This window comes from Bos grunniens, chromosome 5, assembly GCF_055505025.1.
Source record: "Bos grunniens cultivar Pamir isolate PY7600 chromosome 5, Bosgru_T2T1.0, whole genome shotgun sequence".
NCBI classification, from domain to species: domain Eukaryota; kingdom Metazoa; phylum Chordata; class Mammalia; order Artiodactyla; family Bovidae; genus Bos; species Bos grunniens.
This window is the reverse complement of record NC_141169.1, coordinates 33,285,386-33,412,452: the sequence shown is the minus strand read 5'-3', so window position 1 is coordinate 33,412,452 and position 127,067 is coordinate 33,285,386. Positions and strand designations below refer to the sequence as shown.

Here is a 127,067-nt window from a genome sequence, read left to right as displayed (position 1 = left end):
CTTGTACTTTTCCACAAATTTCATGTGCCACAGAATTTTACAAGGCAAGAGGAAGAAATTAATCTATAAAATGTATTTTACAAACAGAAAAACATATGTATTTTTCTCAGAGAACTATAAGGTCAGCAGACTCAACAGTAAAAGATCTGTGGAGAAAATATACCTGAGCAGGGAGTGAGGGGGAGGGAGGAGAAATAACGATATGTGGTCAAAGGAGAGCCCTAAGGCCACAGGGGCGGAGCCTGGGAGCCTGGTAGGGAGGAGTCTGAGGAGCCTGCAGCCAGGGCCACTCTCTCCAAGGAAGGGACTAAGTCCCTGGAACACAATACCGCCCATGTAATATTACACCAGTGCCCTTCTGGGGATCATGGCTGGTGACAGAACTTTAAGTCAGTGGACAAAGAAGACATGTGGGCTAGAGGAGCATCCTCAGAGCAGCCTGAGCCCCCTCTAGTCTTTGGGCACACATCCTGCATTCAAATGAGGGCCTAGAAGGAAATTAATGAAGGCAGCATTCAACTTGAGGACAGAGCCAAATAGCTTTTTTTATACAACAGGCTGTCGGTGAAAATAATCAATAAACAGTCTATAGTAGAAATAGAAAAGGGTTTTATCTGGGTCAAACTGAGGACTACAGCCCGGAAGGCAGCCTCTCAGATAACGCTGAGGAATTGCTCCAGAAAAGCACAGTTATCAGCATAGTTTCATACCTTGTCAGAACAAAGAATATCGAACAAATCAGGGATACTTTACTTCAAGGTTTCAAAAAATCAGACCAGCACATAAACAGTGGATCAATGTGGCCATGGCACCTGGGAAGGAGTCCTTTCATCAAAGGAAGACCAGATTGCATCCCTGGAAGACGGGCACTTAGCCTTTATTTTTATTTTTTCTTTTTTTAATTGAAATCTAGTTGATTTACAATGTTGTATTAGTTTCAGGTGTACAGAAAAGTGATTCAGTTTTACGTATACATACACACTCTTTTTCAGAGTCTTTTCCCTGCTAGGTTATTACAAAACATTGAGTACAGTTCCCTATGCTGTACAGTAGGTCCTTGCTGGTTATCTATTGTATACAGAGTAGTGTGTGTATATTAACCCCAATGTCCTAATTTATCCCTACCCCCACTTTTCCCTTGATAACCACAAGTTTCTTTTCTATGTGCATGTTGTCTGTGTCTATGGGTCTATTTCCGTTTTATCAAATCAGATCAGATCAGTTGCTCAGTCGTGTCCCACTCTTTGCGACCCCCTGAATCACAGCACGCCAGGCCTCCCTGTCCATCACCAACTCCCAGAGTTCACTCAGACTCACGTCCATCGAGTCAGTGATGCCATCCAGCCATCTCATCCTCTGTTATCCCCTTCTCCTCCTGCCCCCAATCCCTCCCAGCACCAGAGTCTTTTCCAATGAGTCAACTCTTTGCATGAGGTGGCCAAAGTACTGGAGTTTCAGCTTTAGCATCATTCCTTCCAAAAAAATCCCAGGGCTGATCTCCTTCAGAATGGACTGGTTGGATCTCCTTGCAGTCCAAGGGACTCTCAAGAGTCTTCTCCAACACCACAGTTCAAAAGCATCAATTCTTCGGCACTCAGCCTTCTACACAGTCCAACTCTCACATCCATACATGACCACAGGAAAAACCATAGCCTTGACTAGACAAACCTTTGTTGGCAAAGTAATGTCTCTGCTTTTGAATATGCTGTCTAGGTTGGTCATAACTTTCCTTCCAAGGAGTAAGCGTTTTTTAATTTCATGGCTGCAGTCACCATCTGTAGTGATTTTGGAGCCCAGAAAAATAAAGTCTGACACTGTTTCCACTGTTTCCCCATCTTCTATTTCCCATGAAGTGATGGGACCGGATGCCATGATCTTCGTTTTCTGAATGTTGAGCTTTAAGCCAACTTTTTCACTCTCCACTTTCACTTGCATCAAGAGGCTTTTTAGATCCTCTTCAGTTTCTGCCATAAGGGTGGTGTCATCTGCATAGCTGAGGTTATTGATATTTCTCCTGACAATCTTGATTCCAGCTTGTGTTTCTTCCAGTCCAGCATTTCTCATGATGTACTCTGCATATAAGTTAAATAAACAGGGTGACAATATACAGCCTTGATGAACTCCTTTTCCTATTTGGAACCAGTCTGTTGTTCCATGTCCAGTTCTAACTGTTGCTTCCTGACCTGCATACAAATTTCTCAAGAGGCAGATTAGGTGGTCTGGTACTCCCATCTCTTTCAGAATTGTCCACAGTTTCTTGTGATCCACACAGTCAAAGCCTTTGGCATAGTCAATAAAGCAGAAATAGATGCTTTTCTGGAATTCTCTTGCTTTTTCCATGATCCAGCGGATGTTGGCAATTTGATCTCTGGTTCCTCTGCCTTTTCTAAAACCAGCTTGAACATCTGGAAGTTCACGGTTCACATATTGCTGAAGCCTGGCTTGGAGAATTTTGAGCATTACTTTACTAGTGTGTGAGATGAGTGCAATTGTGCAGTAGTGTGAGCATTCTTTGGCATTGCCTTTCTTTGGGATTGGAATGAAAACTGACCTTTTCCAGTCCTGTGGCCACTGCTGAGTTTTCCAAATTTGCTGGCATATTGAGTGCAGCACTTTCACAGCATCATCTTTCAGGATTTGAAATAGCTCAACTGGAATTCCATCACCTCCACTAGCTTTGTTCGTAGTGATGCTTTCTAAGGCCCACTTGACTTCACATTCCAGGATGTCTGGCTCTAGGTCAGTGATCACACCATTATGATTATCTGGGTTGTGAAGATCTTTTTTGTACAGTTCTTTTGTGTATTCTTGCCATCTCTTCTTAATATCTTCTGTTTCTGTTAGGTCCATACCATTTCTGTCCTTTATCGAGCTCATCTTTGCATGAAATGTTCCTTTGGTATCTCTGATTTTCTTGAAGAGATCCCTAGTCTTTCCCATTCTGTTGTTTTCCTCTGTTTCTTTGCATTGATCGCTGAAGAAGGCTTTCTTATCTCTTCTTGCTATTCTTTGGAACTCTGCATTCAGATGTTTATATCTTTCCTTTCTTTCCTTTTCTCCTTTGCTTTTCACTTCTCTTCTTTTCACAGCTATTTGTAAGGCCTCCTCAGACAGCCATTTTGCTTTTTTGCATTTCTTTTCCATGGGGATGGTCTTGATCCCTGTCTCCTGTACAATGTCATGAACCTCATTCCATAGTTCATCAGGCACTCTATCTATCAGATCTAGTTCCTTAAATCTATTTCTCACTTCCACTGTATAATCATAAGGCATTTGATTTAGGTCATACCTGAATGGTCTAGTGGTTTTCCCTACTTTCTTCAATTTAAGTCTGAATTTGGCAATAAGGAGTTCATGGTCTGAGCTGCAGTCAACTCCTGGTCTTGTTTCTGCTGACTGTATAGAGCTTCTCCATGTTTGGCTGCAAAGAATATAACCAGTCTGATTTCGGTGTTGACCATCTGGTGATGTCCATGTATAGAGTCTTCTCTTGTGTTGTTGGAAGAGGGTGTTTGTTATGACCAGTGCATTTTCTTGGCAAAACTCTATTAGTCTTTGCCCTGCTTCATTCCGTATTTCAAGGCCAAATTTGCCTATTACTCCAGGTGTTTCTTGACTTCCTGCTTTTGCATTCCAGTCCCCTATAATGAAAAGGACATCTTTTTTGGGTGTTAGTTCTAAAAGGTCTTGTAGGTCTTCATAGAACCGTTCAACTTCAGCTTCTTCAGGATTACTGGTTGGGGCATAGACTTGGATTACTGTGATATTGAATGGTTTGCCTTGGAAACGAACAGAGATCATCCTGTCATTTTTGAGATTGCATCCAAGTACTGCATTTCAGACTCTTTTGTTGACCATGATGGCTACTCCATTTCTTCTGAGGGACTCCTGCCCACAGTAGTAGATATAATGGTCATCTGAGTTAAATTCACCCATTCCAGTCCATTTCAGTTCGCTGATTCCTAGAATGTCGACATTCACTCTTGCCATCTCTTGTTTGACCACTTCCAATTTGCCTTGATTCATGGACCTGACATTCCAGGTTCCTATGCAATATTGCTCTTCACAGCATCGGACCTTGCTTCTATCACCAGTCACATCCACAGCTGGGTATTCTTTTTGCTTTGGCTCCATCCTTTCATTCTTTCTGGAGTTATTTCTCCACTGATCTCCAGTAGCATATTGGGCACCTACTGACCTGGGGAGTTTCTCTTTCAGTATCCTATCATTTTGCCATTTCATACTGTTCATGGGGTTCTCAAGGCAAGAATACTGAAGTGGTTTGCCATTGCATTCTCTAGTGGACCACATTCTGTCAGATCTCTCCACCATGACCCGCCCGTCTTGGGTTGCCCCATAGGCATGGCTTAGTTTCACTGAGTTAGACAAGGCTGTGGTCCTAGTGTGATTAGATTGACTAGTTTTCTGTAAGTATGGTTTCAGTGTGTTTGCCCTCTGATGCCCTCTTCCAACACCTACCATCTTACTTGGGTTTCTCTTACCTTGGACGAGGGGTATCTCCTCACTGCTGCCCTTCCTGACCTTCAACGTGGGATAGCTCCTCTAGGCCCTCCTGCGCCTAAGTTCATTTATATCATTCTTTCTGTTTATATGCCACATACAGGTGATATCATACATTTGCCTTGGGGGCTTCCCTGGTAGCTCAGAAGGTAAAGAATCTACCTGCAATGCAGCAGTCCCAGGTTTGATCCCTGAGTTGGGAAGATCCCTTGCAGAAGGGAATGGCAATCCACTTCAGTATTCTTGCCTGGAGAATTCCAGGTACCTTTGTACCTGGCAGGCTATAATGTTCATGGAGTTGCAAAGAGTCGGACACGACTAAGCAACTAACACTTTCACTTTCCAATAGAGCCGTCCTTCTCTCTCTGGCTTGTTTCATTTAGCATGATAATCTCTAGATCCATCCATGTTGCTCAAATGGATGTCTTTATTTTCAACATGGACATTCTTTACTTCTGGTCAATGTGCCCTTTTCATTAATAATTAAAGCAGATGTACAATATCACAAACAGGCTGGTCTAGTTAGCATCAAATTCAACTGAACTCACATATAAGCGGGAATGACTTCCCCATACCTCAGTATGTGAACATGTCTTTTATCAAGGCCCTTGAAGAGACTTCCATAAAGAAACAGCCTATGCCCCTGCTGTGAGGAGTTGCACTTCCCAGATCCTCAGGGACCAGGAAGATCACATCTGAAACCCCACAGCCAAAGCAAAACCCTTTTGCTGACATTCACTTTCAATTTGACTGTTTTTATTTAATGTTCAGCCCAAAATGGACAAGATAATACACTTTTATTTCTCTTCCAGAGAGCAAACAAATATAAGGTTTGACACAAGAAAAAGAAATAAAGCTAAATGTGGCTATTATTTCTCATTAAAAGTTGTAGTGTCAAGCTTTAAACCCTGAGGAAGCTGCTGAGAGGCCGTAGGTGGGAGACATTTATGGACTAGAGAAAGGAGGTGATAGATAGAAAAATCATACAAATTGTGCTTTCCTCATCTCTCTGCTATTTTCCTATTTTTCAGGCTGAGGGGCACCTGGGCTGTCTCAGAAGTTTCCATTGTGGACTAAAACAATGCACAATGTGAGAGCTGTGAGTTAAGTTTTATTTGGGGCAAAATGAGGACTGGGGTCTGGTAGCTCTGAGAGACTGCTCCAAAGAAGCAGTGGGGGGCGGTCAAAGATAAGATTTTGGTGAAGGAGGAGTTCAGGGCAAACAAGCCTTTTCCCAAAAGGCTTTCTGCTAGTCACAAGGAGTTGATGTCACCATGAAGGGAGTTAGTGCTCTTGTAGATATGAGGAGATGCAGGAGTTGGGATCATGAAATCAGCTCCTAAAAATATCTAACTATCTCAAGACCTGTTCCACCAGTTTCGCTGGGGCACAGGTGCCTCACTCTCCACCCTGAGCTCCCTTCCAGGAGTGCGGGAGGTCAGCAGCTGCAGCAGGGCAGGCAGATGGCAAATGCCCATGTTGCTGCTGTTCAATCACTGGCAAACACTCTCAGCAAGTGCCAATTTGTAGCTGACACCGTCACAGGCCAAAGGCCACATCTGTCTTCCTCTAGCCCCAGCTGGTCCCCTCAAGAGAAAACTGAGAAAACGTCTTCCCTTTGCTCACACCAGGAGGGCTGTGGTGGGGAGACACCAGGTACCGCAGTGGCCTCCCCATGGGCAACTGAGCCTCAGACTAGACCTCCCACAACAGACTTGTCACCACTAATAAAAACTAAAATGCATCATCTCATTTAATCCTCACTACAACCCACTAGAAAGGTACTATTTTAATCCCCAGTTCATATGTGAGAAAATTAAGATGTAGAGAGATCAAGTAACTCGAAAGAGGTTTCAAACTATCAAAGGAGGAGTGCCTGCTGTGGGGGGTGGTGGGATGGAGCTGGTGTGGAAATGGCAAAGCGCCCCCAGTTAAAAAAAAAATTACGTCTCCTATGTTTTCTAGTTGCTCATGAGTAACTTGAGGAGGGCAGTATGTTGAGAGGAACACATGAGATAGCCGATGTCAGGACACAGCGGTCCACAGTGAGCGCTAGGCCAATGGTAAGCACACCATTAATCCTCCCAGCATCCCTGGAAGAAAGCGGTATCTCCCCCCATTTACCCATGAAGAGACTAAGGCTTCACCACACGGAGAGAGGCCCAAGGCCATCCAGATAAGAAACAGAGCTGCAGGAAGAACAGCTCAATTTCCACCCAGTCTGGAATCCTTCCCACCCAACTCAGCTCCTCCCTAACCCTTCCTGTACTCCTGGGGTGTGCCCCAAGCTGCTGTGCATGCTTATTATGTTATTTAATGCACATAATGTCCTGGTAAAGGTGATACATTACCGTGCATTAAAAACCACCTAGCATTAGAGCTTTGAGACTTCCAAATGAGACACATGTATCTTTACTTTTCAACCCCTGCATTGTTACCAAGATTTGAGCCTTCTGAGAACAAGCAAGGAACACATCATCCATTTCAGCTCTGGGTCTGGAAAACCTAAATTAAAAGAGAAAAGAAATCACATAAAGAGAAGATTAAAGTTCTCTGAGTGTTAAGGGGAAAAAAAAAAGGTGAAAACTTATTTCTCATTTTGATTCAACCATCCCAGGTAACAAGCAATGCCTCTGGCCACCTTTTAACATCACTACAACATAATGACTCTGCAGACAGTCCCTGGAGACCTTAACTTTACTCATTCAAAGTTGACTCTGAGGTTATTTTAAATAATGTTTTAATTTCTTCATCCCACCATGATAGAATTATGTGTTTGCATCTGAAGATCCTTTATGACATTATGTTCTCAGAATTAGCTGTGAATAAGGAATGAGTCTGCCCCAGAGCAGCTCTATTTCCTTGATATTATAAAGTGAAAATCACGTATCTAATAATGCATAACTGAGTACTCTTCTGTAAAACTTTGAGACAAAAAACCTTTAGAACCAAAGGAAAAATGTAAAATCTCACTTTGCCGGGGCTAGGGGGCAGAGGGGAGCAGACGGGATTGAGTAATAGAAGAATATCAAGGGCAGGGTCTGAACTTTGTCTTTGATCCTTAATAGCATCCTAAATATACTGGGGGCGGATACAGAGAGCCGCTTTGTGATGGGGCAGTGGGGGCCGGGGGAATAGAAGACTCCTGACTCCTGTGGGGGTGGGGCATGCTGTCTAACAATTCTTTAAACTGTGCACCTGTTTTATGCGGCTTTTCACATTTATGCTATAGTTAATGATTCAACCAGGAGACTCTGGTTGAATCCCTGGTTGGGGAAGATCCTCTGGAGAAGGAAATGGCAACCCATTCCATTCTTGCCTGGGAAATCCCATAGACAGAGGAGCCTGGTGGTCCACAGTTCACATGGTCACAAAAGAGTCGGACACGACTGAGTGACTAACTAATGATTTTTTAAAAGCTTGCTTGTTTGTTTTAAAGAGACCTATTCTGCACATGAAAAGATGTTCAACATCACTAATTATTAGAAAAATACAAATCAAAACCACAATGAGGTACCACTCACACTCGGTCAGAACGGCCATCACTGAAAAAGTCTACAAATAAGAAATTTCTCTGCTTGGTCCAGTGGCTGGGACTCTCGGCTCCCAATGCAAGGGGCCAGGGTTCGATCCCTGATCAGGGAAGTAGATCCCACATGCCACAATTGACACCCAGAGCAGTCAAATAAATAAACAATTTATTTTACCCTCTCCAACAAATGTTGGAGAGGGTATGGAGAAAAGGGAACCCTCCTACACTGTTGGTGGGAATGTAAATTGGTGAAGTCACTACGGAGAGCACTATGGAGGTTCCTCAGAAAACTAAAAATAGAACTACCATATGATCCAACAATCCCACTCCTGGGCACATACTCAGGCAAAGCTACAGTGCACTGGGATGACCCAGAGGGATGGTACGGGGAGGGAGTTGGGAGGGGGGTTCAGGATGGGGAGCACCCGTGGTGGATTCATGTTGATGTATGGCAAAACCAAGACAATATTGTAAAGTAATTAGCCTCCAATTAAAATAAATAAATTTAAATTAAAAAATATATATATATATATATGTACCCTTATGTTCATAGAGGCACCGTTTGCAATTGTCAAAATGTGGAAACAACCTAAATGTCCATGTATGGGCACGAACAGGTAAAGAGGATGTTTTATATATATATAAAAGCATATTCAAAAGCAGAGACATTACTTTGCCAACAAAGGTCTGTCTAGTCAAGGCTATGGTTTTTCCTTTAGTCATGTATGGATGTGAGAGTTGGACTGTGAAGAAGGCTGAGCGCCAAAGAATTGATACTTTTGAACTGTGGTGTTGGGGAAGACTTGAGAGTCCCTTGGACTGCAAGGAGATCCAACCAGTCCATTCTAAAGGAGATTAGTCCTGGGTGTTCATTGGAAGGACTGATGCTGAAGCTGAAACTCCAGTACTTTGGCCACCTCATGCGAAGAGTTGACTCATTGGAAAAGACTCTGATGCTGGGAGGGATTGGGGGCAGGAGGAGAAGGGGACAACAGAGGATGAGATGGCTAGATGGCATCACCAACTCGATGGACATGAGTTTGGGTGAACTCCGGGAGTTGGTGATGGACAGGGAGGCCTGGCGTGCTGTGATTCATGGGGTCGCAAAGAGTTGGACATGACTGAGTGACTGAACTAAACTGAACTGAGGGCTGGTTTGTGACCTAGGAATCAATATTGTTTTTAGCTATTTTGTTATAAATATTTTCAAGCATAAAGAAAAAAAGAGAATGGTATACATACCATCTATATACCCATTTCCTAGACTAATAGTTGTTAATATTTTTACCATGTTTGCCTCATCAATCTTTTTGTCAAAGTATTCTAGATAAGTTATACTGACACCATGAAAATAAGAACATCTTTCTTCTTAAAGTCAGTATCATTATGTAGCTAACAAAATTAATTAAAATTCTTTGTCATCCTCTAATGCCTGATCCATATTCAAATTTTGTCAAATGCTCCAAAAATATATGTTACTCTCACTTTAGTCCTACCAAGATCCAGTCCACATTGTACTGATATTTGGTTGTTATATCTCATAAGTCGCTTGTAACCCAGAACAATGCCCCTCTTCCATTTCTTTGGCCAGGCCAGTTGTTCCTCAGAATGGTCTACTCTCTAAATTTGTCCAGGTTTTAAATTTGCAGTGTCATTTAATTGATTCCAGTTACCCACACATTTTGTGCAAACTACAGTTTGGAGCTAGAGGCCAGATTACATTCAGGTTAAACATTTTAGGCAAGATATCATTATTGATGCTGTATAATATTGCAACATATTGCAAAATGCATCATATCTAATTGACTCATTATCAGTAAGCCAGAGACAGCTTCAAGCCTCCATCATAAAGTTCCATTTTTCTTTTTAAATCATTGAATAATCTGGGGAGTAATATTTCAGCAGCATTGGAGCATCCAGTTCTCCATTAGTGTATATATAACGGCTTTATCATTCACTGATCATTCTTGCCTCAATCAGTTACTTCATTATAGGCTGCAATATGATGAGTTTTCTATCATTCATTCTACATTTATCACCTGACAATAGGAGAAAGAAAGAAAGAGAGAGAGAAAGGGAGATTTATCCCATCACCTGTTCCTTTTGGAAGGGCAAGGTAAATAATCATTTATTTAAATTATCAGTTTTCAGAGTAAGGGGTAGGTGACAAATGGTGTTTTGTTTTGTCTTTAGTTTTCTTTTTTTCTGAGTATCATTTTATGGACTTGCAGATTTGTATCTATTCAGTATTTTATTTCACTGCAGTCTTTCTTTTTGAAGCTCAAATTGTCCCATCTCTGGTCAGTGAGAGCCCCTAATTGACACAGCAATGTATCTCAGGCTCACCTTGTACTCTGACCCCAAATCAGCCATTTCTTGAAAGAGCTCTGATTTCTTTCAGTGGGAATAATGGTTAGAGTTCAAAATCTGGGGGTTAGGGATACATACTGCTACTGAGCTGCTTCTAGGTCCTTCCAGTGGATAGAGGGGGGGCGAAATATACATGCATATGTATTTTTTAATCGCATGTTCATACTGAAATTTCCAATTCACACTTAACAAAACAAAAGTCTTTAACTTTTTTATTTTTATATTCAACGTTGCTTTTCTCTTACAGTAAAATTTAGTTGCTAACAACATTAACATATCACTTTTTTGCTTTATCTTACAATATAAATTAGTTTCAAAATTAAAATAGCAGTATTATAATTTGTTTTAAAATCCTGAATTAAATTTGAGATTTTTTTGTTCTGAGAGTATATTCTACTAAACATGTTAAAATATTGTCTTCCAGACATAAATAGACATTTCTTCAAAGAAGACTGACAAATGACCAACAGACACAAGTAAGATGTTCAACATTATTAATTATTAAAGAAATGCAAATCAAAACTACAGGGAGGTGCCACCTAACACCAATCAGAATGGCCATGACTAAAATGTCTGCAACAACAAATGCTGGAGAGGGCATGGAGAAAGGGAATCCTCCTACACTGTTGGTAGGAATGTAAGTTGGTACAGCCACTATGAAAACTAGTGTGGAGGTTCCTCAAAAAATTAAAAGTAGAGTTGCCATATGATCCTACAGTTGCAGTCCTGGGTATATATCTGGAGAAAACTATAATTCTTAAAGATATATGCACCCCAATATTCACTGCAGCACTATTTACAATAGCCAAGACATCGAACAACATTCAGGTTGTTCTAAATGTTGATTTACATTCACCAACAGATGAATGGGTAAAGAAGATGTGGTACATATATACAAAGGAATACTGCTCAGTTATAGAAAAGAATGAAATAATGTCATTTGTAGCAACATAGATGGTCCTTGAGATTATTATACAAAGTGAAGCAGGTCCAAAAGAGAAAGACAAATACCTTATGATATCACTTACATGTGGAATCTAAAATATGGCACAAATGAGCTTATCTACGAAACAGAAGCAGACTCACAGACATAGAGAACAGATTTATGGTTGCCAAGGGGGAGTGGAGATGGGAGAGGGATGTATTGGGAGTTTGGGATTAGCAGATGCTAACTAGTACATACAGAATGAATAAACAATGTTTTAATGTATAGCACACGGAACTATATTCAATACTTTTCCATAATGGAAGAGGGCATGAAAAAGAATACATATATATGCATAACTGAATCATTTTGCTGTGTAGTAGAGATTAACACAACATTGTAAATCAACTATGCTTCAATAAACTAAATTTTAAAATATTATCTTCTAAAGCATTTAAAATAATTTTATTTTCTTGGTATGTTACCTATTTGATATACAATTATATTTATTTTCTATTTTAAGAATTCTTTTTGTATATTAAAAGATGTACTTGATCAAACACCAGAATTAAATCAAAATGTACATGAGACAATTCCATCTCTGTCTCTTCCTTCTTGTAATTTTTTAAAGAAAATTGTTTACATTCTTGCTCTTTCTTTCTTCCTCTACTTCTTCCTCCCGACCTTGCCTTTCTGAACTATTCGGTCCTAAAACTCTTAAGCAGAGTAAAGCAGATGGCTATGGAGGAAGGTAGGCATAGCTGTGATGGCCCATAACAAAGGCCCACAGCTCAGGTGGGGTAAGAAGGGCATCTGCGAATGGCAGGACCTGGGCACGGGCCATCAGAGCCTGAGCAGGCAAGGCAGGAGTTCACCTGGAGGGCTACTTGGTTCAGGGTGCCGGAACCCCAGCAAGGTGAGGGCTTCTGCGCAGTGGTTCCAACTGATACAAGTATCAGAGCACAGGCGGAGTGAGAGGAACATCTTCACAGAGAAGGGGGCAGAGATGGGTTACACCAGGTGGAATGATCAAATACATGACTGTATTAAGGAAAATGAGAGTTAAGTTTCTCAGTGTCAGAGAAGGGAGTTATAAATAATTAAACTAGAATAAAAAATAGAAAACTAGAATGAAGCCTGGGATATTAGACACAAATTGGAGATATCAAGGTGAACTTAGTTTTGAAATTTAGACATAGACATAGAAATAAATACAAATGTAAATGTATAAACACAAACACACACATATATATCCATCCTTTCACCGAGAGAGCCTGAGAGCAGTGCCACTGCAACAGGAATGGGCACAACTAGCACATAAATCTTGGTTTCTAAACACCATTCACCACAAAAAGGAACCAGAGATCCTTGGAGAAGTGATCAATCCCAGGCCTGGGGCAGGCCAAGTCCAACATTAGAATATCTTGTGCCAGAAAGCAATGACACCATCTCAAAAGGACAAAGAAGCCAGCTTAAAGAGGACCCTACTGACTCTGAAGCCCGCACCTAAACCATTACATTTCCTTCCTAAATTTTCATAGATACTATGCTATTTAATATATAATCTTTCCCTAATATGTGATAAATAGTAAGCATCTAGGAATATGTTAGATACTATATAGTAGTACCTAGCATTAGTAAGCAGTAAATAAAAGTTAATATTATTTTGCAATATGTTCATTGCCTTTGAAGACCATCTTGTGGAAGAGACAGGCTCAATAAGGATAAAAGCTTTACATAAGGGTAGAACTAAATGATAAAATTAATTGGTCAACTACAAGTTTTATTTGAATAGAGAAAGGAACCATAATTAAAATAAAGCATAATTTATTGTTATAAAGAAAGAGTCTCCTACTAGTCCAATCTGGGACAATTTGGGCCTCCAAGTAAGTAATGATAGGAAAAGTATAATCCATGAATAAAATAGAGAATTTGATATTAATTACTTAATCAAAAGTTTATTGAGAAACAGAATATTCACATAATTTCAAAGTCCCTTCCCACAGATACTCAAAAATTGCAAAAGAAGGGATGGAGGAAAGGAGAAAGAAAAGAAAATCAAAAAGAACTGTGCATGTCACTCTGCACTTATGCGTGTCAATGCATAAAATACATTTCTAGGAGTAGAATTGCTGAGTCAAAGAATAAGTGCTTCTTTAATTTATTATTCCATAATGTATTGCTACATTCCCCTGCATAGTGTCAATGCATTCCCACCACCAGTATACAAAAGGACCTGTTTCTCTGACAGCCTCACAAATAGAATGGGTCTTGGATTTTCATCAATGTGACAAGCAATTCTCATTTTTTTGTGGATGTGAGTGTGGTTGAGAGTCCTTTCATATGTCAAGGTCACAGAAATTCTGTTAAGCCCCACAAGCAAATCTGACGAGTGCCAGGTTTGGCAACGGCTCCATTGTCCTCTGTGGTCTGTGTAGTTAATAAGAAGCACTGAACTGGTAAATATTGTTTATGTTTATTGGTTTTCATTGGAGTTTAGACACACAAGGGAAGATCAGTTTATTCAATTATCATCTCTGCTATGAAGCATCGCTTGCCCAACTTCACTGAGCTGGTCTTAGCACAGTTCCTTCCGGCGTTTTGTACATATTAATACATCTATTAGCACTTATCTTACTGGATTAAATTTATCTGTTTAAATGACTGTTCCCACTGGGCTTTTGAGTTTGGAAGATAAAACCTTATGCCTTATTCATCTTCAGATCCTTAGAATTAAGCCTAGTTGATGGCACAGGGATAGATACTCAAGAAATATGAGTGTGAATAAATAAATACACAAAATGAAGACGATAAATAAACACTAGGGGTGTAATGTACAACATGATTAATATAATCAACACTGCTGTATGTTTCATATGAAAGTTATTAAGAGAGTAAACCATGAGTTCTCATTGCAAGGAAAAACCCTTTTTTCCTTTTATTTTGCTTAATGATGGATGTTCACTAAAGTTATTGTGGTAATAACTACAAGATGCATGTAAGTCAAGCCATTACACTGTATACCTTAAATTTACACAATGTTGTGTGTCAATCATGGGTTTCCCTGGTGGCTCAGTGGTAAAGAATCTACTTGCAATGCAGGAGACATGGGTTCGATACCTGGGTAGAGAAGATCCCCTGAAGAAGAGCATAGCAACCCACTGTCCATGACACTGTGGATAGAGGAACCTGGCAGGCTACAGTCCCTGGGGTCACAAAGAGTCAGACACGACTGAAGCAATGGAGCACAAACCCACACATGTATGTCAGTTACCTCAATGAAACTGGAAAAAAGAATAAAACAAAAATAAATAAACAAAAACAAAAATAAAAAAAGACAAGCAATTGATTAATAACATGCATTAAATTCACACTCATATCTACCATGCCACTTCTGTATAAACACACACAGCATAAATGGAAAAGATCTTTCTTTCTTGGATACTTTGAACTTTAAAGGAATGTTTATTTCTGGCTTCTGATCTCTGCCTCCTTTTGCTCAGCTTCATTAAGTAAACAAGTAAGTCTCCAGAGTACCTGATCATTTCGCTTCCCCAGGGCTAGGGTAGGAGCTCAGCTCCTTCCACAGAAACATGTGGGGCTGCTCAGGGAGCGGACCCCACCCTCTGCACCCCTGTCTCAGCAGCACATCTGTCTCATTTCCAGGATATCCGGAGTGAGTAGAGTGGTCATGGATTCTCTCTGATGCCCCTCCTTCCTCCTTCCACATCTAAGGAGATGCACTTCTGGCAACTCACTTCTTCTTTGAAATTTTTATTACATTCAGGTTAGAGCCCAATCACTTGAATCCAGAAGGTGATAAGCATGATGTTCTGCCTTGACTACTGTCATTCCATTTTTCTCCCTAAGGGAGTTCCTACGCATTAAACAGTTGCCACTAATGATACGCCTTAGGAAACTAAACTCTCCTTTTAACCATCTCCTTCCCTCTTGATGATCATATTTATTCTGAGAAATATTTTAAGTCTTAGAAGACAGCCATGTTTCTACTGCAAAGAGTTGCTATAAAATTGTATGCTAAAAACACCAGGAGCCACAGCCACAAAGCAGATATGTTTGTTCACATCCTTTGCAAGTTAACTTAAAAACATTTGAAGATTGCAGCTCTGGTCTTCAGGAAAGCTGTTCTGTGTAATAATTTCATATGTCACCTCAATATTCTTTTCTTTCCTATTCCCCCCAATATATTTATTTACTTCTAATGGAATAGTGAATCAGTTCTAAACTATCCATTGTTATTTTTTTTTTTAGTTTAGTTCCAAATCAAAGATGCTAGCTAGAATTCTAAGTGATATTTTCAAACTGGTGATTCTTGAGAGTCCCTTGTACAGAAAAGAGATCAAACCAGTCAATCCCAAAGGAAATCAACCCTGAATATCCATTGGAAAGACTGATGCTGAAACTGAAGCTCCAATACTTTGGCCATCTGATGCCAAGGGCAGACTCATTGGAAAAGATTCTGATGCTGAGAAATATTGAAGGCAAAAGGAGAAGGGATGGCAGAGGATGAGATGTTAGATAGCATCACTGACTCAACGTACATGTATCTGAACAAACTCTGAGAGATAGTAGAGGACAGAGGAGCCTGGCATGCTGCAGTCCATGGGGTGGCAAAGAGTTGGACATGACTTAGGGACTGAACAACAACAACTTGAATGTTTTGTCATCTTGAGAGATGAAAGAAAATGAAATGTGGTGACCTGGAAAGAAAGAGGTGGGTGGTATGGTTCTGGCTCCAGCCTGGCTCAGACAGGTGAGCCCACAGAAGGCTGTCAGGCATTTCCCTGTGCTGTCCTGGGCCAATATCCTGGTCAGGCAACTTTAAGAGCCACTAGCAACCAGCACAGATGCAGGATGGCAATCTGCACTTTCTGCAAAGGGCATGCACTCTGCTATCTGGCAGCTTTTAGTTCCATCAGTTTCTAGGTTTACAGTCTCAGGCAAGTAACTTGATCTCTTTGACCTCAGTTTTGCCACCTTAATTCAGAGATAATAACATCTACTGTGCAAGCAAATCAGTCTATGTGCTCAGAATATGTGGGTACTGTTATCTAACAGCATGTAACAACAACCATAAGAGTAACCATGGTTTGAGCTCTTAATATGGAATCGACATTATACAAAGTGCTTTCCACCCATCATTTCATTTAGCAGTCTAGATATGCTACAGGTAATTAGCATTGAACTGAATCACCATTTTACAGCTGAGAAAATGAAGCTGGGAAATGTTACATTTTTTCCCCCAAAGTCATGCAGCTTAGTAAGTAGCAGCTGACTTCCAGGGGCATGCTGGGAAACCAGCTCACTGGGCAAAAATAAACAGTCAAGTTCATAGTCAAAAAGCACACTGGTGGATGCTAGGGGCTGGGGAGTAGGAAGGTAGGAAGGGGGAATGGGCAGCTGGTGTTTAATGGGGACAAAATCTCAATTTGGAAGGGTAAGAAATTCGGGAAATGGACGATGGTGAGAGTTGTGCAACAATATGAATGCATTTAGTGCCACTGAACTGTACAGTTGTATATGGTTAAAATACTATGTTTAATGTTATGTGGCTTTAACCACAATAAAAAATATGTTTAATTTAATAAACAAATGAACAAATAAATAGAAGCCTGATTTGTAATACTTGTCGAGTTCCAAGGTGTAAATACTCCCACACTGAGGCTGATTTCAAGCTAGCAGTGGTTTAACATGCACCTTGCAAAATTCATGAGTATTTAACTGTTAGTTCTGGGGAGCCTTTCCAAGCTGAAACCCAAGTCTGATTTCAAACTTTGCTCCACTGAACCTTAATCTACTGCCTTTCCAGTCACCCAACACTGTGACATATTAGAGTGTAGTAAGTATCTGTCAGGCTGTAAGAAGTGGGAGGTTTCAATTATAAAGAGCTCATACAAGCCAGCCTTTTCTCGGTGATTTCTCTTCTCTCTCTGTATCACTATGGACCAGCCTGCATGGTGCACCACTGACCTCTACCAACCTCTGAGAGCCCACAAATACAATATGTGACTACAAAATTCTGTGATCTACTGCAGGGGTCCCCAACTCCTGGGCCACAGACCGGCACCAGTCCATGACCTGTTAGGAACCCGGCCACACAGCAGGAGGTGAGCAGTGGGTGAGTGGAGCTTCATCTGAATTGATGGCCACTTCCCATCACTCGCATTACTGCCTGAGCTCTGACTCCTGTCAGATCAGTGGTAGCATTAAATTCTCATAGGAGCAGAAACCCTACTGTGAATTGCACATGCGAGGGATCTAGGCTTCGGACTCCTTGAAAGTGAAAGAGAAAGTCGCTTAGTCGTGTCCGACTCTTTGTGACCCCATGGATTTAGTCCGTGGAATTCTCAAGGCCAAAATACTGGAGTGGGTAGCTTTTCCCTTCTCCAGTGGATCTTCCTGATGCAGGAATCGAACTGGGGTCTCCTGCATCACAGGCAGATTCTTTACCAACTGAGTGCACTCCTTATGAGAAGCTAATGTCTGATGATATGAGGTGGAGCTGAGGTGGTAACGCTAGCGCTGGGGCGCAGCTGCAAATACAAATTATCATTAGCAGAGAGGTTTGACTGCACAGAGACCATAATAAATCAATTACTTGCAGACTCATATCAAAACCCTATCAGTGAGTGGCAAGTGACAATTAAGCTGCATCTGCTGGCAGGCTTTAGGCATCTGGTGGCAGGCTTTAAGTCAGATTCTGACAATTATTCTACCCTGTGAGTGGCCCGCCCATTATTTTATCTACCGCTTCCATCCATGTCTCTTTCCTACTGTGCACACTTGTCTCTGTCACAGTTTGGGTAAGCCCACATGCTAACCCTAGCCAAAATGATAAAAAACAAACGTCACTGGAGAGCTTCTTTGAAAAGGGGGATGACCCAATGAGGAGATAGATAACAGAAGACTCTAAGACTGCTAACAGAGTTCTACTTAAATTACAGATTCATTGCAACAGGTGATTCACATTCTCCAAGTATGCGTTGTATAATATGTGGCGGCTGGCTATCCAATGAAACCTTCAAAACTACTTTGCCACAAGGAGACCAAGCACCCTGCATTAAAAAATAAGGCTTTAGAGTTTTTTGAAAGAAAAAAACATGAAGAAAAGAAGCAATTATTGAAGGCCACTACTTCATCAAACGTGTCTGTGCTGAGAGCATCATTCTTAGTGGCTGACCACAGTGCCAAAACAAAGACGTCCTTTACTATTGGTGAAGAGTTGATCCTGCCTGCTGCTAAGAACATTGGTTGTGGACTTTTAGGAAAGGGTGCAGTTCAGAAGGAGGCCTGTGCTCCTCTTTTGGCTGGCATCATAATTAGGTGAATTGATGGGCTAGCAGAAGCTACTGAGGCACAATTGTTAGAGAGGATTAACGAGTCATCATGGTATGCAACCCAGGTTGACAAGTCTACCAATGTTGACAACAAGGCAATAATACTTGTTTTTATGCAATATATTTTTCAGGAGAATGTGCACGAGTATATGTTATGTGAACTTTTGATGTCACCCAACACCACGGCTGCAGAACTACTCGCCTCTGAATGACTGTTGTTGCTGTTCCAACAGTCAGTCATGTCCGACTCTCTGTGACCCCATGGACTGCAACAGGTCAGGCTCTCCTGTCCTTCACCATCTCCCAAAGTTTGCTCAAACTCATGTCTATTGAGTCTGTGATGCCATCCAACCATTTTATCCTCTGTTGCCCTCTTCACCTCCTGCCTTCAATCTCTCCCAGCATCAGGCTCTTTTCCAGTGAGTCGACTCTTTAAATCAAGTGGCCAAAACTTCAGCTTCAGCTTCGGAGCTTAGAGCTGAAGTTTGGAGCTTCAGCTTCAGCATCTGTCCTTCCAACAAATATTCAGGGTTTATTTCCTTTAGGATTGACTGGTTTGATCTCTTCGCAGTCCAAAGGACTCTCAAGAGTCTTCTCTGGCACCACAGTTTGAAAGTATCAATTCTTCAGCACTCTGCCTTCTTTATGGTCCAACTCTCACATCTGTACATGACTACTGGGAAAACCATAGCTTTAACTATACAAACCTTACATATCAGGAAAACTGAATTGGTTGTTTTGTGTCAGAGCAGACCAAGTGTCTGCCATGACTGGACAGATTTCTGGTTTCACTACTCAGGTCAAAGACATTGCTTTTGAATGTGAGTCTATGCACTGTGTCATCCATTGAGACATGCTGGCTGGCCGAAAAATGTCCCCTGAACTTAACAACAATTTGCAAGATGTAATTAAAATGACCAACTACACTGAAGTGCATACCCTTAACTCAATCTATTCCTGCAGCTCTGTGAGGAGATGGACGCAGAGCACACACATCTTCTCTTATACACAGAAGTGAGATGATTTCTGAAGGCAGATCACTGGCCAGGGTTTTTGAGTTAAGAGAGCTGCTCTAGAGACTTCTTTTAGAAAATAGAGAAACAGTCACCTTTGGCAGCACATTTCAGTGACACAGAATGGGTCACAAAACTTGCCTACTTGTGTGACATATGCAACCTACTCAGTGAATTCAAGCTGTCACTTTAGGGGAGAAGGACAACTATGTTCAAATTGGCAGATTAAGTGGCTGCATTCAAAGCCAAACTGGAATTATGGAGGTGATGCATGAACACTGGGATTTTGACATGTTTCAAATATTAGCAGAGATTTTGAAAGAGACTGAGCCAGGGCTTGCTTTCTCGCAACTGGCACATGATCACCTATTTTAGCTTTCAGAGTTTAAGCATTACTTCCCAACCACAGAAGACCCCCGAACTTGGAAGGAATGGATCCACAACCCATTTGTGAATAAGCCAGGCAAATCGACTTTGTCCATACTAGAAGAGGATCAACTGCTTGAGATAGAAAATGACAAGGGCATTAAAAGTATGTTTGAGACAATCCCATGGATGGGGGAGCCTGGTAGGCTGCAGTCCATGGGGTCGCTAAGAGTCGGACACGACTGAGCGACTTCCCTTTCACTTTTCACTTTCACGCATTGGGGAAGGAAATGGCAACCCACTCCAGTGTTCTTGCCTGGAGAATCCCAGGGACAGGGGAGCCTGATGGGCTTCCGTCTATGGGGTCGCACAGAGTTGGACACGACTGAAGTGACTTAGCAGTAGCAAACCTCCAAATGTTCTGGATTCAAGTCAAAATGGAATACCCTGAGATTGCCACAAAAGCACTGAAAAGCCTGCTTCCCTTTCCAACATCCTACCTTTGTGAAGCAGGGTCTTCTACAATGATAGCCTCAACCCACCTTCACCCTCCACCCTTTGCCCCAACCCTACTTAAATAGCTGAGGCTCCCCGACACGACACGTGATGATTTGAGTTGTGTACTTACTGGCTTGTTTATTTATGGTTTGTTGCTCTTCATTAACATATAGGGTCATGAGAGTAGGAAACTTGTCTGTCTTTTGTATAGTGCCATTTCCAGCATTTGGAATGATTCTTGGCACCTTAAGGCAATTTCACAGAGATTTGTTGCATAGATGGATAAATGAATGCCACAGTGATTTTGTACATGCTGTTTCTTCTACTTAAACTGTCCTTCCCCATTATTCTTTATGATATAGATTCTAATGATCTTCCAAAACTTGGTTTAAATATTAATCCTCTGAGAGGCTTTTACTATCATTTCCCTTCCCTCCTCCCACCCCTCACCGCACACACACTTGCATTTCTCTTGCTTCTAAGCTCCCACTACACTCCTCCTCACTGTATAAGTCCCAGAAACACTTGGCTGTTGACCAAAGGCTAATGTTCCTCTTCCATAGTGTAGAATTATCGCCAGAAAGTGGCTGCCTGGCCACAGCATTACATGAGCCAGTGTGACTAAGCTATGACAAACAGCTTGTGGGCACCACTTCCAAACTTGGCTCAGAAAACCTTCCTGCACAACATTTCAGTGTCCTCTTTCTTCCATCTGATGAAGGCAGACAGAGGATCCAGAAGAGAACTTGAAGGTCATGGAGATCACTGGAGCCATGAGGACTGCTTTCCCAACACCTCACTACTCTAAAAGAAGTAGGAAACGTGTGTATGTGGTGAGCTACTGGAGGGTCTCAGGCTGTTTGCTGCAGCAGGGCATCCATCCTGCCCACCCAGCACACCCGCACCACAGGACGGAGGGCTGCCATTGTTCGTGCGTCTCTCCTCCATGGTCTGTGCTCCTTGAGGCAGGGGTCAGGAGTCACAGCCCCACCTTACTGGGGCCTCATCCAGGGTCTGCACTTAATGGTGTGTAGTTAACATGCTTGACAGCTGGTTCGTGACTCTAGGAAAGACACAGATAGGGCCAACCCTTGGTTCTCTCCCTAGCAAATTTTTCCATAAATTGCCCTGTCATTTTCACTGTAGAAAACTTCTCAAACCCTGTTTTACCTTGGGTATCTCTGGGACACCCTCTCCCTACTAAGACCCCCACCCATCTTTCCAAGGACCTCTGGCCTCTGAATTTTGTTACCAGAGGCTGTTCATCCTTCAGCCTCTACCCATAGAGCTCATTACTTTTGAAAAATCAATCTATGCCTATGATTAATTCCACCCTTCCCTGAAATGCTTTGGGTTTTTTTGTTTTGTTTTGTTTTAAACAGCACTTTTTTCTGTATATATTGTGCCTCATTTCTCCTCTTTTTCAACTTTTCCAGCTCATCATTACTGCTTCTGACACTGGTAAATTTATTTGGTGAGCCCAACTTTTAACTGAGAGCCTAAAAACCCTAGATGGGAGTTAATTCCATTTCTAAAATAAAACATAAAACCTAAAGATTCAAGAATATAAAATGGAAATGAACTTTTCAGTTCTAAGCTCCTGTCCAGACTCACCACACCAAGTAAAGCACTGAGGTCGGGTGGAGCACACTTTCAAACAATTACTACTAACAATGAAAAGTACCATCTCAAGGACCTATGTGCCAGACACCACAGTAGACACTTGAAATGTCATTCTCCATACAACAATGGGAGATAACAGTTATCCTCATTTTTAGGGTCACCATATAATCTCTCAGGGCACTTGAGACAGTGAAAGGAGATATTATTAATAAGGATGACGAGACACAAAGCATAAACCAAAATTGGCCAGGCAAGGTGGGGCAGATGGTCATGTCCCAGCTAACAAAACCCTGACCGACAGAACCAAGTGCCTGACCAGCCACACAGCTTAAGCAGCAGCAGAAATCAAAGACAGGACTGGACTACCTGATGCCAGGGTCCATGCTCGCTCTACCGCCTTGGTTTAAAGTATTGGGAGTAGTGGGAGGAGGTGTGGGGACAGAGAGAGGAAGCAGAGAGAGAGGGCGATAAAGGTGATTAATGTGGTTACATCAGCCTGCTAGACCAGGTCAGCCTGGTTCATTCCACAGGCTGCCTCTCCCACTGCTTAATTCACATCTCTCCAATTCCCAAACCACAAAGAGCCTATAATGGAAAGAAGTCAACACATGCTGACGAATGATAAATTTTCTAAATGATTTTTCCAGGAGAAGAAAGAGAAAATGAGATAAGAACAAACTGGAAGAGGCATGAGAACAAGTTAATCTACAGAGTGTCACAGGAGAAATCAAACGAACGTATGCAGGAGACTTCGCAGACAACCCTGGAGTTTGAACTACAGGAACCATCAACAAGAAAGGAGAAAATTATGTATTTTTAACAGAAAGCATAATTTCTTTTTCAACCTGTAATTCTATTTCATAAGCAGACTGATGGTATTAAGGAACTGTTTACCACTGCATATGCAGATGGGCTTACATAATAAGGCTACTATATTAGCAAATGTTTCTCATAGGGTAAGAAAAATGCATCTCACTTCTACAGGCTATATTATGTCAAAACAGTTGCTTTTTAAAGACATGTTTGACTTTTGCATTTTATATTCACTAACATGCCTTGATTGCCTCTGAAGAAATATGAAATGAAAAGAAATGACAAGTACTTCAAGTGAAAAAAAAAAAAGAAAGTAAAAAATCAGTCACTCCCCAGGGGCATCTTATGTGTCCGTTCAGACTATGCAGCTTGATTGATGTAAATCTGTTTATCACCCTTCAAGTGTCATAGACAGATTTTCACTTCTTCATTCCACTCCACACCGCAGCACATCAGTTCAGGGAATAACATAATTATTTTAGCAATTAAGCCTACTAAATACTGAAAATGACTTTACAAGGGAGCAACACAGACATTGGGTTTTGAAAGCTTTAGGACAGAAAAACCTGGTAAAGAAAACACCAGAGAGAAAGACTGAAAGAGGAAAAGAGACAAAGAACATCATAAAGAGACCCGCACCTCAAGTCAAGGTGGGCGTGGGGGCCACAGAGAACTGGCTGAGGGAAAAGCTGGGTTTTCCATTTATCTGATGGCTACAGGGTCTGATGGTTTAATCACGTGCTTATCAGTTGACTTCCATTAAATCTCTGAGGTCCCTGAAAAGTCAACACAGATAGTACAAGAGAGGCAGTGAAACAAATATTCATTATTTCTTAAACAAGTTCAAAAAATTATTTAAAATGGATGCTGCTGTCATTAATATCTAGCTTTTATTTCTACCTTTCTGTGTGGTTACATCTTAATGTTTGCCTATATTAAAAGGGACCAGAGCCCCTCCTGAAACTCCCCTGACAAATTCTGTTTGATTAATTCTTTTTTTTTCTCCCTCTGTGCTCAGGAATCTGAAGAAATCGGGCAGGGCCAGCTCACCGTTCACTGATGCTGTGACCCAAATTGGGTCTGTTTCTTTCAAGCAGGACGAGTTTTAACCTCCGGCTAGCGATACATCTAAGGCTAGAGTGAATCCACAGTTTGTGTCGGAGGGATGTTTTTACCTGGGGTAAAATGTAGGCATCAGCTGTTGATTTCTTCTGAGCTAATAAAATGGACTGAGATTCAGGAAAACTTTTTACTCGTCAAAAATGATCACAGAGGTATTATCTCTGTCTCTTAACACACTCAGAAAGTTTTGTAAATTTCTTCTCCTTCTAAACTTGACAATTTATGTCCCCCTTCCAATAACTGACAGCAAGTAAAAGAAACTGCCCCTCAGCCCTGAGAGCAGAGAAAGCACTAAGTCATCCTTGGTTCCATGACCCACTTCCAAGTCACCTTGATTCCCTTTGATGATCTTACATCATATTTGCACAACGGCAGTGGGAACTAAGTATCATTACTGTGCACTTATCATGTAGCAGGCTCAGAGCTAAGCACCTTCCATCCATTAGCTCGATGAAGCCTTGTAAGTACACTATGAGGTAATGTTGCCAAAACTCAGCTCGTCTTCACTGGTGCCAAATAGAAACACAGAGACAGAGTTTTGGCTGAAGTAGAAAAGAGTAGCTTTTATTGCTTTGCCAGGTTAAGGGGGCTGCAGTGGGCTAATGCCCTGAAGACCATGCGACCCACCCAGGAGCGGGTAGTGAGTAGCTTTATAGTGTCCATGATCAACTCATGGACAATTCTGGGATTGGTTGGCATCAAGGTGAAGTTTCAAGCATCATCAACCTTCTGGTTTCAACCAGTCTAAAGTCTATGCTCTATCTGGAGGGGGGGGTCTGCTTCCTGTAAAAATTTAGGAATGTGTGTTGAGCCGTTATATCTTTCAGGGAACTGGGGGGTTTGGTGATTCTGTTATATGACAGAATTATAGTCTAAATTGTTACCAGTTCCTTAGTCCAACAGCTATTCTTTGGAATATTTCTGTGCATATTTCCCAATCATTAACTCTTGAGTCAACATTTTACTTCAAAAGACAAGGACACAGGGGCATGTACACAGTTTCAATAGGTACCATAAACATCCCATTTTATGGATATCTAAGAATACATGTTTATTAAGTAGAAGAATTAAAACTTGGGTTCATCTTACTCCACACAGACTTAGCTATTACAGAACTACTTAGCAGTGCATAGGTCTACAGATTCTAAATCATCTCAACCATTTGTAATGACAGGGTTCAGAACACACTACCCCCAAAATGGCACCCTTGTATATTGAGTGTTTTAAGCTCGAGAAATATGTAAAAACCAAAGAAGCAAGAAGGCCACTTTGGCCTTCTGCCCATCTTTTCCCCCTGAAACAGGCCATAAAACCCTTTATATAAAGGAAAGAAGCATCCTGATCTCTGAAGACAAAGGAATCCTAGGAAGAATCCTAAAAAGTAGGTCTTACCAAGTTTCCCCTGTTGACTATACCCACCTCATGCTCTTTAACCTATCCTGTTTCTCCATGGCTATCCATTCTTCATCAAACCCAGCACTAAAATATTCAGTCTAACTGTTTCGTTATGTAGCATTCTTCATTTCCTTGTAAAGCCTCCTGTGCCAGGAGAAATTTATATTAAATAAATTTATATAATTTTATCTTGCCGATCTGTATTTTCCAGTTTTCAAACCTAAGACAGACTGGGCCCTGGGACCCTTTGCTGCAATGCTTGAAGCTGGACAAACATCTCCTTGAGCAACAAAATTCAGAGAAACTCTAAGGGACTAAAAATAACAGCCTGCATGCACAGTTGGAGCCAAGTATGGACACCAAGATACAAAAAGACCAAAACAAACCCAACTGCAACTTCTAAAGAATTGGGAGGAAAAAACAGGGTGCTGGGAGCAAAAGCAGAGGACTGCACAGGCCCTTCTGCACTCAACACCACCAAAGGGGTGGGTAAACCACCTAAGCCACTGAGCCCTGGGCCCACCCGTATGCACGACCCTCGGAACTTCCAAAGTGATAGTCGTATCTTCTGTTCTAATGAGGCAACTCTGGGTGGGCTCCTGGAAAGGGACTGGTCAGTAGAAAGACCAAGCCATTATTAGAAGCTTGGAATTTTCAGTCCCACCTCTTCATTCTCCAGAGAGGAGAGAGGGACTGGAAATGGAGTTAAGAATTGATCATGCCCGTTTCCCAAAGCATGGAATTTGAAGCACTTCCAGACTGTGAACACACTCACGTCACATACTGGAAGTGTTGTAGGAAAGAAAGTGGGGCGTGAAAGAAAGGTTGCACCCAGGTCTCAGGCGAGTCCCTGGGACAGCCGCCAAGTGTGAGTTCTTAGCTTCACACAGGAAAGAATTCAAGAGCAAGCCATAGTAAAGTGAAAGAAGGTTTATTCAGGGAGATACACACTCCACAGACAGAGTGTGGGCCATCTCAGAAGGTGAGAGGCCCCCCAAAATGGGGTGTTTAGCTTTTATGGGCTGGGTAATTTAATAGGCTAATGTGTGGGAGGATTATTCCCTCAGGGAAGGGGTGGAGATTTCCAGCTGGGCCTGTTATGGTCTCTTGTGGTCTGCCTCACACCTGTCATGGTGCCTGTGGGTGTGTCATTTAGCTTGCCGATGTGTCACAATGAGCTTATAATAAGGCTCAAGGTCTAGCAGAAGTCGGTCAGTCCACCATCTTAGACCTACTTGGTTCTTACCAGTTCATCTCATATCCTCAGTGGATGTCATTCTTTTAAAGTTTGTGCCCTGTCCCCTTCCTGTCTCACATTACCCCCTCACTCCACAGAGAAGGAAAATCCTGTGCTTTGGACCACCCAAGACTTCATTCAATAGATCCTTTCATCTGGCTGTTCATCTGTACACTTTATCTTATTGCTCAGTGTTAGTGAGCGATAGTTGTGTTAGTCACTCAGTTGTGCCCAACTCTTTGCGACCCAATGGACTGTAGCCCGCCAGGCTACTCTGTTCATGGGAATTCTCCAGGCAAGAATACTGGAATAGGTAACCATTCCCTTTTCCAGTGGATCTTCCCAACCCAGGGATTGAACCTGGGCCTCTTGTATTGCTGCTGCTACTGCTGCTAAGTCACTTCAGTCGTGTCCGACTCTGTGTGACCCCATAGACGGCAGCCCACCAGGCTCCCCCATCCCTGGGATTCTCCAGGCAAGCATACTGGAGTGGGCTGCCATTTCCTTCTCCAATGCATGAAAGTCAAAAGTGAAAGTGAAGTCGCTCAGTCGTGTCTGACTCTTAGCAACTCCATGGACTGCAGCCTACCAGGCTCCTCCATCCATGGGATTTTCCAGGCAAGAGTACTGGAGTGGGGTGCCATTGCCTTCTGTATTGCAGACAGATTCTTTCCTGGTGCCTGGGCCACCAGGCAAGCCCAGCAAGTAAGTAAATGAAATCAGCACTAAATATTCATGGGAAGGACTGCTGCTGAAACTGAAGCTCCAATACTCTTGCCACCTGATGGGAAGAGTCAACTCACTGGGAAAGACCTTGATACCAGGAGGGGCTTCCCTGGTGGCTTAGATGGTAAAGAATTTGCCTGCAATGCAGGAGACCCGAGTTCAATCCCCGGGTCGGGAAGATCCCCTGGAAAAAGAAATGGCAACCCACTCCAGTATTCTTGTCTGGAGAATTCCATGGACTGAGAAGCCTGGCGGGCTGTAGTCCATAGACTCACAAAGAGTCAGACACAACTGAGCAACTAACACTTTCACACTTTGATGCTGGAAAAGACTGAAGGCAAAAGGAGATGCAGGCAGCAGAGAAGGAGATAGCGCCACTGACTTAATGAACATGAATTTGAGCAAACTCCTGGAGAGAGTGGAGGACAGAGGGGCTTGGTGTGCTGCAGTCCATGGGGTCTCAAAGAGTTGGACGCAACTTATCAATTGAACAACAACAAAGTAAGTAAGTAAGTAAGTGTTTACCTGAGTTCTATGAGCCACTCCAGCAAATACTCATATCCAAGGAGGAAGAGGTCATGGGAACCCCTGATTTGTAGCAAGTCAGACAGAAGTTGTGGGTAACCTGGGGACCACCCACTTGGATTGGTATCTGAAGTAGATGGAGGGCAATCTTATGGGAAAAGCAGAAGTGTTAGTCGCTCAGTCGTGTCTAACACTTTGCCACTCCATGGACTGTAGCCCCCCAGGCTCCTCTGTCCATGGGACCAAACCCTTAATCTGCAGATTCTGAATTCAGTTAACTTGTAGGACACCCTGCTGGTGTCAGGAAATTGCTTGGTGTGGGGAACAACACACCCATCTCTGGTGTCGGCAGTTTGTGAGGGAGGTCACAGTGCGAGAGTAGACACAATGGCAAGTGTCAGCTCCCTAGTCAGCCCCCTCCCAGAATCTGACCCAGCATGAGGTTGCTGCATGGGCAGAGCTCCCTCTGGTGAGCCGGTCATCTGTTCTCACTAGGTGTTGCTGAGGTCCCAGGCGCTGGTGCTGCAGTGACACAAGGTCCCAGGCCTCTGGGGAGCTGCCGGAGGCCACATCCTCCTTCTGCTGAGCCTGGAAGCCTGGTGCCTCTGCAGGCTCTGACTGTGTGCTCTGACTGGGAAGCAGGGTGCAACTTCTCTATGCTTTCACCACCTCTCACCCTCTCTGCCCACCCTGGGGACAAGGCAGAAATTTACTTTTTCTAATCTTTGAGAAATCACACCTCCCTTCAGTGTCTGACCAGGAACTTTCATCTGTTCTTCAGAATCACTTCCCTGTTCCTTGGAGTTTAGACTTTAGAAAACACAAGTCAAGAAGATTCCACACTTGTATATCTCTATCACATTCTCATCCTTGTGCAAGAAGCACAGGACCAACTAATTGTTTAAATGAAAAAAAAAAGACAGAAGGAAATTCAGCGGGGGAAACATTTTGTTGTTATCTTAAAATATTCTTCTATCACAACATAATGTAAAAGTTATGGTTTTGTAATAAAATGTTTATATGACATGATTTTTCATTCAATACACTGCAGTCTACAACTCTGCAACTAGAATTAATATAATCATCTTATACACTGCAGCCAGACCAATTTCCTAAAGGCAGATTCATCAGATTACTTCTGAACTCAAATCCCTCTAAAGGCTCCCCTTTGTCTCCAGAATATAATCCATGCTCAATCTTTTCAGCAGCAACAATGGAGGCTAGAAGACAATAGAGTAGTATCTCCAAAGTACTAAAAGAAAATGTAATAAAAACTATGAAGTGAAGTGAAGTGTTAGTCACTCAGTCGTACCCAACTCTTTGTGACCCCATGGACTGCAGCCCACCAGGCTCCTCTCTTCCTAGAATTTTCCAGGCAAGTGTACTGGAGTGGGTTGCCATTTCCTTCTCCAAGGGATCTTCCCGACCCAGGGATCAAACCCAGGTCTCCTGAACTGCAGGCAGAATCTTTACTGACTGAGCTACGAGGGAAGCCTGTAAACACTGAAGAGCAACCACCCAACATGGGGCTCGAACCCACAACCCTGGGATTAAGAGTCCCATGCTCTACCGACTGAACTCTGCTAAATGATCATTAAAGATAAGGGCAAAATAAACAGATTTTAAATATACAAAAACTAATCATTTTTTGCTTTTTGTTTTTACCACCCACTCTCTGTCTCTGTATAAACTACTAGAGGATGTTCTTCAGCAAAAAGAAAATTCAACTGGGGGCCATTGTGGAAGTGGGTTACCACAATGATCCAGACGAGAAAAACAGATCTTTATCAGGTCCTGGGTTAACTACTAATAGCTTGCCTATTCATTCATTCCGGAGAAGGCAATGGTACCCCACTCCAGTACTTTTGCCTGGTGCGCTGCAGTCTATGGGGTCGCACAGAGTCAGACACGACTGAGCGACTTTACTTTCATTTTTCACTTTCATGCATTGGAGAAGGAAATGGCAACCCACTCCAGTGTTCTTGCCTGGAGAATCCCAGGGACGAGGAAGCCTGGTGGGCTGCCGTCTATGGAGTCGCACAGAGTCGGACATGACTGAAGCGACGCAGCAGCAGCAGCAGCATTCATTCATTCATTCAGCAAACATTTATGGAAACCCAAAATCTCCAGGCACTGTTCTTGGTGTGAGGATCTATTGGGGAAAAAAAACCTGTTCCTGCCACCAAGGACACTAGAATAAATTAGATTAGGGTGGAAAATGCTATGGTAGGCAACTACAAAAAGAAAAGTCAAACTAGAGGTACAATGTTGGCAACCCAATGAACCTAGAAATTGTAAAACACACTGACAGTTTCCAGTAGCTAGTAACTATAGTCAGAGCCTCTTGATGAGGGTGAAAGTTGGACACTGCAAAAGCTGGCTTGAAACTCAACATTCAAAAAACTAAGATTGTGGCATCACTTCCTGGTAAATAGAAGGAGAAAACATGGAAGCTGTGACAGATTTTCTTTTCTTGGGCTGCAAAATCACTGTGGACAGTGACTGCAGCCATGAAATTAAAAGACGCTTGCTCCTTGGAAGGAAAGCTATGAAAAACCTAGACAGCATATTAAACAGCAGAATTTTCACTTTGCCAACAAAGGTCCAGTAGTCATGTATGGATGTGAGAGCTGGACTATAAAGAAAGCCGAGTGCCAAAGGATTGATGCTTTTGAACTATGGTGTTGAAGAAGACTCTTAAGAATCCCTTGGACAGTAAGGAGATCAAACCAGTTGATCCTAAAGGAAATCAACCCTGAATATTCATTGGAAGGACTGATGCTGAAGCTCCAATACTTGGCCACCTGATGTGAAGAACTGACTCATTGGAAAAGACCCTGAGGCTGGGAAAGATTGAAGGTGGGAGGAGAAGGGGGCAACAGAGGATGAGATGGTTGGATAGCACCACCAACTCAGTAGACATGAATTTAAGCAAACTCCAGGAAATAGTGGAGGACAGAGGAGACTGGAGTGCTACAATCCATGGGGACACAAAGAGTCGGACATGACTTAGCAACTGAACAACAACAACAATAGTCAGTCATAAAGCACCATCAGTTACCCCTATCTCCACCCCAGCTCTACCCACGTGTTACTGAAAATAGCAACAGGGTCCAGGACTGTCCATAGCTGACCTTTGGCAATATTTTCAATCCAGCATATTAATCCAAACTTCCATATCCATTACTGCCCCTGCAGATCTCTAGCCTGCTGTTTCTTGTCATTCTTTGTGGGAGTCTATTTACCCATCTAAAAAAGATCCAGACAAGCACGAAAGGCAAAATGCTGTCCTTGCACCCCTGGCTTCATAGCCTGGCTGGGGGGAGGTCCTAGAATTGCTGGTGGATGAAGGCTTAACTTTGAGACACCGCTGGTGGCACTCACTGAACAATTTCTTGGTGGCGGAAAAAGAAAAGCAAACTCTCAGAGCCACTGTGGTCTGGCTGAGCACGCAGAGCAGGCAGAGCCTGGGGAAGTCCAGGCCGCAGCAGGAGCTGGAGGCGGGAGATCCAAGTCTCCACTACTGTTCCAAAAATAGGAGCAAAAAAGCCAGAGGGCTCCCCAGTGGAGTGAGATTTAATTTAGATAGAGTGCGGAAGGAAGCATGAAATCTGAACTGACAGCAGATAAAGTGCTAGTATGCTTCCTCCAGTATGTGACCCAGACTCCAAATGAGAGAAAGTGATCCCAACAACATCACATTATTAGAGTCACTCAGCACATTCCTAGCCAAAGTGCACTCACTGCTTTGGGGCTGCTGCCTCACTGTAATGAAGAGCCTGACTCTTGGGTTGTAGCTAAGTGGACGGGAGCTCGGGTATGATCCGTCTGGTACTGTGATGCCAACGAGGACCCTCGTCTCTGAGGTCTCTCCCTCAGAGTGGTTTGTTGATTTCAGTCATGGGCATAACTAGATGGACGAGGCTCATCAATGATATCTGTCTGAACAGGTCTCACCTTAGATGTCATGAGGCAGCCTGCCTTCTACCTCCTCTTTCATCTCACTTATTAATTGTATTGCATTCTTTACATTTATAGATTTGTTCCCTGTAATAATAGAACCTGATTGGCCACCTGAGGTGAAAAGCCAACTCATTGGAAAAAATGCTGATACTGAGAAAGACTGAGGGCAGGAGGAGAAGAGGGCAACAGAGAATGAGATGGTTGGATAGCATCACCAAATCAATGGACATGAGTTTGAGCGAATTCCAGAAGATGGTGAAGGCCAGGGAAGCCTATTGTGCTGCAGTCCACAGAGTCACAAAGAGTCAGACACGACTTAACAACTGAACAACAGCAACAAGAGAACACAATATTATCACTTTGTTGCAAACCCAATGCCAAGCACTTTCGAGGAATTATCTCATTTAATCCTCACTTCAACTCCACAAAGGGCTAACATTATCTCCCTTTTAAAGTCAAAAAACCTAAAGTTCTGAGACTTTAGGTCATTAGTGCCAGAGCTGGGATTCAAACTCCTGCCTGTCTGACTCTTAAGCCTAAGTTCTGATGCTATCTCACCTCTCCAGACTGTAAGCATGAAGGCGGCGACCACGTCATTCATTCATTCATTCACAAATATTTATTGAACAACTACCACAGAGTATTCTAAGTTACGTGCTGGGAGTAAAACTGGTGAAGTCCCATTTGCAAGAAGCTAACATTCAAGAGGTTAGAAAATAGACAAGAAACAAATAACTAACAAATGGGAAAGATAAACTGAAAAGCGATAAAAGCTAAGATTGCAATAAACAAAGTGAATATGCTAGTTGTGCTGAGTCATGTCTGACTCTTTGTGACCCTATGGATTTCTCTGCAAGAATACTAGAGTGGGTTGCCATTTCCCCTCCAGGGGACCTTCCCAACCCATAGATTGAACCCCTGGCTCCTGTATCTCCTGCATTACAGGCAGATTATTTACCTCAAGCCACTGAGGAAGCCCTATATGCTGGCTACAGATTGACTAAAGCAGGTGTGTGGCCAGGAAGGAGAAAGTAACTTCAGTCTCAGTGGGGAAGACCTCTCTGAAGAGCTAACATTTGGGCTGAGACCTGCAAGATGAGGGGTGAAGACAGCACCAGGCAAAGGCTTAAGGTATGTTCAAACAACAGAAAGGAGGCTTGTGTGGCTAAAGTGACATGAACAAGGAGACTACACCTGATGTGGGAAGTGAGGTGTTATTGCCAGTGTAATAAAGAGCCAACTTCTCCTTTACCACTGGTTCTACAGCACTTAGTGATGTGTTCAAGGTACACGTAACAGTCACTGAAGGAGAAAATAATACCCACCCTCGGGCTCTGAGGAAGGAGGTATAAGATGGTGGATCCTGTATCCACCCAGGATGCAGTGCAGTGTCCTTCCTCCCACCCCCGCTGCCTGCCCATGGCTGGAAATCCCAGAAACACAGCAGAAGGGAGAACCACAAATCAAAGGTCTTTTGCATTTTGTTGCACACCTGTAGTACAAGGAGTAGGAGATGGGTGTGTCATTGCTGGGGTGTGTGTGCGATGCCCCTATCCACAGCCAGCACAACAGCTTCCTTTGTCAGCTACATCCCCGATCCTCTTCGATCTCCGGAGGATAAAAAGCATGGAACATATGAGAGGATGCCACTTGCCTGTGGAGGGCAGGTCTCATTTCTGGGTGGCCGATTCTGCAGAGCCATGCTTGCTGCTTCCAGGATCCCCAAGTATGTGCAGGAAGGGAAGTTGGCAAAGCGTGGCATCAGCCTTCCCAATGATGGGGACCGTGGGCTTCAGCCAGTCCACACCTGACTGTTTGCCTGACTCGCTTCCTTCACACTGCTTTTCTCATCTGTGATATGCCATCTGATGAAAAAGGTTTTCTGATTATCTCCAAGGCACAGATTCACAGTGGGAAGCAAGCATGCGAGCCACTTGAAACAGTCATCTGGCACATTCTTACTTTGCTGAGAATTTTATCAGCCTATCCAGACAATGCTTCTAGTCTTCCAAGTGCTTTGGATGGATCACACAAAATACGGTCAAAGCCTGACCAAGACAGGCAGTACTCTTCTCAGGGTCAACCCAAAGTGTGACTGTGACCTAAGTGAACTTTGACGTCCACACTCTACATCTTTGTCATTTTTTCCTACCTTTCTCACCACCACCCCACCCCTTTGTGATGTCATGTTGTGTGGAAAGGCAGTGTAGCTGTAGAAGCAGCACTGGTTTCGAACTCCAGCCTTACTATTACTAACAGAGAGACCTCAGGCAAGTACCTAACCTCTGTGTGCCCCAGTGGGCCAGTCTAACATTAAGAGAACAGTGTTGAAAAAAATTAAAATGCAAAAAGGCCCAGAACCCCTAGCTCTGTATCTGGCACATATTCAGTACTAAACCTTTCCCTAAAACCAAACACCCATCCCCTTGGCTCCCTAAGGACACTGGCTAGCCCAGATGGAAGATGCTCACAAGTTCATTCTCATGAAGATGCTAATATCCAGTAAATTTTTTTAAACTTTTTTTAATATTTAGTTTGGCTGCACTGGGTCTTGGTTGCAGCACTCAGGACCTTTGATCTTTAGTTGCGGGGCATGTGGGATCCAGTTCCCTGACCAGGGACCAAACCTAGCCCCCCTAGTGCAGAGTCTTAGCCACTGGACCACCGGGGAAGTCCCCAATAACAATCTTACGTGTTTCTTTTCCCAGGGATATCTGTGTTCCAGCCAGCAAATCTGAATCCAAAGCAAAGAATTTCTAGGTCAGAGCTTTCAGGCTATGTGATCATATTGCAGAAGGTAAGAGAGCCTTCTCCTAACTGTAGCACATCACCCTATACCAAGCCTGCAGGACAAGCTAACCAGGGCTGTAGTTTGTGAGTTTACCATGCCCCCTCCCCATGCCCTCTTCTTCATGGTGCTGCGATAGCTCATCAAACAGAAGGGGCTGATGGAGGAAAACCTCATAAATCTTTGGAAGTCAAATTTTAGACAAAGCAAACTTTACTGACTCTTGGAGACAGATCAAAAATGTATTAACTGAGAAAAAAAATGAAAGTCTGTTCGTGCACTTCTGTGGCTAGGTGCATGTCAGTCGACTTTCGTAAGTGCTGTGAAAGTCTAGCCTGCTCTCACACAGCTAACCAGCCAGGATGTGCCCTCTTTCAAGTCCCTCTCCCTTCACATCTCCTCTTCTCTCTCTCTGGAAAGCTCTTATCACCCTTTCTGCACCTGGCAAAAGCCTATTCATCTTTGCAGGCCTTGCTCAAATGCCATCTACTCTGTAAAGCTTTTCAAAAAAAAAGAACCTTCATCCAACCATCCAGCAAAATTAGTCACACAATTCTTTATCTCCTAATGTTTTGTTCCTACCTTTGGCATAAGGCTTGCCCCAGTTTATTCGCACATCATGCTGTAGTAGAGTTAGTGGTTTGTGCTCTGTCTCCACACCAGGCTGTGAGCAATTAGATGGCAAGAGCCCTGCCTTATTCATGTTTGTATTCCTGGTATCAGGCACTGTGCCTGGTATGTAAATGTGCCCTCAGTAAACTTTGGTGGAATCAAATTCATTAACTTTGGGGAAGGACTGGATCTCCTCAAGGTTCCATTTCCTCCTTTATAGGAGATGACAAAGATGTCTATAGCAAAATGTCAGTATTCAGATTCAGTGATATGTCTGACATGAAATATTCTTACACCAAACACAAACCCTTGTACATAATTAGCTCACTAGGAGTTGACTAAATTCATCCATTCAATAAAAATTATTTAGATAATGTGTCCCCAGTGAATCTCAGTAAACACAAGAAGCAATGACCCTGATCTCATGGAGTTTATATCTCCGAAGGAGAAGACAGCTGATGACCAGTACAAAAATAAATATACTAGAAAATACCAGTGATAAAACACTTTGAAGAAAATTAAACAGAGTGTTAATACAGAAAGTGACTTGGACAAGGGAGGTGGTGGAAAAGGCTTCTCAGAGGAGGTGATGTTTAAGCTGGAATCCACATGACAAAAAAAAAAACAAACTGGAATATGAGCACTCTGGGCTCTCCAATGGCAAGTTCATACCCTGAAACAGATATGCGATAGAAGTACAGACGGAGGAAAACAAGCTGAGCATGATGAGAGAATTTCCCCTACGAGAGGAGCAGAGGCATGAGGTTGAGGAGTGAGGCTGGAGAGACAGGTACAGGGTAGATTATTTGAGGACTTAACAGACTAGGAAAAGGAATTCATATTTTAGCCAAAGTGCAATGAAAAACGTTCTAGAGTTTCTTTTTTTCAAATTTTAAACTTTTTATTTTGTGTTGGGGTTTAGATGATTAATGATGTGGTTATTTCAGGTGAAAGGACTCAGCCATACATACACACATGTCCATTCTCCCCGCAAACCCCCTTCCCATCCAGGCCGGCACATAACATTGAGTAGAGTTTCACGTGCTATACAATAGGTCCTTGTTGGTCATCCATTCTGAATATAGCAGTGTGTATATGACCATCCCAAACTCCCTAACTGTCCCGTCCCCCTCCGGCAACCATAACTTCTTTTCTAAGTCTATGCATCTCTTTCTGTTTTGTAAGTAAGGTCATTTGTATCATTTCTTTAAACAGAGTAGTGATGTGCAGTGACTGATGTTTTGAAAAGTTCACTCTAACAAATGCTTGCTCCTGACTGTAGTAGTCTAGGAAAGAGATGCTGGCTTGACCTTGGCTGATGGAAGTGAAGATGGAGAGGAAAGGATTTGAATCTGTTTCAGAGGTACAGCTGAGGATGACTGAGGAAAATTAGGGAAGGTAAGGAACCAAGTCTGATGTGGAGATTTTGACTTGCTTCTGAGGTTAAGTTTGAAAATGCAGAAAATGTTTTAAAACAATTAGCAATAAATGTACTTTCCCCTAGTCCTCCTGTGAAGTACAATTAAAAATTGTGGGCATTACTTATAAACCAAACACATAAGAAGACTCTAAAAAGTAGAGAGAAGGCAAATCAACTTGGGACTTTAGGACCCAAAGAAACACAGTGGTGAATACCCCTGGCCTTGAGGATAGCAATACAGGGGTCACAGACTGAAAAAAATCCCCCCAAAAGTCTGCTCTCTCTAACCAAATGACTAGGAAAGGAACAGCCAAGCAAGACAGAAACTTTTAGATAATAACTGTTCTATTCCAGGCAAACACTGCAGAAAAATTTGTGGCTCCACTCTTGTCCACACCAGCAAAACCCAAGTAGGAAGTCTAGGCTCCCACCCTCTTAAGGCTCTCATGAGGAGCTAGCTCCAATACCCAAGGAGCTGGCATAAAAAAAGTCCAAGGAAGAAGCCAGGAATTTAAAAAACCCCACTGGCCAGTAACAAACACCCCAACCCTCATGGTATTAATAGAGATCCCATGGAACAAACAGAAATCTACATTTACCTAATGATAAGAAGTAGCCATCCCCCTCCCCACTAGGATGGTGTCAGAGGAGGAGGAGGAGGCCTGATGGAAAATCAGAACTTTCATCAACACTCAGCAATAAAAATTCTGCCCTCACCACAGTGTCAGTGGAGACCATAAGGGGAGACAACACTGTCATCTCCACCCATCAGTAAGGAGAAACCCCCACCCTCACCCTCACCCCACCACTTAGGAGACTGAGTGGAGAGCATAGATTTCTACCTCCATCTGACAGCAGCCGGGTAGTGATGTCCCTCCCCACTCCCCCACCCCCACCCCAACCCACTCCCACTGCCAGAGAAGTGTCAGATTAAATCCGTTTTTAAAATAAGGATTAAATAAGGTCTAGAATCTCATACTTCACATGAAAATATCCAGGTTTCAATAAAATAATTCATTATACAAAAAAAATGGAAGCACTCAAATTGAATGAAAAAAAAAATAGATGCTAAACCCAAAATGACAGAGATATTAATATGACCTGACAAAGATTTTAAAGCAGCTACAAATATACTTCAAACAAATAAAAATAGGAAATAAAAGATACAAAGATTTGCGGATATTGAAGAATCCTTGCATCCCTGGGATAAAGCCCACTTGGTCATGGTGTATGATCTTTTTAATGTGTTGTTGGATTCTGATTGCTAGAATTTTGTTAAGGATTTTTGCATCTATGTTCATCAGTGATATTGGCCTGTAGTTTTCTTTTTTTGTGGGATCTTTGTCAGGTTTTGGTATTAGGGTGATGGTGGCCTCATAGAATGAGTTTGGAAGTTTACCTTCCTCTGCAATTTTTTGGAAGAGTTTGAGCAGGATAGGTGTTAGCTCTTCTCTAAATTTTTGGTAGAATTTAGCTGTGAAGCCGTCTGGAGCTGGGCTTTTGTTTGCTGGAAGATTTTTGATTACAGTTTCAATTTCCATGCTTGTGATGGGTCTGTTAAGATTTTCTATTTCTTCGTGGTCGAGTTTTGGAAAGTTGTACTTTTCTAAGAATTTGTCCATTTCTTCCACGTTGTCCATTTTATTGGCATATAATTGTTGATAGTAGTCTCTTATGATCCTTTGTATTTCTGTGTTGTCTGCTGTGATCTCTCCATTTTCATTTCTAATTTTATTGATTTGATTTTTCTCCCTTTGTTTCTTGATGAGTCTGGCTAATGGTTTGTCAATTTTATTTATCCTTTCAAAGAACCAGCTTTTGGTTTTGTTGATTTTTGCTATGGTCTCTTTTGTTTCTTTTGCATTTATTTCTGCTCTAATTTTTAAGATTTCTTTCCTTCTACTAACCCTGGGGTTCTTCATTTCTTCCTTTTCTAGTTGCTTTAGGTGTAGAGTTAGGTTATTTACTTGACTTTTTTCTTGTTTCTTGAGGTGTGCCTGTATTGCTATGAACTTTCCCCTTAGGACTGCTTTTACCGTGTCCCACAGGTTTTGGGTTGTTGTGTTTTCATTTTCATTTGTTTCTATGCAAATTTTGATTTCTTTTTTGATTTCTTCTGTGATTTGTTGGTTATTCAGCAGCGTGTTGTTCAGCCTCCATATGTTGGAATTTTTAATAGTTTCTCTCCTGTAATTGAGATCTAATCTTACTGCATTGTGGTCAGAAAAGATGCTTGGAATGATTTCTATTTTTTTGAATTTACCAAGGCTAGCTTTATGGCCCAGGATGTGATCTATCCTGGAGAAGGTTCCATGTGCACTTGAGAAAAAGGTGAAATTCATTGTTTTGGGATGAAATGTCCTATAGATATCAATTAGGTCTAACTAGTCTATTGTATCGTTTAAAGTTTGTGTTTCCTTGTTAATTTTCTGTTTAGTTGATCTATCCATAGGTGTGAGTGGGGTATTAAAGTCTCCCACTATTATTGTGTTATTGTTAATGTCTCCTTTCATACTTGTTAGCATTTGTCTTACATACTGCGGTGCTCCCGTGTTGGGTGCATATATATTTATAATTGTTATATCTTCTTCTGGGATTGATCCTTTGATCATTATGTAGTGACCTTCTTTGTCTCTTTTCACAGCCTTTGTTTTAAAGTCTATTTTATCTGATATGAGTATTGCTTACTCCTGCTTTCTTTTGGTCCCTATTTGCATGGAAAATCTTTTTCCAGCCCTTCACTTTCAGTCTGTATGTGTCCCCTGTTTTGAGGTGGGTCTCTTGTAGACAACATATGTAGGGGTCTTGTTTTTGTATCCATTCAGCCAGTCTTTGTCTTTTGGTTGGGGCATTCAACCCATTTACGTTTAAGGTAATTACTGATAAGTATGATCCCGTTGCCATTTACTTTATTGTTTTGGGTTCGAATTTATACACCGTTTTTGTGTTTCCTGTCTAGAGAATATCCTTTAGTGTTCCCTGTCTAGAGAATATCCTTTAATACACCACATTAACAAATTGAAAAATAAAAACCATATGATTATCTCAATAGATGCAGAGAAAGCCTTTGACAAAATTCAACACCCATTTATGATAAAAAACTCTCCAGAAAGCAGGAATAGAAGGAACATACCTCAACATAATAAAAGCTATATATGACAAACCCACAGCAAACATTATCCTCAATGGTGAAAAATTGAAAGCATTTCCTCTAAAGTCAGGAACAAGACAAGGGTGCCCACTTTCACCATTACCATTCAACATAGTTTTGGAAGTTTTGGCCACAGCAATCAGAGCAGAAAAAGAAATAAAAGGAATCCAAATTGGAAAAGAAGAAGTAAAACTCTCACTATTTGCAGATGACATGATCCTCTACATAGAAAACCCTAAAGACTCCACCAGAAAATTACTATAAATAATCAATGACTATAGTAAAGTTGCAGGATATAAAATCAACACACAGAAATCCCTTGCATTCCTATACACTAATAATGAGAAAACAGAAAGAGAAATTAAGGAAACAATTCCATTCACCATTGCAACAGAAAGAATAAAATACTTAGGAATATATCTACCTAAAGAAACTAAAGACCTATATATAGAAAACTATAAAACACTGGTGAAAGAAATCAAAGAGGACACTAATAGATGGAGAAATATACCATGTTCATGGATTGGAAGAATCAATATAGTGAAAATGAGTATACTACCCAAAGCAATTTATAGATTCAATGCAATCCCTATCAAGCTACCAACAGTATTCTTCACAGAGCTAGAACAAATAATTTCACAATTTGTATGGAAACACAAAAAACCTCGAATAGCCAAAGCAATCTTGAGAAAGAAGAATGGAACTGGAGGAATCAACCTACCTGACTTCAGGCTCTACTACAAAGCCACAATTATCAAGACAGTATGGTACTGGCACAAAGACAGAAATATAGATCAATGGAACAAAATAGAAAGCCCAGAGATAAATCCACACACATATGGACACCTTATCTTTGACAAAGGAGGCAAGAATATACAATGGATTAAAGACAATCTCTTTAACAAGTGGTGCTGGGAAATCTGGTCAACCACTTGTAAAAGAATGAAACTAGAACACTTTCTAACACCATACACAAAAATAAACTCAAAATGGATTAAAGATCTAAACGTAAGACCAGAAACTATAAAGCTCCTAGAGGAGAACATAGGCAAAACACTCTCTGACATACATCACAGCAGGATCCTCTATGACCCACCTCCCAGAATACTGGAAATAAAAGCAAAAATAAACAAATGGGACCTAATTAACCTTAAAAGCTTCTGCACATCAAAGGAAACTATTAGCAAGGTGAAAAGACAGCCTTCAGAATGGGAGAAAATAATAGCAAATGAAGCAACTGACAAACAACTAATCTCAAAAATATACAAGCAACTCCTACAGCTCAATTCCAGAAAAATAAATGACCCAATCAAAAAATGGGCCAAGGAACTAAATAGACATTTCTCCAAAGAAGATATACAGATGGCTAACAAACACATGAAAAGATGCTCAACATCACTCATTATCAGAGAAATGCAAATCAAAACCACTATGAGATACCATTTCACACCAGTCAGAATGGCTGCGATCCAAAAGTCTACAAATAATAAATGCTGGAGAGGGTGTGGAGAAAAGGGAACCCTCTTACACTGTTGGTGGGAATGCAAACTGGTACAGCCACTATGGAGAACAGTGTGGAGATTCCTTAAAAAACTGGAAATAGAACTGCCTTATGATCCAGCAATCCCACTGCTGGGCATACACACTGAGGAAACCAGAAGGGAAAGAGACACGTGTAGCCCAACGTTCATTGCAGCACTGTTTATAATAGCCAGGACATGGAAGCAACCTAGATGTCCATCAGCAGATGAATGGATAAGAAAGCTGTGGTACATATATATCACTCAGCCATTAAAAAGAATACATTTGAATCAGTTCTAATGAGGTGGATGAAACTGGAGCCTATTATACAGAGTGAAGTAAGCCAGAAGGAAAAACACCAATACAGTATACTAACCCATATATATGGAATTTAGAAAGATGGTAACAACAACCCTGTATACGAGACAGCAAAAGAGACACTGATGTATAGAACAGTCTTATGGACTCTGTGGGAGAGGGAGAGGGTGGGAAGATTTGGGAGAATGACATTGAAACATGTAAAATATCATGTAAGAAACAAGTTGCCAGTCCAGGTTCGATGCACGATACTGGATGCTTGGGGCTAGTGCACTGGGACAACCCAGAGGGATGATATGGGGAGGGAGGAGGGAGGAGGGTTCAGGATGGGGAACACATGTATACCTGTGGCGGATTCATTTTGATATTTGGCAAAACTAATACAATTATGTAAAGTTTAAAAATAAAATAAAATTATTTAAAAAAAAAAGATACAAAGAAAAACCAAATGGAAATTTTGGAGCTGAAAAATACAATAACTGATATAAAAATCTCAGTGGATGTGCTTAACGACAAAAAGAGTGAAATGAAAGACAGAAGATTAGAAATTACCCAACTTGAAAAACAGAAAAGAGAGACAAAAAATAGTATCAAAGTTCTGTAGGATTTTTTTTTTTTTAATGTCTAACATTTATGTACTTTGAGTCTCACAAGGCAAGTACGAAAATGGCAGGGCTGAAAATGTACTCAAGAGAAATCATGGATAAAAACTTCCTAAACTTTCCAGGAGAAAAAGAAACAGGTTTAAGAATAAAGTCCAAACAGTGTAAACCTGAAGAAATCCATACCAAGACACATCATCATTAAACTTCCGAAAACTGAAAAACAGAGACTCTTAACAACAGCCAGGAAAAAATGACATCTCACGTACAGGAAAACAATGACGACAGCAGATTTCTTATCATAAATTATGGAGGCTAGAGGAAGTGGCGTTACATTTTTCAGTGACAAAAGAAAAGAACTATCAACTAAGAATCAAGTATCCAGTTAAAACATTCTTCATCCATGACATAGATATCTAAAGTTTCTGAGATGAAGGAAAGCTAAAGTCTCACCAGGGAACCTACACAAAAAGAATAGCTCAAGAAATTTTCTCTAAACATAAAGAAAACAATACAAGGAAGAATCTTGGAATATTAGGGAGTTGACTCATTGGAAAAGACTCTGATGCTGGGAGGGACTAGGGGCAGGAGGAGAAGGGGATGACAGAGGATGAGACGGCTGGATGGTGTCACTGACTCGATGGACATGAGTCTGAGTGAACTCCAGGTGTTGGGGACGGACAGGGAGGCCTGGCGTGCTGCGATTCATGGATTGCAAAGGGTCGGACACGACTGAGCAACTAAACTGAACTGAAGTAAATATAACAGGCTTTCCTCCACTTGAGTTTTCTAAATAATGTTTGAAGGTTGAAGCAGAATTTATAACATTGTCTGAGGACAACGTATACAGAGGAAATACTATATGTAGAGGAAACAGGAATTGGGAAAGATATAGGGACAAAAAGAGAACTAAGTTTTCTATACCTCACTTGAACTGGTAAAATGACAACACCAGGAGACTGCAATAAGTTAGGTGTACATATAATATAATACTTAGAGCAACCAATAAAAAGCTATATTTAAAGATATATTTTTAAAAGATAAAATAGAATTTTAAAATATATTCCAGAAGCACACAGGAAGGTGAGGGGAAAAAAGAAATGAAAAACAATAGAACAAAAAGAAAACAAACAAAATAAAATAAAATGCTAGATTTACATCCTAACATATTGATAATTACATTAAATAGAAATGGCCTACATATACACATTAAAAACAGAGGTTAGCAGGTTGGATTATAAACCATGACCTAGCTATATGCTGTCTACAAGAAACTCACTTCAAGTATAATGATATAAGAAGGTTGAAAGTAAAAAGGTGAAAAAATACATATCATACAAATATGAATCAAAGAAATATAGGAGTGGCTATATTATTATCAAGCAAAGTAAATCTCAGCACAAAGAAAATTACTAGAAACAAGAAGCGACATTACATAATGACAAAGGGATCAATCCACCAAGAAGACATACCAGTCCTAAATGTATACATACCAACAGCAGAGCTACAAAGTATATGAAGCAAAAGCTGATATAACTGAAATGAGAAATTCACACATCCACAATTATAGTTAGAGACTTCAACATCCCTCTCAAAAATTGAGAAAACATCTAGGCAAAAAAGCAGCAAAGACATAGAAACACTCAATGCCATCAAACAACAGACTGACATTTATAAAGTCCACCACCACCCAACAACAGCAGAATCCATAGTTTTTTCTCAAGTTCTCACAAATCACTTACCATTTTCTGGGTCATAAAACAAGCCTCAACACATTTAAAATAATAAGGATAATAAAAGAACACTACAAACAACTCTATACACACAAATTTGACAACTTAGAAACTGATCAATACCTAAAAAAACACTAATTATCATCACTCAGTATTATCATCACTAACTACATCACTCAATATTAAATAGATCACTTGAATAGCTCTATAATACTAACAAAATTTAAACTCCCCAAAAATATATCTCCAGGCCTAGACTGTTTTACTGGAGAATTTGATCCAAAATTTGAAGAAGAATTAGTACCACTTGTACACAGTCTCTTCCAGAAAATAGAAGAAGAAAGAACATTTTCCAATTCATTTTCTGAAGTTAGTATTACCCTGGTATAAAACCAAAGATGGAGAATGAAAAAGAACGACAGAAAGAAAAGGAAGGAAGGAAAGAAAGGAGAGAGGGAGGGAGAAAAGGAAACCACAGGTCAATATTCCTCATGAATATAGACGTAAAAAAAATTCTTAACAAAATATTAGTGAATAGAATTCAGCATTATATAAAAAGAATTCTATACTATGATCCAGTGGGATTTATCCCAGGGATGGAAGGCTAGTTTAGCATTTGAAAGTCAACCAATATGATCCACCATATTAAAAGATTAATAGAAAAAAAAAATCACATGATCTTATCAATAGTGCCCCCAAAAAATGTACTTGAAAAAATTTAACTATCCTTGATTAAAAAAAAAAAAAAAACAGAAAAATAGAAATAAAATGCACTTTCTTTAACTTGATAAAGACCTTATTCCATGCTCCTTCATGGAAATCCTTTTTATAATTCTCTCCATCTTCATCTTTAAAAAATTTGTTGATATCTTATTTCCTAATGTTGCCTTTTTTTTTTTTTTTGCTGTTCTGATTTACCTATTTGTAATCCTATACTATCATTTTAGTAGGATCTGAAGAGAGAGGGAAAAATTATGGTACTTAATCCATCCTCTTTATCCAAAAGTTCCTACTCATCCTTTTAATTACCACCTCCCTCTGAGAAGTCCTCTCACTGACCACAGTAATCTATTTTAACTCCTAATTAATTTAACATATAACTGTCTTCAGTTTCATCTTTACTAGCTTTGTGGGTCCATATCTAGGTTTTAAGCTTTTTAAAGCAATAATGGCTTTTAACATTTCTATTTACCCATAGAACATCCAGTACAGTACTAAGTGTTCACTATTTGATTAATAAAAATAAGTAAAATAAGTTTTATGAATTTATAATATAACCCAGTTTCCATAATTCAGATTTTATTTTTTATTAATGTTTCAGTATGGTGGATCAATGAACATATTACATCAGGAACTTCACAATGCACCACCCTATCACACATACCAACTAACAGGAGAAGGTGTAAGAGGTCACATCCAAGTCCCAAAACGAAAAGCACACTGCCATCTCCTGGATCAAAGCTAATAAGGCAGCCCTTGAAAAAATGAATACAGCTCGGAGTAAAAAGCAGATCTATGGGAAGCAACTATACATGAAAATGAGACTCTTTTCTTTCCTTGTAACAAATGTTAAGGATAATTAAAATCAATATTGATCCCTATAATAATGAAAATCTTAAGTGTGAATTCAGGTGGTTTACAGCTAGTTAAGGTGACCTGTTAAAACTGCCTTCCAAATTCATCTAAGGAGCCTCATTCCCTTCTATGATTTTCTCTTTTCAAAAATGTCCTCGATTCAAAATTCTTCAGTGGTCACTGTTGTCATGTGGTCAGTTAAGAGAAAATTTTGTTCTTTTCTCTGTCAGAGGCAATGGCAGATTAAATGTAATGAAAAATGAGATGGCAAACTTGCAGTGCAACCTGACTATAGCATTTCAGACTATAGGCTGGAGTTTTTTCCAGACACTATACATCCACATTTTGACTGACGGACTCTGATTACCCAAATCAGGCTTCCTTGGATGAGAAAAGTGATAGGGTGAGTCAAAGCGCAAAGTCCAATCCCAGGTACCCAGTGTAACAGACAAAACCAAAGTAAAAAGAAAGCCAAAATCTGGGGACACGCAAGCATTCCTGCATTGTGCGTTTCCTGGATTTTCTCTTCCCTTCGGCAAGATTCTCCCATTTTTCTGGGAAACACAACTGGGGTTTTGGCCAAGCAGATGTAAATGCTTACCCACTCCTTTGGGGAAGTCCAGAAAGTAGGAATGATACATGTGCAAGTGCAGAGGCTGCCAGCTGAGGTGCTGAGCCTTTAAATGGGAAGCCCGTCTTCACAGAAAACTGTGAACCTCTGCAGAGACTATGAGGTTTGTTCACAGACTGTGGGGTTTACAAATCTGTTTCACCTGACTCAGGCAGCTGGTAGTGAAGAAGGGCCCCCGTGCAAAGAAGCAGTGGACTTCACACGCAGGGATACCTGTTCCCTTTTCTGTCCCAATGCCCCGATGGCATCCTCAAGTGTGGCAACATTTCGTTAAACTCTGCCTTCCAGTATCATGAATAACCCCCTAGAGCTGGATCCCTGATGATAATACCTAAGTCAATTTGAGCATGGTACCCTCTCTGGATTCTGCATCTTGGGGGCCTTCACATGGCCCTGCTGTTTGATCTGCAAAAGGGCTAAAAGCAGATACTACCTTATAGCATCCTCACTCTCCACTAATCTCAGCCTAGCTGTTACTGAGGTAACAATAACCAGAGCTACGTCAGGAGTGCCTCGCACTGAACCACCTCAGGAGACTGCTCATCCTGGAGACCCATGGATACTCTTGTCAAGTTGTGATCCCGGGACCTCAGCTTCTCCAGGCCCCACTAAGACAAAGCTCTGAGCCTGTGGGAGGTGGCAGGCTCCTTACCTTCCTCTTCTCCTCCATTTCTCCAGTTAGATCACCTTTTTCACTTCCAGATGACTAAACTCCACATTGGCTTTGGTCTCCCAAGGCCTGCCTTTGGATTTTTTTCAGAATCCTCTTCTCCAAGGCATGAGGATGTCATGGGTTTTATCACATAAAATTATCCCTGCTAATGGACCAATTAGCTCAAATTCAAATTATTATCATGCCTGGGCCAAGTAAAACTGTCTCCAAGAGGTCTAGAATAGACTATCCAGGCATTACAGGGAGCCAGTGGGTAGATGTAACCAGAAAGGGGCCCTCTGTCACCAACAGAGGGGCCAGAGCCAAGGACATGATCAAGTTTATAACCAAGCAGAGCTTCCACTCCTGCCAGACTCTCTAGATAACAGTGTTTGGTCTTGAATTGTAGGTTCCTGGCACTAAAATCAGACCAGTAGCTGGAGAAACAGATTGGCACATCAGTGGTCTCTATTTATTGCTGGCTAATAAATGGATCTGAGTACTTTCCTTTGGTTTTCCTGCCATCCTAATAAACTACCACCGGCCCCACGAGCAGTAACTAATCACAAAGAATTCCAGGATGTTTAGCACTCACAGGCTTAGTTCAAAGAGTAAAGATGAAACATGATATAATCTTTGGGGTATAAGACCAACGACCACAAAATGATGACAACTTGTGGTCTCAGTTTGGCCTTTTGCCACTGCAAATGTACTCCTTTACTGTAATTCAGGATCTGCCTTGAATTCATCATTATTACAGTTCTTGCTCTGATGTTACAGAACATATATATTCAAGGATCCCAGTGAGACTAAACAGCAAAATCACTACATCTTATTACTTTAATGGACTCTGTAAATACCAAAAGGATTTATTGGTGATGGAAACAGGGAGGCAGGAAAAAAAAAAAGAGAAACATATCCCTGTATGCTGCGACTTAAAGCAGACTTGAGTATCACATACAGACACAGCCATTTCCCACCAATCACACGTTGAGTATAAACACACATAGGAACATGCACCACCCCCAACCCCGTCCCAAGCAAAGAGACATTTCTGTACACTTCTTTCTGACTGCGTTTTCATGACATCTCTTCCTCTTCAAAGTCCAGTCTGATATTTATTTTAGATACGGGTCCCATGCACTAAAGTATTGAAAGAAGGATACCTTCCCACACACCCTACCGATTTTATGAAACTGGAAAAGGGGACTCTGCTTGGTGTAAGAAGGCGGGCTTTCCGATGTGGTCAGTATACGACACTGTGGTGTGTGAAAACAGGTAAAGGGGGTCAACTGAATGGTGCCAGATGGAAACTAAGCTTTTGGTGGTGAGCACACGCTATAGTGTATCTAGAAGTAGAAATAAAATGTTATACACATGAAACTTATATGATGTTACATATAAACCAAAGTTACCTCAATAAAAAATAAACTTTCATTTTGATTCCATCAGAATGCTTTCTGCCACATACATGCTATTTTCTGAACATACAGTGGGTCACAGTAATACCAAAGAAATCCACCTGCCAGCCTGTCCCCTCCCTGGCCCTGCTTTTGTGTTATCATGAAGATTGTTCAGCTGTGACTGCAGTGTAGAAGGAAGAGCATGAGTGTCTAAGTCAGTCTAACTTCTGCTGGACTCCCAGCTTCACAGGACAGCCTATCTCTCTGGGCATGCTTTTAGGATTGAGATGATATATGCAAAGCTCTGGTACAGTACACAGCACACAACAGAGTGCATACAAACGGGAGCCTAATATTATCACTAAGCCTGTTTGAACTGTTAGGACCAATAAGAGAGTTCCACATGAGACAAAATTCCTATTCCCTTTCCACACTTGTTAAGTATTCAAAAAATGTTTGCAGGTAGATTTTTAAACACAATTCTATAAAAGGGAATTGAAATAATCCCCATTGATGATAAAAAGGTCTTTAATGTTCAACAAATGCTTTGAGCCAAACTTAAAAGGCTCTTCATCTGGATTCTTCAGCTCAGTTCTAGAGTGTCTGAATTCATTCATTCACTTATTTGACAAATATTAACTTCCTGTTGTGAGACAAGTAATGTGCTATGCAAACCATCTCTTGAAAACACATTGCATGTTTATACCCCACTGGTACGGATACTTTCTAGTTCCCACCGAGCCCACGCTCAAAGGTTTGTGATGTAAAAGTTTACTCAGTGAAGTCCCTATCATTACTGGATTCCACGTGAAGAGACCTACTAGAGGTTTCCGGAACCAGCATTGAGTTCTGCGTTCTATCACTATTCACATGACTTTTGAGCAAATAATTTAGCCTAAGTGCTGCCCTAAATATCTCAAAGGACAGTTTCAAGGGTCACATAGGACCAACCAAGTGTCAAGAAAACTATACATCACATTGTTGTGATAAACTCTTTATTATCTTCTCTCTTGCCCTGGTTCTTCAAGACAAAATTTCAGATGTATTCTAAACAGTGCTGCAAGTTCCATTCTGCTACATGATTAATGAAAAGATTGAGTCACTACCCCTGTGTGTTTTCACCATTCTGGCTATAGAATGGTTGTTTCTTTTTTAAACTCTCCTTTTGTATATCAAATTAATTCAGAATGACTTTTGCGTGGTGTTTGTGACCAATACCCAGCGACTCTCTCCAGCTCTGCTGGCCTTCTGGTCAGCGAGCCGTTGATCCAGCACTGTGCTCTGCTCTGCGCAAACAGGCCTCCACATGGAGACGGGAAGCAACTCAGGAGACTCGTTAGTGAAAGACAACAAGACAACCAGACAGGGCTTGGAAGCGTGTTTGATGTATTTCAGTAGTGTATTAGCAGCTGAGAATCTTATTACTGATGACATTTTTACATACGTTTCAGTATTTCTTATTTCTATACTCAACCTTTATTAAGCTGCTCATTTTATCCTGATTTCATCCGCCCCACACTACCCAAGTGATGTCCTTGGTTTCATGAAACATTTTCCCCCATTATCAGCCTCAAGGTCATCATCAATTATGTTCATTTTGATGGTTTTAAATGTCATCAGTAAAGCAAGCGGTAAGTAGATTAAACTAGACAGCAAGAACTCAGACTTTTATCTTCCTCATTTACACTATTCCCCAAAGAGATAATAAACAAAAGAAGGATTATAATGAGGCCTAAATTGAGTTTTATCCAGGTTGACTGCATGACCATCTATCTTCCCTTTTTTCCTCTGACCCCTCAAGCTGATTATTTCAAAACATCTAGTTTAAATTCTGCAAGATCATTACATAAAATACAAGATCCTCCAGAAGACACGTGAAATGACACGCCTGCTAGAGTGTTCTCCCTGCAGCCTCACCTGTGTGAGCAGGTCTGGGTTTGCTGTGCCGTTAGAAAACTGCTGACCATTAGAAAATTGCTAAATCACAGCAATTTCTGCTTTGTCATTTCACTATCCATCATCTACTCAGAGCAGTTAGCGTGTTGTCACCCCTCCCCGACCTAGCCAGAGCCCACCAGTCCCTCACGACCCACTCAGACCCCACCTCCTCCCTGCAGTCTTCCCTGCTGCCCACATCTGCAGCTCCAGAACCATCCGTCATATTCCTCTACTGGGCCTTTCATCACCCTCGGTCCTACTGGTTTCGCAGCTATCAGCACGGTGCCAGTCACCAACTGCCAAAGCAGCTGATCCCATGAGCCACGAGGGAACTGCCTATCTCCCAGAGAAGTCAGCCCAAACTGAAGGGGCCTCGTCTTCTCAGATAAGCTGCCCCCAACTCTGGATCCTCTGAACAAGGAGGCCAAATCCTCTGCAGGCCCTCTGCACTATTAACCACGGACCCACAAGAGTCACATCTAGTGGGGCACATATGGATTATTAATATTTAGGAAATACAATACCCAGGGTAACACAATTACCCAGAGGCCTTTTTTGCTTTAACTCCACAATAAGCATCAGTTACTGAAGGTTTCCAGGGTACTGAAGTGCTCAAGCAGGAACAGCCATTTTCAGAAGCGAGATTAAGGAATTCTGCCTCCTCACCACTGCCAGGTTGGGATTAGAAGGCCACAAAGACTGCTATGGAAAATAAAAGATGTCACTCATCACGCTAAATGTCTTACGGCAAGATGGGCTGATGCTGGGGCTGAGTTAAAGTGAAGCTATCCATCTTCACACTTCAAGGGGAAATAACTGAATTGTTAAACCTACAGAAGCTCAATAAAACAATTAAGTTAACAAGGATTTTTTAATCAAGTGCTTCTGTTGGTCCAAATTATTATTGATTTTAATCCATCTGATTTGGGGTTAACCTGTATCATGTATAGCTCATTTTTCTTCTACTTTCCAAGTGATTTCTATGAAAGAGTTGTGAATAGTGTGCTTCTGCAGTGAATTAGAAGTTTTTCTTTCTTTTTTAATGCCACCTGCTTTATAACTCACTGCAGGAAAAAACTGACTCTCTCATCTCTTTTTCAAAAGCAAAAGCTCCTGAAAGTCTACCTCCCACCTTTTCAGATTTGTAAAAGCATGAAAACATGATTTCTTTAAAAACATCTGTGAAGATTAGCGGTAGCAAATTGTCTGCTATCATAGTCAGTCAGTAGCAACACACCCTCCCCTCAAAAAAACAGGAGATGGTATGTAGTAAACTAAATCGACAGCTTCTTTGTGGAGTTTGTGTCAACATCACTGAACCTTACTAAGGAAAAAACAACTATTTAGCAGATGTGATATATCTGTAGCTTCAAAGAGCCAGGATTAATGACAGTCTTGCGTTAAATAACCACAGTGAGAGAAGAAATGCACTAACTCGAACCTAATCTGGGAAGAAAGGTGGTAATAATCTAGACTGATCCATCCATAAATGTCCATGCCTCTGCCATGGACAAAGCCAATGTCAGCAGTAAGGACATACAAGACAGTGTCATGACCTTCAAAGCAGCTTCAAAATCTAGTATGGGGTCAGGATGTACATACATGAAAAATTAACAAATAAGAAACAAATGAAAGGAGAATGTAGCCAATCGAATTCTAATTCTATCCCATACAGCAGCCCTATAGTATATGGAACTGCTTATGATCCCCAGGGCAAGTCAAGGGGCCCTAATATGTTACATGACCTTCACCTCTGTTGATCCCTCTGCCAGGACCCTCTCCCTCCCATCATGCACCTGGACCATTGTTCCCATAGCTCAAGTCTCATATAAAACTCTGTTTCACCCAATCTGATTCAGAGCTGCACCCTCCATGCTCCCCCAGTGCCCTGTCCAAACTGTTTCAGAGCACTCATGACACTATACCATAAACACTAGTTTATCTAACTCCCCAGCTACACTGAGTGACCGGAGGGCAGAAACTGTGCCTGTGTCTCACCCAGCACTTAGTCACCTTCCAGCACAATGGATTCTCAAGGAATGTTTGAATGAAAGTGAATGAATACCACCAATCCCTGTGGACCCCCCTCCTTAATAAACCTTAAACTCATCCTGTCTTCCATTCCTAGGCACCAGCCAGTATAGAATGACAGCTGAGCAAGAAACCTCTGGGTAAAGACCACCTATTACCAAGTAACCAGGGGCAAGTCACACAACCTATATATGCCTCAATTCACTCAATCTGTAAATTAGAGATAACAGAGTTTATCTCCTAAGGCTGCTGAGGATTTAAATGAAAAAAAAATATGACATAAAACCCCTAATATCAGGCAAATAAGTACTTCATGTTATCCACTACTATTAGTTCAAATGTTATTCATCTCCTATATTCCTCTAATTGGTCTGTTTCCAGCCACACCATCACTGCAATCCACCCCTCATCACTGCAATCCACCCCTCATCACTGCTACCAGAATGATCTTAAAAATCAAAACACATGTCACTCCCTTGCTTAAAACCCTTCACCAGTTCCTCATCACTTTCAGAAAACTGGCTTATTTTGTCACTTCATGAAAGGCCCTTCATAATCTGACTCCCACTCCCTCAACCATCTCACCACAGCCAAGCCTCGCAAGCACCCTCCTGCAGGCAAATCTCAGCAAAATCACTTTCTTATTAATGACTTAAGAAAAATTCAAGTCATTTAAAATTCATTACATAGCTTATGTATAAACTTATGTATAAGCTATACTTTATGGCTAAACTTCATTGCCTATTTATATATCATAGCAAGACTATACATTTAGCAAAATATAAACTCCAAGTATGTTGTAAAACATTGGGCTATACAACTTATGATCATCTTAATAAGTTATACCATGAACTGGGGAAATTATCTTTTTTAAACAGATTGATCATTCCTCAAGTAATTACAAGCATAAAATATGTATGGTGCAACAAAAATAAAGTCTTAAATTTGACTGTCTTGTTGATGCTAACAACAGCTATAGGATGGTGACCAGAGGTCTCTAAAATTAATTTTATTTTAGCAATATTTACAGGATGCCCAAAATTTGCTAGGTTGCTAGTTTGAATATTTACTAAAATTGATTCTTGCCCTCCGTCCCATTAAATTTTATAAATATCAAGTGAGCACCTAGCTTTATGCAAAGGACTGGGCCAGGTACCATGCAGAACAAGGATAAATAGAACATAGCCCAGATTTCAAAAGTTCACAGTCACCACACTCGCATGAACCATTTACACGCAAGCTATACGCTAATTACTACCCGAAAATTCCAAGTGTTTAAACGTTTCCACCTTGCTTTAGACCATCTGTCTTATATTTGACATATAACATGGATATCATCGGAGAAGGCAATGGCACCCCACTCCAGTACTCTCGCCTGGAAAATCCCATGGATGGAGGAGCCTGGTGGGCTACAGTCCATGCGGCTGCAAAGAGTCAGACACAACTGAGCGACTCCACTTTCACTTTTCACTTTCATGCATTGGAGAAGGAAATGGCAACCCACTCCAGTGTTCTTGCCTGGAGAATCCCAGAGATGGGGGAGCCTGGTGAGCTGCCATCTGTGGGGTCGCACAGAGTCGGACACGACTGAAGCGACTTAGCAGCAGCAGCAGCATGGATATCATATGGAAAAAAAACTGTAGCATTAAAATTTAAGGAAGCTGTGACTCTCCACGTAATCTTTTAAAAAGTCTAAATAATAAAGTCTTCCTTCAAAATAAACACTAAAAATACACATCCTGCAACTAAGCAATTTTATGTTAGTGAACTGGCACAATGATATGAAACCATTTTATAATGAAACAACATGATTATCTACCTAATTCTCTATAAATATACTTTTATTATATGCTTATGAAGCAACCTTATCATGTGGTTACAAAAACTCATAAAAATATAAAAATAATGTAACATGAGGCACTGAAGAATACTCTAAACATTTAAAGTGACTTACAAAATAAAATACTGATCTTTACAAGTATACCTCATTATTTATATTTTTATTTTCAGAAAAAACTTATAAATAGTTCACTTAAGTATATTTCTCACTAATCACAATTCACTTTACACTTAATTAGCTTATGTCCAGAAACAGTCCTTTTTCTGTATGATTTAATTTTCTTAAAAAGCAAAACATTTAATTTCAGTAGAAAAAAATTTACATATGAAATTTAAAGAGGCAATAATTTCAGCAAAAATGGAAATCAACCACCATATCTTTTCTTGAGTTCTTCAACAGAGTTATCATTCAATCCTGATTTGTCTATGTGATTGAATAATACACGTGTAACTGAAAAAGAAAAAAATTTCATTTTAATCTCTATTTTTAAAAAGTAAAGCAAAAATTAAAAGGAATAATCAAGTCTGTTAAATACTTTTTACATTTTAAAGCAATCATTAGGGTTATTTGTAAATTCTAATTCAGATATTTAAAGAACCAACCCGAGAACAGAAAATTATACAGCAACCCAATGATACTTCTTGCCAGAATACTTTGCTTTAGCAATAAACAATTTTCCCTATATCCTTAATGATATGAACTTTGCAGATTAAACATAATTCATTCTGTACTACCTTAAAGATTTTTGCCCCGTATAACAAGTATACTTTTATTTACTTAATATTCCAATTAACTGTTTTTCAAACTGAAATCATTTTATTTTAAAATAAAATTTTTTATCACTACTATAAATAGACAATTAGCAGTAATATCCACAAAAATCATGTTTGATGGGTAAGCTATATATTTTTTAAATATATAATAAAATATATAACAATTAAAAGTTAAAAATAAGATTTCCTTATGAGTCATAATAAAATCTTTATTTTTCATACAGGTGAACTGTCCACAGTTAACATTTTGGAAAACACTGCTATAGAGTTCATACTATATCCCTCAACATTAAAACTAGCTAACAGTTATTACTAATAACAATGACAATAAAAGACAACAATAGCTACTAATTATTGAATATTTAGTTACATGCTAGAAACTACTCTAAATGCTTCCATGTGTAACCTAGCAGAGAGTGGTGATCCAACCAAGACAGTACTGTTGGTAGGCCAGTTTGGAAGACCAACTCACATTCTTTGAGTACACTTCAAGTAACCACATCATAGTGACAAGAAATCCATTCAGTCAAGCACTCATGCTAAGGTTTTTATGTACTAAGCACTATTCTAATACCCTGAGACCCAGAGAACAAGGTAGATAAACATTCCTGCTGTCATGGAGCTTTCATTCTATTAGGGATAGAGAAATAATACACACTTAAAATACTGTCCACTATGGTAGTTCTGTCTTATGAAGAAAACAAAGCCAGGCAAGATGACAGACAGTGAGGAGGAAGGGGAGGCGGGCAGTTATTTTGAGCAGGCCTGTGAGGAAAGGTGACTCTGAGGCAGTGCCTATTAGGTGGAAACTGAATGAAATGAAGAAGAGGCAGGGAAGGATAGTCCTGGCTGAGAGAAACAGCAAACACAAAGACCCTGAGGCTACAAGAAGCCTGGCAACTTGGTACATTAAAAAACACAGTCAGTGAGGTAGGCAGAATGACTTTAAACAGTGATAGAAAATGAAGTCAGAATAGTAATAACAAACTAATACCTTCAGGGAATTTCAGGGACTATTTCTGATTAACTAAAGATTAAGCAGAGAATTCTTTTGGTTTAAGTTTATTAAGAATCTCTCTAAACTAGGTCCACTTCCTTAAATACAACATAAAGAGTATTTTCTTCAGTGATTCAGACTCAACGTCACTGCTACAAACATAAAGAAGAGACAGAAAAGGAGCTCAAATGTGTTTAGTCCAGGAGGTGCATTCTAATGATTTTTCTCTTTCTAAAACTAGACTATAGCTTAAAACTCTTGAGTACCATTGACCCTTGAACAACATGAGTTTGAACTGCACAGATCCACTTACAGATGGATATTTTTCAGTAGAAATACTATAGTACTACATGATCCAGAGTTGACTGAATCTGGATGAAGAATCTCAGATGCTGTGGACTGACTGTAAAATTGTATGCAGATTTTCAACTGCGTGGAGGGATCGTTCCCCTAACCCCCACACTGTTCAAGGGACAACTGTAACTGAAGTGTCTCTATAGTTTGATTTTACTTAAATTAGGGTTCCCCAAAACTGACACTATATGCCAAAGACTGAGATGTAGAAATAAATAAGGGATATAATTCTTCAAGTTCATCACCTGCCTCTCTTTACCCTCTAACTCTACAATTCAGCCACACTGCACTCCTTTTAATTTTCTGAGTTCAATTTGCCCTCTCCTGCCTCAAAACCTCTACACATCCTCACTCCCTTCATCTGACTCCAGTAGTTTTTTGAGAATTCAGCTTAAATCAAACAAACTCAAAGATATTAGCCAAAAAAAATGGTTGCGACCACCTATGTACCCACACCCCACTGCATGCTCCTATGGCAGGGACCCTGTACATGTTCCACCATGCCAGAAGCTCAACCATTACACTGATACTATATTTTCAAGTAGAAGAGTTCAGACCACCTTGGTTTAAATCCTGGGTCTGGCTTCCTAGCTGTGGAACCTCAATCAAGTTCCTTACCTATATATGCCTCAGTTTCCCCTTTTGTAAGAGCAAAATGATAATCATACCTACACCGACTGAAAAATTTTACCTAATTTAACTGTAACTCAATTTAATTAAACTGCAATTAAATTGCACACACTTTGTACATAACTGACATTCAATAAATATTTTCTATCATTTGTTAAATAAAGGAACACACAAGAATAAAGAGTAAAGGAAAAGCTTTTTCTATAGAACTCACTTTTCTTCTCAGATTCTGACATAAACATCACTGCCATATCAAACCTTCTTAGTTCAGAAAGTCTTTGTAAGATTTCAAGGATGAGTGATGGCTTTTCTTTCCTGAAGTCCAAATAAAAAGCAAATGATCAATTAAAAGCAGCTCATTTAGTTCTGCTTACTAAAATAATATTTCTAATTATATATAAATAAAGTCTTCATTTATCTTTTGTTCCTGCACACTGTCTATATTTTAAGTGTCCAAATGAAGAGCTTATCGAGTCAACTGAAGAAACTAATATTCTTAAATGTGAGGCATAGAAGAGACATTATTAATCTGCTATAATACTTGTCACTTCTATACTCCACCTTTCTCTAAAAAAATCTGTAAGTCCTTTTTTCTCCTAATCATTTCCCTTTTCATGTTTATACTTGTATTTCTTTACACTACTGCAACAGTAAACTTTACAATATAGCTAATTCTGCAAAATAAAAGGTAGCAGTATGATACCAAAAAGGATGAATTTTCCAAATAACTAAAAGTAGCTGAGCATTACAGTAGGAAAGTATAACTAAATTTACTTACTCAATGTAAAAGTCATGCAGAATTTTAATGATTTGGTTGAATACATCTGGATCTAGATTTTTCTGAAACAACTTGGGATACAAGGATGGTTCAATTTGCTTGGGAAAAATAATAAGGAGTTAGAAAATTATGGCAATATTCCCAATCACAAATTATTTATATAATAATTGCTTAGATCAACATAGTAAAGAATAACTCCTATGCATAAGTATTTAATGAATAATAATGGGGAATCACATTGAAATGTAACTATGACAGAAAGTTAGAGGGACTGTAAGATATTTACTCTGCTCAATTCACAGAAAAATCTCATGGAGAGACATATATCACCCAAGAGAAATAGGAAACAAGAGAGCTCAAGGAGCAATAAAAAGAGAGTTTAAAAAATAGATCTACATGAGATAATATATTTTGAAATATGACATACCAATTATAAGAAATTATTACAGTAATTACACTTGAAAAAGTGCTAAAAAATCCATTATTTGGTGAATTTCATATGATTTGACTCTTCCTTGAGCAAAAAAAGTTCATTTTCAGGAGAATGATTACCTAAATATTGTAAGCATAGTTTAGCACACAGAAGGCACTCACTGTATTTTAGCTTCTTTCCTCATCTTAAAGAATGGAGAATTAAGTTTAAGTCCTGATGTATGAAATTAGATTGTTTCTGTTACAAAACAAAATTTAACACAGAACCTATTTCCAAAGGTTCCCTGGTTGCAAATACTTAAAATGGCCTGATCAGGATGACGTATGTGCCTGATCAGGATGATGTATTTATTAGGCAAGGGGTAAGAGCATTTTCTACAATCACACTGTATAAGAGACGTGAAAGTGAAAGTCACTCAGAATGCTGGAGTGGGTAGCCTTTCCCTTCTCCAGGGGATCTTCCCAACCCAGGGATCGAACCAAGGTCTCCCACATTGCAGGCAGATTCTTTACCAGCTGAGCCACCAGGGAAGCCCAAGAATACTGGAGTGGGTAGCCTATCCCTTCTCCAACGGATCTTCCCGACCCAGGAATCAAACCGGGGTTTCCTGCAATGCAGGCAGAGTCTTTACCAACTGAGCTATCAGGGAAGCGCAGAATCATACTGTTTACAAAGCAAATACAACCCTATTATTATATGGCGACAAAAGAAGTTCTTTGACCTCTAACTTACAAGAGAACTACTAGCTTCCTACCTCTTACCTTCAAGTACTGATACAACATATCTGGAGAACTTTTCAGTTGTCTGAAATCAGATTCAAGCTGAAATGAGTTTGCAGGAACTGGAGGAAGAACAGTCCTGATAAACTGAGCAGGTGCTTTGCCTACCTCTGTAGGAATCTTCTCACTCAAAGACTGACATACATCCTTTTTCAAATTGACATGAGAGCTGAAATATTTCAGAGGTATCAAATAATCAGAAAAGAAACACAAACAGTCAAAGTTTATATACAGAAACATCAATAGAGATTCTAAAATTTCTGACTTTATTAATAGTGTGTTATCTATTTATATTCTACCAGTAGTAAATTCTTTCAGCTGATAATATATGTATAATTTTGGCAAGACATTATACTTCTACAAACTTTCGTGTGCTGACTATGTACTGCCTATTCTCTTTAGCTGGGCTAACAGCCTTGCCACCTTTTGACAAACTATTTCCATACACTGCATTAGTAGTAACAGTGTTAGTGCTCAGTCGTGTCTGACTCTTTGCAAACCCATGGACTGTATTCCACCAGGCTCCTCTGGCCATGGAATTCTCCAGACAAGAAGACCGGAGTGAGTTGCCATTCCCTTCTCCAGGGGATCTTCCCAACCCAGGGATCGAACCTGGGTCTCCCACATTGCAGGTAGATTCTTTTCCGTCTGAGCCACCAGGGAAACCCATACTGCATTATTATATCACATATACTCACAACTCAACCTTTCACTCTGAACTATCTGAATTATCATAGTTTCAAGAAAGATTTCAAAAAGAAAGAAATGCTTCCTCCTTTAAAAAAAAGTCTGCCTACTTAAAAGTTTTCCTACAATCTATACTATCACTCTAAATAGAACTACTAGAATTCAAAGTTTAAAAAAAATGTTTTTAATAGGACTGTTGAGTAGCAAAGCAAGAATATATAATAAAATTTCAATACCCCAAAGTAAACTATTAATCTATGTCTTTTATATTCTCATGATTAAAAAAATACATGACTTTTTAAATAATTCTGAACAAAATTTAAAGAGCCTAAAAATAATCATAAATATCAAAGGCTAGAATAATGACAATGCCTAAATTCTACATTGTTTATGAAGCTTCCCTTCAAAAAATTAAAAATTTTTGCTGAATTACCCAGTGAAACATATTTACTTAAGTTTTAGAAAAGAAAATAGATGAAATCAATTTGTTCAAGGTACTGTTATTATTTCTAAATTCCTCACTATGGTAAAGGAATAATGATAATTCGTTCAGCAAAACCTCTCTTACATTTAAGTAAAAAGAATAAAAAAGAACAGAATCTAAAGTTGGATAGTTCAAAAGGTTATGAGGAAGAATACAACCAGAAGTCTTATCAGTACTGTCAATTTTTTGACAGTGGAATTATTACCATTCAGATGATTATCAAATGAGAGTATTTCTACTCACTGAAGAGCTGAAGTATCACTGATTTCTTCTATTTTCAATACTTTGGCTTTTGGGACATCACTTGTGGGCAAAAGGTCATCTTGGCTCGAGTTCTTATTTGTCATGCCTGTGGTCGCTGTTACACTTGCCAGGGTAACAGGATTACACTCTGGAGCAGCCACAGTAGCAGTGCTATCCGGCACATCAACAGTCTGTATCAAATTACCAGTTTCTTCAATAATAACCTTCTTGAGTGGCTTCTAAAACAATAAAATCAATTCTTTACATCAATATACAAAGGTTTCTTATTTTAGGGTCACAAATTAAAAGGTTACAATGTTCTTTCAGCCAATATTCCAGCTGTAAGTAAATTCAATCTGGAGTCATACCCTCTGAGAATGCAAAGAACAAAAAGCATCACAGCACCTACCATATACATGTCTAAATGGAGGAAAGACGGTGCATGTAGAAATAATTAGAAGGCACTATAAAAGGTGAAGGTACAGGGTGCCCAAAGAACAGAAGAAGGAAGATAAAAATTGACATCAGGGAGCTTCACAGAAAAATCACACAGGACTGGCAGTGTGACAGGGTACAGCGTGGCCAGTGGAAGGTGAGGCGTCCACCACGGCTGGTGCAAGGGGAGGAGAGGTGAGACAAAGCTGCAAAGGCTGCTTAAAGACAGCTTACAAAGGGATTTGTGTACCATCTCAAGAAGTCTTGAGTTTATCCCAGAGGCAACAAAACCAAGAAAAAATACGGCCAAATGACATCAGTACTGTACGCTAGCTAAGGGTCAGGCAATAAACAGCATTCTGGATGAAAGAGACCAATATTTAAACCTAACTGCATCTTCTTCATATGTAGCAGCTGGATAAAACCAGCCCAGGATTAAAGATTTGTCAAATAATATTCACAAAGTTGGTAAGTACTTGACCATAATAATGGTTTTTAATTTATTAAAATAAATAGCATTCACTATTTATTTTAATCATAACATATGTTAAACATTTTCAATTTCTTCCTCAGCTTACACGTAATACTTTAATTTTTAAAAAAAGACTTTCTTCAGTATATTGTTTTCATCCCAACTATACGACTGAATTTTAAATTAAAAAGTTGAAATATAAAAACCTTTTATACTAAACTCAGTGTTAAAACCAGACATTACACTAGCATAACTAAGAAACGACCTAATGGTAACAACTGAGTGTTACTGGATGAATATACATAAATAAAGAAGCTATTATAAATTTGTTAACAGAATCCTGTTAGCAGTTCTAGCAGTTCTAAAGGAGAGTCATGTTAATCTAAGGCCTCTGCTTTGCTGAGAACTATCAAAACCAGTAACCTTTCTATCAAAATATTGACCAAGAATGGACATGTTAATGTTAAAAAATAGTGTTAAAGACAGACTATAAAAAAAGAGACTACAACTACTGAATTATATTGATGCAGTCCCATTTAAAACCAAACCCTGGGGACTTTCCTGGCAGTCCAGTGGTTAAGACTGTGCACTTCCACTGCAGGGGACACAGGTTCAATCCCTGTTCAGGGAACTAACATCCTGCATGTCACACCATGAGGCAAAAAACAAAACCTAAATCCTGTCAATGACAATGTGTAAATTGACCCAAGTTAATAAATTTCCTAACAGATGATCTGTTTAAGGGTAGACCACTGGCTCCTGAGAGCTGCTCAATGTTACTGATGATGGCTGGGAGGGATGAGGGGATAACAGTATACTGGTAAAAGGAGAAAAACATAAAAGATACCACTATAGCTGAAAGATATAAGAAAACATAAAAGCATAAATTCTTTTTTTCTGGCCACACCTCACAGCCTGTGGGATCTCAGTGCCCCAACCAGGGACTGAGCCCCGGCGGCCGACAATGAAAACAGAGTCCTAACCACTGGACCACCAGGGAATTCCCGAATTCATCTCTTTTTAAATTAAAATTTAGAAACGTAACATTTTCTTTAGCTTATGACCATTCTTTAGCTTTATGACCATTTCAAGAAAAAGAAAACAGAAATGAAAATAAACAGAAAGAGAAGAAAGACCAAGTAGAAAGGTGAAATTTTCATATGGAAAAACAGGAAAATGAAAATAGAATAACAGAAAATAAATTAGTGGAAACTAACTTATTTCCTATCTAGGAACTCCAGGCCCAGCAGGTCTAGATTACTGCTCACCTACAGTCTCTCTAGAGAAGACATGCCAAAAGTAGTCAAACGTGCAGCCCTTAAGCACAGAACTCCGTGGTTGAGCCTCTCGCTTGAATAAAGTAACCCCTTTCCTGACCACTTTCCTCAGTGTTCAGGTGGCCTCACACAAAGGCCACACAAAGGACTGAAAAGGAAATTAACATTTCTTTCACCTGAAACTGCCTTAGCATTCCTGGACATCATTTTCTTTGATATCAACTAACCTATGAGTAATTTTCAGCTTAAGCAGAAAAAGTCACATAGGTATCATACTTGCCTAAGATTTTAAAGCTTATGAAGTGGTCTGCCTGCCTAAGTTGCTTCAGTTGTATCCGACTCTGCAACCCTATGAACTATAGCCTGCCAGGCTCCTCTGTCCATGGGATTCTCCAGGCAAGAATACTGGAGTGGGTTGCATTTCCTTTTCCAAGGGATCTTCCTGATCCAGGAATCGAACCTGTGTCTCCTGAACTGGCAAAAGGGTTTTTTTGTTTTTGTTTTTACCACTAGTGCCACCTAGGAAGCCTTTATCAGGTGGGACTCAAATCAAACCAAAAGCATCATACCAAACTGCCATACTATTTTTAAAATAATCCCCAGATTTTAAAACAGAGACCTATTACAAAAATAAAGAGCAAATTTTCCCCTTCCTACTAAGATAATGATTTTGCTTGTGTTGGATCAGTTACAAAATGGTTAACCCCAGATCTCTCAATTCATGGAGGTGTTCTGTTTTGAGATTCAGCCACAAAACATTAAAATTCATGTTGCATTTTCACAATTACTAACATAATTGATTTACAACCTGAGGGAGGACAGAACTCAACAGATTTATAAAAGCTGTTTAGGATACACTGGCCACAGAACATTCTTCCATACAGATATTTGACTTACCACGTGGCAGTGTTTTTATAATTATGGACAAGCAAAGTGTGACAAAGGCTTATTTTTTTTAAAGTTTGGAATTAATTTTTGTGTCAAAATTTTACAGAAATGTAAAAGTATAAATCACATTGAACATTTAATCACCTTTACTGTAAAAAATAGAATAATAGGTAATAAATATGATGTGTGACAATGAATGTAATGTATAAAAGCAACTAGATTTATGCCTGGCACATGAAATATTATCTCAGAAAATTCAGGAATGAAGTCAAAATAAGAACCCAGAAAATGTATTAAAGAATTCCTCTGTTCATTACTTGAAATAAGAACTTGGCAAAACACTTTCTTTGCCTCGCCTTCTTCCTTAGTAAAAGGAGGATAAAAATATCTGCCCTGACTTCATTGTAAAATCAGCATTTCTTTCAAAGCATCATCCATGCATTAACAGTTACTTCCAAGGGGCAGGGAGGGAATCATGATCAGTGAAGAGCACACAGGGAAGTTTCTGGAGGCTGATACGTTTCAATTTTTTGACCCAGTTGGTGGTTTCATAGATGTTCACTTTATCCTTTAAATTTTAATTTGTCCTGGGTACTTTTTTATATGTATTTTATCTTTCCATATATGATACTAAGAAAACATCAGAAATTACCAGGCAAATTTATATGTATATATATAAATTCATATACATATATACATGAATTCCCAGGTGGCGCTAATGGCAAAGAACCCGCCTGCCAATGCGGGAGACATAAGAGATGCATGTTCAATCCCTGAGTCAGGAAGATCCCCTGGAGAAGGAAATGGCAACCCACTCCAGTATTCTTGCCTGGAAAATCCCATGGACAGAGGAGCCTGGCATGCTACAGTCCATAGGGTCACAAAGAGTCAGACACGACTGAGAGACTAACATGTGTATATATCTATAATAATACATGTCTTAAATGATTCAATTTTAAAAGTCCAACACAAGACAAATCACTGAATTTTACCATCTACTCTTTCCGTTCCAGTACTGCAGGAAAAGCTGGTTTTGTTAGACTAATAAAAAACAGTATGGTATACTAAAAACAATATGCAGCACATATTCTTAAGAATAATTCTGCCTATACAGGTATACCTTAGAGATACTGCAGGTTCAGTTACAAACTATCACATAAAGTGAATATTGCAATAAAGCAAGTCACCTAAAGCTTTTGGTTTCTTAAGGCATAATACAAGTTATGTTTACACTATACCATACTCTTTTAAGTGTGAAATAGCAGCATGTCTTTAAAAAAACAATGTATATAACTTAAAATTTTTTTATTGCAAAACAATGCTAACCATCATCTGAGCCTTCATCCTTATAATCTTTTTGTAATAGTAACAAAGATCACTGATCACAGAGCACCATAACAAATATAATATTAACAAAAAAGTTTGAGATATTGAGAGAATTACCAAAATGTGACACAAAGACAGAAAGTAAAGAAAATACTATTGGGAAAATGGTGCCAACAGACTTGCACAGCAGAGGGTTGCCACAAGTCTTCAATCTGTAAAAAGTACAGTATCTGCAAAGTGCAATAAAATGAGGTATGCCTGTACTAGATTTTTGCCAAAGTGTTCATTTTAGGTCTAACCCCACAGAAGTTGCAAGACTATACTGTAATAAAATCCCAATCTCAAATAAGAACAGTAAAAGAAATAAAAGCCATTTAATTACAAAACGCACAACTGCTTCAAATTTCTTTTTAATCAGAAAATATGAAGAAATATTTAGTGTTAAATTAAAGGACACTTTAAAAAGTGATGACAGAACTTAAAACAGTTCCATTTCCTCCAATTTTCTTATGCCAATATTCCTAAGAAGTATTTTTTTAAGATTCCAAAACTGGTTCTAGGAAGAGATCTCAACATATCTTTTAAGAGACCTACTAATTCAACAGCTTGTTTCAACTCAGTTTATTATACCAGTGATATTTAAATAGCAAGGAGAAAAATTCAGGTTTACTTACAGTTGATCCAAGATGAGGCAGATTATCAATGGGTTTTATCACATTTTGCCTTTGAGTAGAATCAAGAAAGACATCATCCCAGTGTCCTTTCTCAATTAATTCCTTGAAAATAAATTTGTAATTATGACTATCAAAATATTCTCAAGTTAATCACACAACAAATAAAAGCATTTATGCTTCAGAAGATAGGACCATATTTTGGTGGAAAGAAGAACGCTTACCTTTTTAATTTTGGAAAGTTCAGTTACTGCCTGTTTATTTCCAGGCTCCAAAAGTAAAACAGTTTCAAAATCTAAAACAAATTTTTAAGAAACATAATAAATTAGTGCAAACACCTTACGGAGTTCAAGAAATCATATATTTAGTTAATAACCACATACCTACATCTCAAGAAGCTTTACTCGGGATGCTAGGAAACTGGTGAGCAATAATAAGAACTAACGCTTATTGAGTGCTTTTCTCTTTGCTTTATATCAATTCTCAGGTAAGCTTCACTACAATTTCACTTCATAATGACACAACTGAGGCCTGAGGGCTGGAGGTCATCTGCTTATCAAAGCTCACACTGATAACAAATGATGGGGTAACTCACCAAATGTAAGAGAGAATCTAAGAGAATTCCAGATCATGGAATATTATTCAGACTTAAAAAGGAATCCAATTCTGATATATGCTACAATATGGATGAGTCTTGGAGACACACTAAGTGAAGTAAGCCAGATATAAAAGGATAACTATTTTATGATTCTTTACTCATATGAGGTACCTGGAACAGTCAAATTCAGAGACAGAAAACAGAATGCTGGCGAAGGGGCAATAGAGAATTACTGTCAAATGACAAAGTATTCAAAATGGAATGATGAAAACGTTCTGGAGATGTACAATGGTGATGGTTGCACAAAAGGTGAATGTACTCAATGCATTGAATTGTACACTTAAAAATGGCTTAAACACTAAATTCTATGTTATGTATATTTTACCATAATAAAAAAAGAATGCATGGGCTACAGTTGAAGCCAGACTTTAAAGGGCCAGATTTAAATGAACATGTCACAAAACAAAGGCTGAAAATCAACTATGTAACTACTGATGCATCAGTAAGTTAGAAAACTGGCAAATTAAGCCAAAAGACCGCTGAAGGAAGGAAATAAAGAGCAGAAATAAATAAAACAGAAAATATACACAAGAGAAATAAGCTGGTTCTTCAAAATGACTAAGAATAAATACTAAAAAGACAGATTGTGAAAAAAAATAATCAGCAGCAAGCAAGGAAAAAAGGCATCATTACAGATCTCAAATTATCCTCTATCTCCTGATTGTTGATTCCTTTTCTTTTCATTCTTGCCTTTTTCCTGCTTTTTTCCTTCTCACCTATAATTCAAATTTTTCATTAATTTTGATTGACAATTGGCCAGACTGTACTGCTATTAGAAGATAACCAGGCCCACTATAGAAGCTCAATTTCTCCAAACTTGCAAACCTAAACTGTGAAAGAAAATGTACTTCTCCAAGTTCTGTATCCTCAAACTGTGGAAAGGCCACAAAAATGTCTGCTACTATAACTTGAGAGTGTCAACAAGGAGAGAGAGAGCCAGTTGTTATAAAAATAGTCTTACCTTGTTTGGCCTCACTTAGCTTTCCCAAAAATGTTCTTGCAGTTCCTCTTCTGGCAAAAGCTTTAGAATATGAGCCATCTAACAAGACAGCTTGTGTGCAGTCTTTTTCAGCCTCTTCATACCTATTAAACATGATATAAATACTAAGGAGAAAATGTAGCTTATAAAAAACTTAATGTAACCTGAGTTTCTAATATAAAAAATATACATATAGTTTCAATTACCAATTCCCAAATCTCTGTTTAAGGCAGAAGACTAATTTCTAAATTTTTTATTCTCACCAAATTTTGGAATCCTCTGGTTGAGGAGGGAGAAGGTAACAGATTAAGTGAAGTCAGAAATTAGTCTGGTGGAAGGATGGAATTAATGATGGTAAAATATGAATAAAGCAGACAAAACACCACAGCAAACCTCCCCTCCAACTCTCAACATGTACAGTTACTACATTAGCAGTAACTAGCATCAATTCTCCAAACTTCATTAAGATTTACCCATACTACACATCACCTAAGGAAAACAACACACACTTCGAATTCATTGTGTATGTGAAAGAATATCATCTAATACTTTTCATAAATTCTACTCAGCCATGCAATCAGCAATCAATTCAGTCTGACTAGGTACTGCTTCATAACAAAAAAGAAAAGCTAAAAAAAATAAAATAAAAATCTTGATATCCTCATATATTAAAATGACATTAATGAATTGTTATGAATTTACTTAGCAAAATAATAGTATTGTGATTATGTATGAAGCATCCTTAAAGGATGAAATATCATGTCAAGGATTTACTTTATAATAACTCAGGTGGGAAAAAAGTGGAACTAAATATGACAAAAAAGGTATGGCCTGTGAAAACTAGATGATTTGGTACAGAGTTTACTATGAAAAGTTTCATAAGAATTTTTTTAAAAAAAAAAAGAATCTACTGTGATCACATTCTTCCCAAGACCTAAATGAATGCCATCCTACCTTCAAAATAAGACCTAATATGAACAAGATTAAACACCCCTGAATTCTTTAATTCACTTCTGAGCAAAAGATTATGTTTGTGTGTGTTCATGTCCATGCCCCAACCAGTTTATTCTCTACATGACTGATTACATCATTTTCCCATTCAAGATACTGCATGGTCTCCACACTTTTTAGGATGAAGTCGAGCTCCTCTGCAGAGCACAAAGCTGGGGGCTTGCTTGGCTCTCCAGCCTTATCTCTGCCAGTGCCCCTGCGTATCAGTCATCATATGAACCTCCTGCCCTTTCCAGAAGGTACCATGGCACTTTTGCTTCCTGTGTCTTTGAACCTGCACTGGGACACTAGACCTGTTTCTTCACCTCACTAACCATACCATCCCTTTACATCTTGGTTCCGTTCAAACTCCTGTTTGAAAAGTTGCTCTTTTCCCTGTTCCTCATCTAGTCTACGACAGATAGTACCTGACAGCACTCACTATTTAGTAGAGAAAACTTCAGACATTAACTGTAAATCTAGAAGACACACTAAAGGGAATTTCCTGGTGGTCCAATGGCTAGGACTCAGCATTTTCATTGCTGAGGGTACAGGTGTGAACCCCGGTCAGGGAACTAAGACTGCAAGCTGGGCAGTGCGGCCAAAAAAAATAAAGACATACTAGAAATATATGCAAGTAAGACTCACATAGGTCTTTTAAATTAAAAAAAACTTGCTATGATATACTTATGTGGTTATCAACCAAAGCAACAAAACACAATAAATTAGAGTCCTCATAAATGTAGATATAATCTCTAATCTATTACAAGGTATTATTCTTGGCATTAATCAAACCTAAAAATGTAGGCCTTATAATTTTTTAATCATGTGCAATTCCTGAATAGCAAAATTCAAAGTTTCCCTAAGTTAGTAAGAAATGCAATGACTTTTACTCAGTCTAACCAAAACAATACATCTCTAGTGAGTCTGTTAGTTTCAATGAAATTAAATACAAATTAAAATTTTCTTCTATGATAGCCTGTGATCCTTTAAGAGATCTGAAAATCTGGATGGGAAAAATACTACATCCTTACTACCATTAACTTTTAAATGACATGTAGCTTTCCTTTCAATTACAACTGCAGATAATAAACCACATTAGTAAAAACAGTACCTATGACTTTGTCACCAATAAAAATCAGATATTTTCATATCACACCACATTTGTCACAGATATCTTTGAGGTAGCACAACTATTTCGGAAATAACGGGGTAATTTAACCTGATGTTTGTTTGCACGTGATCACAGTACCTGTTTGTAAATGCTCCTATGACACAGCTGGCCAACCAGCAGGCAACTCTGTCCCTACCAGTCACTTAGACACCAAAGAGTGAAGCCGTATGTAAGGAGTGTGTTGCCATTTCTTCCTCCAGGAGATCTTCCTGACCCAGGGATCAAAGCCACGTCTCCTTTGTCTCCTCGCACTGGCAAATTCTTTACCATAAGCCACCATTATCACACTGGTAATGTAATCATCTGTGCTGCTTTCTGGGCATTCCCAGAAAGTAAGACACATTTACTGGTTGATCAATATGTAGAAGATGTGTCAATGAACATCCCCAAATTCTAGCGGCTTTATTCAAACTTTCACAATAGTATGTCTTTAAAAATTTTTTAACTTTAACTTGCCTATATTTATTTTAGGTTTGGAAACTTTTGTTAAGTTTTTATTTTGTACTGGGGTACAGCCAATTAACAATGCTACAGTAGTTTCAGGCGAACAGCAACGGGACTCAGTCATACATACACATGTAACCCCTCTCCCCCAAACCCCGCTCCCATCCAGGCTGGCACCAACACTGAGGAGAGTTCCATGTGCTGTACAGTAGGTCTTTGTTGGTTATCCATTTTAAATATGGTAGTGTGTACATGACCTTCCCAAACTCCCTAACTACTGAGAGGGTAACAGGCAGGAAGGCCAGGGGTCTCCAAACCGAGGAAATAGCCTGCAAGTGTCAGACATTTTTCTCTCTCTTAAGTGGCAGGAGGAAACAAACTAGCAATATTTTTTCCTTCTGTATACAAATTTAAAAGGAGGTTTCTCTTCAAATACTGCGCTGCCATAATGACACCTGGTTTTACCTGAAGTTAACTATTCTCAAACCTACAGATAACCAATGCATTTTTCTTATGGAAATGTTTATCTTAAGCTATGCTAATATACTATGCATTTACCCCAAACTGTCTTCAAGTCGGTTCTGCCTCATGGCTCAGAACCTACTTGACAAACCAGTATGTTTTACTCAGATATTGTTCCCCTAATCTATGTAAATGAAACTACTTGTATGGTGATCTGCCCTTCTTCAAGATTCAAGTTAATCATTTTATGGCCCAGGATGAACCATTTGGTGCCAAGATTATCCCAAAATACATCTTATGGGTGAGGGGCCTGGTGCCATTCTGAGTTTTAAAACATTCCTTTCTTTCATTAACAGACTGCTAGTGACTATATAACATCCAGCTGAAGACTAGCAGAGGGGTACTCTTTCTGCCCCCTTCTGATTCCTATGTCAGAAGCTTTCTCTATCTCCTTTATACTTTAATAAAACTTTATTACACAAAAGCTCTGAGCGATCAAGCCTCATCTCTGGCCCCAGATTGAATTCTTCTCCTCTGGGGGCCGGGGCCAAGAATCTCGGTGTCTTTGCGTGATTCAACAGCAACCTTTCAGTATCCCCTCCCCCTGGCAACAACAGATTCATTTTCTAAATCTGTAAGTCTCTCTCTGTTTTGTAAATAAGTTCATTTGTATCATTTCTTTTTAGATTCCACATATAAGGGATGTTATTATTATATTTCTCCTTCTCTGTCTGACTTACTTCACTCAGTATGACCCTCTCTATAACTTGCCTGTATTTTAAACGCAGTTTCTCATTTTGTATTGTGTTTAATTTCTTTTTAATAATTTTATTTATTTATTTATATCTGTGCTGAGTCTCCATTGCTGTGAGGCTTTTCTCTAGTTGCGGTGAACGGGGGTTACTCTTTAGTTGCAGTGAGCTGGCTTCTCATTGCGGTGGCTTCTCTTGTTGCTGAGCACAGCAACAAGAGCTGTGCTAGGGAGCAAATGGGCTTCAGTAGTTGCGGCTCCCAGGCTTGAGAGCACAGGCTCAACAGTTGTGGCAACGGGCTTAGTTGCTCTGCAGCATGTGGCATCTTTTCGGATCAAGGAGTGAACCTGTGTCTCCTGCATTGGCAGGCGGATTCTTTACTACTGAGCCACCAGGGAAGCCTCTGTAGCGTGTTAATCTTTAAAAGTATACATACCATTATATCACAAATTTTGATGAAGCACAAGCTGGAATCAAGATTGCAGGGAGAAGTATCAATAACCTCAGATATGCAGATGACACTACTCTTATGGCAGAAAGCGATGAGGAACTAAAGAGCCTCTTGATGAAGGCGAAATAGGAGAGTGAAAAGGCTGGCTTAAAGCTCAACATTCAAAAAACAAAGATCATGGCATCCGGTCCCATCATGTCATGGCAAATAGATGGGGAAACAATGGAAACAGTGACAGACTTATTTTCTTGGGCTCCAAAATCACTGCAGATGGTGACTGCAGCCATGAAATTAAAAGACACTTGCTCCTTGGAAGAATAGCTATGACCAACCTAGACAGCATAATAAAAAGCTGAGACATTACTTTGCCAACAAAGGTCCATCTAGTCAAAGCTATCTTTTTTCCGGTAGTCATGTATGGATGTAAGAGTTGGGTCCAACTCTCACATAAACAGGGCTGAACCCTGAAGAATTGATGCTTCTGAACTGTGATATTGGAGAAGACTCTTGAGAGTCCCTTGGACTGCAAGGAGATCAAACCAGTCAATCTTAAAGGAAATTGGTGGTGGTTTAGTCGCTAAGTTGTGTCCGACTCTTGTGACCCCATGGACTGTAGCCTGTCAGGCTCCTCTATCCATGGGATTCTCCAGGCAAGAATTCTGGAGTGGTTGCCATTTCCTTTTCCAGGGAATCTTCTTGACCCAGGAATCGAACCCTGCTCTCCTGCATTGCAGGTAGATTCTTTACTGACTGAGCTATGAGGGAAGCTCTTAAAGGAAATTAGTCCTGAATATTCATTGAAAGGACTGATGCTGAAGCTGAAGCTCTAATTCTCTGGCCACCTCATGCAAAGAACTGACTCAGTGGAAAAGACCCGATGCTAGGAAAGACTGAAGGCAGGAGAAGGGGACGACAGAGGATAAGATGGTTGAATGGCATCACCAACTCAATGGAAATGAGTCTGAGCAAGCTCCGTGAGTTGGTGAAGCCTGGCGTGCTACAGTCCATGGGGTGACAAAGAGTCGGACATGACTGAGTGACTGAACTAATGTCACAAATCTCAATATTTTTAAAACTCTATTTCAATATAGTTGGTTTCCTTTGTAATCCTAAATGTATAACTACACACTTAAATATTATCTTGAGAAAAGTGCACCATGCAGCCAAAGCGGCCTGTGGCACCAGTAAGTTTAGAATCTCTACTTATAATATTTATAGGAATTTTTAATTCTATAACTAGTGTGTAGTATTGGAGAAGGCAATGGCACCCCACTCCAGTACTCTTGCCTGGAAAATCCCATGGATGGAGGAGCCTGGTAGGCTGCAGTCCATGGGGTCGCGAAAAGTTGGACACGACTGAGCGACTTCCCTTTCACTTTTCACTTTCATGCATTGGAGAAGGAAATGGCAACCCACTCTGGTGTTCTTGCCTGGAGAATCCCAGGGACGGGGGAGCCTGGTGGGCTGCCATCTATGGGGTCGCACAGAATCGGACATGACTGAGGTGACTTAGCAGCAGCAGCAGTGTGTAGTATTACAACAAAGACGTAGTTTCTATCATCAGATATAGTATTCTGCTGATTGTCCAACATGGAGCCCTTGAGTGCATCCAGAAATATGTGGTTAGTATCACAGGACCAAGTTTTAGTTCTGTATGTAATCAATCAGCAGTTTCAACGACAGCAATTCTCTTTTGTTATATATGCATATGCTTCCAGATAAGATTCTGCCCAAAGGGTTCTGAGATTAAAAATAATTTTTAAATCACTAATTCAGAATAGCATAAAGCAATTAAAGAAGTGTTAAACTGTGTAATGCCAGACCAAAACTGAGTAAGTACTTTAGAGCTAGTGGCACAGTGGTAAAGAATCCGTCTGCTAAATACAAGAGATGCAGGTTCGATCCCTGGGTCAGAAAGTTCCCTGGAGAAGAAATGGCAACCCACTCTAGGATTCTTGCCTGGAAAATCCTGTGGACAGAGGAGCCTGGCGAGCTACAGTCCACGGGGTCGCAAAGAGTCAGACATGACTAAGCAACTAAACAACAACATTTACTAAATATGTACTATGACACACACACCCTCTCTCACTTAATGCTTAAGAGTGAGTTTTAATTTAATTATTTAGATAATATACCATTTTACAGTAAATTTCATTTTCATCCTGCAAAGAATTAAAGGTAATCAACACTTACTTCTGAATCTTCAGATAGGCCATTGCTCTGTTAGCTGGAAGAAGGGCATTAGCGCCATCTGCTGCTATCCCTCGAGTATAGCATTCGATTGCTCTTTCATATTTCCCCTCTTTGAAAAATGCATTTCCCTATCATTTCAGAAAGAAGTATGGAGAAGAATTAAAAAAAAAAAAATTAGTTGAATTCAAATTTTTAGCAACACTGCTAGTATACCAATCATTATTATATCAGTAATTAAACCTTCTTAATTGCTAAAAACCCATGAGATGTTTTAGAATCTGTTAGTTTGGGTTGTTTTTTTCAATGGTGTTCTTCTCATTTCAGTACCAAAAAAAACGTATGCTACTATATTATCTTGCAGCACTAACCATTATTTTACCAATTAAAGATTAGATGAAGTTTAAATGAAAAACACATTTTAATAAATACAGGACCAAATACTGTACTCTTTAATTATATCAGAATCTGTGCAGGGAATTCCCTGTGGTCCAGTTGTTAGGACTCCACACTCTCACTGCTGAGGGCACTGGTTTGATCCCTGGTTGGGAAATTAAGATCTCCCAAGCTGCGAGGCACAATCAAAAAAAAAAATAGAATCTGTACAAAAGAATTTCATAATCCAAATGATTTGTGTGAAAGAACAGAGTACCAGACTGTACAGCTCACTATTCAGTAACATTAATATGCCTAAACAGAGAATAAATCGAATTGTATTGGAAGGTGTACTAGATTTCATTTTAACATTTATTTATAATCAGAGTCAGACATATCACAATCAATAATCATTCCATAAATTTTTATTAGGAATCCTCTATAGGTCCATGAAAGCCTATAGTATGTTAAATTAAGTCTAAAGAAATTTTGATCAGAAATAGTTCACTGTGTGACATTCCTGGCAGTCCAGCAGTTAAGACGCCATACTTTCATTGCTGGGGGCGTGGGTTCAATCCCTGGTCAGAGAATTAAAATTTTATGTGCCCCATGGTGAGGCCAAAAAGGGGGGAAAAAATAGTTCAGTGTGATTTAATGAATAAGAATCAGTTTTATTTCTTTTTTTACTAATTTTATTATTTATTTCTGGCTGTGCTGGGTCTTCATTGCTGCTCGTGGACTTTCTCTAGTTGCAATGAGTGGTGGGCTACTCTTCATTGCAATGGTTGGGCTTCTCACTGCAGTGGCTTCTCTTCTTGAGGAGCACGGGCTCTAGAACACACAGGCTTTAGTAGCTGAGGTTCCCGGGCTCTAGAGCACAGGCTCAGTCGTTGTAGTACTGGGCTTGGTTGCCACATGGCATGTGGGATCTTCTAAGACTAGGGATCAAACGCATGTCTCCTATACTGGCAGGTGGATTCTTTACCACTGAGCCACCAAGGAAGCACTGTAATTTATTTCTATGTTAATTTATAACCATCTTTATGTAAATATATGTCAAAATGCTCAAAAATAATTTTGTTTCCTAAACTTATATATAATTTTTTTTATAATTATGTATTAAGTCATCAATTACTCAGTTTTAATTAGTAGGCTCCAGAAGTTTTAGTATATTTAATTTTCAGTTTCTATTGAAGGAGTATTTTAATATAATATTAACAAAGACAGAACCTTAACTGATACACAAAAAACTAAGAGTAAACTCAGGAAAACATATTAATGTTAGAATCCTGGATTACCCGATCTTTTTCCGAGATAGCCTGTTGTTTATTCTGTTGCTCTTCAATTTGTTTTTTCTCTCCTTCATCTGACTTAACCATTGTATCAGTTTCCCCTGGATATGAGTCTTCTTTGGAAGTTAGAGCCTAGAAGACAGAGCAGTCAGCTTAAATAAAACAAATAATGGAAGACGCATACATGTTTGACTTTAAAATAACAAACTATTCATATTAGAATTCCTGCCACACTTCAAATAATTAAAATATTTACTCCAATAAAATCTTTCTACTAACAAAATTAAAAAGCAAATAAATTTAATGTACATCTTATTCCAATTAAAGTAAGTAATATTCACTAAAGAGCTGTTCATTTATTTATTCAACAAAGATTCTTTTGAACTTCTACACTGTTCTAGGAACAATTTTTAAAAATAAAGAAGGTAATTGAGACCACATCACCAAATCTCTCAAATTTACTATTCATAGTCATTATCTGACCATCTAGGATAAAACACAAAAATATACAATACAGTTCACAATTAGAGTCAAGTTGATGGTATTTACCAAGAGATTTTATATGCAATATGTAATGGTAATATTTAAAAGGCAGACTTTCCTCAACCACTGCTACTTTCAACAGACGGCAAAATAATTATGTGATGCAAAAGTAAAGTAAAAGGAATACATACTATTAATTTGACAGCAAATTTTACAGTTAAATAATATCTATTTTCTTACTTTTAAAAATTTAGTATTATTTTCCCTGTATAAACCATAAAGATGGAGCAACTTTAAAACTACAAAAATCAAAGAAATATGTGAAAGTTTAGCACAAAAACAAAGCACAAGCCAAATTAAAAAATTAGTGGGATAAAGAAAAATAATTCTGTCATCTGGATAAAATAAAGCAGCAGTGGTTCTAAATAAGACAGCTTTTTAAGGTAACAATTAAGAATCTTTAAATACCATTATACCACCTCTAGCTTACAATGTGTTTAGTTAAAAAAACTCTCTAGTACAAAGAATTAAAATTAGAAAAATGCCGGGAGCCAGCACGGGAATCCCCACCCATGACAAGGTCATGTGGGAGAGTTCTGGTGGGCAAGGTGAGCCAGAACTCGAGGGGTGCCCCTCTGGGTTTGCCTGAGTGTCTACCCCAAAACCTGAGCCTGTCTGTTTTACTGCTTCATGACTTTCACCAACTCCTCTGACAGTCACGAGGGGCTATCCCCGACCACTTTTCTCTGTAAGAAAAGCAACTTAAAGTTCTAGTTAATAAGTCTCCACGGTATAACAAGGTGTGTTCCAATTGTAATTCCCTCAAAAAGCTTTCTAACCTGCCTAACAGATTTCCGGACTCTTACAGCTACGCATGTGATTGTTTACGGCCTCCCAACCATATGAGGCACAAGGAGACTTAGTTATTCTAACAATGCAGAGCCTCTCGGGGAGTTAGAAATTGTTAAAATAGAATAGAGGAATTCTTTGTTGAGCTACTGCTTGCTGCCAAGTTTCCATATTTTTCACCCACTGTGTTCCTGGGAGTGTATTGATTAATATAGGTGATATATATATATATATATGTAGAAGCTTTAATGTTAACAATAACCTTAGACCCTTAAGCTAATAAATTCCTCCCTTAATTACCCCCACGACACTCTTGCCCTATAGGAATGCAACTCTGTCTAGTGCTTCGGGGAGTGGTACTAAACTCTAAGAAAAATCACCTCTGGAGAAAATAAGTTTTTCTGGTTGACTAATTCTTATCAGAGAAAAATGTTAGCAGGTCTCCTGACCGGAAGATGATGTAAATCACCTAAAGCCTTTGTATCTTATAGTCTGCAGAAGAAAAACTTGGTTTCGATAATGATTAAGGTCTGCTGACCTTGCATGACTTTGCATCCCCTATTATCTTCTATGTGCTACTTGGGGTATAAAAGCCCCTGCTGAAGATAAAGCTATGGACCCTGCTCACTAAGCTCAGTCTCCCCGTGTCGTTCTTTCTCGTCTCCTTTTCTCTCCTTTTGTCTCTACTCTTTCTTCAGGCCAAAATAATTGGAGCGTGGGGGTCCGCTGAGACCACTTACTTGCCTGGGCATCTGAGACCCACTCGAGGAGGTGCCTAAGTGTGGCACCTTCCACGATTTGAAAGAGCACCTGCGGCCTCCGTGGTCAGTGCAAACCTGGTATCACAGGTTATATTGATTTCTCACGTAAACCAATTATAATTAGGCCTCTGATTCTCTCCACTGACGCTATCCCTTTAAATCGCTGACGCCGTCATCCCAAGGGAATCCCTGGATCCAACCAGGGCTGGACCCCGGTAGAAAAATGTCTATATTACATAATACAAGTCTATACAAAAACATTTACTTTGTCAAATAAAGGTAATAAGTAACACACTTAATTTAAATAACTGCAGTTTACCTGATTAATTTTCCTGAGTTCATTTGTAGCTTCAAAGTTATTTGGTTCCAGTTCTAATACTTTTTCATAATCTGAGTAAAACAGAAGATAACAGAATATTTAAAAGATATATGGTACCTACGGCTGATTCACGTTGAGGTTTGACAGAAAATAACAAAATTCTGTAAAGCAATTATCTTTCAATTAAAAATATAATTAAAAAAAAAGATATATGGGACTTTCCTGGTGGTACAGTGGAATAAGAATCTGCCTGCCGATGCAGGGGACATGCGTTCCATCTCTGGTCCAGAAGATTCCACATGTCTCAGAGCAACTAAGCCTGTGCACCACAACTACTGTACCCATGCTCTACAGCCCACAAGTCGCAAGGACTGAGCTGGTGAGCCCCAACCACTGAAACCCACACACCCTAGAGCCTGGGCTCCACAACAAGAAAAGTCACAATGACGAGTCGCCCCGACAAGCCACAACTACAGAAAGCCTGCGCACAGCAACAAAGACTCAATGTAACCAACAACAATCAAAAAAAGATAGATGGTATTCAAAAACCTGTATAAAAGATCAGTCATTTGCTTACAGGGGACAGTTTAAATTAAGAGGAACTAAGAAATACTGACATTATTCCACTGGATTTCCTCCATTCTCCCAGCACAGATAAAACCCTTAATCCTTGTGTCAGATCACCTCCTTCTTTGAGCCTCAGGAAGAACACTTGCTATCATAAGTTACATCTCATAAAACAAAGGAGCACAATCTTTCAGACATAAACTTCATTCCGATTTTCTGATTTATACTACACAAGCCTATTTTATGAAATAATAAAAGGATTAAAATTTTAAAATAAATAAAAATGTGTTAGGTTCATGCATTACCTCTAGCCTCACAAAGGCCAACAAGATGTTTTAATCTGTCTCACATATAAGAAACTGAAAATCAGAGAAGATACATAACTTTCCCCTGGTAACAGAGTGAACACATGGTTGAATGAGAATATGAACCAAAGTTTAATCAGTGGCAAATAACAAGGTCTTTTCCCAAAATATCAAAATACATTTTAAATGGCAAAAACCAGTTTTATTCAATATAGAAAGATCTCTGAAGATAGTAACTGTGATTATCTAGTATTCTTTGTATAGAATCAGTTAAACTATTAAATAACTTTTTAGATAATGATGACCTGGAAAACATTAATACCTTTTTTGGCATCCTCTAATTTTTGCAAAGCAAATCGAGCTGCACCTCGTCTTGCATAAGCCTTTGTATAACTTCTATTCAAGGCAATTGCTAAGTTACAATCAGACTCAGCAACAGCAAATCTGCAATTTAAAAAAAAAATAATAAAGTGAAGTTAATAAAAATCATCTGTTAAAAACGTCAAAAAATTTGTTTCTGAAATCTCTGAAAAGGGGATTTATTTCTCATTTGAAGGCATGTTTCTTTTTTTTTTTCTATTTTCTTTTTAATTTTTATTGTAGTAGGTTTATAGTATTGTGTTAGTTTTAGGCATACAACAAAGTGAATCAGCTATACATATATGTATACGTGTGTGTGTATACCTATTTATCTCCACTCTTTTTTAGATTCTTTTCCCACAGAGGCCATTACAGAGTACTATGCAGAGTTCCCTGTGCTACCATCTTCTTTTAGTTAAGCTATTAAAATCAGTAATTTCTGATGTAAGCAGTTTCTTTAAAGCAAAGAAAAGAATGCCCACTACCACTGCTTTTACTCAGTACTCTACTAGAGGTCCTGACCAATGAAGTTCCATAAGAAAGAAACAGAACTAAAAAGACTGGAAAGGAAGGAATAAAACTGACATTCTCAGATGATATAATGGTCTACCAAGAAAATTCAAAACAAGCTAGACAGACTGTTAAAAATAAAGAAAGTTAAGCAAAGTGGCTACTCTACTAAATATCAACAACAAAAATCAACTAATAAATCTAACAAAAGATGTACAAGATCCAGATGCAGAAAATTATGAGGTTGTCTTCAAAGACATGAAAGAAAACTACAGCAATTTCATTCATCTATAAGACACAAAAATACAACAATATAATTCTCTCCAAACTGATCTGTAAGTCCAATGCAATTGTAATCAAAATTTTTCAAGGAATCGGACAGGATGATTCTAAAATTTATACTGATTGGTAAAAGTCCAAGAATACCCAACATTCCTAAAGAATAATAAGGCCCTATACCAAATACCAAGATTTACTATAATGCTATAAAAATTAAAAATAGTATGGAATGGCTATTAGTAAAGGGCAACAGATCAATGAAGAGAAGAAAGAAATGAGAAACAGATCCATGCAAACTTGACATATGACAATGGTAGAATTGCAGATCCATGTGGAAAGCAAGGATATTCAATAAATAGGGCTGAAACAATCAGGATATGAAACTGGACTTGTGCCTTCAGCATACACAAAGAGACTTAAGCGTGAAAAGTAAAACATAACTTTTAGGAGAAAATAGAGGAGATTGTTACGAACTCAAAGAAGGGGACTATTTTCACAAATCATACTTTTCGAAGTGCCAACATTTTATAAAAATTAATAAATGAAACACATTAAAATAAGAATTTGTTTCTTCATTTAAAAAAAGATCAGCTACAAACTGAGAGAAGATAAATATTATAAACACTAAAGAATTAGTATCCCCAAAAAAAGAATGCTTTAAAATCAACAGAAAAACAGCCTAACAAAAAAAAGGACCAAAGACAAAACAAACATATCACAGGAAAATAAACAAAATAAGTGGTGAATAAACACATAAGAAGATGTTCAACCACATGAGAAATTGGGGAAATGCAAATTAAGGCCACAATTAATTACCACTTTATACCCCTAGATTGAAAACAATTCAGAAGCCCCATTATACCAGCGTTGGTAAGGATATGTAACGTGTATTCTTATACACTGCTAATGGGAATGTAAGCATGTACAACTATCATTGTAACAACTGGTCACCATCATTAAAAGTTGAACATGTGCACATCCTAAGATCTAGCACCAAGAAACATGTACAGAAGTGCTCACAGTATCACTGTTGTTAAATAATTAAGGGAAGGAGGGTGGAAGGCAGGAAAAGAAAGGAGAAGACAAGGAAGGTGAGGAATAAAGGAACCAACCAGCAATCCAGCAATTAGAGAATGGATACATGATGGTATATTCCTAACAAGGAACTGCATATGCATTCAACAGTGAAAATGAGAGATCTACAGCTATTGATATATGCAAAACATGAACAAATGTTATGAGATGAATTGAAATATGAAATATAGTATTCAAATAAATAGGCAAGCCACAGAAAACCATATCCAATGATATACTTTTAAAGCTCAAAAATAAAGCAATGTTATACAATGTATTAGAGATATACACATATATAATAAATTTTTTTTAATCAAAAGAATGATATACAACTCAAGACAGTGGTTAACTGGGAGGGACAAGGGTCAGGATATGGAAAAGAATATCAAAGGTAGCTTTGAAAAATAATGTCTGATTCTTAAGCTTGGAAGCATCTTCATGCAGATTTATTTAAAATTATTCTTCATCATTTACACATACTGTAGATATCAAATATTATAAAAGGTAAATATCCCCTAATTTGTCAGGATATTAATAACATAAGTTTCAAAGATTTTAAAATGTTATTAAAAGTAGTAAAAATTCATACACCAATATAATTTATATTTCCAAATAGTAATTAAAACAGTAAGAACATCCTCCTTGACAGTATTTGGTTTTTTAAATATTTTTATGCTAGGTCATTTCTCTGCTTAGGATTAAGACCATATACATTTATGTTCTTCAACACTAAGTATGTATTTTAAGGATTAGTATGACTTAAATGTTGGAATACATTTTAAGCTTACCATAATAAAAGTTATCTGTATTAAATAGTAAATACATAATTTTTCAAAATAATGAAGGAAAATTAATTTATAAAGAATTTTTACCCACCTAACTTTTTTTCTTCTGTAAATTAGGGAAAGGGCATCTTACTCAATTTTTATAGGAGGAACACCTCAATAAAGTGAACTACAAGGAGCATGGTTTGAGCACCTGAATGTTTAAAATGGCTTAAGTTAAAAAATTCACTAAAAGGGAGTGAATAAGAATTTATAGTTGAAAAGAAATAGAAAATTTTCTCAAGCATTCCCACACATTTCATTAAGAAAGATTAAAAAAAAAAAACCAGTCTCCATATGCACATAAAATATTCACACACATTATGGAAACGCCTTACTTTTTCAGTCTGAAGTAAGCTGATGCTCTGTTTGTTGGCAACACCGGATTATATGGATCAGCATCCATGCCTTTGGTGTAGCACTCAATTGCTTCATCATATTTTCCTTGTTTGAAGTATTTATTGCCCTGTAAAAGCATACAAGTCAGATGCACACTGACATAGAATTCCAGACCTACTTTCTTTCATTATTCGTCTCTTCCTATCTCATTAGCCATGTAATCAAAGCTAATGGTCACAGTTTGGGCCCAATCCAAGAGCCCTGGCAGAAAAATGAGTAAAATACCTAGCATTAAATACTTTTTATTCACAATAACCCACAGAAATGCAACAAAAGAAAGGCATCAAGACAAATTTTAATCTGAAGAGTGCCACCTCTTTAAAAAGCAATACAGCCAGTTTAACAATAAAGAGACATTTCTCAGGGAGATATCAAATGTTCCAAAATGCAACCAAAGATGGTCTGTGACATGGAGTTGTGGGATACAATACCCATGTCAAGAATCACACACTGATCTGATTAGTACTTTAGTCTACTACTTAGAGCCCTGGAACAACTCTCTGTACACTCCAAGTACTTTACATATAATAATTCATTTAATAACAACAACCCACTGAGGTTTAGTAATAATATTAATCTTACTTTACAGCTAAAAAGACTGAATATATACAGGGAATTTAAAAGACCTTGTCACAGGACTTGAACCTAGATAATCTGGTTTCAGAGCACACACTCCTAACCACTATGCTATACTGCCTCCTGATAGGGATATGGCCAAAAACAACTTGAACACCCACTAAATTACACTGTAGAAATCTTGGGGGCCACATGATTTTCTACAAATCCTGCCTACCTGAAGGAACCAACAGCTAACCTAAAGAGTACCTTTTCTTTTAGAGCAAGAGCCTTTTGTGAATCTACATGAATCCCATCTTCTTCTGACTCGGATTCTTGAGACACAGAATCATGGGTACTCTCTTCTTTGTCAAGTTCATCAAGAATACTATCCTGAAATCAAAAGTAGGGGAACAGTGTCATAATTACATGACCATTAAAAAAAAAGATATCCTGCCCCCCCAAAAAAGAACATTCAACAGAACTTAAGTTTTTACAACCTAAGGACTTAAAGGCCTATAAAAATAATCCAAATAACCCCTCATTATTAGGAGTTAATTCAGAGAAAAGGATATTCTTATTTAGAAAACCAAGATCCAAACCACTTACATAATCTGACTTTGAACTCATATAAGGTAAACTAAGTCTACAAACCAACCCTAAATCACAAACTGTTAGCAGTGAACTATTATTGTTTTACATAAGAGAAGTTTGCAATTAACCCAAGTCTATGTAATGGCATCCAAAAGCAGGGAAAGGGTTTTATCTAAAACCCTTTTTTTCTTTCTGACTTTTAAAACAACAAAAACTGCTTGCAGAGTACAATTAACTCCTGATTCTCATAGCAACCTAGGAGGGTAGATATAATTATCCATGTTTTTCACTTGAAGAAATTGAGAAATAAAAGTTAGCAAACTCACTCAAGGTCACTCAGCTAGGAAGTGGCCAGATGAGGATCTGAACCCAAGCCATCTGCCTCCTCCAAGGAGCTCTCAATAACTATGTTATACTGTTTATCAATGTACTCTGAAATATAGCTGACTATCAAAGAAAATACACAACATGCTTGTCCAGCAATTTCCAATCTCTTTTGACTGAGACATTCCTTTCATGGTAATAAATCATTTCATGGATTGCATCAGTATTTTTTTAAACTATTTTTTTTAGTATGCATGCATGCAGGCTCAGTTGCTTTAGTTGTGTCCAACTCTTTGCAACCTCATAGATTGCAGCCCACCTGGCCTCTCGGTTGATGGGGATTCTCCAGGCAAGAATACTGGAGTGTGTTGCCATGCCCTCCTCCAGGGGATCTTCCCGACCCAGAGACAGAACCCATGTCTCATGTTTCCCGCACTGGCAGGCAGGTTCTTTACCACTAGCATCACCATATATAATAAAAGAATGATTTTTAGTAAGATTTTTTTTTTGCCATGCCATGTGGCTTGCAGAAACTCAGTTCCCCAGCCAGGAATTGAACCTGGGCCACAGCAGTGGAAGCTCAGAATCCCAGTCCACCAGGGAATGCCTGAGTAAGAAATTTTAAACCAGTAAGAATTAAAGAGTTCATTAAAGCTCATATAAACAAAAACTTTATTATATAAATAAAATCCTTCGTCTTTTACAAGTTATTACTATTCTAAGTAATTTATGTAAGAAAAAAAACTGTTGATAAATTTTAAAATGAAATAAGACCTATGCTTAGTTTCATTAAATAAATGAATATTAAAAGATGGGACTGAGTGACTTTCCTGGCAGTCCAGTGACTCCACGCTTCCACTGCTGGGGTCAGGGAACTGAGATCCTGCTTGTCGCACAGCACAGCCAAAAAAATTTGAAAAACAATAAAATAACCAAACCAAAACAAAAAGATGGACTGAAATGCAACTATGGGTTTTAACATAAAGATTCTAGAAATAGCACCAAAAAAAAGAAAAAAATAAGAATAGAAATACCACCAGCCTATCAATATGAAAGCCAAGACTGTCAACCCCCCTACACTGACACGTGTAGAAAACTAACGGCAGCAGAACGCCAAGGCCACTGCTCACATCTGAACTAACAGGAGTGGTAAGTAAACAACTGTATCTTTTACAGATACAATAAAATGACAATGTCAAACAGTGTAGTTCAATCATGAGTGTACTGGCCACACAAAGCAGGAGTTCAATCAATAACTGTTGAATGAGTAAATGACTGTAGAAAACCACCTCTCTAAGAAATCATCTGACACTGTGCCTTTCAGGAAAGGGCATTATAAGCACATACCAATTTATGAAAAGGATAAGGCTAGACAAGAAGGGGTAAAGTTACAAAAAATGAATGGTTCCCTATTTGGAAACTCTATGGCAGCATCTTCTAATGCTAATGCATATATAAACTATGACAGAGGCATAGTACTGATGGCAAACATTTCTCCAACTACACTGTGTCTCATGTGCCCGAGACCAGAAGCATGCAAAACACCAGTCTAGCAAGGTGAAGCCTACCTTCCTGAGATTAAGAAGGCCCTACTTTTATTGTCACACAGCCCTAACCTAAGGCCACACACAAAGGCATTCTCAACCATTATTCAACAGGTCCTTCAGCCTACTAAAAAAAAAAAAGATGCTGGTAGAGTCTTTCTTTTCTTATATTGTTACCGTCTCAGAATTCTAGCTGTTTAGGGGTTAGAGATGGTGAGGAGGAAGGAGGTGGGTGCAACTATGAATGGATAGCACAAAAGAGATCTTTCTGGTGATGCAATGGTGGTTACCCAAATCCATAGGTCATAAAATGCCACAGAACTATACACACATTGTACCAATGTCAATTTCCTGGTTTTGATACTGGACTATAGGTAAACAGAGCTTTCCTGGTGGCTCAGATGGTAAAGAATCTGCCAGTAATGCAGGAGACCCAGGTTCGATCCCTAGGTCGGGAAGATCCCCTGGAGAAGGAAATGGCAACCCATTCCAGTATTCTTGCCTGGAGAATTCCATGTACAGAGGAGCTCGGAGGGCTATAATCCACGGGGGTCACAAAGAGTTGGACAAAACTGAGGGACTAAAATACATAGTTAAATAAGATGTAACCATTAGAGGAAACAGGGTGAAGAGTTCACTAGACCTCTATGTACTCTTGTTGTTTTTTAGTTGCTAAATTGTGTCCAATTCTTTTGCAACCCCATGAATGGGTAGCCCTCCAGGCTCTTCTGTCCATGGGATTTCCCAGGCAAGAGTACTGGAGTGGGCTGCATTTCCTTCTCCAGGGGATCCTCCTGACCCAGGGATCAAACTCGCGTCCCCTGAACTGTAGGCGGACTCTTTATCACTGAACCACCAGGGAAGCCCCTTCCACATACTATCCATGCAAAAAAAAGAAAAAATAGGAAGAAAAGAATCCAGCTATTTTAGCCATTATTCACTGAAAGAGGGCCACAGGAGGAAAGAAAAGTTAATTGAAGAGCTATGTATTTAAGTTTTTATTCCACACAAAATAGTCTATAAGATAAAGACACAGGTCCTAAGAACTTTACATTGTTTTTCATTTAATCCATGACTCTCAACTAACTCCAAGAAAATTTTACTCAAAGACTAAGAAGCACATAATCAGATTAACTTACCACATCAAGTTTTGCCCATGCCTCATAATCATAAGATTTTATCCTGTTTTTTGCGTTTTCATCTTTGGTTTTTTTAGATGACTCTTTAACTTTGCCTTTCTTCTTTTTCCTAAAATTCCCATTTCGAATAGGAGGTAAATTCTAGGGAGGGAAAACAACACATTTTGAGACAGCTCTGTTACTTTCCTGTGTAACTAGTGATGTTTAAAACTCTCACTGAAGGATATTTTCAAGTAAAAGTAATTTTAGTTTAGTTTTCAAGTGGTTAGAAATACCAATTCATTCATTTCTAATGATAAACTTATGCCTGAAAATTTTAATTCATCCTTTGACAAATACTGAACACTGTTCAGTCATAAGAAAAATATTACCCAGAAATTTTAATTATACACTTAATTTGCAATCCTAAATTCAAAATTCAAAAACTGCTTGACCTTCAGCCTTAATACAATGATTTAGCAACAGTACAATGGCACCAAACTGCCTCCACATTACCAACAGTATGAAAAAGCTGTCCACATCTCAATGCACTGTCTTAAGAAAACTGGTTGAGTCTAGGTATTCTCTGTGTTTAGGGCAATACTGTATGTTAATATATCATTAAGTATATAATTATATATGATATATATACAAGCCTCTTTTATGATGCTATTCATTTACCTTAAGAATTATCACATGGTCTTCCTATGGACTAAGCCTTAAAAATGTCCTATTGATAGTTAATACAATTATTACAAAGACTTTTAAAAGTAGAATTTTTCAAAATGTTGGCAGAAAGTAAATCTCTTTAATTAGCATTTCCACAAAACATTTTAAAGGCTGTGATTTACTTTAAAATAAATAAATGAAGAGTTTCCCTGGATGCTAAAGTAGGAATTCAGTTAAGAAATTTACCTCTTCAGGAACACCATTCTGTCTTCTAAGTTCCATATCCTTTTGTTTAATATCTTTCTCCCAGTTTTCTAAATCCCTCATAAAGTCTTGTAACTCTTCTGCATTTTGTTTCACTTGCAGTTGTAATTCAATTGCTTTACTTGCTGAAGCCATTATGGCGTGCAGAGTTTTGACCGACCAATCCCTGATAAGAATTAAACAGAATTATTTGGTTTAGTTTTTTTTGAAACCTAGCTAATTAATGATTTTTACCTCTTTATAAATGGCCAAGATACATGTAAAGAAAGGAACTTAAAATGATGCAGAAGAAAATATCAGTATATTATGTTTTAAATGAGTCAATCAATGTTTGCTGAATAATCAAATGTAAAACAGAAAACTTTGGGCATCCATCCAATATGAATGAAAGGCAATATGGAGGAAATTACTGAAACTAGCAAATAGCCTATGGTAGCAGATTGGCTGCATATCTCTACAGTTTATACATTTAGCCAATTACCTCCTTTACTCCTTTTCCTTTCAACATTTACTGAACTTTGGCTATGTAATAAGCCCTATATTAAGATTTAGGGATGTATATTTTTGAGATTAGTTGTTTGTCAGTTGCTTCATTTGCTATTATTTTCTCCCATTCTGAAGGCTGTCTTTTCACCTTGCTTATAGTTTCTTTTGTTGTGCAGAAGCTTTTAAGTTTTATTAGGTCCCATTTGTTTATTTTTGCTTTTATTTCCAGTATTCTGGGAGATGGATCATAGAGGATCCTGCTGTGATGTATGTCGAAGAGTGTTTTGCCTATGTTCTCCTCTAGGAGTTTTATAGTTTCTGGTCTTACGTTTAGATCTTTAATCCATTTTGAGTTTATTTTTGTGTATGGTGTTAGAAAGTGTTCTAGTTTCATTCTTTTACAAGTGGTTGACCAGTTTTCCCAGCACCACTTGTTAAAGAGATTGCCTTAATCCATTGTATATTCTTGCCTCCTTTGTCAAAGATAAGGTGTCCATATGTGCATGGACTTATCTCTGGGCTTTCTATTTTGTTCCATTAATCTATATTTCTGTCTTTGTGCCAGTACCATACTGTCTTGATGACTGTGGCTTTGTAGTAGAGCCTGAAGTCAGGCAGGTTGATTCCTCAGTTCCATTTTTCTTTCTCAAGAAAAATATACAAGCAACTCCTACAGCTCAATTCCAGAAAAATAAATGACCCAATCAAAAAATGGGCCAAAGAACTAAATAGACATTTTTCCAAAGAAGACATACAGATGGCTAACAAACACATGAAAAGATGCTCAACATCACTCATTATCAGAGAAATGCAAATCAAAACCACTATGAGGTACCATTTCACACCAGTCAGAATGGCTGCAATCCAAAAGTCTACAAGCAATAAATGCTGGAGAGGGTGTGGAGAAAAGGGAACCCTCTTACACTGTTGGTGGGAATGCAAACTAGTACAGCCACTATGGAGAACAGTGTGGAGATTCCTTAAAAAACTGGAAATAGAACTGCCTTATGATCCAGCAATCCCACTGCTGGGCACACACACTGAGAAAACCAGAAGGGAAAGAGACACGTGTAGCCCAATGTTCATCGCAGCACTGTTTATAATAGCCAGGACATGGAAGCAACCTAGATGTCCATCAGCAGATGAATGGATAAGAAAGCTGTGGTACATATACACAATGGAGTATCACTCAGCCATTAAAAAGAATACATTTGAATCAGTTCTAATGAGGTGGATGAAACTGGAGCCTATTATACAAAGTGAAGTAAGCCAGAAAAAAAAACACCAATACAGTATACTAACCCATATATATGGAATTTAGAAAGATGGTAACAATAACCCTGTATACGAGACAGCAAAAGAGACACTGATGTATAGAACAGTCTTTTGGACTCTGTGGGAGAGGGAGAGGGTGGGATGATTTGGGAGAATGGCATTGAAACATGTATAATATCATATATGAAACGAGTCGCCAGTCCAGATTCGATGCACAATACTAGATGCTTGGGGCTGGTGCACTGGGACGACCCAGAGGGATGGTACGGGGAGGGAGGAGGGTGGAGGGTTCAGGATGGGGAACGCATGTATACATGTGGTGGATTCATTTTGATATATGGCAAAACCAATACAATAAAGTTAAAAAACAAAAAATAAAAATATTTTTTTAAAAAAACAGCAATGGGAATCTCTTGGGAATGCAAATTCTCAAGGGATGAAAGGAAATTAAAAAAAAAAAAGATTTAGGGATGCAAAAACAAGACAAGGTCCCTTCTCTAGTGAAGAAGAAAATAATCAAAGTACTGAGTAACAAAATATTATACTTGGCAGGACTTCTCAACCTTGGGATCACTGATGTTTTGGGCCAGATAATTCTTTGTTGTAGGTCAGCTGTCCTGTGCAATTGTAGGATGGTTGGCAGCATCCCCAGCCTCTACTAGCTAGATGCCAGTATTACTCCTTTCCCTCTGGACTATGACAATCAAAAATGTCTTCAGACATTGTCAAATGTCCCCTGGGAAGCATAAAAACCCCTGGTTGAGAACCACTGTTAGAGGTATGTACAGATGCTACAGAACTGACCACAGAGGACAGGTATGAATCAGATGGTAGGGTGGTAGGTTTAAGGAAAGAGTCACCAGAGCTGCTGCAATTTAGCCATGTTTCAAAAGGGGCCAGTCAAGTGATTAATGTGGAGGAGCGGGCAGGCAGAATGAGGGACTAGGCGGGAGAAGGATGGAAGAGAAGGCTAAGAAGGAGGATGGGACAGATCGTGAAATGCCAGGCCATGAGAGGTGACCAATGATCTGAAAGCCACGGGAAACATTAAGGTGGTAAAATAAAAGGGACATGATAATTCATTAGACTGAGAAGTTGGGGAGCAGCTGCTGCTGCTGCTAAGTTGCTTCAGTCATGTCCGACCCTGTGTGACCCCACAGACGGCAGCCCATTAGGCTCCTCTGTCCCTGGGATTCTCCAGGCAAGAATACTGGAATGGGTTGCCATTTCCTTCTCCAGCTGGGGAGCAGGGAAGGACGCAAAGTCTTAGATTTCTGGTTTGGGAGCCTGGTAAGATTAGTAGTACCATTTTGAGTCAGGAATCATAATTTCAAAAGGAAAAGAGGTTTCAGGATGGCAGAACAAATGTAAAAATAGATTTTTTCAGTTTGGCATAAATTGATTTTGAGTTCTTATGAGATGTCAGGACACAGTAAGTAGTTATAGAGGCCTAGAAATGTAAATTCGGGTGTCACTAGCATAATGGCAGAAGCTACAATCATGAGATTTGGACACGTTTAATTACTGTGACAGTGGAGGGGGAAGGAAGAGAAGAGATCTGCAGAACGTTAATATCTAGGGAACAAATAGAGGAAGAAATGCCAACACTAAAAATCAGGCAGTGGCATCTAGAGAGCTGGAAGGAAAACCTGGAGTTACTGTCACAGAAGAGAATTCCCATGAGTTCAACAAGGCCATAGAGGTCATATGTGGGAAATAAAGTACATTGTATTTAGTCATTTAAATATTGTTTAGAGTTCAAATAGGCCATTTTTTAAGTATAAAAGTAAAATGAGCTGAATAAATGAGATTATATGGGGATTAGTATTTCATCTTTGATAACCTAAAATTCTTCACGAGTATGGAGGGCAGAGGAACTGAAAAACAAAGTTAAAGAAGATACAGGAAAGTAGATGAATGATGGGCAAGGTCCCCAAATATGGGGAGGTGAGGGAAAGTTAGGCTGGAAGAGATAGAAAGATTAGAAAAGGGATTCTCCTAAAACATGTTTGCAACCGCAGATAGGTCTTCTGACCCCTTAGCCTTGCCTCAGAAACTAAATTTAAGCTTTTTTCAGGCAGTGCACACGTTTGGTCACATATATATATCTCATTAAAAAGCAAAACTAGTACAATGCTTTGGCGAGGTGCTCAAAAACATAAATAAAACCGCAGCAAGCCACTGAGATACAAGGGAGGTAGAAACCTGTTCCATTTTACCCATCATCTTTCCGCTCCCACGGAACCTGCGTCCAGGCTGGCAACCAGAAACTTCCAGCGCCTGAGGGTATCACGTTCATACTCAATATGCGGCCGAGCACTGCACACCCACGACTAAGTGGGGCGGGCCCCACACAGGTCTTCTCGGGAGAATGGATCCGCGATCCTGGACCACCGCAAATCGCCGAACGCCCAGAGCAGCAGGAATCGAGGGACCGACAGTAAAGCTGACAGTCCAGGCCCAGATTGCTCCGGGCCAGCCCCTCCCGAAACGCGATCCCCGGTGCGCCGCTACCTAGACACCGCCGCGCCGCGCCCCCGCGCACACCCTCGCCCTCGCCCTCTCCGCCTCACGCGGGACCATGGCAGCACCCCCTCCTCCCGCCGGGCGACCCCAAAAGCCTCCTCGCTACTGCAGCCCGGGATAACCGCAGAGCCGGCTCACCTCACCAGGCCGTTACCAACCCCACTTCCACTGCGTCCAGCCGGCAGCAACTCACGCCCGGCCCCGCCTTCCTAGACTTTCCCACAAGTCCTCGCGCGCTCTCGCCCCGCCCCCTGGAGCCGAGACAGAGCATGCGCAGAAGGTCAGATACGCTGTGCCCTGCTTTTCAGGGCACAACTAGTCTAGAGTATTGACAGCTGTGTTAAGGTAGGGTCTTCGGCTTTGCCTGCTTCCAGTGTGACCGTATTTCACAGTAGGTAATACAGAAAATGCAAGATCATCCTGACTTGCTTTGATTCCCCAAATAATAACGCCTTGAAATATTTCCTTGGATTTCCCTCAATTTTGTCTCTAATATTTGCCTTGCTGTATGTAATGATATTTTACAACCTTTGTGAATATGATAATCATATGAGAAAGTTGCCCCTTGTCTACCATGAACAGGCTATGTAAACTGGTAACTCTAGCAATTTTTTTTTTAAGTTCTTATGTGTGGCAAACGAGTTTTTCAGTCTGACTGCCTTGCACCTTTCAAGTAAACTCTTTCTTAACGAGTCTGGGTCTTGGATGTGTGTCAGTATTAAGGTCAGTCATTAGATTTGCCCTGGCCACAAAGAAAAAAAAGAATATGAAACTTTTAATATTTGATGCTCCTATTTCCTGAATGAGTGAGCTTTCACTTTTCATAGTAACTCAAATTATAAAACAAAAATAATTTTAAAAGAAGCAAAACAACCTTTTTGTTGAAAGAAGCAAAGCTTTCCATTTGAAATAGCCCTCACCGAGGGATGGAACCCATGCCCCCTTCAGTGGAAGCTTGCAGTCCTAACCACTAGACCACCAGGGAAGTCCCAAAGCAACTATGTTTTTAAAAATTAATTCTGGCAGAGTCAATTGAGAGAGAATGGGGACAGCTGGCTGCTGTAGTAAAACATCATAGATTCTCTCACATCTCTCTCTCTCTCAAGTAACATGATAATCAGTTGCTGGGCAAGTATAGAATCAAAGCAACAGGACTTAGTCAAATAGTCTTGATGGCCCCCACCATCAGCTAACCCTGAGGCTTCCACTGTCCTGCAAAAAGCCACGCCTGAATGGCAGCCTTCCCTCTGCAAGGGAGGTTGAAGGTTTTTCTTAGCAGTCATGTGCTAATCTAAAAACTAAGAATCGATAAATAAGGAAGAAGAGAGCATTACTGAGAGCAACCAGTACCCTTTATTAAAGGCCTTATTAAGTATTCATCAAAAGAATAGTGAATAAATAAATTAGTCCATACTGTGAGAAATCCAAGCTCACTGTAACTTAAGGAAAAGGGCTGAATTCTGAAATACTGATTCTGCCACTTACTGAAAATGTGATCTGAATGTATCCGTACATTGAGGCTTAATCTAAATTAAAATGAAGATAAAAATACTACTAGAGTGAGAAAGCATATGTATTCAGCCTACTTAGCACAATTTGGGATATGGTAAGAGCTTAACAAATGTTTTCTGTCCCTCCCTCCAAAGGTAAAATCCAGACCCTGGGATTGAATAACTTTCCCCTGCATCTCTCCCTGTCTCCCACTTAACTACCTGGAAGACCTCTGAAGAGGTCTCTAAGGAGCACAAGTTCTAGGTATCAGGAGATAAAGGTTAAGGTTGATAGCAAGGAAGGTAAACTGCTTATCCAAGAGCAAAATGATATCTGTATAATAAGGGTTTATTCATTGGAAGGACTGATGCTGAAGCTGAAGCTCCAATACTTTGGCCACCTAATGCAAAGAGCCAACTCATTAGAAAAGACTCTGATGCTGGGAAAGATTGAAGGTAGCAGGAGAAGGGGATGACAGAGGACGAGATGGTTGGATGGTATCACCAACTCAGTGGACATGAGTTTGGGCAAGCTCCAGGAGGTGGTGAAAGATGGGGAGGCCTGGAGTGCTGCAGTTCATGGGATCACAAAGAGTCAGACACAACTGAGCAACTGAACAACAATAATAAGGGAGACAAGAATTATTAGAAGGAATAAGCATACTATTTTATTTTGCTTGTCTCACAACAATGGTCATATTATCCCCATTCTGATAAGGACACTGACCTGAATAATTAAGGAATTTTCCCAAATAATCTGCAAATTATAGAGGCTGGTGAGTCAGAGCTGGGCAGTCTGACATCAGAGCTGGCCTCTGTGACCCCCTCTTCTGCTGTCCCCAGTCTTGCTCATTTGACTGTGAGCGCCCCTGAGGAAGGGTAAGAGGAGGCTGTGTTATCCACCTGTACTCTGTAACTTACCTGAGGCACTCCTCAATACCTGGCATTTTCCTAGCATCTGTGGCCTAAATAACATGTTCACAGGTGAGAAGTCTCCTTGTGTCTCTCTGGCACTTCCTCCTCCCGCAGCTTGGTCAGCCTCTGCAACCACAGAAGCTGCGTCCAGAGGCACCCTTACGTTCCCTGTGTACACGGTCAAGGGGCTGGTTATCAGGGCCAGGAACTACCAGTCTCCATTTACCCCCTCATAGTCTACGTGCAATGCTCCTTCCACTTTTTTTTTTTTAAGACTTTATTTTTTGAGAGCAGTTTTGGGCTTACAACAAAATTAAGATAAATGTACAGAAAGTCTCATGTCTACTCGAAGAAGGTGGTCTTTGCCCCTCTCCCTTTCCTTGGCTATAAAATTGTACTCTACTTAGTCCTTGGAGCAGAGCTCCTTTGCCTTCATGCTTGCATCTCCTACAAGAATACTATATTAATAAATTTACTTCTTGCCAAAAAAAAGATAAATGTACAGAGATTTGCATATACTCCTTGTCCCCCAAATATGCATAGCCCTCCCCTTTTATCGACATCACTCACCAGAATGGAAAAAAAATTTTTTTTTTGCCAAGTATGAACCTACATTGACACATCATAGTCACCCAGAATCCATAATTTAGCTAAGGATTCACTCTTGGTGTTTGTTATACAGTGGGTTTAGACAAATAACTAATAACTATATATCTATGGTTATAATACCATACAGAGTATTTTCACTGTCCTAAAAATCCTCTGCACTCCACATATTCATCTCTCCCCCTCAACTGCCACCCCCAATGACTATTGATCATTTTTACTGTCTCTACAGTTTTGCCCTTTCCAGAATGTCAAATAATTGAAATCATATAATATGGAGTCTTCTCAGTTTGGCTTCTTTCACTCAGTAATATGAGTTTCAGATTCCTTACAGGGCTTGATAGCTCATTTATTTCTAGCTCTGCATTATATTTTATTGTTGGATGTACCACAATTTATTTACCTGCTGAAGGACATCTTGTTTGCTTCCAAGTCTGGGCCATGATGAATGGAACTGTTAAAAACTTTCATCTGCAGGATTTTGTGTGGGTAAAAGTTTTTAGTTCCTTTCATAGTACAATTGCCAAGGAGTGCAACTGCTGGATCATATGGTAAGAATATGCTTAGTTTTGTTACAGAATCATCAAGCTATCTTCTAAAATGACTATACCATTTTGCGTTTCCACCAACAATGTCTGAGAGTTCCTAATCCTCCACATCCTCACCAGCATTTGATGTTGTTAGTGTTCCTGATTTTGACTATTGTAACAGATGTGTAATGGAAAATGGTATGTTTTAATTTGCACTTTCAAAGAATAGCAAGGAGAGATAAGAAAGCCTTCCTCAGCGATCAATGCAAAGAAATAGAGGAAAACAACAGAACGGGAAAGACTAGAGATCTCTTCAAGAAAATTAGAGATACCAAGAAAACATTTCATGCAAAGATGGCTTGATAAAGGACAGAAATGGTATAGACCTCACAGAAGCAGAAGATATCAAGAAGAGGTGGCAAGAATACACAGAAGAACTGTACAAAAAAAGATCTTCACGACCCAGATAATCATGATGGTGTGATCACTCACCTAGAGCCAGACATCCTGGAATGTGAAGTCAAGTGGGCCTTAGAAAGCATCACTACGAACAAAGCTAGTGGAGGTGATGGAATTCCAGTTGAGCTATTTGAAATCCTGAAAGACAATGCTGTGAAAGTGCTGCACTCAATATGTTAGCAAATTTGGAAAACTCAGCAGTGGCCACAGGACTGGACAAGGTCAGTTTTCATTCCAATCCCAAAGAAAGGCAATGCCAAAGAATGCTCAAACTACTGCACAATTGCGCTCATCTCACACGCTAGTAAAGTAATACTCAAAATTCTCCAAGCCAGGCTTCAGCAATACATGAACCGTGAACTTCCAGATGTTCAAGCTGGTTTTAGAAAAGGCAGAGGAACCAGAGATCAAATTGCCAACATCCGCTGGATCATCAAAAAAGCAAGAGAGTTCCAGAAAAACATCTATTTCTGCTTTATTGACTATGCCAAAGCCTTTGACTGTGTGGATCACACTAAACTGTGGAAAATTCTGAAAGAGATGGGAATACCAGACCACCTGACCTGCCTCTTGAGAAACCTATATGCAGGTCAGGAAGCAACAGTTAGAACTGGACATGGAACAACAGACTGGTTCCAAATAGGAAAAGGAGTACGTCAAGGCTGTATATTGTCACCCTGCTTATTTAACTTATGATGCATCTCATGATGCAGAGTACGTCATGAGAAATGCTGGGCTGGAAGAAGCACTAGCTGGAATCAAGATTGCCGGGAGAAATATCAATAACCCCAGATATGAAGATGATGCCACCCTTATGGCAGAAAGTGAGGAGGAACTAAAAAGCCTCTTGATGAAAGTGAAAGAGGAGAGTGAAATGGTTGGCTTAAGCTCAACATTCAGACAACTAAGATCATGGCATCTTGTCCCATCACTTCATGGGAAGTAGACGGGGAAACAGTGGAAGCAGTGTCAGACTTTATTTTTGGGGGCTCCAAAATCACTGCAGGTGGTGATTGCAGCCATGAAATTAAAAGATGCTTATTCCTTGGAAGGAAAGTTATGACCAACCTGGATAACGTATTAAAAAGCAGAGACATTACTTTGCCAACAAAAGTCCGTCTAGTCAAGGCTATGGTTTTTCCAGTGGTCATGTATGGATGTGAGAGTTGAACTGTGAAGAAAGCTGAGTGCCGAAGAATTGATGCTTTTGAACTGTGGTGTTGGAGAAGACTCTTGAGAGTCCCTTGGACTGCAAGGAGATCCAACCAGTCCATTCTAAATGAGATCGGTCCTGGGTGTTCAATGGAAGGACTGATGTTGAAGCTGAAACTCCAGTACTTTGGCCACCTCATGCAAAGAGTTGACTCATTGGAAAAGACTCTGATGCTGGGAGGGATTGGGGGCAGGAGGAGAAGGGGACAACAGAGGATGAGATGGCTAGATGGCATCACCGACTTGATGGACATGAGTTTGAGTAAACTCTGGGAGTTGGTGATGGACAGAGAGGCCCGGTGTGCTGAGATTCATGGGATCGCAAAGAGTCGGACACGACTGAGCGACTGAACTGAATAACGTTTGAGGTGGAGTATCCTTTTATATGCTTATTTGCCATCTATATATCTTCTTTAGCCTGTTAATGGTTGATGTCTGTTAATGTCCCATTCATTAATTGGTTGTTGACTTTTTATGGAGTCTCAAGATTTCTTTCCATGTTTTGGATAACAGTCTTTATTAAATATGTCTTTTGCAAATATTTTCTCCCCATCTGTGACTTTTCTGCTGATTCCCTTGATATTGTCTTTCCCAAAGCATAAGTTTTTATTTTTAATTGAAGTATAGTTAATTTACAATGTTTCAAATGTACATGGCACCCCACTCCAGTACTCTTGCCTGGAAAATCCTATGGATGAAGGAGCCTGGTGGGCTGCAGTCCATGGGGTCGCGAAGAGTCGGACACGACTAAGCGACTTCACTTTCACTTTTCACTTTCATGCATTGGAGAAGGAAATGGCAACCCACTCCAGTGTTCTTGCCTGGAGAATCCCAGGGACGGGAGAGCCTGGTGGGCTGCCATCTGGGGTCGCACAGAGTCGGACACGACTGAAGCAACTTAGCAGCAGCAGCATATAGACACAAATATATGTGTTCTTTTTCAGATTCTTTTTCTTTATAGGTTATTACAAGATATTGAACAGTCCTCTGTGCCACACAATAGAGTCTAAATTCTCAGTTTACCCCTCCTCCCTCACCTCTCCCCTTGGTAACCATGCTTGTTTTCTATGTCAGACTAGAAACAGACAAAAAGACTGTGAGTCTGTTTTTGTTTTGTAAGTCAGTTCATTTGCATCTTTTTTTAGATTCCAGATATGTGATAATATGATTTTTGTCACTGTCTGACCTACTTTACTTAGATTGATAGTTTTTAGGTCCATCTATGTTGCTGCAAATGTCATTATTTCATTCTTTTTTATGAGTGAGTAATATTCCTCTGTGTGTGTGTGTGTGTGTGTGTGTGTATCACACCTTCTTTATCCATTCATCTGTTGATGGACATTTAGGTTGATTCCATGTCTTGGTTATTGTAAATAGTGCTAACATTGAGGTGCACCTTTTCAAATGAGAATGTTTGTCTTTTCCGGGTATATGCCCAGAGGTAGGACTGCTGGATCATATGGTAGCTCTATTTTTAGGTTCTTGACAAACCTCCATACTCTTCTCCATAGTGGCTGCACCAGTTTACATTTCTACCATCAGTGTAGAGGGTTTCCTTTTCTCCAAACCCTTTCCAGCATTTATTGACTTTTTGACAATGGCCCGACTGGTGTGAGGTGATACCTCATTGTGGTTTTAATTTGCATTTGTCTAATAATTAGTGATGTTGAGCATCTTTTCATGTGCCTCCTGGCCATCTAGTATGTCTTCTCTGAAGAAATGTTTATTTAGGTCTTCTACCCATATTTTGGATTGGATTGGGGTTTGGGGTTTGGGGTTTTTTTTTGTTTGTTTTTGTTTTTGATGTTGAGCTGGTTTTGGTTTGGTTTTGGTTTTTGGTTTTTATATTGAGCTACTTATATATTCTGGAAATTAATCCCTTGTCAGTAGCATCATTTGCAAATATTTTTCTCCCATTCTGTGGGTTGTCTTTTTGTTTATGGTTTACTTTGCTGTGCAAAAGCATTTAAGTTTAATTAGGTCCCATTTGTTTATTGTTGCTTTTGTTTCCATTACTCTAGGAAGTGGATCTGAAAAAATATTTCTTCAGTTTATGTCCAAGAGTGTTCTTCCTATGTTTTCCTTTAGGCATTTTATAGTAGCAAGTCTTCCATTTAATCCATGTTGAGTTTACTTTTTATATGGCATTAAAGAATGTTTAATTCCACTCTTTTATGTGTAGCTATCCAGTTTTTCCCCAGTAACACTTATTGAAGAGACTGTCTTTTCTCCATTTTATATTCTTGCCTCCTTTATCATAGATTAATTTCACATCAGTGCATGGGTTGTTTCTGGGCTTTCTATCCTGTCCCATTGATCTATGTTTTTGTGTTCTATTTTTGTTCCAGTACCATACTGTTCTGACTACTATAGCCTTAGAGTATCGTCTAAAGTCAAGAAGCATGTTTCCTCCAGTTCAATTCTTTTTTCTCAAGATTTTTTTGGCTATTTGGGGTCTTTTGTGTTTCCGTACAAATTTTAAAATGTTTTATTCCAGTTCTGTGAAAAAATACCATTGGTAATTTGATAGGGATTGCACTGAATCTGTACATTGTCTTGAGTAGTATGGTCATTTTAACAATACTAATTCTTCTGATCTAAGAACATGATATATCTTTCCACTCATGTTGTCTTAAATTTCTTTCATCTTACAGTTTTCAGAGTACAGGTCTTTTGTCTCCTTAGGTTGGTGTATTACTAGGTATTTTATTCTTTTTGATGTGATAGAAAATGGGATTGTTTCCCTGATTTCTCTAATTGTTTGTTGTTAGTTTATAGAAATGCAACAGATTTCTGTGTATTAATTTTATAACCTGAACCTTTACCAAGTTCATTGATGAGCTCTTAATAGTTTTCTAGTGGCATCTTTAGAATTTTCAATGTTGTCATATCATCTCATCTGCAAATGGTGAACAGTTTTACTTCTTGCTTCCAATTTGGATTCCTTTTATTTCCTTTTCTTCTCTGATTGCTATAACTAGGACTTCCAAAACGATGTTAAATAAAAGTGGCAAGAATGGACATCCTTGTATTATTCTTGATCTTAGAGGGAATGTTTTCAGCTGTTTACCACTGAGTATGATATTAGCTATGGGTTTGTAATAGATAGGCTTTTTTATGCTGAGGTATGTTCACTCTATGCCCGCTTTCTGGAGAGTTTTTATCCTAAATGGATATTGAATTTTATCAAAAGATTTTTCTGCATCTATAGAGATGATCATACTGGTTTTTTAATTTATTTATTTGACTGTGCCAGATCTTAGTTGCAGCACACGGGATCTTTAATTGTGGTATCCAAACTCTTGGTTGCAGCATGTGGGATCCAGTTGCCAGGCCAGGGATTAAACCCAGGCCCCTTCACTGGGAGCGAGGAGTCTTAGCCAATGGACCACTAGAGAAGTCCTGATCATGCAGGTTTAAGTTTTTATCATTAATGAAGTGTAGGTTATCAGTTTTTCCTTTCACGGATTGTGCCTTTGCTGTTATATCTAAAAAGGCGTTACAGTGACTTCCCTGGCAATCCAGTGGTTAAAATGCTGCATTTCCAATTGAGGGTGTACAGGTGTGATCTTTTTTTTGATTAGTATTATCATGGTATATTTTTCTTTATCCATTTTAAAGTGGATTTCCTGTAGATGACATAGTTAGGTCTCAGTTTTTTATTCACCCAGACAATCTCTGTTTTTTAATTAGTACATGTAGAACACTGACATTCAAAGTGATTACTGACATAGCTGGGTTAATATCTACCATATTCATTACAGTCTTCTGTTTGTTGCCCTTGTTCTTTGTTCCTAATTATGTCTTCTACTCTCTTCCTGCCTTTTATGCTTTTGAGTATTTTATATGATTTTATTTTCTCTCCTTTCTTAGCATGTCAGTTATACATATTTTTAACTTCTATAGTGGTTGCCATAGTTTGCAATACACATTTACAACTAATCCATGCCCACTTTCAAATAACACTGTGCCACTACATGGATAGTTAGTACTTTATAATGACAAAATAATTCCTTCCTCTGTCCCCTTTTACCTGTCACAGATAAGCTTATATAATCAAATACATTGTTAGCTGCTATTATTATCTTGAATAAACTGTTATCTGTTAGATCATTTAAGAATCATAAAATAAAAGTTTTATCTTCACTTATTTCTTCTTTGACACTCTTTCCCCAAGCAGTTCAAGGGGGCCATATACAAAAACGAGACAGATTTCAAGTTTTCTTAAATGACTTTAATTGGAGACGCAAGACTCTAAAGCCTCACTCTGTGGGACAGCATTTGGTCCCCACTGCGGGTAGGGGAAAAATGCATGATTGAGGTTGAAATAGGGAGCCCCAGTCTCCCTGTCTTCCATTTTGGAGCTTATGCAAATTTTGGCTGCTGAATGAGACTTAAGATAATTATGTTAGCGATACCAAACTATAGGTTCCTTTCTTCTTCTGATGTAGAATCTTCCTCCTATGAGGAAAACTCTTCTACAAACTCTTTGGGATCAAAATTCAGTCCTGTAACTGCACTTAATATCTACAAATAGGAAATTTCTTGATGCAGTTACCTAGCTGCAAAAAAAAAAAAAAAATCAGGCCTGGAGGAGTCTACTCCCTCTCCAGCCTACTCACTGCATCAGTCCTTACCCTCTCGCAGACCCTGTTCTTTAAGGTCTTTAAGACCATTTAAGGATGTAACCCTTGGAAAGACCAAACACCTGCCCTTGATCTCCATGGCCTGATTTCTTTGAAGCCCCAGTACAGGGGTGATTACAGTTTGCAGCGCTGTGTACACAGCCATTACGGTAATCTGGGATTTCTATCAGCCGTTCTTCCTAAGAACAATTGAAAACATCTTCACAGTAAAAATAGCATCAGGTTTGCCTTCTTACCAACCCCCAGAAGAGGAAGTGGAGCAAACCCCTTCCCTTTGTATTGAAAGGAAACATGAGACCTGGAGAGGTCAAGAACTTCTTCATGGTTCCATCTCCCTTCAAGGCAAAGAGCTATGGAGGGTCCCAACCTTCTATTTCCAAAGTGCTGGAGGACAAAGATTTGACTGTTTTTCTAACTTGTATAGTTTCCTTCTTTCCCATAGGAACGTTTCTGGATTGAGTCTCCTCTAATCCCATACCCTCCAGCGCAGAGCAAATAGCATCTCAGTCTGACAAGAACTCTCACGGCCCTCATAGGTCTTTCTGGCTTGAAGCTCTAATGGGTGGAGGACACCACATAGGCCGTTGCGATGTACTTCTTGCCATTTCCATAGGTTGACTTGTTCCAGGTATAGGTCTGGATGGCCAAGGGATGTCCACCCAGGCTCAACTGGCACCTGTGGGGAGAGATCACCAAATAATAGGGACTTGCTTCACCCCACCTCCATCTCCAGGCTGGAAGGATTGAGTTTAGCCCATGCAGAAGGGCTCTACCCTGTCTTACCCTTTAAGGGAGCTGCCACAGCTTGCTTCAGCCACTGCCTCCAGCTCCCTACATGCAGAGCGCCCTTTCAAAATCTGTCTTATTTTCTATCTTCTTAAAGAATACTGTTTCTCATCTTTCCTAGAGGAATATTCTCAAATCCAATTCTAGAGCTGAAAACCCCAGAAATGAAATGTTTGCTTAGGGTTTCAGAAGTGGTTGGACCCAGAGTCCTCAAATGTTAGAGAAGATGAGACCCCTGGTTTCCAGCTGTGCTCTCTGGGGCTCCAGTGTTCCCCCAAGCAGCCTCAGGGGCCAAATAGGGAGGCTTGCGTGCGTGTTCAGTCACTTCAGTCATGTCCGACTGTTCACAATCCTATGGACGGTAGCCAACCAGGTTCCTATGTCCATGGGATTCTCCAGGAAAGAATACTGGAGTAGGCTGTCATGCGCTCCTCCAGGGGATCTTCCTGACCCAGAAATCGAACCCACGTCACCTACATTGGCAGGTGGGTTCTTTACCACTAGTACTACCTGAGAAGTCTAGACAGGCTTGCAGCCCCCAGGGCAGTTCCATGTCCAACTGTTTGATACATTGAGCTCCTGCACAAGATTGCACTTGGAGAAGGAGGGGACATAGATCTGTTGCTGGGATGAGGGTTGGCAGCCATGTGACTGATCTCATCAACAGCTTCACAATCCAAGAGAGAAAACTGAGCCCCACAGCAGTGATTTGCCCACACCCTCCTGGGCCACCAGGACTTACACTTTGCCTGGCCTGGCGATGAAGCACAGGGAGTACAGCGCAAACTCAAACTCAGGGCTGCTGCCAATGAAAGCTGAGCCCACTTCCTTGTAGTACCCATCCCAGTTGAACTGCATGGCCAGCACGTCGGGGTAAGAATCCCACTGTAGAGAGAAGGATGGCAAAGAGGGTCTGGTGAGTGCCCCAACGCAGTCAAAGACAGGGGTGGCCAGGATGTGTCGGGGGCCCGTGGGGGCCCATGTGAGCTTTCTGGGGAGAGTGGATTCTCTAAATCAACAGAGGAAGCAGTCTGCCTGCTAAGCTGTCTGAGTTCCGCTCAGACCCTCTGTCTGGAAACACCATCTCACTTCTCCCAGGAAGGCCAGAGTCAGAATCCATGTGCCCAATGCCAGGGGAGCAGGGACATAACTGTTCCCAGTAGCCTTCACGCGTGGAAGAGGAAGACAGTTTAGTGTCCCCAAAATGTTTCCAGACTTAGGGCAGCACAGGTTTATAAAAACATAAGAAATTTAACTCAGACTAGCCAGACTGAAACTTCAGCGGACTGTACATTCTAAGGAAATTCAGGCAGCTGGTAATTGCATATCTTTGATTTTCCTCTCTGAGAATCCTCCCCTTCTACACTCTCCCATCCACAGAGGATGCCCTCTGTCTCCTCCTGCCCCCTGCACCTCGGGAGCCCTCACTGTTTGGAAGCATGCTGGCTGGATAAACCTACTTTCCAGCAAATAGGAAAGTCATATTCACAATCCCGGATGGGCTGCCAAAAAGGTCAGGGTGAGAGACAAGCCTGCCTGTTCAGAATGCAGAATGAGGACAGAAAGTCTGGGTGCTAACAAGGCTTTTCCAGCCTATGAGGTCAGCATCAGTACTCACAGGCCCATCATAGATGTGACTGTAATAGTCCACCAGGCCCTCCTTCTCCTGCATGTAGAAACGGATCCAGTTATGGAAGCCAGTGACCTTGCCTTTTTTGACTTCACCTATGATAGAGAGATCAAGGTGGGTGATCTGGGCCGCCCCTCCAACCTCTTTCCCTACTCCCATGCCAAGGCTGTCCCCCTTCTCTAGTCTCTGACTCCTAGAATGTCCACCCCAACTTCCTGGAGTCCCTCACATCCCTAACTCTCAGCTCAGGAAGCTCCCCGCTACCCCGACCACCATTTCAGCTCAAGCCCTCGGGAGAGTTTCTTCCCCTGGCTGACCCTGGATCAATCTAAGATCCTCTAGCCATTTCCCTAGGAACAAGCCAGTTTTGGGGGGAGCTTGGCAGGGTGTGGCAGTGCAGGAAGAGAACATGTTCTTCTTGGGAAGCAGCCGGCCAAGCGCTGGAAGCAGAGGACCATTGGGAGGTAGACAACCATGGCCTCAAAGGCATCTCCCTTCCTATGTGTGCGCGTTGGGAGCCCCAGTGTCTGGGCTGCTTTCTCCCTCAGATGCTCCAGAAGAGACTGGTCCTCAAGAATGGCTCCTGAGTCCCCTCCCTCTTGGCCTACGAGCTGGTGTGGCTGCTGATTCAGCAGTGTGGCTGCTGCCCCATGCCTGAGGGAAGCATCCCTCTTCATCCCTCCACCTCCTTCTTCCCAAGCAGAGTAATCCCACCTGAGAAGACGTGCTCAAAGCCACTGGAGTCCCTCTCTTCTTTGCTTCTGGAATACAGCCCAAACCACATGTTTTTTAGGTCACTGACGAACTCCTGTTCCGAGCTGTAGCGGTCTGGGGAGAGGAGCACAGAGGACTTAGGAGAGGGGAAGGTGGGGCCAGGTCTTGGGAAGCAAGGCAGGGCCATCTGTCCCAACTTGACAAGAGGCAGGTGGTTCAGCCAATAAATGTAGTCAGTTGTTTGTTTAGCAATTATCTTTGGGGCACCTGTCCTGTGCCAGGCCCAGACCTGAAGGCTGAGGATTCAGCAGGGAATCACAAGGACAAGATCCCTGACTTTATAGTTTACATTCCAGTGGAGGAAACAAATGATAAACAAATAAACAGGATGATTTCAGATAAGTGCTATGAAGAAAATAAAGGAGATTATCCCATAATGACTGGAGTGGGGATGGGGTGCTCTTCTAGAAAGCCAGAAAGGCCTCTCTGAGAAGGCACTAATCAGAGATCCGAAGGATAAGGAGTCAGCTGTACAAAGACCTGGGAGAAAGATTCTTACACGTAGAAGAAACAGCAGGTACAAAGGCTCCAGGACGCCTTGAACTTGATGTTCAAAGAGCTGAGAGTCTATGTGGGGGAGCATAGTGAGCAAGAGGAGAGAGTGGTGGGAGAGGGGGTCTGAGAGGCAGTCAGAAGTCAGCATACAAGGGTTGGAGCTTGATCAAAGAGTAATAATAACAAAAGTATTTTAGATTTACTATGTTATATGTGCCTGGCACTGTTTTAACTGCTTTAAATTCTCACATTGATTCTTCATGTCAGAGTGGTATCAGGCTTGGACTCCAAAATCACTGCCAACAGTGACTGCAGCCATGAAATTAAAAGACGCTTACTCCTTGAAAGAAAAGTTATGACAAATCTAGACAACATGTTAAAAAGCAGAGACATCACTTTGCCAACAAACGTCCGTATAGTCAAAGCAATGGCTTTTCCAGTAGTCATATACGGATGTGCGAGTTGGACCATAAATAAGGCTGAGCACCAAAGAATTGATGCCTTTGAATTGTGTGCTGAAGAAGATTTCTGAGAATCCGTTGGACTGCAAGGAGATCAAACCAGTCAATCCTAAAGAAGTCAACCCTGAATATCCATTGGAAGGACTGATGCTGAAGCCCCAATAATTTGGGCACTTGATATGAAGAGCTGACTCACTGGAAAAGACCCTGATGCTGGGAAAGGTTGAAGGCAGGAGGAGAAGGAGGCAGCAGAGGATAAGATGGTTGGATGGCATCACTGGCTCAGTGGGCATGAGCTGAGCAGACTCCAGGAGATGGTGAAGGACAGGGAAGCCTGGTGTACTGCAGTTCATAGGATCACATAGTCGGACAGGACTTAGCAACTGAACAACGACAACAATTCCTGGTGGAGGAAATGGGGGTGGAGAGTGGTGACATAAAGAGAAGAATCAAATATAACTCCTGGGCTTTGGGCACAAGTAACTGGATGAATTATGGAACTATGAATGAGATGGGGAAGACTGAGAAAGGAGCAGGTCTGTCTGGAGGAAGAGGCAGGAACTGTGAGTTCTCTTTACACTAAGCTCTGAGTAGATGCCAGTTAGGCAGGTGGAGATGTCAGAAAGGCCAGTGTGACCCAAAGGCAAGGTCAGGGCTGGGGATCTGAATTAGGGTGTGATCAAATACCAACGGTTTACTGCCTAGAATTATGAGAGGGGACACAGAAGATGTACCAGACATATTCCCTCCTTTCAAGGACTTAAAACATAGTTGGAAAACAAGACTAAAAATACATGACATACCACATAGCTGAGTACTTTGCCGTACAGTAGAAACTAACACTACATTATAAAGCAACTATACTCCAATAAAAATTAGTTTAAAAAAATAAAAATATATGATGTAACAGAGAACAGCTTCACAATCTGAATGACGACTGCTTTTCACTGAGTACTTTCCATGCATCAGTTTCCCAAGATCCCACTGCACAGACAATGCTCAGACAGGGTCCAAGGGTCAAAGGGCCCGGGGTCACTTGCTTCATTAACAAGTGAAACCAAGTCTCTCTGCTGCAAGGGTATTTTAGGACAGAGTCCAAACCCTTGCCACAAGCTGCGGCGAGTGCAGCTTCATAACGAGGTAGAATGTGAGCTAGAACTTTAAGGAGAAGTGGGATTTGGATAGGGAGAGAAGGGAAGGCCGGGTGAGTAGTGGAAGAGCCTGCAGCAGCGCTGTCTCCACCTCCAAAATCGTCTCGCGTGTTTACCACAAAGAGGACACCAGGGGGCAGTGCAGGATCACACCCTCTTCGTAGGGTTTGCTTGTGTCACTGGCTTTACCTAAAAACAGTGTTACTAACCTAACCGGGCCACCGGAAGATGGAGTGCGGTGTCTGAGCAGAGGCCATCCCCCGCTCTCCCAGCCAGCAAGGGACGACCTGGCTGGAGCCGCCCCCAGGCCAGGCCCAGCTGCCTGGAGTTCAGGGAAGGAATTCAGAGGACACTAACAAACACACCCCGTGCCAAGAAGCCCTGAGGCCCAAACCATTTTTGGTCTGATTCGAATGTATCTCTATTGGAATCGTTCCAGCCAGAACCCTTCCCGGTAAAACTTCCTACTCTGAACCTTTGTTGATTTTCTGTTGCTGCTTCCCCAGCAAAAAAAAAAAAAAAAAAGTGAAGTGGGCCGGCCTCTTTCCTGGACTTAGTGCCTGAGAAGGGAGCATGAACAGGGACTCTTCGTGCCTGGCAAATGGTGCTGAGTCTGGGGTCCACTGAGGGGTCGGCGGGGCAGGGGTGACTCACAGCCTGCAGTGAACCCTGAGACTGAAATACACATGGGGGATAAACGAGGTGGCTGAAAGAAAGTGAAAATGTTAGCTGCTCAGTCATGTCCACTCTCTATGACCCCATGGACTGTAGCCCACCAGGTTCCTGTCCATGGGATTCTCCAGGCAAGAATACTGGAGTGGTTTGCCATTCCCTTCTCCAGGGGTTCTACCCGACCTAGGGATAGAACGTCAGAACCGTTTCCTGCATTGCAGGCAGACTCTTTATCATCTGAGCCGCCAGGGAAGCCCCCTGGGGCTGAGATTAGGTTAAAAGACAGGATGACTCCCAAGCCAGGCAGAGGATTCTTCAGCTCCTGCTGGAGTCTGTGGGCTCCTCTCTCTGGCCCCTTCCCTGCCCCTTCCCAAGTGTACACTGGCCTCCACCTAAATCCTCACCTGCTCTCCTAACCTGCCCATCATGGACCCCCGTCCCCAGCAGGCGCACCCCGAGTCCTCAGGATGACCTCCCTCATGGGCCGGGGGGTAGGCCTCACTGCCTCACTCACTCTGCTGGTGGAGGAAGCCGTAGAGTTCCTTCATGACGGCCGTCTTCATGATCTCTCTGAGGAAGGTGTCCTGCTCGGCCAGCTCCTGGGCTGTGAAGTGCTCCCCGCGGCCCGTGGCCCGCTGGTAGTTGTTGAGGAGGTTGAGGAAGGCGGAGTAGGTCGGCTTAGAGAAGAGCTTCTCATTGACATATGTGAAGAGCCTGGGGGAGGTAGAGGGAAGCCCAGTGAGAGGCCTGGACATGGAGCAGAAACACTCCAGAATGTCCAGATGCAGGGCAGGCATGTGAGGGTTGGGTGCAGAGGCAGAGTGGGGCCCTCAGATACTTCTGGGGACAATGCATGAGGTCACTCTTTTCTCTACTTCATCTTTTGGAAGGTCAGTTCTATTTTCAGCCAGTCTGTCCATCCTAAGTTCTATCATGTCTGACTCTTTGCAACCTATGGACTGTAGCCTGCCAGGCTCCTCTGTCCATGGGATTCTCCAAGCAAGAATACTGGAGTGGGTTGCCACTGGAGTGGCTTCTGGAAGGTACCTGCGAGGGGATGTTCGCAGATATCTCCGGAGGATCTTCCCAACCCAGGGATAGAACCTTAAGTCTCCTGCACTGGCAGATGGGTTCTTTAGCACTAGTGCTACCTGGGGAACCTCAGAAACCCTCCCACATGGATCCCCACAGGCCCTCAGGATGGCTTTATCTGTCTCCAGAGAACCAGTTTCCCCTCTGCCTTTGATCCTACCTGCCTTAGGAGATAAGAGCTGAGGCACCAAAGGAGGCAAAATTCAGGAAGATGCGTTCAGGGAACTCACGGCTCTGGGCAGCGGTCTACTTGGTCTCTGGTCTCTGAGGGCGAGATGCAGTTTTGGCTGTTGAGAACGATGTCTTCCTTCCGGGCTTTGTTGGTGTCTGCCCTGTAGATCTTCTCAGAGACACTCTGCAGTTCTTCCTTAGTTATGGCATCGCTGCTGTGGGAGAAGCCCTCTGAGAGGAATTGGGGGAGGGGTATCTCAGAGCTCGATGGAGGCCAGGGGGCAGGTAGCTATCTGCGAACATCCCCTCGCAGGTACCTTCCAGAAGCCAGCATCAGGGGAGGGGGCTGCAGTCAGGCACCCTAGTGACTACAGGGCAGTGGCCTAGAGCCTGTTAGTCCCTCAGTCGAGTCTAACTCTTTGCGACCCCTGAACTATGGCTCACCAGGCTCCTCTGTCCGTGGAATTCTCCAGGCAAGAGTACTGAAGTGGGTAGCCATTTCTTCTCCAGGGGACCTTCCCAACCCAGGGATCAAACCCAGGGCTCCTGCATTGCAGGCAGATTCTTAACTGTCTGAGCCACCCAGGGAAGTCCTGAGAGCCTAAAGGATCCTTACACTTAGCACAAAATACCCACACGGTTCCCTGCCACTAGGAAGGTTTTTGCACTTTGGCAAGCATCAGGATCATCTGGAGGGTTTGTGAAAACATATCGGTGGGCCCCACCCCAGAGTTTCTGATTCTGTGGATCCGGGCTGAGCCCTAGAGCTTCCATTTCTAATAAATTCCCAGATTATGCTCATGCTACTGGTCCAGGGGCCACGCTTGGAGAACCATTGCTCTAGAGAGTCCCTCTGCCTCCCCGGCTATGCTAAAGGGAGAGGGAGACTGACCATGGCCACACAGGCTCTCAAAATCCTCGCAGCAGTTTCCAAACTCTGGGCAGCGGGCATTACAGTGGCATGAGTGGTGTTTGTCAAAGGCCTCCAGGCAGCGGCCCTGGCAGGAGTTGGGTGCCAAATACAAGCCTGAGAAGACAGAGAGGAGGTGTGTCCTGAGCAGACCGCTAGGGGTCGCTCTGTCGTGTCAGCAGCCAGGCCACGCCCCCTCCCCCAGCCCACCCTCTACTGCCAGCCCCGCCACCCCATCCCTACCCGCTACCAGCCTCGCTCTCCTGCTTCCTATTAAAGAACTCCAGGGAAGGAAAACAAACAAGCTTAATTGGTGCACACCCTTCACAGTCAGGAAGTCCTTTCTGATGCTGAACTCTCCTTTCAGGCCTGTTGTTTTTATAATCTTCCCTCTCTAAAAATAAAATCTCTTAACCCTCCCTCTCCCTCTTGCAGGCTTCAGACTCTTTCCTGCCTAACCCCCCAGCTCACTGAGGACCCCAGGGCTTCCTCCTGCCCAGGCCTCAAGAGTCCAGTGAGCCCCTCACCACCTCCAGGTGCTAGATTTGGGGTCCTGGCTGGCTTAGACCCAGGCCTATTGCTGTTGACATGGCTGACCTCTCCTTGCCCCATCCTGTGTCCCTTGTCCTTTCCCAAAGGCCCCCCTTTGCAGAGGCAGACTCACTGCTAGCCGGAGCGCCCTCTGTCTCCTCTTCCAGTTCCAGGAATAGCTCTGGTTCTTTGGGATTCTCTTCAGCTGTAGGTCAGAGAAGTAAAGTCACCAGTCACCCCCAAGGGGCCCCTCCTCTTTATCCCTGGTTCTCAGTCCTCCCAACCAAGCATGTGCAGTGGAAAAAAATACAAAACAGGGGCTTGGATACAACATACAAGTACCAGGTGAAGGAGGAGGAAAATAGAAAATGTGAGACAGAGGGGGATTGAAAACCATTCTAAAACATGAAAGAACATCCCCAGGCATGACCTTCCTCACCATTTACCCTTCTGGTACTCAGTGTTGCTGTTCGGTTACTAAGTCGCCTCTGATTCTTTTGCAACCCCGTGGACTGTGGCCCACCAGGCTCCTCTGTCCATAGAGTTCTCCAGGCAAGGATACTGGAGTGGGTTACCATTTCTTCTCCAGGGAATCTTCCCAACCCAGGCATCAAACCCACATCTCCTGCATTGGCAGGCAGATTCTTTACCACTGAGCCACCAGGGAAGCCTGGTGGAGAAGGAAATGGCAACCCACTCCAGTATTCTTGCCTGGAGAATCCCATGGACGGAGGAGCTTGGTGGGCTGCAGTCCACAGGTCGCAAAGAGTCGGACACGACTGAGCGACTTCACTTTCACTTTCACCAGGGAAGCCTGGTATTCAGTGTGCTCATCCGTAAAAACGAGAGTGGGGACAAAAAGTGGTCCCTTCTGGGATGAAAACTCTGAGGTTGGTATGACTTTTCTTTAATATAAATTGATAGATGGATAGGCTTGAATCCCCCAAATGACGAGGCCCTCACTTAGGAACATCCCTTACCTATAATAACTCCCAGGGTCAAGGGTGAACTTCTCCCAGGCCTCAGGGAATAAGAACTGTTTCCTGAGTTACCAACTTCCCTTCTTTCTTCACAGTTGCACTTGGCAATGGCCAAAGGCTGCGTTTGGGGGAAGGGCGTTCAGAAAAGCACATTCCTACTGTGCCCCACCCCCTTGCCTGCAAGCAGATTGACTGCAGCCTGAGCTCTAGGCGGAGAATAATGGAGTGGGGGTGGGGAGGAAGAGGAAGGCTTGACCTGGGGACTCAGCTCCTCTCTCCTCACAGAGTGGAATAAATTCCACCGCTCAAAGCCAACACTATTACAAAGTGCTTCAGAATCGGTTAGTGTGTTCACCACATAGTGTGGGTTATTACCATCAGACCCATGTCTGTGTGCTAAGTCGCTTCAGTCGTGTCCAGCTCTGCGACCCCAGGGACTGTAGCCTGCCATGCTCCTCTGTCTGTGGGATTCTCCAGGCAAGAATACTGGAGTGGGTTGCCATACCCTCCTCCAGGGGATCTTCCTCCTACATTGGCAGGCGGGTTCTTTGGCACTAGCACCACCTGGGAAGCCCATCAGAGCCACTGGGCAGGTTATTCACTGTCAACAAACATCTCCCTCCAATCACTTGCTTTCTGCCAGCCTGGTTAATGTTGACAATCCACAGGGTTCTTAACTCAGCCACACTTTATGCTGAATAGATTTCTGTGAGCTAATCTAGGGTCTCAACCATCATTTATAATATTTTTTCTATAGGAAAAGGGCTCTGAGTTGCACATCAGGGAGACGGATGAAATGGTTGCTAAGCTGAGTATGTTGAAATGGCAGGCTGATGGTCCACGGTGAACAAGCCACCCTGTGTCTGCTGAATGGGGCCCGGGGCGGCAGAGAAGGGCTGGGTCTGGTTCTGGCACTGAGCTCTGGGCCTGGGTTTCCCTGCCTGGACCTGACAGCAGCAGTGCTAGTGCACTGGCGTTTTTGTGCAAATCGAATCAGCGCTCCTCAGGGTGGAAGCACCTCCGACGGCACACGGCTGGGTCAGCGGAGACCACGCTCGGGCAAATTAGGAAAAAGTACTCCTATCTCTCAGCAGACACAGCTCTTCACCAAGACACGTGGCTTAGCGAGGATACAGATTCAACTTTGGTTCAGCTTGCCTTCTCAATCAGAGGCTCTTGTGCAGTACACGACACACACAACTGTATGCAGCTGGCCGTTAGGTACCAGGGCTTCAGTGACCATGTTTTCCAAGCTGGGAGTCGGGGCATATGAGTGGACAGTAAACAGCAGAAGACCATTTACCTAGGTGTCTAAAACATTGGAAGCATCAAAATAAGAGAATTGTTCAAAATGAGTTTTGCAAATTTAAAACTGGGTAGTTAGAATAGCAGAACAACTGGCTTTTGAGGGTGGTACTTGTTCTGCTTAACCCTTGGCCTAGGAATGATGTGCAGCCACTCAGTCCACTCGTGGTAGGAAAAGTGAAAGTGTTAGCCGCTCAGTTGTGTCTGACTCTTTGCGACCCCATGGATTGTATTCCCCCAGGCTCCTCTGTCCGTGGGATTCTCCAGGCAAGAACACTGGAATGGGTAGCCATTCCCTTCTCCAGGGGATCTTCCTGACCCAGGGATCAAACCTGAGGCTTCCATATTGCAAGCAGATTCTTTACCATCTGAGCCACTGGGGAAGCCCTGTGATAGGAAGAGTGGTGTGAATTGTGACGGTCATTGACACCCTGTGGTCTTCCTGGTGGCGTGCAAGTTGGGAAAGTTCACTACCATTTGTTTACTTTTGCAAATAATAATTGGTAATGTCATATATGCTAAAATGATACTTTCATCTTTTCACTTTTTTTTTTTAATTCCTTAAACTTTCCAGATATTAATCCTAATAGTTCAGACAGATGTTCCAGGTAAATGACTTCTATTTTAAGTTGGGGTCTTACATTGGGGACATCCTAATCCTCTTCAGGTCCTTTGAGCACCGTGATCAGTCTGGAACTCTGCTCTGGATAGCTGGACATCCTGGCTGGCAGTCCCTCCAGCAGGCTAGATGTGGTCATGGCCTGGTCTGCTGTACCTCCCAGACCCTTCACCCCACAAGGAGGCTCACCTGTACACAGCTGCTCATAGTCTTCACAGCAGTCCCCGTGCTGGGGACACCGGCGGTCACACTGGCAGACAGCATCCCGGTCAAATCTCTCATTACAGCGAGATGCGCATGACTCCCTTTTGCCTACGGTCAGTAAAGGTCAGACTCAGCTCCTTGGGGATTCTACTCTGCTCATCACAGTACCCTCTGCAGGAGGGTTCACAGACAGGGACGGGGACTTACCTAGCAGGAAAGGTCATTACTAGCTGCCAGGGATAAGTACCCACACAGCCTCCCATGCCTCTCCCGCACTGCCCACGAGCCATCACCCACCACCCACTGACTATTGCAGGGCTCATAATATAGACCAGGACCACAAACTCAGATGCCTACTGTACTAGACCTGTAACACAAACGAGTCAAGAGCAGGGAGGCAGTAGAAAGAGGTGGGGACTGTGACAGACTCAGAAACAATGCCCTGCCTGAGACTGGCAGCCACTAGCAGCTCCAGCCAATTGTCGCCATTTGGGATGCAGGCTAAGTGTTGCCAGAGCCTCCAGTTTTTTTTTTTTCAACAGAAGCCTTCATTTTTATGTAAATTTTCCAATTTTAAAAAATTCGGAGAGACCAAAGAAAGAGGTCTGTGGGCTGGGCTTGGCCCAGAAACCATCATTCCCCTGTCACGTTGAGGATGGTGGATCACAGCTGTTCTAACGACCCCACCTGTCTTCTCCCCATGACTCATTCCCTGCCTGTCCATCCTGTCCCTTTTACATCTTCTGGTTCTTTGTTCTTTCCTCCCCTTAGCCTGGTCTCTCTGCACCTCCTTCCCCACTTGTTACAGCTTTCTGTCTCTTCTGGTCTTGGGAATGTGTTTGGATTAGTTTCGCTCAGGGTGGGGACTGAGGTGGGTGTGGGTGAGAATTGGGCTTTGGAACAAGAGCTGTTATGCAACCACAGACCACATCCCTTGCTCCAGCCAAATGACTTGCAGAAGCAAGCTTTTGGTCACATAAGGGGCATAAGACAAGAAAGTTTAAAAGAAATGGTACAAACCCACCACCACTGCTAAAAAAACAAGCCCACCACAGCAAAGACAGTGGAAGGGGGTGAGCCAGGTCAAGCTGGCTGCGCTCTCTTTCCTTCCACTCTAGGCTTTAAGGGTGATAACACAGCCTTTGTTTCCACTTGAGGTCCCTGAGGTTTGGATTTAGCGGGTTCTGGGTTTAGGGTCAGGCTGTGGGTTACAGAGAATGTCAGATCAGAGTCAGAGTCACGTTTAACACTGGAATTTGTATGAATGAAAAAACTTAAACCTAATTTTAGCCAGCGATTGGGGCTTGTTAGGTTTAGATGAAGAGCTACAGTTAGGATTTGGGCTTGAGTTAATTACTGGTAAAAATAACAATTTTGCATTGCTGTCTGGATAAGGAATGAGGAGTAGGTCTAAAACCACATTCAGGGTTGAGGAATGTGTCAAGACCAGGAGAGGACAAATAATCCCAATTTTGCCTTAGATAAGATTGGGGTTTGGTCCTGGCTGCTGTTTCCCACAGGTATAGCATCGCTTAGGGTGGAGGTGGAGACGAGGGCTATGGGCTGGGTTACTAGTTTGGGATTAGGGCTTACACTGTTCTAATGAGGGTGACACAGCAGAGAGGCCAAGAACCCAGAGTCTGGCACCAAACTGCTTGAGGCTGGAATTCTAGTTCTGCTGCTTTCTAGCTACGTGTTCTTGGGCAAGTTAATTTACCTGCTGTGCCCCAGGTTCCTTCTCTGTAAAAGTGTGACAATAATGGAGCCCATCTCATAGAATATTCATAAGAATTCAATGAGCTAATTTTTGTAAAGCACTTAAGACACGGCAGGACACATTAGTAGCACCACGTAAGTGTTAAATAAATAAGCGGTCAGCATTCCACGCCCATCTTCAAGGTGGTAAGTGTCCACACTGGCTGGAGCAGTCTTCCCTGTCTACATGCCTGATCTAGCTGACTGCCTCCCTGGGTTTCAGCCAGGCCATCCCTTGGGCCGACAGTTTCTAGCTGACATCATTGCTACGGGTCTGTGTCCTTTACATCAAAGAGGTTCTTTACATCATGTCAGGGTTAACCCAGGTTCTGAGGCAACTTCACCTAAAGGGCCTCCAAAGTGGCCAGAAAGGCAGAGCCAGTGAATCGTCCCTAGAGAAGACCGGGTCAAGGCCACTCGTCCCTCCAAGCCCAGGGGAATGCCCCCTGAATCTTAAGTGATGCTCCCTTGGAGCCCACATGCAAAGAACTTAAGGAGAAGTTTTCAGCCCAGAAGGAAGACTGTGTCAGCTGCCTGCTCAGTTAGCCTGGCAGTACACCCAGAATCCAAAGGGAGAGAACTCAGACAAATCAGGACAACCTTCTTAAATGGGCCAGATCAGCAGAGTCCAAGGAAGGAATTCACTCCAGTCCAGCAGCTGGCGCCAGTTGAGAAGGGAAGTAAGTGAATGGTCAGCTCTGTAGAGCTCAGGAGGACACCCCACACTGGCCCTGGCTGAGTGAACTCTTTCATCTCTATTCAAGAGATTTGTCATCACTGGAAACCCCGAGCCAGAGATCCTTTACATGTCCCTGTAAACCTGACCATCTGCTTTAAGAGGACCTTGGGGTGTGAGGGAACGGGGAGGGGGTGGGAGAGACTTTTCCTCATAGGCCTCTCTGCTATATCTGTTCTGGGGACCCTCTGGGAACTAGTCACCATGACTGTTTACTCCAGTGCTCCCAGCCCACAGCTCCGATCCACACAAACCCTCTGTGTACACCTCGCTCACCAGCTAGGCACCTGAATCACTGCTCCAGTAACCCTCTTGCCCATCTCTCTAACTCTCTTTTTTTTTTCGTACTCTATTTTGGCCTTTCTTTACCTTCACAGAGCTTATCAACAAAGCTTCACAGAGCTTATCACCCACCCCCCCACCTCTGGCCAACAATCCCTACATGAAATGCTAAATTTCTCTACACTCCAAAACTCAAATGTGCCAGAATGCCCACCCCCTCTCCATACTGCCCATCAAGAAACTTGGTCCCAAGCCTGGGTGTCCCCTATATGACAGTTCTCCACCCCTCTGATGTTTAGGGAATCCTACATCCGTGCTTCTCTGGGGGCCCCAGTGCTGTTTCCATGGAGATCTAGCCCACCAAGATGATTCACTTCCAGCCTCAATTCACCTGAAATAACCGAGGACCTAAGACTGGCTCCCACGCTATTCATACTCGCATCTAAGTTCTAAGATGTTGGCAGAAGACAGACAAGAACTGAGCCCCATTCTCCCACTTTAGGAAAGAAGGAGGCATCACCCACTGGACCCTGACTTCTCCATCAGTCCCGCAGCAGGATCAGACCACCAGCCCCAGGGGCAAGGGCTCCACCTTGCCTTTCTGAAGCCACTGTTGCGTCTGCCCTCAGGAATACCCCCCAGGGACCAAATGTCTCCAGTTGCTCTCATCTCCTGCGACTGGGATGCCCCAACCCCAGGGCCACTGCTTCACACTAACCCTGAAGCTCTACACCCTCCCTCCGTCTCTAGCACGAGCTCTGCACCAGCCGGGCTGGCTGCTCTGCCATGTGTGCGGGAGTGGAGGTACAGCATCCCAGCCAGTGGGGAGGCCTGGGAAAGACTTCCCCCTCCAAAGTCTTTTCATTTAGTTTATTTGGTGGTCTCCTTACCCAAAACCTCGTGGGAAATGATTCCAAGACTAAATTCTGTATTTATATAAATTATTTTATGTAAATAAGTATTTATTATATCATATTAATATGATTAATATACTATATTATAATACAGGTAAAGTATACATGATTTTATATGTATTTACATTACAGGCTTCCCTGGTGGCTCAGGGGTAAAGAATCTGCCTGCCAGTGCAGGAGACTCAGGTTCAATCCCTGGGTCAGGAAGATCCCCTGGAGAAGGAAGTAGCACCCAGCTCCGGTATTCTTGCCTGAGAAATCCCATGGAGAGAGGAGCCTGGTGGCCTACAGTCCATGAGGTCACAAAGAATCAGGTACGACTGAGTGACTAAATGACAATTTATAATCACAATCATAATCAAAGACCCAATTCTTTGAGATATCATTCCATGTAGGGTGCTTCTGATATATTATCTTATTTAATCCTTATGACAGTCCTGTGTAGGAACACCCTGGTGGGGTGCAATGGGTATCAAGCTCGGATTCTTTCTCCTCTGGGCAGAGGAGGCTTCCCACCACACCCCTCAGCTCAGCCCCCTCCCTTGGCACTCTCCCTGCTCACCCAGTAACCACCAGTTAACACAGCAGCATCAGCACCTGTCCCCTACCGAACAGGAACGTGTTCCCATCCTCAACACTGGTCCCATCCCTGCACCACTAGTACCTGGGGGCCTGGACCTTTCTCCACTTTAGGTCCTCTACCAGGGATGAAATGGAGTCCTCTGACCACGTGGCCTGCCTCCTGGTCAGAGGCTGTATCCCTGGAGCCTGCCCACCAACTAAGGCTTCGTAGGGAAAAGTCCCACCCAGACAACTCACCCCTCACCCAGGTAGCAGAGGAAGTGACCAAGGGTGGCCAGGCCACGCAAACCTAGCCAGTCACAGTCCAGCTTCACACCATATGGTGGCCTTGAAAAACAAAACCTTGGTGAAATCAAGTCAAGCTGGACCAGGGTTGTTTGAGGCTCATCTTCTAAGGTGTCCCTGGCCCATCAGTCTAGTAGCTCCCTTCACACAGCCCATCTACTCCAGAGGCAACTCCTGCCTCACACCAAGGCTTTTGGACAGAGCTGGCCCTCCCTTATCTCACCACCCTCACGCTCTCCCTCCCAGGTCCCCCAGCTCTCTGCAGGACCCCTGTCATCCCCACCAGCAGTGACTTACCGGCCCAGGCCAGGCCACAGAGAATGGCCACTGTCAGGGGGACACAGGCCCTCATGGTGTCCAGTCGGAGGCCAGAAGGAGATGGCTGGTGGACTCTGACTAGCGTCCACGTGAATGTCACCGTTCTCAGGTGAGCCTTCTGGCCCAGGCTGGTCCTTTTAAAGACATCAGATCTCGTGGATCTGGTGCTTCCAGATCCTTTCAGGAAGGAAAAAAAGGGAGGGAGGGACTCCAGATGGAAGGAGGCGGGGAGGGGGTGGGGCCTGACAGCTGTTTGAAGCCAGAGGCAAGGTGACTAAGGAGGCAGGTAACGCCAGATGTTTAGAACAGGTAATGCTAGCTGTTCGTAGCTTAGAAAATAGGCCATGCAAGCAGGCACAGCAACTCGGGCCTAGTTTGGGGGGGTTCTCTGTCCAGGTGAGGAGAACTCATGGGCTTGTCTCTGGGTGATATCTTCTAAACATCCACCTACCTGAAAGCCAAGGGTCTGACCTTCCAAGGGGCTATGACTGGCTCCATCTTTGAACTCCAGGTGCTCAGCTTGAGGAATATAGTGAAAAGATCATTATGTGTTAGACAAATAGTAAGTGCTTAAGCAAGCTTTGGGCTTCCCTCGTAGCTCAGTGGATAAAGAATCTGCCTGCAATGCAGGAGACCTGGGTTCGATTCCTGGGTTGGAAAGATCCCCTGGAGAAAGAAATGGCAACCCACTCCAGTATTCTTGCCTAGAGAATCCCATAGACAGAGGAACCTGGTAGGCTACAGTCCATGGGGTCGCAAGAGTCAGACACGACTTAGCAATTACAGCACCACCACCAAGCAAGGTTTGGGGCACCGGAAGGAGTGATCTAGGAGACATGGGTCAGAAACAAGTGCTGCTTTTACTACATCAAGCTGCACATAGCTACCTCATCCTTGAAATATCATGCAAATGGGCCTCTACTCTTACTGAGTCAGCATCTCAGGTTTTACCTGTTTTAGGTTCTCCCAAGCTCCAGGTTTATGAGGCTGGGGAGGGCAAGAGGCCTCTTAAAGGCTGCAGAAGGACCATCCTTCCCCTCCTCCTTCATCCTCATCCCCGTTACATTCCTCTCCCCCACGGACCGACCCCGCAAGACACAAGGCCCTCAGGACTCCCATCATCCCAGGCCCAAGGGCAGAGATGCAGCAACAAAGAGCTTCCAAGTTCTCCCCTCCTAATAAAGGTAAAATCTTCTAAGTAAAATGCCCTTTCCAGAAAGAGCCCTGCATGGAGATTCTCAGCTATCTCAAAAAAGAAAAGTCTCATAGGAAAAGCCAAAACTGATGAACAGTTGAGACCACACTGTAGTAATTTTTCTTGGGGTAGAGTCAAGGCAAGCACATCCTCCTCAACAAGTGCTTTTTAACAGTGGAAACTTCCTCTCAACTTCAATTTTCCTATCTTTGAAACAACGACGGGGTTATAGCTAACGATCCCTTCTAAGTTCTCAGATTCTAATTTTCAAGCTTCCTGCCCATGCCCTGGGGTGGGCAGCTGCAGTGAGTTAAGGAGAATCCCCCAAACCTCCCTGTGAGGAGATGAGACCAAACCGTGGACCCTTGGGGATGGAGCAGGCAGCCTGGGGCAAGCCACTTTGTAAGGGACTTGCGCCAGGAACATAATAAGGAGTAAGCCTCGCCTTTCTCTCCAGGAAGCCCAGTTAAAGAGACTAGGAGTCCTTTATTTGCATAAATGTTGTTTGTACAACCAGACGGCTTTGGCCAGCCAAAGTACTCGCCCTCCTGGACTGGCAACACAGGGACATAGACACCAGTTAGTTTACGGATTAAAGGAGAGAGTCCCTGGCTGGGAGGAAGCAATGAAGCCTCAGAGTTTGGGACTGGAAGGTCTGTCCCTTCCAGGGGCCCAGCTGGGTGGACCCTGGGCAAGGCCAAAGCTCTCAGGGTGGGAGTGGGGTCTGGCGGGGGTTGCCCTGATGTCCAGCTGAACAGACTATGGGATGGAGCATCAGGTGTGGGAGCACTTCCCTCCATCAGGGGAGTTTCAGGTCAGGGGCAAGGCTGGGAGCCGGAGAGACCATTGAAACTGACCCCGCAGGGCCAGTGTGCTGATGGGGTCAACCTTAACAACTGCCAGCACTGACCGAGCACGTATTACGTGTCACCCACGAAGAGCTGCCTACGTGCTGTTCCCTCCTCGCTCACTGCAATCCTTTAGAGGTACTATTGTTGTGTGTAGCCCAGCAGATTCCTCAGTCTATAGAATCTGAGGAATCTGAGAATTCCTAGGCAAGAATACTGGAGTGGCTTGCCATGCCCTTCTCCAGGGGATCTTCCCAACCCAGGGATCAAACTCACGTCTCCTACGTTGCAAGCAGATTCTTTACCATCTGAGCCACCAGGGAAGCCCGAGGTACCACTGTTACCCTCATTTTACAGGTGAGGAAACTGAGGCACAGAAAGGTTGGGAGATGTGCCTTAAACACCTGTCCCACCTCCCTTGTCCTTTCTGAAACTGAGGCCGAATCACTGCAGCCCAGGACCAGAGTCTGGATGGACCCTGCAGCTAGCTCAGCACAGGTGAGGCCTGGAGTCACTTACTGAGGGGACCCTGGCACCAGAAGATGCTGGATCTCCAGCCTTCCCCCAACTGTGACCTGGGAGTGCCCCCAGGATGGCAGCCCCCATCTCATTACTTGTGGGCCACATTAATCTGTAGTTTCCTCTCACTGAGAGTCTTAGAATGGGTCCATGAGTGCTTTTCTCCCACATTGGTTTGCATGCTATGTACCACAGTTGGGTTTCCAGGAATTTTTTTTTTTTTTAAGTTCACGGGCATCCTTGACATTCAGCATCACATTCACCACCGGCCCTAGGCATATTCATCAGACATGCCACCTGGCCCATTCGTACCGTGATGTACCCAAGCTATAAATCTGGTTCTACCAGCTACGCCATATCCTGGTACTCTGCCTAGAATGCCCTCCTCCCTACTCATCTGCTGTCCATCTCCTACTCATTCGCCAGCCCCAGAACAAATCCACCCTTCCACAAAGCCTGACTTCCTCCTCCACTCCTGCCTATGGACTCAGTTCTTACTATTTGTCACATGTGCCTTTGAAACACATCACATCTTATAGACAGTGCTGCCAGTGGAGTGGGGGTTAACCGCTGCCCTTCCATTTACCTCTTCATCTGTACAGGTTGTTTCTTCAGCTGGCCTCTGAAGTCCCTTGATCTAGGAACTCTGTGTCGTGGGTCCCCGCTACTGCTTTGTATTGCCCACCCAGTGAGTATTGGATTAGGTCAACTTGCGCCTGGGACCATCAATGAATCAGTGAATGAGGAGTGAATGAATGAGCAGACTGAGCCTTCCAGCCTCACTGTGATAAAGGCCCAAGGGAAGACGATGACACGACAGAACAAATGGCTTCCTCCAGTAGCTCTGAAGGGTCCAGAGTCAGTCCTGGGGGAGAGCGTGGGAGGGCTCATGGGTGTAGGGATTCACTTTGTAGTTGTTTTGTCATAGCAAGCACTATTTTCATCTGGGACTAATGGAAACCTGGGGGGGATCCAAAGCCCCAAACCACTCCTTGGCAAAGGGGCAGCCGGTGCAGGGACTGGCTAGAACTCAGGATTCCAGCAAATTCTGAATCCACCATGGAGGTCATTCAACTTTATCCCACTTTTTTGAATTCCAAATAATCAGCTGCCTGCACTTTTTGCCAACTGTGCTAATGTTTATTTTATACTGCTTGCTAGTGACTGTAAAATAAAACTTTTTCACATCCCCGAACCCCAGTGGCTTCGGAGAGATCTGGGGGCACAGATGGGAACAAAGAGAGGTGGATGAGACAGCAGACAGGGATAAGGAGGCTTGGAGAGACAACGGGGGAGTGAGCAAGGGCAAGATCAAGGCAGAGTGCTGGGCGGAGGCCGACCAGGAACCAGGTGCAGGCATAAGGCACCCTGCCCACCTCTCGCCCCAGGTGTGTTGGCACTGCCAGCTGCTCTATCCTCACAATGATGATGACAGGACTGGCAGGAGCAGTTCCCAACCCAGGGCGTGGAGATCTGCAATCTGGTAAAATTTCATAATTACTGTGTTGAGGTAGTTGAACAATGGGCAGTTTGCCCCTTCCTCATTCATCTGAGCATGCACTCCATTATGCCAAGCCAAGCGGACCATGGGTGTGTTCTCAGCGTCATACAGGATGACAGACAGAGTGCACCGAAAGCTCGGATTGAAGCCAGCAGGGCACCATGCTGAGGCCACTGGTTCTAAGCCAGGCCGCCTGGGTCTGAATCCCAGCTCTGCTAGTCACAAGCTGTACAACCTTGGGTGAGTTCCCTGACCTCTCTGAGCCTTGGTTTCTCCTAGTAAGAATACCTTACAGGATAGGTTGTGAAACTGAATGAGTCAGTATTTGCCAAGTCTTAAAACAGTATCAGGCACATAGCAAGACCAGGGAAGTGTGTGCTTTTAAAAAAAAAAAAAAAAAAAGGTTTGGCCTCGAAGCACAGCCATGGGTGTTCCCCTGGAGGAAAGATCAACAGGCTGTGAATGGAGCTGAAGAAGAAGCTGTTCAAGTGGGGGCTGATGTTGAACCTGGAGTGGAGACTGAGGCATCGGGTGGTTGGGGCTGTGATAGACAAACGTCTGATCACGCAGAACCACCTCAAGAAGCAGGTGTCCAGTGCACATGCCAACATTACTGTGTGGGAAGCACAGCAGAGCTGCCTCGCCCAGAAAAAGAAAGCGCCCATGAAAATGGAAGCCCCTCCCAAGCCAGCCAGGACTAGTGCATGCGTACTAGGGTGCCTCACTCTTTTCGACCCCATGGACTGCAGCCCACCAGGCTCCTCTGTCCATGGGATTCTCCAAGCAAGAATACTGGAGTGGGTTGTCATGTCCTCCTCCAGGGGATCTTCCCGACCCAGTGACGGAACCCAAGTCTCTTACATCTCCTGCTTTGGAAGGCAAGTCCTTTACTACCTGGGAAGCCCACAGCCCAAATCAAAAAAGAAGACAAAAGCCCTCCAGACATAGAGGACCTTGAACATGAGAGCTAGATCTCACAGCTCTTCCACCAGAAGATTTCAAGGGGAACCAGGAGGACTCGAAGCTTGTTTCAGGGGACTTTGGAGAAACTGTTGCTCCTTTTCACTCCTTACAGATTCCTCTTCCCTAACAGCCTACTGACCTGCCCTGTAGGGATGTACTGAGAGAAGGAGGGTAGAGAAAAAAGATTGGAGAGCAGGTCCAAGCAGACAGCTCTATTTGTAACAGAGCCCGAGCGTTCTCTCTGAAATGTGTCTGGTTAAGCATGGGAATGGGCCGTGAAAAGGGGCTGTGAGTGTGGAAACAAGACAATTGGGAAACAGGACACACAGCGCTTACTTGAGCAAAGGCAACAGGAAGCCAACCTACATGATGGCCCTGTTTCCCCAAAGAGTGACACTCCAACTTTGGATTTCTGACCAAAATGATTATTGTAGAGATGGCAAAGGAGGTAAGGGTCCTGATATGAGCCCTGCCACCTCCCCTGTGCGACCAGGGTGAACTAGTGACTGTGATTGTCTCTGCTTCCTTTGCTGGATTATGTTCTTAATAAAGTAAACATTATTTTTCCCTTATAAAAATAGGTCCACATAGAATCTAATTTACATGGATGCTTAGGGAAGGTCTCTCTGAAAAAATGACCTTAAGCAATTTTTCTTTTTGTTTGAGGTAATTTTTCTAATCTAATCTTTCCATTAGGTGATTTTTTTTTTTTTTGGCCTTGCCGCATAGCTTGTGGAACCTTAATTCCCTGCGTGCGTGCTCAGTTGCTTCAATCGTGTCTAACTCTTCGGCACCCTATAGACTGTAGCCCTCCAGGCTCCTCTGTCCATAGGATTCTCCAGGCAAGAATACTGGAGTGGGTTGCTATTCCCTCCTCCAGGGGATCTTCCTGACCCAGGGATGGAACCTGCGTCTCTTATGTCTCCTGCACTGACAGACAGGTTCTTTACCACTTGTTCCACCTGAGAAGCCCTGCTGCTGCTGCTGCTGCTGCTAAGTCACTTCAGTCGTGTCCGACTCTGTGCGACCCCATAGACGGCAGCCCACCAGGCTCCTCAGTCCCTGGGATTCTCTAGGCAAGAATACTGGAGTGGGTTGCCATTTCCTTCTCCAATGCATGAAAGTGAAAAGTGAAAGTGAAGTCGCTCAGTCATATCTGACTCTTTGCGACCCCACGGACTGCAGCCTAGCAGGCTCCTCCGTCCATGGGATTTTCCAGGCAAGAGTACTGGAGTGGGGTGCCACTGCCTTCTCCATGAGAAGCCCTGATCAGGGATCAAATCTGTGCCCATGCAGGGGAAGCCAGGAGTCCTAACTACTGGACCACCAGAGAATTCTCTATAAGGTGATTTTAAAAAATAATTTCAAAAATAAATTTACATTCTCAAATTGTACATTTGAGTACTTTCAAGTCTTGGGGATGACACTTTAATGAGTCACACCATCACCTGGTTTGTTTGCCAAAGGTGACCACCTATTTTCTGGGGGTCCGGCTGCAGCCTGGGGAACTGAGCTTTGTGCTGTGGGAATCTGAGCACTTCAGTGGGAACAATGCACAGCTCTGGCCTCCTGAGCCTTGGCTGTTGATGAGATTCCCAACAGTTACCTGGCCCAGAAGAGGGACAAAACCCAAGAAGAGGGACAAAGAAGGGTGGCCTCCAGAATCCAGTGCTCTACCTCCAGCACACAGGTTGCCCCCCAGGGCCTGGTCCCAGTGAAGCTGAGCAGATGGAGCTTGCCACCCACTTCTCCGTCCAACTATCACCCCGGAGGATTCTGCCATATTCCCTAAGTCATACTCTGGACCTGCCCTTGGCCCTCTGTCATGAACATTCCCCTTATGCCATTGCTTTAGGCTCTTCCTTTCCTATTCTCCCCCTTAAAGTGACCATTAGAAGTATTCACTACAATCTTGACCATCAGAATCCTCCCAAGTTTGTTGTTCAGTTGCTAAGTCTTTCCAACTCTTTGTGACCTCATGGACTGCAGCATTCCAGGACCCCCTGTCCTTCACTATCTCCCAGAGTTCCCTCAAACTCATGTCTATTGAGTGGGTGGTGCTATCTAACCATCTCATTCTCTGCCACCCCTTCTCCTTTTGCCGTCAATCTTTCCCAGCATCAGGGTATTTTCCAATGAGTTGCTCTTTACATCAGGTGGCCAAAGTATTGGAGCTTCAGCTTCACCATCAGTCCTTCCAATGAATATTCAGGATTGATTCCCTTTAGGATTGACTAATTTGATTTCCTTGCAGTCCAAGGGACTTTCAAGAGTCTTCTTCAATACCACAACGCAAAAGCATCAATTCTTCGACACTCAGCCTTCTTTATGGTCCAACTGTCACAACCCTACATGGCTACTGGAAAAACCATAGCTTTGACTACATGGACCTTTGTCCAAAAAGTGATGTCTCTGCTTTTTAATATGCTGTCTAGTTTTCTCAAAGCTTTCCTGCCAAGGAACAAGCATCTTTTAATTTCCACGTCCGGTTCTAACTGTTGCTTCTTGACTTGCATACAGGTGTCTCAGGAGACAGGTAAGGTGGTCTGGTATTCTCATCTAAGAATTGTCCAGTTTGTTGTGATCCACACAGTCAAAGGCTTTAGCATAGTCAGTGAAGCAGAATAGATGTTTTTCTGGAATTCCCTTGCTTTCTCTATGATGCAACAAATGTTGGTAATTTGATCTCTGGTTTCTGACTTTTCTAAACCCAGTTTGTACATCTGGAAGTTCTCAGTTCATATACTGCTGAAGCCTAGCTTGAAGGATTTTGAGCATAACCTTACTAGCATGTGAAATGAGCACAATTGTACAGTAGTCTGAACATTCTTTGGCATTGCCTTTCTTTGGGATTGGAATGAAAACTGACCTGTTCCAGTCCTGTGGCTACTGTTGAGTTTGCCAAATTTGCTAGCATATTGAGTGCAGCACTTTCACAGCATCAGCTGGAATTCCATCACTTCCACTAGCTTTGTTCGTAGTAATGCTTCCTAAGGCCCATCTGACTTCACACACCAGGACGTCTGGCTCTAGGTTAGTGACTACACCATTGTGGCTATCCAGTTTCTAAGACTTTTTTTCATATAGTTCTTCTGTATATGCTGGCCATCTCTTCTTAATTTCTTCTGCTTCTATTAGGTCCTTACTGTTTCTGTGCTTTATTGTACCCATGCTTACATGAAATATTCCCTTGATATCTCCAATTTTCTCGAAGAGATTGCTAGTCTTTCCCATTGGTTTCCTCTATTTCTTTGCATTGTTCACTTAAGAAGGCTTTCTTGTCTCTCGTTGCTATCCTCTGGAACTCTGCATTCAGTTGGGGGTATCTTTCCCTTTCCCCTTTGCCTTTTGCTTCTCTTCTTTTCTCCCAAGTTACATACCTATGTAACAGGGACCTCCTAGAGACAACTGGAACTCAAGTAGGCCGCAGAAGGCAATATTTAGGGGCAGAGAACTCTCTGAGAATGCTTCTAACAGAATTGTGCTTGGGGCTTCCCTAGTGGTCCAGGCTAAGACTCCAAGCTCCCAATCCAGGGGGCCCAAGTTTGATCCTTGGTTAGGGAACTAGATCCCAAATGCTGCAACTAAGAGTTTGAATGCTGCAACTGAAGATCCTGCATGCTGCAGTTAAGACCCAGCACAACCAAATAAATAATTTTGTGACTGATTGTCCCTCCCACAGGCAGTCTGGCTGGGGGCCACCACTGAGAAGATTTTCAGGAAGTGGGGAGGGTCCACACTCTCACGACCCAAGAGGGTCACATCGCATGTGACGCCTTAAGCTAAGTCAAATACAGCAGTTGCAAGAAAATATCGCAAGCCCTTCTAATCCAAATCCCTGTTTATTAATAAGGAAGCTCAGGCCCCAGGAGAGGAAGGGACTTGCCCAAGGCCACTGCCCACCCATGGGAGGACTGCCCTGACACCGGCCTGTGCTACCTCAAGCTCTGGTTTACAGGGCACTTTTTCTGGGAAGTGGAGTAAGTTTTAAATGTCCTGTTGCCAAGGACGCAGCAAAGGTTGCCCTCTCACCACCCCTGTGCTGGCTAGAGTCCCTTGAGTGCTAGGAAAGCCTTGCAATCTCCTTCACTCAGCAACTGGGAAGCAGCTCCAGCTGCCCACAGCTTACACACCAGCGAGAAAACTGAGGCCCAGGCCCTCCTCAAAGGCCAATAGCATGGCAGGCAGGGTCAGGCAAGGCCCTGGGCTCCCTGGCCCACGGGCCATCCTGGTTAGAATCTAAACACAC

At 41.6% G+C, this 127,067-nt stretch overlaps 2 protein-coding genes and 1 pseudogene across 5 annotated transcripts; 1 reads left to right on the top strand and 2 right to left on the bottom strand.

Annotated features, from left to right (window-relative positions):
• Window positions 1-54,343: 54,343 nt before the first annotated feature.
• On the bottom strand, window positions 54,344-91,484 carry RPAP3 (RNA polymerase II associated protein 3). Of its 3 annotated transcripts, none has more exons than XM_086399776.1 (17): window positions 90,975-91,484; window positions 86,977-87,160; window positions 86,083-86,223; window positions 82,752-82,874; window positions 81,866-81,993; window positions 78,803-78,924; window positions 77,609-77,679; window positions 75,203-75,328; window positions 73,533-73,660; window positions 67,049-67,170; window positions 65,654-65,724; window positions 65,433-65,534; window positions 60,361-60,599; window positions 58,929-59,115; window positions 57,735-57,832; window positions 57,171-57,271; window positions 54,344-54,652 (listed from the first exon to the last, which is right to left on the bottom strand). In XM_086399776.1, exons 1-17 carry the CDS (start codon window positions 91,052-91,054, stop codon window positions 54,567-54,569), a joined length of 2,109 nt encoding a protein of 702 aa, XP_086255902.1. In that variant the 5' UTR covers window positions 91,055-91,484; the 3' UTR covers window positions 54,344-54,566. The 3 variants fall into 3 exon arrangements, with proteins under 3 accessions (XP_086255902.1, XP_086255904.1, XP_086255905.1); XM_086399778.1 differs by having other exon boundaries at window positions 91,420-91,484; XM_086399779.1 differs by lacking the exons at window positions 86,083-86,223; window positions 86,977-87,160 and having other exon boundaries at window positions 91,420-91,484.
• A 9,221-nt stretch (window positions 91,485-100,705) lies between these two features.
• ENDOU (endonuclease, poly(U) specific) lies at window positions 100,706-117,903 on the bottom strand. 2 transcript variants are annotated; one of them, XM_086399771.1, is made up of 10 exons: window positions 117,772-117,903; window positions 112,906-113,028; window positions 109,946-110,017; window positions 109,264-109,398; window positions 108,431-108,602; window positions 107,623-107,822; window positions 104,270-104,383; window positions 103,544-103,650; window positions 102,668-102,810; window positions 100,706-101,815 (listed from the first exon to the last, which is right to left on the bottom strand). In XM_086399771.1, the coding sequence occupies exons 1-10, from the start codon at window positions 117,824-117,826 to the stop codon at window positions 101,695-101,697; spliced, it is 1,242 nt and encodes a 413-aa protein (XP_086255897.1). In that variant the 5' UTR covers window positions 117,827-117,903; the 3' UTR covers window positions 100,706-101,694. The 2 variants fall into 2 exon arrangements, with proteins under 2 accessions (XP_086255897.1, XP_086255898.1); XM_086399772.1 differs by lacking the exon at window positions 112,906-113,028.
• Window positions 117,904-121,940: 4,037 nt separating this feature from the next.
• Window positions 121,941-122,974, top strand: LOC147371742 (uncharacterized; annotated as a pseudogene).
• Window positions 122,975-127,067: the final 4,093 nt, after the last annotated feature.

What these genes read in the sequence shown, in the direction of transcription:
- RPAP3 (XM_086399776.1), bottom strand. Translation starts at nt 91,054, where the DNA reads ATGAACGTGATACCCTCAGGCGCTGGAAGTTTCTGGTTGCCAGCCTGG. An exon ending in CTCTTGCTCTAAAAGAAAAG is followed by an intron (nt 81,994 to 82,751) that starts GTACTCTTTAGG and finishes ATGCTTTTACAG; the next exon opens with GGCAATAAATACTTCAAACA. An exon ending in AGTGATACTTCAGCTCTTCA is followed by an intron (nt 59,116 to 60,360) that starts GTGAGTAGAAAT and finishes GAAATATTTCAG; the next exon opens with CTCTCATGTCAATTTGAAAA.
- ENDOU (XM_086399771.1), bottom strand. Translation starts at nt 117,826, where the DNA reads ATGAGGGCCTGTGTCCCCCTGACAGTGGCCATTCTCTGTGGCCTGGCC. An exon ending in CTATGAGCAGCTGTGTACAG is followed by an intron (nt 110,018 to 112,905) that starts GTGAGCCTCCTT and finishes TCTGACCTACAG; the next exon opens with CTGAAGAGAATCCCAAAGAA. An exon ending in CTTTGAGCACGTCTTCTCAG is followed by an intron (nt 103,651 to 104,269) that starts GTGGGATTACTC and finishes TCTCTATCATAG; the next exon opens with GTGAAGTCAAAAAAGGCAAG.